We start from the raw sequence: 115,444 nt of genomic DNA, 5'->3' as shown, positions 1-115,444 counted from the left end.
CTCTTTCTCGTTTACAGTGGGACCGGTTCCGGCTTCTTGTGCCAGAAGCGGAGTTGGAGGGTCTGGAGTGTCCGTCATGGCTGTGGGGGATCTTGGAGTAGAGGTGATGGGGTTGCTTAGGGATTCGCTGAGCCCTGGTACGTGGAGGGAATATGGGAAGGCGTGGGAAATCTGGAAGAAGTGGATTGGGGACTGGGGTTCGGGTGGGGAAGACAGGGGGGTCAAGCTGGTGATGTTATTGGGGCATTTGAAAGGTGAGGGGTGGTCGGTGTCCAAGTCAGTCGGTTGATTGCAGGTATAGCTTTTGGTTTTCGGCTGCGGGGATTGGTGGATTTAACTAAATGTTTTTTAGTGAGACAGGTTTTGAAAGGCTGGCGTAGGGGGGGCGGGTAGGGTGACAGATAGTAGGAGACCGGTGTCGTTTGAGCTATTGGTTCAGATGGGGGAGAAGTTGTGCGTGGTGTGTAGCTCAGGATGGGAGTTGGGGTTGTTTAGGGCGGCATTTGCGTTAGCGTTTTTCGGGGCTTTCAGGTTGGGTGAGTTGGTGAGCGGCAGTGTTTGTCGTGCGGGGGGATTGCTTAGTGAGGACGTGGAGATTAGGGGAGATAGGGTCATTGTGCGGATTCGCAGGTCTAAGACAGATCAGGTGGGCAGAGGTCGACATGTTACTTTGTTTTCTGTTACGGGTTGTGGTATGTGCCCTGTTCAGTGTTTGGGGAGGTATTGGTCAGGCAGGGAGACGGATGCGTTGCCGTTTTTTCGTCATGAGGACAGTTCGTTTCTGTCGAGATTTCAGTTCTTAGCAGTGTTTAAGAAATGTTTGAGGAGTTTGGGGGTGCATGATAAGGATTATTCTGGTCATTCGTTTCGGATTGGTGCTGCGACTGAGGCGGCAAGATTGGGGGTCAGTGATGAGGTAATTATGAGGATCGGGCGTTGGGAGTCGGCGCGATTTAGGTCCTATATTAGGCTGGGTCTTCTGTAGTTGTTGATCAGTAGTTGGGGGGGCTGTGTTAATTTTGTTTTTGTTTGTTTGAAGGTTTTCCGGTGGCCTTGGTCTGGATTTTAGGACATTCATATGTGTTCTGGGGGGCGATTAGAGCGGATGTTAGGCCGAATGGCCGCCAGCTGGGGTTGAGCTCGGCGGTTGCTACGGTCAGGTGGTTAGGGGTCAGAGGAATGTTGTGGGGAGGGGTTTTGCGGGAGGTGCAGCGGTTTGCGCGGTAGGACAGGCCTCCGGATGTGTTGGTACTTCATGTGGGGGGCAACGACTTAGGGAGGCGGCCATTTAGGGAGTTGGTGCGAGATGTGAAGTTCGTTCTGCTGAGGATTTGGGCGTTATTTCCGGGTGTTGTTACAGACAGTTCTTCAGACAATGTGCTGACAACAAGACACGAGTGGTTTGCACGCTGTGCAATCAGAGCCTGAAGCGAGGCATAAATGTACTAAACCTGAGCACAACCTGCATGACCAGGCATCTAAATGCAAAGCACGAGCTGCAGTGGAGTAGACACCTCAAAAATCAAGAAAGGTCTCAGGCTTCTTCTGCTCCCTCTTCTGCTGCAGTCTCGGCCTCTTCCTCCACCTCTGGAGTGACAGTGGCACCGGCTACCCTGCAAACAGAGGATGTGGCAGCACCGCCACCACGTCCGTCACCTTCAACAAGCAGCACCACAATGTCCCATGGAAGCGTTCAGCTGTCCATCTCCCAAACACTGGAGCGAAAGAGGAAGTACCCCCCTACCCACCCGCGATCCCTGGCCCTGAATGCCAGCATTTCAAAATTCCTGTCATTCCGTCTGGTGGAGACTGAGAGTTTTAAAAACCTTATGGCGGTGGCTGTTCCACAGTACGGCGTGCCCAGCCGCCACTACTTTTCTAGGCGAGCCATCACTTCCCTGCACAACCAAACCAAGTGGCGGACAAAATCAGGTGTGCACTACGCAATGCCATCTGTGGCAAGGTCCACATAACTACCGATACGTGGACCAGTAAGCACGGCCAGGGACGTTATATCTCCCTAACAGCCCACTGGGTAAATGCAGTGGCGGCTGGGCCTGAGGCGGATAGCAGTTTGGCACATGTCCTTCCACCACCGAGGATTGCAGGGCATTTCTCTATGCCTCCTGTTGCCTCCTCCTCCTACTCCGCTTCCTCTTCCGGTCAGCGTAACACCTTCACCACCAACTTCAGCACAGCCAGGGGTAAACGACAGCAGGCTGTTTTGAAACTCATGTGTTTGGGGGGAAAAAAAACACACCGCGCAGGAGCTGTCGACGGGCCTTGAACAACAGACTGTCCCGCTCACCATCTGATATGTGAAGTGCCCACAAGGTGGAACTCTACCTTGCACATGCTCTGCGGAACAGCACCACTTCACCACCAATGACTGGGCCTCCATGCAAGACCTGTGTGCCTTGTTGCACTGTTTTGAGTACTCCACTAACATGACCAGTGCCGATGACTCAGCGTTACTATCCCACTTCTATGTCTCCTTGAAAAAATGCTTTGGGGCGATGATGGAAGAGGATGTGGCACAGGAGGAAGAGAAGGAGGAAGAGGGGTCATTTCCACGGTTATCAGGCCAGTCATTCACAAGTAACTCGGAGGGTGGGTTCCTGCCCCAACATAGGCCAGGTACACAATTGTCCAGCCAGTGCACAGTTCTGGAGGATGAGGAGTAGGAACCGTGTTCACAGCAGGGTGGCACCAAACGCAACTCGTGGGCATCACTGGAGCATTGCTGGGGGGATATGGAGGCCACAGACAATACACCTCCCACTGAGGACAGCTTGTCCTTGCCTCTGGGCATCCTGGCACACATGAGCGACTACATGCTGCAGTGCCTGCGCAACGACTGCCGAGTTGCCCACATTCTAACTTGTGCTGATTACTGGGTGGCCACCCTGCTGGATCACTGTTACAAGGACAACGTGCTGTCCTTAATTCTGTCACTGGAGCGTAATCGGAATTAAGGACAGCGCACGCTGGTAGAAGCGCTGCTGAGGGCATTCCTAACTGACACCGGGGGCTCAGTGGAAGCAAAAGGCGAAGGCATAGGAGGAGGAAGAGGTCGCCAATGCAGCTGGGGCACCGCCAGCAACTCAGAAGGCAGGGTTAGCATGGCTGAAATGTGGAAAAGCTTTGTTAGCACGCCACAACAACCAGCACCACCAGCTGATACGGAACGTCTAAGCAGGAGGCAGCATTTCACCAAAATGGTGGAACAGTATGTGTGCACACGCCTATGGGTCTACCCCTTCAACTTCTGGGTCTCCAAATTGGGCACATGGCCTGAGCTTGCCCTTTACGCCTTGGAGGTGCTGGCCTGCCCTGTGTATTTAGCACGGCAGGGGGCGTCATCACAGACAAGCGCAGCCGCCTGTCCACAGCCAACGTGGACAAGCTCACGTTCATTAAAATGAACCAGGCATGGATCCCACAGGACTTGTCCGTACCTTGTGCAGAATAGACATTTATACCGGCCTCACCCAGCCATTGTTATACTCAAGTACACTTATTCATTGTTTTCTTTTTTTATATGTCCCAACAAACAAACAAAAAATTGTGTTGGCTACCTCCTCCACCGCCGCTTCCACCTACACTGCCACTCCACCTACACTGCCACGGTCACCACCTCCTCAACCTTCTACTCCACATCCACCTCCTAGTTTAAGATTATTATTTTTAATTTTTATGTATTTTATGTTATTTTAAGTTATTTCCCTATCCACATTTGTTTGCAGGGCACTTGTCCTACTCTTACCCCTGTGAGGCGATGACAAGAGTCATCTATTTGGGGAGATATGTATCACCCAGAATGTTGCAGGAAGCATTCTAAAGCGGCTTGCTTACCAGGAATGTGCCACCAAAGTGCCTTGGTGGAGTAAAAGCCCTAGTCTAAGTGTCCACTAAGTTAGCTGGTGGACACAGAAAATAGATAGTGTATCTGGTTCAGCTAGTTTAGGGCGGGCTTTTACTGAGAACAGGCAATGTGTTGGGTGGGTGCCTGTTCCCCAGGTTCCAGTTCGGGACTTGAGTTATGCTCATGTCCAGGGATCCTATTTAATCCTGCTGCTGGATCTTAGGTGTGTCTCAGTCTTGAGGAAAGGCACACAGTGTGAAGTAACACTGTCAGAGTGTGCTGCAACTGTTTGACCCGGCTGCGATCCGGATGTACTGGCTGTACTTTTGATGAAGAGCCTAAATAAAGAGGACTTTTTGTTGAACGTTTTGGTGTCCCTGCCTCTGTACACTGGTCAAGTGAGTACAGTTCCCCACACCCGATTTTGCTTCCTTTTACAGCCCTCTAGTCCTTTCCAGGACTTTTTTAGAGCCATTTTAGTGCCCAAAATTTGGGGTCCCTATTGACTTCAATGGGGTTCGGGTTCAGGGTCAAGTTCGGTTTTTGCGATGTTCGGCTGAACCCGAACATCCAGGTGTCCGCTCAACTCTAGTACTCACCAATCCAAGCAGCTCACTGATATCAGCAAAGACTGAGGATGTACAGTAGTCATTGCAGTTATTATAACACATTATATCCCAGTCTCCTCCTATTCCAGTCATGTACGGCTTTATTTTTCTTTTGTACATTCATATGACATAACTGTTATGAAGATAACTGGAAAGTACATTTGGTCTCTGAGGCCGGAGTAGACATATTATTACAGACTTCAGTAAAGTACAGGCCTCTGCTGTTTGTCATCCATGAGGCTCTCAATTCCAGTGGGACCAGTTCACCATCAGCAGGATCCTTTCCTGTATTATAAGAGGCATAGATTTACAAAAGAGATATAGTGAAACCTCATCTGGTCTTGGTGCAACATTTCACAAAACGAAAGCCGTAATACAAGAGACCAGGGATGTAGGTAGACTACCCGGGGGCTGGTAAAGGGGTAGGATGCAGATGAATATGGTGATTGCTGGAGTCAAGATTCCTTGGGCACTGGGCAAAAGATTGCACTAAAACAATATATGGACTAAGCGCCCACTCTAATAATAAAATCTGAGACTCTTAGCCAATATATTTTGATCAAAACACATCTGTGCCCACCTACCCGTGCCACGGTGGTCTCAGTCTGGCAGGTCCTACTCTAAACCTACCTAAGCCAGGGGTGAAGGGTCTGCTCTCCTGAATATAGATGCCCATATGGCATAGGTAGGTGTAGAGTAGGACCTGCCTGACTGAGAACACTGTGGTGCGGGTAGGTGGGCACATATGTGTTTTGATCAAAATATATTGTCTAAGAGCCTCAGATTGTATCATTAGAGTGAGGGCTTGGTCCATATATTATGTTTGCATCTATTGTTCTAGTGCATTATTTTACGTGACTTTATAAATGTAGCCATGCACTTCTGGATATTTACTATCATATTGTGCAGGATGTTTTGTATGTTTTTTCTGTGATTTTTTTTTTACTTACCTTTAGGTGTGAATGCGCTTCTATCCTGTAAGCATATCCTTGATTACACAGGCATCTTTCATCCTACTCATCGGCTGCTCAATTAAATTTGGAAAATTTTCACCAACGAGAATAACTATGAATGCATGTTCACTATAAATGGCAGATAATAGGCCTTTAAGAGAAGAAGGGGCAGCAGCCATACACAGGCCCCCGTATCTAGGACATGAATCCAGGACATGGATATAGAAGACAACTTACAACATGCTAGACCTAAGTAGGAAAGGGAAATTAGGGGTGCGCTATCCATGAGGCATGTTAGGCATGGTCTTCCCTGACTGAAGAGGGCAGCGGACCTGCAAAGCATCAGTCAGCCCTGCATCATCATAGACAATACATAATCAGACAGGAAGGGGAGGCGCTAATGCCTAATATAGCTAGGGTGTGCCAGCCAGACCTTGTGACATGCTAAAGACATGTGTGTTCAACGCACGCAGCCATGGGATAGAGTGGCAGGGTAATATCTACATGCCGTGTCCTGTGGTAATAAACATTACTAATCTCTTATATTATAGAAATGAGTTTCTGTCTGTCTGTCTGTCTGGACGTTCTTCATGCGCGACCAAATGACTGGACCGATCTTCACCAAATTTGGCACACAGGTACATCAGGTATCTAGGAAGGTTCTAGACCGGGTCTCAGCTCTCTAGGACTTACCGTTCCTGAGATTATTGAGATATTCCCAAAAAAATAACCCACATTAGCCAATACAAGCCTGCAAGTTTTTCTCTTCAAGTCCCAACTGCCATAAACACAGTTTTACTCCAGGTTTCCATAACAACCCAGCCATTTTTCTTTACTGATTAAAGGGGCGGGCACTGTGGAGGTCACTGTTATTAAAGGGGCGGGCACTGTGGAGGTCACTGTTATTAAAGGGGCGGGCACTGTGGAGGTCACTGTTATTAAAGGTGCGGGCGCTATAAAGGGCCCTGGCGGTCACTGTGAAAGTCACTGTTAAAGGGGCGGTCACTGTGAAAGTCACTGTTAAAGGGGAGGTTACTGTTAAAGGGGAAGTCACTTTGAAAGTCACTGTTAAAGGGGCGGTCACTGTCAAAGTCACTGTTAAAGGGGTCGGCACTATTAAAGGGGGAGTCACTGTGAAAGTCACTGTTAAATGGGAGGTCACTGTGAAAGTCACTGTCAAAGTGGCAGTCACTGTGAAAGTCACTGTTAAAGTGGCAGTCATTGTGAAAGTCACTGTTAAAGGGGTGGCCACTGTAAAAGTCACTGTTAAAAGGGTGGCCACTGTTAAAGGGAACCTGTCACCTGGATTTGGGGTATAGAGCTGAGGACATGGGCTGCTAGTTCGCCCCTAGCACATCTGAAATACCCAGTCCCCATAGCTCTGTGTGCTTTTATTGTGTAAAAAAAAACGATTTAATGCATATGCAAATTAAACTGAGATGAGTCCTGTCCCTGACTCATCTCATGTACAGGACTCATCTCAGGTTAATTTGCATATGTATCAAATCGGTTTGTTTACACAATAAAAGCACACAGAGCTATGGGGACTGGATATTGCGGATGTGCTAGATGCCATCTAGCAACCCATGTCCTCAGCTCTATACACAAAATCCCGGTGACAGGTTCCCTCTAAAGGGTCGGCCACTGTGAAAGTCACTGTTAAAGGGGCGGTCACTGTCAAAGTCACTGTTAAAGGGGAGGTCACTGTGAAAGTCACTGTTAAAGGGGCGGTCACTGTGAAAGTCACTGTTAAAGGGGCGGTCACTGTGAAAGTCACTGTTAAAGGGGCGGTCACTGTGAAAGTCACTGTTAAAGGGGCGGTCACTGTAAAAGTCACTGTTAAAGGGGCGGTCACTGTGAAAGTCACTGTTAAAGGGGCGGCCACAGTTAAAGGGGCGGTCACTGTGAAAGTCACTGTTAAAGGGGCGGTCACTGTTAAACGGTCAGTCACTGTAAAAGTCACTGTTAAACTAGGGTAACTGTGAAAGTCAATGTTAAAGGGGTGGTCACTGTGAAAGTCACTGTTAAGGGGGGCGGTCACTGTTAAAGGGGCAGTCACTGTAAAAGTCACTGTTAAAGGGGTGGTCACTGTGAAAGTCACTGTTAAAGGGGCGGTCACTGTGAAAGTCACTTAAAGGGGTGGGCATGTGGAGGTCTCTGTTAATGGGGTGGGCACTGTGGAAGTCACTGTTAAAGGGGCAGGCACTGTGAAGGTCACTGTTAAAGGGGCGGCCACTATGAAGGTCACTGTTAAAGGGGTGGTCAATACTAAAGGGGTGGTCACTGTTAAAGGGGTGGGCACTGTGGAGGTCACTGTTAAAGGGGCAGCACTGTGAAGGTCATTGTTAAAGGGGCGGGCACTATGGAGGTCAATGTTAAGGGGGCGACCACTGTGGAGGTCAATGTTAAGGGGGCGGGCACTGTGGAGGTCATTTTAAAGGGGCGGGTACTGTAAAGGTCACTGTTATGGGGGAAACTGTCAATATCTTTTCATGACACACGGAAACATAAAATGAAATAGATGAAATATACCCATGCGAAGCCGGGTCCTTCTGCTAGTCTCATATATATATAAAATGTCTGTCCTGACGTCTGTCTGTCTGTCTGTTCTTTATGCGCAACCAAACGACTGAACCGATCTTCAATAAATTTGGCAGACAGGTACATAAGGTGTCCGGGGAGGTTTTAGACCCGATCTCTGCTCTCTAGGACATATCGTTCCTGAGATATTCCCCAAAAATTACCTGCAATAGCCAATACAAGCCTGCAAGTCTTTCTCTTCAAATCCCAAATGCCATACACACGGTCAATAGAAGCTTACAGGCTCTTAGTCTCCACATACACACAGTTTTACTCCAGGTTTCCATAACAAACCATCAATTTTTCTACACTGCTGTAGGTCAGCTTTAGGCTAGGGCAGGCATGCTCAACCTGCGGCCCTCCAGCTGTTGCAAAACTACAACTCCCATCATTCCCTGACAGCCTACAGCTATCATCCTACAGAAGGGCATCGTGGGAGTTGTAGTTTTACAACAGCTGGAGGGCCGCAGGTTGAGCATGCCTGGGCTAGGGCTACACAACGACATGTTTTGCTTGACAATATGTCTCACAACACATAGGACACAACTACACTGCGACAACAATGTCGCACAACAATTTTTATAATGATAGGCTATGGAGTTGCACTGCAACATGCAACATGCTGCTACTGTGACACAACAGTCACAGAAAAATCCATCTTGGATTTTTTGCAACTGTCGTGTCGCAGCATGTCACATGTCACAGTGCGAATCCATAGCCTATCATTATAAAAATTGTTGTGCGACATTGGTACGACAAAATGTCGCGCAACACATGTAGTCGTGTAGCCCTATCCTTAAAGGGGCAGGGCGCTGTGGAGGTCACTGTTAAGGGGGCAGGGGCCACTATTAAAGGGGCAGCTGCTGTGGAGGCCACTGTTAAGGAGCAGGGGCCACTATTAAAAGGGCAGCTGCTGTGGAGGTCACTGTTAAAGGGGTGTTCACTGTGGATGTTACTGTTGAGGGGGCAGGCCACTGTGGAGGTGACTGTTAAAAGGGCAGGCACTGTGGAGGTCACTGTTAAAGGGAACCTGTCACCGGGATTTTGTGTATAGAGCTGATGACATGGGTTGCTTGATGGCCGCTAGCACATCCGTAATACCCAGTCCCCATAGCTCTGTGTGCTTTTATTGTGTAAAAAAAAGCGATTTGATACATATGCAAATTAACCTGAGATGAGTCCTGTATGTGAGATGAGTCAGGGACAGGACTCATCTCAATTTGCGTATGTATCAAATCAGTTTTTTGACAGAATAAAAGCACACAGAGCTATGGGGACTGGGTATTGCGGGTGTGTTAGCGGCCATCTAGCAACCCATGTCCTCAGCTCTATACACAAAATCCTGGTGACAGGTTCCCTTTAAGAGGGCAGGGGCCACTATTAAAGAGGCAGCTGCTGTGGAGGTCACTGTTAAGTCAGCATGGTACTGTGAGGTCACTGTTAAGGGAACAGAGTACTGTGAAGGTCACTGTCAAGGGAACGAGGTACTGTGGCAGTCTCTGTTAAAGGGACGTGTGCTGTGGAGGTCTCTGTTAAGGGGGCAGGGAACAGTGGAGGTCACAGAAAAGGAGACGGTCCCCTATAGAGGTCAGTGTTAAGGGGTGGGGTGCTGTATAGGTCACTGTTAAGGGGGCAGGCCCCTGAGGAGGTCAATGTCAAGGGAGTAGGGTGCTGTAAAACTCACTGTTAAAGGGGCGGACTGCTGTGAAGGTCAAAGTTAAGGGGATGGGCTGCTGTGAAGGTCCTATTTTAAGGAGGCAAGGCACTGTGGGGGGGGGGTCAGTGTTAACGGGCGAGCATTTAGCGACTTCCGATGCAGCTATATGTCAGGAAAATAATATAGAGGAAGAGGATGTTGCAGAGACAGAACTACCCCCACAGTATCTATAGCGGCTGCCACAGGGCCCACAACCCAGCCCCCCACGTACAATTGACTTATGCCGCCTCCCCTTCTTGCAGGGCCTGGCAGAGGGACTGTGTTAGGCCAGAAGGGGCTGAATGTTTTGGGCCCCTTCTCCCAGGCACCAGTAATAATTACCCAGTTTCTGGGTCCCTACACTCAATTGTATCTGTGTCCTCAGGCAGGCTAGTGGGACAAGAGGAGCATTAGTTCCCTCCCCTATCATGTTTCACCCATCTTCTGTGATGCAGGTAGCACAATGGTGTCCCCTCTACAGGTGCTATATCTGCATACAAACAATTATGCCGAGGAGACATGCTAGTATATGGCACGTGACCGCTGTAGGCAATCACTGTTCTCAACATTAGACCAATGAGGACGGTGATTGTCTGCAGCGGTCATGTGCATATCACCCCTGCTGCTTGTGAACAAGCAACAGCAGGCAGACCGGTTGCTTGGTGGTGTCTATTCAGAAGTTTGCTATAGAGGCCATTGTTTTCCAGTTACGCCCCTGGGTTGTTGCTGTGAGCTTACACTTCAGTGGAAGGTATAGACTGCCGAGCGAACCTCCTAGGAGCCCCAACATTGCAGTCACAACACTTATCAGAGTGCATTTTCTATGACGTGAAGGACCTATGGTGACCATCAGTACACAGGTCCTGCACCCAGTTCTCCTACAGCGACAGTCTAGAGACTACAAAAGTACCACAAAGGAGTTTAAGAAACAAGGCTGGAGAGGGTCACCTTGTATTCTTTTACAGCCAGCATCATTCAGTCACTGCCCTGTCTTGTGGCGTGTGGAGGCTCCTGCCAGTAAGGAGAATGCTACTTGTGCTGCTACGCAGTTAAAATCTATATAGTTTATTTCATTGAACCATTCATATATTCTGTATTTGGTTATGTGCTCCCATCTAGTGGCCGTTTTTGGTATTGCACATGTTTTTCTGTTCGTGAAATCTGTGATTCATTTCTTTGCTCCACTCCTTCTTCTGTGTACCTCACTTCCTGTTTCTTCTTACTGCTCCAGGGATTTGCACAGGTACACATGTATTCTCATGTAAGCTTACAAAAGCATCATCTTTTGACCGCACAATACCAGAATCCATCTGTTCTGCTGTACTCTGTTATCTGGCTTACAGAATAAAGCAACTTACACGGGTAAACTTGGTGTTGGTGAGTTCAAGCTATCTGATAAGGATTGTCCGCAGTGATTATATCTGCTTATACAGGCCAGGCATAGAGGTCTCGCTAGGGATAAATCGCTATTACAACAATCGGAGTCAGAATACTACTGCTGTTACTGGAGGTGCATTGGTGGGAACGGAGAAAATGCTGCTGGTCAGAAAGAGCTGGTTTTGAAAAGAATGTTACTGCCAGAGGGAGATGATGCAATAGTGAACCAGCTTGATGTACCACAGGATGATAGACATCATTATCATGAGAAATCGAAACCTAAACTATGGCATTTCAAGGAAAAGAAAACCTGCCCAGCCCTGGCATTTATGAAGACTCACAGAAGTAGACAACACAGCTGGGAGTTGTAACCCTTGGTGGCTGCGAGGGGGGGGGGGGGTAACAGGCAACGCATGCAAGCAGGGATGCAATGAAAATTGCCTGTTAACAAACAATATAACACTATAACGCACAACAGCACAAGCTACCTCTGGCTTGCATTGGTCATCAAAATTGGATCGACGGGGGTCCCACTCCTGGCACCTCCACCAATCAGCTGTAGGAAGAGAAGCTTGAACGAGCTCTGTGTTCTCTTCATGGTTTATCTGCTCGCCGCTGACATCACATCAGTGAGCATCTGTAATTTCAGCTCCTCTGCCTAATTCACTTCTGTCTTCTTCCCATTGTAGTGAATGGAACGGAGCAGCAATTACAAATGCTCGCCACCAAGCAGGTAAGCAGTAAAGAGAATGCAGTGCTCATACAAGTGCAGCATTCTCTTCAAACAGCTCATCAGCAGGGGTGCCGGGAGTCGGACCCACGCCAATCTGATATTGATGACCTATCCTGATGATAGGTCATTAATATAGGAAACCAACAAATCACTTAATCTGGGGACCTGTATAATTTTAGGCAGTCTAGGATTCACATTTATTTAAAGGGTCTGTATTTATTTAGGAGAACTAGTCTGGGGCATCTGCCTAACTACCAGGGTAACAGGCATAGCAGCTGCCCATGGGGCCCAATAACTAAGGGGGCCCATCTCCACTCCACTGTACAGTTAGGGATGTATATGGACAATGGAAAAGTTAACTTCTTTTTGCTTTATTTCATCTCTGATTTATTTCTGTACATTACCATGCGTTTTACCATGTACACCTGCCTGATGAAGGGACTGGTGGTGTCTTGAAAGCTCGCTATGTAACGTCATTAATTGGATTTTTGTTAGCCATTAAAAGGTATCAAACCTGCAAGACTCTTATATTGTTTCTCTTAATGCGACCACTAAACGTGCGTTTTATCATACTCTTGGGACATCACTGTGAGCCTGATTGCTGATCTGGGTTCTAGCAGATCTGAGTTCTGTACTTAATTAAGGGGTCTTCTCTGAGCTCTTTGTTTGTTTATGGAGTCTGGTCTGGAGTCTATATTTATTTAGAAGGTCTAGTCCAGGGGTGGCCAACCCGTGGCTCTTGCTTCTTCAAGTGCGGCTCTAGCTGTAGAGCCGGGAAGCAGTCAGGCCGGCTCACTCTCTACCCCATGCTCAGATCTCTTTTTCCTGATTGGGCACTGTTGCTACTTTGCAGGTCCAGCTCCCTCTCCACTATGTCCTGATGCACACAGTGTGAGAACGTAGTACGTGAAGACACGCACTACGACCTGACGTTGTGCTCATCAAGTCACAGAGGAGAGCGTGTCAGACCTGCAGAGTAGGAGGTGCACGAACAGTAGCCCAGTGTCTAATCATGAGAGGGAAGAGATTTTTTAAAATTATAGAACTGAGCGTGGGGGTCTAGTCTAAGCATGGGAGGTTCTGATGTGAGCATGGGGGTCTGATCTGAGCATGGGGGGATTCCTGATTTGAGCAATGGGGGTCTGATCTGAGCATAGGGGTCTGATCTGAGCATGGGGGTTTGATTTGAGCATGGGGGTCAGATCTGAGCATGGAGGGGATCTGAGCATGGGGGTCAGATCTGAGCATGGGGGGGATCTGAGCATGGGGGGTCTTGTTTGTGCATGGGTTGGTCAGGTCTGAGCATGGGGGGTCAGATCTGAGAAGGGGGAGATCTAAGCATGGGGGGGGGGATCTGTGCATGGGGGGGGGATCTGAGCACTGAGGGTCTGATTTGTGTTGTCTGATCCGAGCATTGGGGTTCTTATTTTGGGAGTCTGATTTGAAGGTCTGATGAAGTTCGGGGATCTTATTTTAGGTCAGATGAGGATTGGGGATCTGATTTAGGAGTCTGATCTGAGGTCTGATGAAAAATATATTTTTTCTTTTTTTCTCTGGTAATGAAAAATAAGAAAAAAATATTTTTATCAGACCTCAGATCAGATGAAAAATCTTTTTTTCTCTTATTTTTCTTTGTTTAAACCTAGGTGCATCTTGTAGGGCAAAAAATATGGTGACTCGTGTTTAAATGTATAGCTTGTGGCTCCTGGTAGTCATACATTCTTTTTTTTTTGGGCTCTTTGTGTCTGTAAGGTTGGCCACCCCATGTCTAGTCTGTGGTCTGGATTCGTTTAGAGCAGGCATGTCCAAAGTGCGGCCCTCCAGCTGTTGCAAAACTACAACTCCCAGCATGCCTGGATAGCTTACAGCTATTAGGGCATGCTGGGAGTTGTAGTTTTGCAACAGCTGGAGGGCCGCAGTTTGGACATGCCTGGTTTAGAGGGTCTGGTGTCTTTTTGTCTAGAGGGTCTGTATCAAGTTAGAGGGAACCTAAATAGTTAACACTGAGTAACCCCTGTGGGTGTTACAGAATCCCATCTTGCTGGGTAGCTGCTAGCAAGTCGAGTAGTCACAGTAACCGGGGTAAAAAAACAGAGCAGTTAAACGTCAAAGACAAAACAGTATCCAATAGCAATAACAGAAAGCTGGTTCAGGAGTACAGTAAGAGAGAGATACAAAGGTACAGAGATACAAAGGTACAGAGATACAAAGGTACAGAGAGCCAGGCAAAGGCAGTCACAGTAGCAAACAATGATACTCACAAAATGCACAGATTAAACATACACACACAGGTAGAAAGTTTATTAATTGACATCCCACAGTCGGATTTTAGTATAGCACAGACCTCACTGACTGCCTCTCAAAACCTCCTTCTACTTCTGTGCTCAAGAACAGATGAACTCACCTGGCTACTCCCTCTCCTACCTTTTTCCCTGGCTTCTGGAGCAGATTCTATTACAGCTTTGCCGTATTGTTGCATGCTATTACACATGCAACATCACAAGGAGGATACACAGAAGTTCCCAGGTGTGAGCTGGAAGATGCTGCAGATTCCTGCGTGTAGCTAGCTAGAAACAGAGGTGAATGGTACTTGCTATAAGGGTCCACAACTTCAGGGCATACATAGGGTCTCAAAACAGCTGAACACCATAGAGATGCTTGGGCTGGAGCTGAGGTGTAGAAAGAACCCATCTAGTCTGTGCCTCCTGATAGCAATTAGGGCTGTATAATATTCCAGCCTTTAGCCAAGACCAGCCAGCTCACCTCCTGTAAGCGAACACTGCGTGAGAGACCACATGCAATACTGTATTTCATGAGAAAGGGCATCCCACGGAGAGTGTGCAGCGTGATTTTGAGGACAGAGATACAGCAACTGTTGGAGACTGTGCAGAAGTATGCCATGTGAATAGAAAGTTGTGGTGATAACTGGAAAAACAACCATCTTTATTGCTGACAATCTTAGAGGACCAGAGCCATCTCTGAAGGCATTTGATACAGCACACACCAGGGGCAAAGTAAGTAGTTACTTCTTAAAGGTACTGTGTTAAATTTACCTGTTACTACTAGTTAATACTGTGTCCTTGTAATGGCGGTTGCTGACCACCGATGTTCCCCTACTCACCACCGCAGTCCCGGGGTCTGTGTTCAAGCAAGCACTGTCCTCCCTGGCTGCTTTCATCATTGTTCGCATCCAGCCGCATTGCGGGGCAGGTAGCGGTGTTGGTCAGCTGCCCGTGTCTCCCTGTTCACCACCACGGTCCCAGGCTCTGTCCTTGCAGGCGCCATCCTCCCCTGATGCCACCACCACCGTGATTTCCTTCCAGCCCCGGGTGCAGCATGCCTTCCAGCCTGTTTCCTTTAGCGCATTTGTTTAAGGGCTGGTGTACGTCACTTCCTGTGGCTTAAGGGTTAGGCACATGTGACGTGTGCTGACCTATCCCAGCCTTCTTGCACCAATATAAGTAGTTCAGCCCTCTTCCCAGGTACCTGAGTGTCAAAGGTCCTTGTGTCATGCTAAAGTTGTTTTCGTACAGGCTGGTGGTTCTGAACTCCTGACCCGTGCTTGTCTTCTGGATCCCGCTACCTGTCTGATCCTTGCCTGCTCCATCTCGACTCTCCTGTTGCTCCCCCGGATTGTCTGACCTGTACCTGTGCCACCTGCCCTGTCCCATTGCTTCTACGACTTTCCTCTGCCTCAATATTTGGTCCTGCACTGTCTCTCTTGGTTACGACTCAGCCTGTTGACTATGTTCTTGACTCTGGTACCTTGCACTGCTACCCTCTGGTCGGCCTGCGCAAGGAGTCAGGGGCTTCCATATAGGAACCCAATGTAACAATATATTTTTTGGAATGTGGGAGGAAACCCACACAAACACAAAGAGAATGTACAAACTCCATGCAGGTGTAGCCCTTAGTGAATCCAGAACATCAGCACTAACAAATCACCAGTGCTAACAACTGAGCCACCATGCCGTCCAATGAAAGGGTCCATACCAAGGATGCCCAACCTGCGGCCCTCCAGCTGTTGTAAAACTACAACTCTAACCATGCCTGGACAACGTACAGCTATTATGGCATGCTGGGAGTTGTAGCTTTGCAACAGCTGGAGGGCCGCAGGTTGAGCATTCCTGGTCTATACATACATAGGTTCCTCTGGAAAATAAGGGACAGAATATACCATGTATAACCTGACAGGTGTGCAGAGTATACTCAATGTATGAGTAAGGTGGCAGAAGAGCTTCCGAGAGAATAGAGAAGTGTGATAGTGAAGCAGCATCAGAGATTGACAAACAGTGATGGGAGGGAGGATTTCATCATCATAAGTAATTGAAACCTAAACTATGGCATTTCAAGGGAAAGAAGGTCTGCCCAGCACTGAGATTTATGAAGACTCATAGAAGTCGACAACACAGCTGGGAGTTGTAATCCATGGCGGCGGGGGGGACGGACATGCAACACACCCAAGCAGGGATGCAAACAATCAAAGCAATATAACACTATAGCATGCAACAGCTCACCGGTCTCATAAAATTGGTCTCCGGTCTCATCAGAGAGCCCCCATATATGTATAGACCATGCACTGGATGGCATGGTGGCTCCGTAGTTATCACTGGTGAATGGTGATTTGTTAGTAGTAATGAAGATGGTTGTATCTGCAGTTATCAGTATAGCTACAGTATCTCTCCACATGGCACAAAATCTGCACAGCCTCTAACAGACGGTTCTCGAAGGAAGTGTCTTCATCCTGGCAACCATGGCACATACTCTACTCAGTCACAATATACCCGTCTCTTGAACACACAGTATTGCACACAGTCTCTCACACAGTGTTGCTTATAGGCTGGTTGGTCTGGGTTACAGGTGTATATAGCCCTTGGATGCCTCCTAGCTCCAGCCTAAACTCCTCCACAATGTTCAACCAGCCTGTGGCCCTATCTATGCACCGAGGAGTTGTACCTGTCACAGATGGTGTTGCAGAAAACTAGAAGACAACAAATGAAGATCCAACTGACTTGATCCCAAACTAAGGAACATAAGGGTGAGCCCTGTAAAAGCCATTGCGCTCTCCCTGACTTCTCAGCCCATGCAAAGATCTCTATGATAGAAAATTGCATGCCCTCGTGCCTCGACTGTATGACACCTGAACACCCTATAATAGTGAGGGGACACGACCACCGGCTCCCTACACTTAATACGGAGGGAGTCAGGGTCACCTAGGATCAAGCCAACAGGAAAAAACAAATAAAGGAACAGACTTATCTGTAGAAGCATCAGTTGCAGCATCCAGCATGCGCACAATCCAGGAAGTTGTATAAACCGCAAAGTGATGCAGTATGGGAGGGGATTTAAAGGGATGCAATCAGTGCCACTAGATGACAGCTGAGAGTGGGATACGAGATGACAAAACGAAAGCAAAACAAAAGAACCTCAAGCAGGAGGTTCTGAAGAACATCTGTCAGAGCTTCTCAGCTGTCTGGTTGTGACAGTACCCCTCCTTCTATGAGTGGACTCCGGACACTCAGAGCTCACCTTCTCAGGATGGGACCTATGGAAAGCCCTGATGAGACGAGTGGCCTTAATGTCTGTCACTGGGACCCACATCCTCTCCTCAGGACCATAACCCTCCCAATGAACGAGATACTGGAGAGAACCGCGGACAATACGAGAATCCACAATCCTAGAGACCTGAAATTCAAGATTACCATCAACCACAATCAGAGGAGGAGGCAAAGAGGAGGGTACAGTGGGTTGGACATAAGTTTTTAATAGGGACTTATGAAAAACATTATGGATCTTCCAAGTCTGAGGAAGATCAAGACGGTAGGCAACAGGATTGATGTCGGACAAGATTTTGTAAGGCCCAATAAACTTAGGACCCAACTTCCAGGAGGGAACCTTCAATTTGATATTCTTAGTAGACAACCACACCAGATCACCAACATTCAGGTCTGGACCATGCACACGTCTCTTATCCGCCACACGCTTATATCTCTCACTCATGCTCTTTAGATTATCCTGAATCTTTTGCCAAATAGATGACAAAGACGAGGAGAATCTCTCCTCATCAGGTAAACCAGAAGACCCCTCTCCAGAGAATGTCCCAAACTGCGGATGAAACCCATATGCACCAAAAAATGGTGACTTATCAGAGGACTCCTGACAACGGTTATTTAAAGCAAACTCAGCAAGGGACAAAAAAGAACACCAATCCTCCTGATTCTCCGCCACAAAACAGCGCAGATATGTCTCCAGATTCTGATTGATGCGCTCTGTCTGGCCATTCGACTGCGGGTGAAAAGCAGAAGAGAATGACAACCGAACCCCCAAGCGAGAACAGAAAGCCTTCCAGAATCTGGAAACAAACTGCGTGCCCCTATCAGAGACTATGTCTGAAGGAATACCATGCAATTTGACAATGTGATCAATAAATGCCTGCGCCAGCATTTTAGCATTGGGCAACCCAGGAAAAGGAATGAAATGCGCCATTTTGTTAAAACGGTCCACCACCACCAGAATCACAGTCTTCCCCGAGGAACGAGGTAGGTTCATAATGAAGTCCATGGACAGATGTGTCCAAGGACGGGAAGGAATGGGTAACGGGAGAAGGGGACCTGATGGCCGTGAATGAGGGACCTTGGCACGAGCACAAGTCTCGCAGGCTGCCACAAAAGCCTTAACTGACTTACGAAGAGCCGGCCACCAGAATCTCCGAGCAATGAGATCAACTGTGGCTCTACCCCCTGGGTGCCCAGCAAGGACAGTATAGTGGTGCTCATTAAAAACCTTGTGTCATAAAGCGAGAGGCACAAACAACCTCCCAGGAGGACAAAGATCAGGAGCCTCTGCCTGGGCTGCTTGAACCTCTGCCTCCAATTCAGGATAAAGAGCAGAGACAACCACCCCTTCAGCCAAAATGGGACCCGGGTCTTCAAAGTTCCCCCCTCCCGGAAAACAACGTGACAGGGCATCCGCCTTCACATTCTTAACCCCAGGGCGGAACGTGACAACAAAATTAAACCTTGAAAAGAACAAAGACCATCTGGCCTGTCTCAGGTTCAGACGCTTGGCTGACTCCAAGTAGGCCAAATTCTTATGGCTGGTAAACACGGTAATAGGATGTCTGGTGCCATTCCTCAAAAGCTAACTTGATGGCCAACAACTCCCTATCTCCCACATCATAATTCCTCTCTGCGGAGGAGAGTTTCTTCGAGAAAAAGGCACACGGTCGCCATTTGGCAGGAGAAGGACCCTGAGACAAGACTGCACCCACATCCACCTCAGAAGCGTCCACCTCAACAATGAAGGGCAGAGAGATATCAGGTTGTACCAAGATGGGAGCGGAAGCAAAACTCTCCTTGATACTAGAAAAGGCCTTACGCACCTCTACCGACCAGGAGGAAAAATCTACCCCCTTTCTAGTCATATCAGTGAGTGGCTTAACAACAGAGGAATAATTCAAAATGAACTTCCTGTAATAATTGGCAAAACCCAAAAAGCGCATCAGCGCCTTCTGATTCTCAGGAAGCTCCCAATCAAGCACAGCGCGGACCTTCTCGGGGTCCATGCGAAAACCAGAAGTGGAGAGAAGAAACCCCAGAAATTGAATTTCTGGAACCGCAAACACACATTTTTCCAGTTTAGCGTACAATTTATTCTCCCGCAGAATGAGCAAGACCTGACGTAGGTGGTCCATATATCAGGAGAAAAAATCTAAATGTCATCTAGATACACTAGTACAAATTTCCCCATTAAATGATAAAAAAAATGCTGTTCACAAAATGTTGGAAGACGGCTGGAGCATTCATCAAACCAAAAGGCATAACCAAATTCTCAAAATGGCCCTCAGGGGTTTTGAAGGCCGTCTTCCATTCGTCCCCTTCTCTGACCCTGACCAGGTTGTATGTCCCTCTTAAATCCAACTTGGAAAAAACTTTAGCCCCAACAATCTGGTTAAACAGGTCCGGGATCAGAGGAAGCGGATAAGGGTCACGAATTGTGATATTGTTCAGCTGCCTGAAATCCAGACATGGTCTTAAAGAACCATCTTTTTTCTTAACAAAGAAAAAAACAGCGGCAACAGGTGACTTCGAGGATCGTATGTGTCCCTTTCTCAGGCTCTCAGAGATATAAGCACGCATAACGACACTTTTAGGTTGGGAGAGATTGTAGAAACGAGATTTAGGCAGCTTGGCGCCTGGGATGAGATTAATAGGGCAATCGTACTCCCGGTGAGGGGGCAGCTTTTGAACCCCACTCTCAGAAAACACATCCGAAAATTCAGAGAGAAAAGATGGTACAGTCTTAGTAGAAACCTCGGAAAGAGACGTTGAGAGGCAATTCTCTCTGCAAAAGTCACTCCAACCATTTATTTGCCTCGCTTGCCAATCAATGGTGGGGTTATGTTTAGTGAGCCAGGGTAGCCCCAATACTAGTGGAGTAGGTAATCCGCTTAGAACGAAACATGACACATCCTCAACATGAGCATCATTTACAGTCAAACGGATATTGTGAACTATGCCGATTTTTGAGAAAGTGGAGCGGAATCAATACCCAAAACAGGTATGTCCTTTCCCAAAGTGCATACCTGGAAACCATGTGTTACAGCAAATTGACTATCAATGAGATTGACAGCTGCTCCTCTATCTATAAAAATCTCACAAACAATGTTCTTGCTCTCTAGCGCCACCCTGGCAGGTAGGACAAAACGGGAACTACAAGCAAACGGAAAAGCTTCAATTTCCGCATCAACTTTGCCAATGGTAACAGATGGAAATTTTTTTGAGGATTTCTTTCTTTTTGTTTCTTTATAAGGCTACTTTCACACTAGCGTTCGGGTTTCCGTTCGTGAGCTCCGTTTGAAGGAGCTCACGAGCGGACCCGAACGCAGCCGTCCAGCCCTGATGCAGTCTGAATGGAGGCGGATCCGCTCAGACTGCATCAGTCTGGCGGCGTTCAGCCTCCGCTCCGCTCGCCTCCGCACGGACAGGCGGACAGCTGAACGCTGCTTGCAGCGTTCGGGTGTCCGCCTGGCCGTTCGGAGGCGTGCGGATCCGTGCGGATCCGTCCAGACTTTCAATGTAAGTCAATGGGGACGGATCCGTTTGAAGATGCCACAATGTGGCTCAATCTTCAAGCGGATCCGTCCCCCATTGACTTTACATTGAAAGTCTGGACGGATCCGTCCCAGGCTATTTTCACACTTAGCTTTTTTTTGCTAATATAATGCAGACGGATCCGTTCTGAACGGAGCCTCCGTCTGCATTATTATGAGCGGATCCGTTCAGAACGGATCCGCCCGAACGCTAGTGTGAAAGTAGCCTTACCCTCAAAACTCTCCCTGGATCTTCTAGAGGGGCAAACATTTGCCAAATGATTTATACCTCCACAACAGAAACAAACCCTCCTTGGAGAGCTGAATCCTCTATTATTAGAGGCAAGCAAACCCAACTGTATGGACTCCTCCTCAAAGGGGATTGAGAGAGACTGAGACCCCTGTGCACTGAATGAGACAGACCCACTGTCCTTGGACTGAATATGACAGGAAGGAGTGATCTCTCCTCTCTCTCTAAGACGCCTGTCAATACGAACAGCCTGAGACATGGCAGACTCCAAGGAGGCAGGTCTCTCATGAAATGCAAATGCATCCTTCAATCCCTCTGAAAGACCATAGCAAAATTGACTTCGGAGTGCAGCATCATTCCAACCAGAATCAGCTGCCCATCTCCGAAATTCTGAGCAGTATATCTCTGCGGAGTGTATACCCTGGCATAAAAGACGCAGTCTAGATTCAGCCAGAGCGATACAATCCGGATCATCATATATCCGACCCAGGGCTACAAAAAATTCATCCACCAATCGGAGGGGCCGTGCCCCCAACGGTAGTGAAAAGACCCAAGACTGAGCGTTATCCCTGAGCAGCGAGATGACGATCCCCACTCTCTGCTCCTCATCACCAGAGGAATGGGGAAGTAGGCAAAAATGGAGTTTGCAAGCCTCTCTAAAACAAACAAAATTCTCACTACCCCCGGAGAACGTATCCGGGAGCGAGATCTTAGGCTCAGAACAAACTCCATGAACGCAAGCTGAACCGGTCACCTGAAACTGAGATACAGTTTTACGGAGATCTGCTACCTCCAGTGAAAGAGCCTGCATGCGTTCAGTCAAGAGTAAAACCGGATCCATGCTTAAGACGGTTTTGGCAGTTTATAATGTCACGGATGGTGTTGCAGAAAACTAGAAGACAACAAATGAAGATCCGACTGACTTGATCCCAAACTAAGGAACATAAGGGTGAGCCCTGTAAAAGCCCTCGCGCTCTCCCTGACTTTTCAGCCCATGCAAAGATCTCTATGATAGATAATTGCATGCCCTCGTGCCTCGACTGTATGACACCTGAACACCCTATAATAGTGAGGGGACACGACCACCGGCTCCCTACACTTAATACGGAGGGAGTCAGGGTCACCTAGGATCAAGCCAACAGGAAAAAACAAATAAAGGAACAGACTTATCTGTAGAAGCATCAGTTGCCGCATCCAGCATGCGCCCAATCCAGGAAGTTGTATAAACCGCAAAGTGATGCAGTATGGGAGGGGATTTAAAGGGATGCAATCAGTGCCACTAGATGACAGCTGAGAGAGGGAAACGAGATGACAAAACGAATGCAAAACAAAAGAACCTCAAGCAGGAGGTTCTGAAGAACGTCTGTCAGAGCTGCTCAGATATCTGGCGGTGACAGTACCATTATTACAACTACCAATTACCTCCACTGCTAAATAACTACATTCAGGCTTGTTGCTGGGTATGTTTCCAGCAGCAGGTCACCAGCTCAGGCAGTCCTATTTCTGAATATGTGGCTTATGTGCTCACTACAGTTTAAGTACCATAAAGATGTAATCCAAGACAAAAGTCTAGAACAAGCTGCACGGTTTCACAAACAAAAAACACGTAATACCTCTTTCTACAGCACCATTGCTATCACTTGTTTACAAACTACCGGAGTAAGATGCCAGTATACAGTATATCAGTGTTCTTAGTGGTAGACCAACACAGTGCAGTGAGCAGGCATCTGGCATATGAATGTTATAGCCAATCACTATCCTCAGTGATAGACTGGTTTTCACCCTTTCACCCCTATAAAGGCATCTCGCAGTTTAGGGAATAAGATCGATGAACTTGAGTCTATAATGGCATCTGAGAATATAGATTTAGTGGCTGTTACTGAGACATGGTTCAATGAGAGTAATGACTGGGATATAACTGTCACCACCAGACATCTGAGAAGCTCTGACAGACATTCTTCAGAACCTCCTGCTTGAGGTTCTTTTGTTTTGCTTTCATTTTCTCATCTCGTTAACCTCTCTCAGCTGTCATCTAGTTGCACTGATTGCATCCCTTTAAATCCCCTTCCATACTGCATCACTTTGCGGTTTATACAACTTCCTGGAGTGTGTACATGCTGGATGCTACAACTTATGCTTCTACAGATAAGTCTGTTCATGAATTTGTGTTTTCCTGTTTGCTTGATCCTAGGTGACCCTGACTCCCTCCGTATTAAGTGTAGGGAGCCGGTGGTCATGTCCCCTCACTATTATAGGGTGTTCAGGTGTCATACAGTCGAGGCACGAGGGCATGCAATTTTTTATCATAGAGATCTTTGCATGGGCTGAGAAGACAGGGAGAGTTTCAGGGCATAAATAGGGGGTCTCCCTTTTGTTCCTTAGTTTCGGATCAAGCCAGTCGGATCCTTATTTGTAACTTCTTGTTTTCTGTTACACCATCCGTGACAATAACAATACCAGGGTTTTATATATATAGGAAAGACAGAGAAGGCAATAAAGGGGGAGGGGTGGCCCTGTATGTGAAAGATAGCATAACATCTAATCTAATATAAGTTAATGAGAACAATTTAGAGTCAGTTTGGGTTACGTTGCAGCTTGATAATCATAAGGTAACTCATGTAGGTGTGATATACAGACCACCTGGCCAAGTCAAAGAATTAGATGATCTACTACTTGAGGAAATGGCTAAAATGACATTGAAAGGGGAAGTTATCATTATGGGAGACCTTAATCTTCCTAATGTAAACTGGAAAACCAAAATAGCTAGTTCTACTGGGATTATCTCTACAGCAAGAAGTTGAGGAGCCAACCCGGAAGGAGGCCATTTTAGATTTAGTAATCACAAATGGGAATTTAGTATCTGATATTACTGTAGGGGAAAGCTTGAGATCTAGTGATCACCAGACAGTGTGGTTTACTATAAGTACAGTGACTGAGTCACACCACACAAAAACTAAAGTTTTAGATTTTAGAAAAACTGACTTTTCTAAAACTAGATTAGTGGTATACGAGTCCCTATCAGACTGGAACAGTTTCAGGAAAGTCCAGGAGAAATGGAACTACTTAAAAGTGGCACTATTAAAGGCAACAGATAATTGCATTAGGCTTGTCAGTAAAAGCAAAAAAAGAAAGAGACCACTGTGGTACTCAGCAGAAGTGGCCAAAATCATTAAAAACAAAAAGATAGCATTTAGTAATTATAAAAAAAAAAAAAAGAGGATGACAGGGAAATTTATAAGATTAGGCAGAGAGAGGCCCAGCAAGTTATAAGAGCTTCTAAAGCACAGGCAGAAGAGAAATTAGTTAAGTCAGGGAAAAAAGGCGATAAGGCATTCTTCAGATACATAAATGAAAAAAGGAAATTAAAACAAGGAATTACCAAATTAAAAACAAAAGAAGGAAGGTATACGGAAGAAGATAAAGAACTAGCTGACTGCCTAAATGAATACCTATGTTTAGATTTTACAATGGAATATGAAGGAAAAGGACCTCAGTTACGGGAGGAAGACTAATGAATCTTTTGATGCATGTGTCTTTACAGAGGTAGAGGATTTTAAGTCAGCTGTCTAAAATTAATACAAATAAGTCACAGGGATCTGATGGGATACACCCAAAGATATTAAAAGAACTTAGCAGTGTACTAGCAAAATCAGCACTGGTAACAGGAGTCATCCCATAAGATTGGAAATTAGCAAATGTTGTGCCCATTCACAAGAAAGGTAGTAGGGAGGAATTGGGCAACTATAGGCCAGTAAGCCTGACATCAATAGTGGGAAAATTAATGGAAACCATGATTATAGGGAACCTGTCACCAGTTTTATGGTGTCTTAACTAAGGGCAACATAAATAAGTGACTGATTCTCTTAGCAAAATGTTGGGTCACTTTCTTAAATTGACCCAGTCAATCTGCCAACATCTTGTATTGAAAAGCTCAGCTCATAATGATGAGTCCTGAATATTCATGATCTCCTGACTCTTTCCGCCTACCTGCTGCTGATTGACAGTTATTTTCATATGAATCAGCAGCAGGTGGGCAGGGGAATCAATGACATCACGCTGGACTCAAATCAGCTCATTAGCATGCGGCATGTGGCATCTTTGTGTGTATATTATGAGATAACCATCTGTCACACCAGTAAGTGAATACATCTAAGGTACTTTTTAGTAGTTAACAATTGTACATAATTAGTTAGATTATAATCAAATATCCACATGACAGGTTCCCTTTAAGGATAGGATTGTGGAACATCTAAAATCCCATGGATTGAAAGATGAAAAACAGCATGGGTTTACTGCAGGGAGATCATGTCAAACTAATCGTTTAGATTTTTTTGATTAGGTGACTAAAATAATAGATGGCGAAGGTGCAGTAGACATCGCTTATCTAGACTTTAGTAAGGCTTTTGACTTTTGATACTGTCCCACATAGAAGGCTTATCAATAAACTGCAGTCTTTGGGCTTGGACTCCCATATTGTTGAATAGATTGGGCAGTGGCTGAGGGACAGACAACAGAGGGTTGTAGTCAATGGAGTATATTCAGACCAAGGTCTTGTTACCAGTGGGGTACCTCAGGGATCTGTTCTGGGACCCATATTATTTAATATCTTTATCAGCGAAATTGCAGAAGGCCTCGATGGTAAGGTGTGTCCTTTTGCTGGTGACACAAAGATTTGTAACAGGGTTGATGTTCCTGGAGGGATACACGAAATGGAAAAGGATTTAGGAAAACTAGAGAAATGGTCAGAAATCTGGCAACTAAAATGTAATGTTGATAAGTGCAAAATAATGCACCTGGGGTGTAAAAACCCAAGAACAGAATATAAAATCAGTGATACAGTCCTAACCTCAGTATCTGAGGAAAGGGATTTAGGGATCATTATTTCAGAAGACTTAAAGGTAGGCAGACAATGTCATAGAGCAGCAGGAAATGCTAGCAGAATGCTTGGGTGTATAGGAAGAGGCATTACCAGTAGAAAGAGGGAGGCGCTCATGCCGCTCTACAGAGCACTAGTGAGACCTCATTTGGAGTATTGTGCTCAGTACTGGAGACCATATCTCCAGAAGGATATTGATACTTTGGAGAGAGTTCAGAGAAGAGCTACTAAACTGGTACATGGATTGCAGGATAAAACTTACCAGGAAAGATTAAAGGAACTTAACATGTATAGCTTGGAAGAAAGACGAGACAGAGGGGATATGATAGAAACTGCTAAATACATAAAGGGAATCAACAAGGTAAAAGAGGAGAGAATATTTAAAAGAAGAAAAACTGCTACAAGAGGACATCGTTTTAAATTAGAGGGGCAAAGGGTTAAAAGTAATATCAGGAAGTATTTCTTTACTGAGATAGTAGTGGATGCATGGAATAGCCTTCCTGTAGAAGTGGCAGCTGCAAATAGAGTGAAGGAGTTTAACCCCTTAGGAATCGGGCTCATTTTCACCTTAAGGACCAGGTAATTTTTTGCAAATCTGACCAGTGTCACCTTATGTGGTGATAACTTTAAAACACTTTGACTTATCCTGGCCATTCTGAGATTCTTTCTTCGTCACATATTGTATTTCATGACACTGGTAAAATGGAGTCCAAAAAATTCATTTTTATTTACAAACAAATACCTAAAATTTTCCCAAAATTTGGAAAAATTAGCAAATTTCCAAGTTTCAATTTCTCTACTTCTATAATACTTAGTAATACCTACAAAAATAGTTATTACTTTACATTCCCCATATATCTACTTCATGTTTGGATCATTTTGGGAATGACATTTTATTTTTTGGGGATGTTACAAGGCTTAGAAGTTTAGAAGTAAATCTTAAAATTTTTCAGAAATTTTGAAAAACACACTTTTTAGGGACCAGTTCAGGTCTGAAGTCAATTTGTGAGGCTTACATAATAGAAACCATCCAAAAATGACCCCATTATATAAACTACACCCCTCAAGGTATTCAAAACTGATTTTACAAACGTCGTTAACCCTTTAGGTGTTCCACAAGAATTAATGGAAAATAGAGATACAATTTCAATATTTCACTTTTTTGGCAGAATTTCCATTTTAATAATTTTTTTCCAGTTACAAAGCAAGGGTTAACAGCCAAACAAAACTCAATATTTGTGGCTCTGATTCTGTAGTTTACAGAAATACCTCATATGTGGTCGTAAACTGCTGTACGGGCACACGGCAGGGCACAGAAGGAAAGGAATGCCATACGGTTTTTGGAAGGCAGATTTTGCTGGACTGGTTTTTTGACACCATGTCCCATTTGAAGCCCCCCTGATGCACCCCTAGAGTAGAAACTCCAAAAAAGTGACCCCATTTTAGAAACTACACCCCTCAAGGTATTCAAAACTGATTTTACAAACTTTGTTAACCCTTTAGGTGTTCCACAAGAATTAATGGAAAATAGAGATACAATTTAAAAATTTCATTTTTTGGGCAGATTTTCCATTTTAATAATTTATTTTTCAGTTACAAAGCACCCTTGCTTTGTAACTTTAAAAAAAATTATTAACCCTTTACCAGGCAAACAAAACCTAATATTTATGGCTCTGATTCTGTAGTTTACAGAAACACCCCATATGTGGTAGTAAACTGCTGTACGGGCACACGGCAGGGCGCAGAAGGAAAGGAATGCCATATGGTTTTTGGAAGGCAGATTTTACTGGACTGGCTTTTTGACACCATGTCCCATTTGAAGCCCCCCTGATGCACCCCTAGAGTAGAAACTCCAAATACTAACCTCATTTTAGAAACTACGGGATAGGGGGGCAGTTTTGTTGGTACTAGTTTAGGGTACATATGATTTTTGGTTACTCTATATTACACTTTTTGTGAGGCAAGGTAACAAGAAATAGCTGTTTTGGCACCGTTTTTATTTTTTGTTATTTACAACATTAATCTGACGACAGGTTAGATCATGTGGTATTTTTATAGACCAGGTTGTCATAGACGCGGCGATACCTAATATGTATACTATTTTTTTTATTTATGTAAGTTTTACACAATGATTTTATTTTTTTAAATAATGTTTTAGTGTCTCCATAGTCTGAGAGCCATAGTTTTTTCAGTTTTTGGGCGATTGTCTTGGATAGGGTATGATTTTCGTGGGATGAAATGACGGTTTGATTGGCACTATTGGGGTGCATATGACTTTTTGATCGCTTGCTATTACACTTTTTGAGATGTAAGATGACAAAAAATTGCTTTTTTTACACTTTTTTTTGTTTTGTTTATTCACGGTGTTCACCTGAGGGGTTAGGTCATGTGATATTTTTATAGATCAGGTCATTACGGACGTGGTAATACCTAATATGTATACTTTTTTTATTTACTTAAGTTTTACACAATAACAGCCTTTTAAAAAAAAATTAAATGATGTTTTAGTGTCTCCATATTCTGAGCCATAGTTGTTTTTTATTTTTTGGGCGATTGTCTCAGGTAGAGGCTCATTTTTTGCGGGATGAGGTGACAGTTAGATTGGTACTATTTTGGTGAGCATACGCCTTTTTGATCGCTTGCTGTTGTACTTTTTGTGATTTAAGGTTACAAAAAAATCGTTTATTTAGCACAGTTTTTATTTTTTATATTTTACGGTTTTCATCTGAGGGGTTAGGTCATGTGATATGTTTATAGAGCCTGTCAATACGGACGAAGCGATACCTAATATGTCTACTTTTTTTCCCCCTATTTTTTACCAATTTGTTTTTACTTTATTTGGGGAAAATGACGTTTGTGTTTATTTTTACTTGATAATTTACAATTTTTGGGGGGAAAACATTTTTTCAACTTTTTTTTCACTTTATTTTTTTGTCCCACTTTGGGTCTTCAACTTTACATTGTAAAGGGTCTAATCCCCTTTACAATGCATTCCAATACCTCTGTATTGGAATGCATTGGGTGTATGCGTAATACTGTGTGTATTACTCATACAGCTTCCGGCCTGTGAGATCCAGTGGGCTGGATCTCACAGGCTCGTCACCGGAAGGCAGCACAGATGCCTCAGGAAGGCATTGCGCTGCCTTCCATGCCATCAGGTCCCCCCTATAGCCGCACGGGGACCTGATGGCACCTCCGACCACCGGCGCAACTCCCCTAAAAGCTTGAGCAGGCACCCAGTTCCGATCACCGCCCGCCGTGCAGCGGTGATCGGAACTACACATGACGTACCGGTACGTCATGTGTCCTTAAGTACCCGGACATCATGCCGTACCGGTACGTCATGTGTCCCAAACAGGTTAAGCATGCATGGGATAGGCATAAGGCCATCCTTCATATAAGATAGGGCCAGGGGCTATTCATAGTATTCAGTATATTGGGCAGACTAGACGGGCCAAATGGTTCTTATCTGCCGACACATTCTGTGTTTCTATAACAATTACATGCAAAAGGCAACTAAAGGCAAAGTTGGACCTCATATATTGATGACTGATCCTGAGGATAGGTCAATATTTAAACCCATTTAATAAAGCTGTGACTGACCCCACAGTCATTATATTACATGTGGGTGGTCACTGAGTGGTCCAGTTCATGCCTCCATGCAGATCTATTATTAATGCGCCTTTCTCATATAGAGGACTCAAAGCACAGGGATGGGTGTGTACCTGGGGTAACTCCCTGGGGAGTCAGGGGCTTCCATATAGTAACCCAATGTAACAATATCTTTTTTGGAATGTGGGAGGAAACCCACACAAACACAGGGAGAATGTACAAACTCCATGCAGGTGTAGCCCTCAGTGAACCCAGGATATCAGCACTAACAAATCACCAGTGCTAACAACTGAGCCACCATGCCGTCCAGTGAAAGGGTCCATACCAGGGATGCCCAACCTGCGGCCCTCCAGCTGTTGTAAAACTACAACTCCCAACATGCCTGGACAACGTACAGCTATTAGGGCATGTTAGGAGTTGTAGTTTTGCAACAGCTGGAAGGCCGCAGGTTGAGCATCTTTGGTCTATACATACATAGGTTCCTCTGGAAAATAAGGGACAGAATATACCATGTCTTACCTGGCAGGTGTGCAGAGTATACTCAGTGTATGAGTAAGGTGGCAGCAGAGCTTCCGAGAGAATAGAGAAGTGCAATAGTGAAGCAGCATCAGAGATTGACAAACAGTGATGGGAGGGAGGATTTCATCATCATAAGTAATTGAAACCTAAACTATGGCATTTCAAGGGAAAGAAGGTCTGCCCAGCATTGAGGTTTATGAAGACTCATAGAAGTCCACAACACAGCTGGGAGTTGTAATCCATGGCGGCGGGGGGGACATGCAACACACCCAAGCAGGGATGCAAACAATGAAAGCAATATAACACTATAGCATGCAACAGCTCACCGGTCTCATAAAAGTGGTCTCTGGTCTCATCAGAGAGCCCCTATATATGTATAGACCATGCACTGGATGGCATGGTGGCTCCGTAGTTATTACTGGTGAATGGTGATTTGTTAGTAGTAATGAAGATGGTTGTATCTGCAGTTATCAGTATAGCTACAGTATCTCTCCACATGGCACAAAATCTGCACAGCCTCTAACAGATGGTTCTAGGAGGAAGTGTCTTCATCCTGGCAACCATGGCACATACTCTACTCAGTCACAATATACCCGTCTCTTGAACACACAGTATTGCACACAGTCTCTCACACAGTGTTGCTTATAGGCTGGTTGGTCTGGGTTACAGGTCTATATAGCCCTTGGATGCCTCCAAGATGCCTCCTAGCTCCAGCCTAAACTCCTCCACAATGTTCAACCAGCCTGTGGCCCTATCTATGCACCGAGGAGTTGTACCATTATTACTACTACCAATTACCTCCACTGCTACATAACTACATTCAGACTTGTTGCTGGGTATGTTTCCAGCAGCAGGTCACCAGCTCAGGCAGCCCTATTTCTGAACATGTGGCTTATCTGCACTTCTATTTATGCTCATCCAGACGTGTGCTTTTTTTTTTTTTTTGGGGTACTTATAATCCCTATTCTGCGATATAGCTATACATTATGTTATTAATCATTTTCGTTCTGTAGATATGTAAAAAAAATGTACTTTTATGATATGCTAATTACCTGTCTATCAGCAAGTAGGGCATCTACTTGCTGGTAGCAGCCGCAAAAAAACGCCCCCTCCTCCTGTTGATTGACAGGGCCAGCCGCGATCTCCTCCTCCGGCTGGCCCTGTCAGCATTTCAAAAATTGCGCGCCTGTGTTGATTCGGCGCAGGCGCTCTGAGATAAGGAGGCTCGCCTCCTCAGCACTCCCTCAGCACTCCCAGCACCGATACTTTTGGCTGTACGGAAAATGTCTGTTTGGAAGCTTTCAGATCACACAGGCTCCTTCATCATACGGGTTTACAAATAAAGGCCTGTGAGAATGACAACATATAAATGATGTTATAGTCTGACATTTGTACATGGGGTGATGTGTAGTGCCCTGGAGCTGGGGTACTTTGAAGTCTCGTTTTCACTATGCAAAGTCATCAACTCCTTACTGTATTGCACTTTAAATGGTTATTTTGCACTGACATACTGTTTAATAAATGTTTAGCTTCTTATATGTTTGTTGTGATATATACAGTATTCTGTTTATTTGCACTGTATTTGCACTGCAGTGAGGAAAGAATTAATGAATTCTAAGAGACTTTTGGGACCTTCTAGCTAATAATGAGAAGCTGGTAATTTTCCACAGTTATCATAAGGGTTAAAGAAGAGTATGTTTTGGAGGGGAGAAAGCCAGACTTGTTCCCCACCAAAATTAGACAGACTGACCTTTTGAATGCCAAGTGCTGCTATGTTATTATGTCTGAAGGCTTGTTTTTGTCCGCAAAAACTGTTGTGTCATTGCCCATGAGTATTATTGAAGTTCTAATGTAAGTCTATGAAAGATGGTAATTTCAACATTGTATTTATTTGTGCCAAGTTTCTCCACTCCATTCCTCCCACTTGAATGTTCTAGTTCAGCTACAAACTTGATATATAAGGAGAGCAGTCAGAGCCCCTAGTGTGCTGCTGTTAGGGACAAGTAATTAGAAGAAGAGACTACTTCTGCCAGACTACTAGAGTGACTAGAGGAAGATGCTGAAATGGGGATACTGCAACAGACCATGGGTCACCAGCCCTGTGACCAAAGAGCCAGCCGGACTACTGAATCACAGACCCTGGGCAACCAACCTTTGACAAGAAAACCAGACTTCAGGGAAAGGGGGGGGAGAGAGAGAGAGAACTAGCTCAGGCCATTTATCAGCATGAACCCTTCTTCTGCCTCGAAAGAGACTGGAGAAACCAGCTCAGTGCCTTGCCTGTATTGTTTTGTACTTGAGTTTCTCCAGTAAAAGAAGCACACTGGTTTACTGCAGACCCTGACTCTATGGACTTATTTCCCATTGGGGAGCACCATGCCTTACCACCCATTCTGGAGATCAGCAACACATGGTGACACCTCAATGGTGTACAGGAGACCCAGCGTAGTGTTGGGCCATCTTAAATCTGGCCACTGCGGATACATCATCAAGATAAGACTGAAGTTATTGTTTTAGCTGGAAAGAGAATAGGGGTTAAGACTTGGGAAGTAAGGAGATCTGGAGTCAGTCCAATGGAAAGGGGGAAAAGGGTGTCCATGTAGTAGGTCATCAATCCAGGTGTCATATGGAATCCTCTTTTTAATGATTAGAATGTTGTCATCAGTTAGAATTCCTAGATCTTTTTCTCTCTCCTGGTCTTAAAACTGCCTTTGTATTTTCAGCCACGGTGACGTGCACCTACCATTAGGATGTGCTGACTGAATTTGTTTTTTGCTTGCAGTATACATTTGAGGTTATGGCTGTCTCCAGTCTAGTTGTTCTCTCCTTACTAACCCTTCTTTCCCAAAGCCTGATTTTCAGGGAGCCTCAAAAATGATGTTCCAGGGAGCTGCAACGCTCACTGGAGCTCTGGTGAGTGCAGGGGGTTCCCAGCAGCTCACCAAGCACAGCACCATACATAGTATAGCGGCTGTGCTTGGTATTGCCCCATTGAAGCGAATGGGGCTGAGCTGCTACTAAGACATCTGACCGATGTACAGTGATGTCACATGGCCAAGGAAGAGGGCGCAGCACTCATGGAGCACCCGGCCTCTTCTAACAGGTGATTGACAGGGTTGCCAGGTCCACACCGATCTGATATTGATGATCTACACTTCTGATATTGATGATCTACACTGAGATAGGTCATCAATATAATTTACCGGATAACTTCTTTAAGGGTAGTATAGAACTGATCCCTGTATTTATTGGAGGTCTGCTAGCACCAGCAAAGGTAGCAATCAGAGTGGGACTAGTATATGCTGCACATGGAATCTGCTTGCCCTATATTTATAGAGGCTGTAAGTGTAAGGTATGTCAAAATCAGGTACCCCATAAAAAAATAAACTAATACATATCACATTCCCAGCTTCAGCAATCTAGGAGTATAGCTGTGGTAATAGAAAAGTCAAACTCATTGCATTTCTATTAAATCACCAGTAGATGGCAGCAGAGTGTTTAATGCACAGTTCATATAACACTAATAAATGCAAGGGGAATTAAAAGACAGACCTTTTGTTCCTGGTGGGACAGAATACACAGTTGCTCTTTTGCCTACCTGACTGAAGGTCATGCTGTCATTGCAGGTAAGAGAACAGATATCTAGGGCAATAAACAGGGCAAAAGTGATTTAATTCATATCCCTGTAATAAGCAAAGGCTGATGGTGATGCTGTGTGAGTAAATAACACACTGCACAAATGTTAGTGGAGTACACTGATGTGTCACATGGTGCCAGTGTATGGTGAATGTGATTGTTATAGGTTTTTATGTTAATATATTATATTATACTGCACTATTTGCCTACTGTGATGCAGATTGAGTAATAATAGATCTGCACATGGTTAATCGTTTATTATTTTATATAAGGACATTATACCTGTATATGAGAATGTTATTATTAAATAGATAGATGTGTATTAATATGTATAGACAGAACACACAGTTGCTCTTCTGCCTACCTGACTGAAGGTCATGCTGTTATTGCAGAGCATGTTTAAAAAAAAAAGCACTTCCGGTTTCACCCAGCCCGCTCCCTTCACACATTGGAATTATTGACCATACATTCAGCATCTGTGCAATATATGGCACCAGTAAAGGTAGCAGTTAACATATGTTCCCGTCTAACAGAGTTTGGGGACAAATAATTTTGCAATAAAACTTACTTTTATTTATACAGTGAGTGTAGCATTTGTTTATATTTCTAAAATCATGTATTTTGTGTCAGCAGAGTGCTGTTGTATTGTATTACACCATCATTTTTGCAGCTGTCATCGCTGATTTGGAAAATGTAGATGTTCTACTACTCACTTGCTGTAGTTGTGCAACCTGTTCAGTTGCCTGCTGTTAGAGGGGTTATTCATGGCTATAAACTGCATCCCCCCACATGCCGGCCCCCTTACATTGAATATACTTACCTGGCTCCCCGCTCCCTGTGCCGCTCCTGGTCCCCGTACTGCCGCTGCTGCTTCTCCCCATGCAAGGATGAAAACATCCGGTGTTGGGGGGGGGGGAGCAGTCAATGGCAGGCGGGGACAGGGGGGAAGCCTCCTTAGCATAACGGGTGATGGCCCCATCTTCACTGTGCCAGTCCTGGGAGTGAGGGAGAAGGACCCCGCCAATGTGAGAACTGTGACAACCACTAACTCTCCTATCCTTTTCTCCATACTTCCCCTGGGTTGCTCTACATTCAAAAAGAAACTAGAAGCCGTGTGTTACAGATTTTGTAAAACCACTGTGCCTCATACTGGAAAACACTGCAAGGGTGGAATCCAGATTGAAGGTAGCTGACATACAGGGCAGGACAAACAGAGACATGGGGCCTCATTTATCAAAACTGTCTAACAGAAAAACGCTCTTAGATTCCCATGCAACTAATCAGAGCTCACCTATTTTTTTCAGAACATTTTAAGAAATGAAAAGTGAGCTCTGTTTGGATGCCATGGGCAACTAAGACAGTTTTGCGAGGCACACTTGGATCAGTACTTCAGGAACCCAGGCATACAGAGAAATGGACTTAAAACATGTTCAGACCGGGATTATAACTTCTGGTACCTCGACAAACGGAGACATGGACTTAGAACTTGTTCAGAATTGGATCAAGACTTCTGTAACCCAGATACACAGAGACCAATCCAAACAACTGCAGTAACTTCTGGAACCTCAACAACCAGAAATAGCAAGCAGGCATAACAATGACTTCTGGAACCCAGATAGACTAGGCAGGAACAAGCAGTTACAAGGCAAGACTTCAGAAGCAAACACTGCGGATCGGATTGACAGATTGCTGGGTGGGGCTGGTGAAGACCCGGCGGTCATGGTACACATTGGCACCAATGAAAAAGTCAGTGGGAGATGGATGGTCCTTAAAAATGATTTTAGGGAGCTAGGTGAGAAGCTCAAGTCCAGGACCTCCAAGGTAGTGTTTTCAGAAATATTACCAGTGCCACGAGTGTCACTAGAGGGACAACGGGAGCTTAGGGAGTTAAATAAGTGGCTCAGAAGCTGATGCAAGAAGGAAGGGTTTGGTTTCATGGAGAATTGGGACAACTTTGCGGTCTGTTACAGGCTCTACAGTAGGGACGGGCTGCACCTCAATGGGGAGGGTGCAACTGCCCTGGGGGAAAAAATGGTTAGACGGCTGCAGGAGCTTTTAAACTGGGATCTGGGGGGGAGGTGTCATACTAATAAGGGGGTAGATAGTGTAGATAGAGAGTGGGTTATAGAAGGGGACAGTGAGGATTTAGTGGGGGCCGGGGTAAGCAAGGAAAATAGGGAGAAGACTAGGCAGAACTATATATTTATAAAAAATAGAACTGCTGGTAACAAGAACCTGTTACATACAAAAATTTAACCAAGGTAACCAAAAAATCCCAGATAATCACTTTACAGGTAATAATAATTTAGTATTAAGGCTGGTTACAGCCTGTATTTGTGGGCGGGGCTGCTGGCTATATCTTTCCACACGACCTCCCCCTGAGGACGGTCGCTTCATGCTGCTCTTTCTTGGTCCGGTCCGTCACTTCCGGTTCACGGCCACGTCACTTCCGGGTAAGTCTCGGCGCTCTAGGCTTCCCCAGCTGGGGGCAGCGTTCGTCCGCCGCCCGGCCGGGCCCGGCCAGCCTTCCTCTCCCCTCCAGCTCCGGGGGAGCCTCCTCACTACAGGTCTGTTTTCTTGTCCGCAGTGGGGGTTCGGCGGGACCGGCACCCACGGCGCTTCAGGTGGGGCGGACCGGTCCGCTGGGCTCAGCCTGCGCCTCAGTTCCCTAGCAACCGGCTTGTTTGGGTTAGCAGAGCCACAGATTCTGCCAGTATACGCCACCATATAATGAAGATCACTTCATAGATACGCCTATAAATTCCCTGCTCTGCACCTGAGCAGCGTCTTCATGCTCCACAACGTGTGCCCCATTTTCTTAGTAGTCATGGTCCTGTAATTGTTGTGGTGAAATAATTGACCTACTACAGACGACATCTTTTTAATAATTGAAAAAAAAACAAAAAAAACGATGTTATCTCATGTTGGTGCAGGAAGGCCTTGTCGCCCTGCGCTCAGCTGAGGTGCGGTCTGGCCCACACACGGAGCTGCAGTTTCTTGCAATAATACCAGTCTGCTTGAATGTATGGATGTATTTGTTTAGGGAACGTTTTCTGTGGATCATCAAGCGCTCTGATTGCCTTCTGTCTACCACGTTCTCTTTTTCTTCTTCTTCTTCCATTTTTAAATGCTTGATTAAATCTTATTTAAAAGACCGTATAACAGCGTCTGATTAACCAAGATTCATATCTCTCTTGTTGAAAATTGCCTTTAATACACAATGTGGGTGGAGGCTGCAGTCCTATCACGTCAACCGGAGGTACTGATGCCGCTTCTGCCAGCGTTCTCTTAACAACCCGTCTCGCTTAGAACAATTCAGCAGTGATGGCTTCAGGTATGGTTTTATGGTACACTACATGTGGGCAGCCACAGACATGGAGCGGTATGGCGAGATTTATCGGTGTGTGTATGCCAGTTGTACATTGTAGAGTATGATGTTCAGAATGATGTTCACTCCGGTGGGTGCTGCGGCCTCCTCAAAACTTAGAAGCTCCGCCCACTTCATTACTGCAGCTCAGCTCCATTCATTTGAGTGAGACTGAGCTGCGCTGTGGCCACGTGACCAATGATTGTAATGTCAGAGGTAGAGGCCTAAGTACCCACCGGGGCGACACAGCCTCTTTAGCAGCTGTTTGGTGTGGGTACAGGCATGCACATGCCTGTGACACCTGTCGTGCCGCCCTCCTGTTCACGCATACATCTCACCGCAGGTCATTCCACACTCCTGAGCTCTTGGTTATAGCGCAGTGGTGTGATGCCGCGCTCCTGTGCGGACGTGTGCGGCACCCCTATCTTGTGCCACCCTTCTGGGCACATTACACGGCTTAGCGGTATTGAGCCACCCTCCATGCTCGGGTACCGGGCACAGCTGTCTGGTGCCGCCCTCCTGTGCACATGCGTGTGGCACTGCCATGTTTTTCCGCCCTGCCGCGTGTATGGGGGAGGGCGCGACAACCCTTAAACGGGCCCTTCCTTTCTCAGGTGCAGCGGCGGTTTTCCGGTTGTCTTATGTGCCATTTCGGGCTCAGGACTGTCTTCATGAGCTTGTTGTCTTTATCTAGGTGTTGATAAATTTTTCCAAAATGAACAGGGCTGCAGTACCGTCTGATATCCAGTCTTCCGGTTCGGCCAAGTTGCTGCTCAGCTTCCCGAATTTCTTCAGGTATCACGCACACGTCATTTTGTCCGTTTTCCATGCTTCTTGTCTCACTCTCACACTTCATCTGTAGTCTCCCTGGATCTCCCAGGCTCGTTCCGTCTCTGTCATCCTGGATCTCCCAGGTACACGCTGTCTCTGGTACACGCTGCCTCTGTCATCCTGGATCGCCCAGGCCCACGCTGCCTCTGTCATCCTGGATCGCCCAGGCCCACGCTGCCTCTGTCATCCTGGATCGCCCAGGCCCACGCTGCCTCTGTCATCCTGGATCGCCCAGGCCCACGCTGCCTCTGTCATCCTGGATCGCCCAGGCCCACGCTGCCTCTGTCATCCTGGATCGCCCAGGCCCACGCTGCCTCTGTCATCCTGGATCGCCCAGGCCCACGCTGCCTCTGTCATCCTGGATCGCCCAGGCCCACGCTGCCTCTGTCATCCTGGATCGCCCAGGCCCACGCTGCCTCTGTCATCCTGGATCGCCCAGGCCCACGCTGCCTCTGTCATCCTTCCTTGCTCCCCGTCCACGGTCCTCCGTTCCCCCATCTTCCTTCTCTTCCTGTCTCTCTCAAAGCGGTGTCTATTAAAATAACAATAATAAAATCTAATTGGTACAAGTACTTCTTCAGTACACCGGACCTGGGGGCATCTACACTGTATTAGGTATAATTGCTTGTATTGTTTCCTATTTTTATTTATTTCACAGTGCATTTCAGCCGAGGAGCCATGGTTGGCATCAGTTGGCAGGCACGGGGCTTGCCGGCCTGTTTTTCCATTCCGGTGGGAGTAGGCTGGTCTTGCTTCTGCTAGGGGGAGAGTTCAGGTATGAAGACAGAGAGGGGAGGGAGCGCATGCCAGAGCTTCTATTCCTGGGAACAGGTAAAAAAAAAAAAAAAAAAAGGTAGCTAACTCCATGAAGGTTGTCTTAGTAGTGGGGTTTAGTTGCCGTGCTATTTTCCGGTTTCCTAATGTACCATTTTGGGCACTCTTTTCTTAAAACAAACAGGGCTGCGGTACTGTCTGATATTCAGTCCTCCCGATCAGCCAAGTAGCCGCTCATCAGCTTCCCGAACTCTTCAGGTATCATGCATACCTCTTCTGTCTGTCTTCCCTGCATCTTGACGCACTCTCACGTCATCCGAAGTCCCCTGGCGGGTCCACCCAGGCTCGCTCTACCCCTGTCATCCAGGATCGCCCTGGCCAGTTCTGTCGTCCTGGGTCGCCCAGGCTCGCTCTGTCTCGGCCGTCCTGGACCGCCCAGGCTCGCTCTGTCGCTGCCATCCTGTATCGCCCAGGCTCGCCCTGTCTCTGCCATCCTGGATCGCCCAGGCTCGCTCTGCTTCTGTCATCGTGGTTCGCCCAGGCTTGCTCAGCTCTTGTCATCCTGGATCGCCCAGGCTCGCTCAGCTCTTGTCATCCTGGATCGCCCAGGCTCGCTCCGCCCCTGTTATTCTGGATCGCGCAGGCTCGCTCTGTCTCCGCCATCCTGGATCGCCCAGGCTCGCTCTGCTCCTGTCATCCTGGATCGCCCAGGCTCGCTCTGCTCCTGTCATCCTGGATCGCCCAGGCTCGCTCTGCTCCTGTCATCCTGGATTGCCCAGGCTCGCTCTGCTCCTGTCATCCTGGATAGCCCAGGCTCGCTCTGCTCCTGTCATCCTGGATCGCCCAGGCTCGCTCTGCTCCTGTCATCCTGGATCGCCCAGGCTCGCTCTGCTCCTGTCATCCTGGATCGCCCAGGCTCGCTCTGCTCCTGTCATCCTGGATCGCCCAGGCTCGCTCTGCTCCTGTCATCCTGGATTGCCCAGGCTCGCTCTGCTCCTGTCATCCTGGATAGCCCAGGCTCGCTCTGCTCCTGTCATCCTGGATCGCCCAGGCTCGCTCTGCTCCTGTCATCCTGGATCGCCCAGGCTCGCTCTGCTCCTGTCATCCTGGATCGCCCAGGCTCGCTCTGCTCCTGTCATCCTGGCTCGCCCAGGCTCGCTCTGCTCCTGTCATCCTGGCTCGCCCAGGCTCGCTCTGCTCCTGTCATCCTGGCTCGCCCAGGCTCGCTCTGCTCCTGTCATCCTGGCTCGCCCAGGCTCGCTCTGCTCCTGTCATCCTGGCTCGCCCAGGCTCGCTCTGCTCCTGTCATCCTGGATCGCCCAGGCTCGCTCTGCTCCTGTCATCCTGGCTCGCCCAGGCTCGCTCTGCTCCTGTCATCCTGGCTCGCCCAGGCTCGCTCTGCTCCTGTCATCCTGGCTCGCCCAGGCTCGCTCTGCTCCTGTCATCCTGGCTCGCTCAGGCTCGCTCTGCTCCTGTCATCCTGGCTCGCCCAGGCTCGCTCTTCTCATGTCATCCTGGCTCGCCCAGGCTCGCTCTGCTCCTGTCATCCTGGCTCGCCCAGGCTCGCTCTGCTCCTGTCATCCTGGCTCGCCCAGGCTCGCTCTGCTCCTGTCATCCTGGCTCGCCCAGGCTCGCTCTGCTCCTGTCATCCTGGCTCGCCCAGGCTCGCTCTGCTCCTGTCATCCTGGCTCGCTCAGGCTCGCTCTGCTCCTGTCATCCTGGCTCGCCCAGGCTCGCTCTGCTCCTGTCATCCTGGCTCGCCCAGGCTCGCTCTGCTCCTCTCATCCTGGATTGTCCAGGCCCACGTTGCCTCTCTCATTCTGGATCGCCCAGGCCCACGTTGCCTCTCTCATTCTGGATCGCCCAGGCCCACGTTGCCTCTCTCATCCTGGATCGCCCAGGCCCACGTTGCCTCTCTCATCCTGGATCGCCCAGGCCCACGTTGCCTCGCTCATCCTGGATCGCCCAGGCCCACGTTGCCTCGCTCATCCTGGATCGCCCAGGCCCACGTTGCCTCGCTCATCCTGGATCGCCCAGGCCCACGTTGCCTCGCTCATCCTGGATCGCCCAGGCCCACGTTGCCTCGCTCATCCTGGATCGCCCAGGCCCACGTTGCCTCGCTCATCCTGGATCGCCCAGGCCCACGTTGCCTCGCTCATCCTGGATCGCCCAGGCCCACGTTGCCTCGCTCATCCTGGATCGCCCAGGCCCACGTTGCCTCGCTCATCCTGGATCGCCCAAGCTTGCCTTCCGCTGTCATCCTGGACCGTCACTTTACTAACTACCCAGTGCCTTCCCGGCTCGCTCAGGTCATTTAACAGCCCAGCTCCTGCCTGAATCACTCATGCCCTTGTTACCTCCCGTGTCGGTCGGTTCAATTAACTATTTCCCTCCTACAGCGTGGGTAGTCTTTTTGCCCACTTATTCAGGCCTACCCCGCACTGGCTCCGGGCACAGTTCAGCCAGATGGATCATGGAGGGTAACAGGCATCCCTCCCGACTCCACGCCAATGTACACCTCAGCCCCTGCCACAAGTATTAAGGCTGGTTACAGCCTGTATTTGTGGGCGGGGCTGCTGGCTATATCTTTCCACACGACCTCCCCCTGAGGACGGTCGCTTCATGCCCCACCCTCCCGACCCTTCTTTCTTTCATTCCACTCTCTTGGGTGGCCCACTTATTCAGGCCTACCCCGCACTGGCTCCGGGCACAGTTCAGCCAGATGGATCATGGAGGGTAACAGGCATCCCTCCCGACTCCACGCCAATGTACACCTCAGCCCCTGCCACAAATATGTATTTTCACAAATGCCAGAAGTCTAGCTAGCAAAATGGAGGAGCTGAAGGTTATGGTACTAGAAGAACACATAGATGTAGTTGGTGTGGCTGAGACATGGTTGGACTCTTCACATGACTGGACTGTTAATATTGAGGGTTTTACACTATTTAGGAAAAAACGGGTCAATAGAAAAGGTGGTGGTGTGTGCCTGTATGTGAGGAGTGATCTGAAGAGGCAATTGTGGGTGAGGATGGTGAGGATGTGGAAACCTTATGGGTGGAAGTTCAAAGGGATATAAACACTGAAAAAAAAATACTTGGTGTAATCTATAGACCCCCTAACATCATAGAGGAGATAGAAGCTTAACTGTATAACCAAATAGAACGGACGGCACAGGCTGGTACAGTGGTCATAATGGGAGATTTTAATTTCCCAGACATTGACTGGGGTCATGGTTCTGCCCCAACTGCAAAGGGGAGAAGATTCCTCAACTTGCTGCAGGACCACTTTATAGACCAGTTTGTAGAAGCTCCCACTAGGGGCGATGCTCTGTTGGATCTGGTAATTTCTAATGATGCAGAGCTTGTTGGTAATGTTACTGTTCGAGAAACACTAGGTAATAGTGACCACAATATAATTATATCCCCCCTAAACTGTAAAAAGCAAACTCTGTCAGGCAGAGCAAAGACACTGAATTTCAAAAAGGCTAATTTCCCTGGGTTGAGGGCAGCATTTCAGGGCATAGACTGGGAGCAGCTACTGTCACATAATAATACAGAGGATGAATGGGAGAGCTTCAAACCCCCATTGAGTAATTGCACTAAAAAATTTATCCCTTTAGGTAACAAGTATAAACGGTTAAAATTTAACCCCCCATGGCTTACAGCTACTGTAAAAGGAGAAATAAAAGTCAAAAAGAGGGCATTTAAAAAATACTAATCTGAGGGGTCAGCTGTAGCGTTTGAAGATTACAAAGGGCTTAATAAAATCTGCAAAAAGGAGATAAAATTTGCAAAGGTACAAAACGAACAGCAGGTAGCAAAAGAAAGCAAAACAAATCCTAAAAAGTTTTTTAAATATATAAATGCTAAAAAACCTAGGTCTGAGCAGGTAGGTCCCCTAAATAATGGTAAAGGCGGGGTAGTCACTGAAGATAAGGAAAAGGCAGAGTTCCTAAATAGGTTTTTTAGCTCTGTATATACAAAAGAAGAGAAAGGAGCTGATATCTGTGGCGCCGGGGCTGTTATTACATCCAGTGATATACTCAATTGGCTAACTGTAGATATGGTCCAAGAGAAGTTAAATAGGGTAAATGTGAACAAAACTCCGGGTCCAGATGGATTACACCCAAGAGTGCTTAAAGAGCTCTGTTCAGTCATTGCTGTGCCCCTGTTTATAATTTTTAAACATTCTCTAGGGACTGGTACAGTGCCAAGTGATTGGCGCAAGGCAAACGTGGTGCCCATATTCAAAAAAAGGATCTAGGTCCTCCACAGGTAATGATAGACCAGTTAGTTTAACTTATGTTGTGGGAAAAATTCTTGAAGGAATCTTAAGGGACTATATATAGGAGTATGTGACTATAAATAATATTATAAGTGATAACCAGCATGGGTTTACCAAGGACAGAAGTGGTCAGACTAACCTGATTTGTTTTTATGAGGAGGTGAGTAGAAGCCTGGACAGAGGGGCGGCTGTGGATGTAGTGAGGTGAGTAGAAGCCTGGACAGAGGGGCGGCTGTGGATGTAGTGAGGTGAGTAGTAGCCTGGACAGAGGGGCGGCTGTGGATGTAGTGAGGTCACCAGTAGCCTGGACAGAGGGGCGGCTGTGGATGTAGTGAGGTCACCAGTAGCCTGGACAGAGGGGCGGCTGTGGATGTAGTGAGGTCACTAGTAGCCTGGACAGAGGGGCAGCTGTGGATATAGTGTTTCCGGATTTTGCAAATGCTTATGATACTGTCCCTCATAGATGCTTAATAAGTAAAGTAAGGTCTATTGGCTTGGAAAGTATAGTTTGTAATTGAATTGAAAACTAGCTGAAGGACCGTGTCCAAAGAGTTGCGGTCAATGATTCCTATTCAGAATGGTCCCAGGTTATAAGTGGTGTACCCCAAGGTTAATTTATTTATTTATTAATGATATTGAACTTGAGATCTTCATACAACTGAATACGCATAGGGGTGAAGGACAGCAGCCAGTCACTCCACACCAGGGTGCTCTCTTAAAACATTCGATTTCCACCGAATCCGAATTTCCCAACGCTTCGTGATAACAGATTGCATTTTTTTCCTAAAATGGCTGCTGCACGTCTGAGGACATAAAGCAAAGAACTCTGGGAAAGCGGGATCACCCACAATGCCATGCATGCAGCCAATCAGCAGCCAGCCCTGTGATGTCACAGCCCTATAAATAGCCTCAGCCATCTTGGATTCTGCCATTTTTCAGTGTACTTAGTGCAGGGAGAGACATCAGCAGGCGCTAGGGACAGAGCTAGGAAAGACTTAATCGTGCTTAAAAAAACTATTTACAAGTTTAGGGAAAGATTAATCAATGTGTAGGGAAAGGATAGGGAGGAATCATTCCACGGCATTTATGTAGAACAGGGTTCAGTAGGGGAGGTTACAGCCTGGGTAATAGGAACAATCCTATTATACCTTGCTGCACTGACTGCGGATCCAAATTGCCATTATACAGCTCTGTAATTCCAGCAAATTCTGTAATTCTGTCCAGCAAATACAGCCATTAACAGAGTTTATTACAAGGAAATAGTTCTATGTCTTATTTGCCCTGCAGTTATATGTGCTAAAGCATTTTTTGGCTTGTATTAGTGGGAAAAAAGGGCTTATTAGTCGTTGTGTGGTGAAGTGTGAAAATTACAGCCCTTTTTGGCGTGTATTAGTGGCAAAAGAAAAATATATTTGCCGTTCAGCGATGTAGTTATATATTCTAAAGCCTTTTATGGAATGTATAAGTGGAAAAAAGAAAAATATATTGGCCGTTCAGTGGTGCAGTTATATGTTCTAAAGCCTTTTGTGGAGTGTATAAGTGGAAAAAAGTAAGGGCCTATTTGCCATTCAGCAGTGCAGTTATAAGTTCTAAAGCCCTTTTGTGGAGTGTATAGGTTGAAAAAAGAAAAATATATTTGCCGTTCAGCGGTGCAGTTATATATTCTAAAGCCTTTTGTGGAGTGTACAGTATAAGTAGAAAAAAATGAGGGCATATTTGCCGTTCAGTAGTGCAGTTATATGTTCTAAAGCCCTTTTTGTCGTGTATTAGCGGCAAAAGAAAAATATATTTGCCATTCAGCAGTGCAGTTATATGTGCTTAAGCACTTTTTTGCGTGTATTAGTGGCACAAAAAATGTATTTGCTGTTGTGTGCTGAAGAGAGAAAATTACAGTCCTTTTTGGCGAGTATTAGTGGGGAAAAAAAAGGCTTATTAGCCGTTGCGTGATGAAGTGAGAAAATTACAGACTTTTTTGGGGTGTTTTAATTTCCTTTTTATTTATTTATTTGCTCTAACAGTATGTCAGACAGAGAAGTGCCAGGCCCTGCACAGGGGAGTGGCAGAGTAAGGGGGCGTGGCAGCAGAAGTCGCAGCGAGAGACCTGAGCTCCCGGTGTCATCTATCGGTCGTGTCTTGACCAGCAAACCAGTGGTTCTGTGACATCAGACACCCTCAGCTAAGAGTCGGTGAGTTCGTCAGACCACAACCCTTAGATGGCATGGCCCGGGAGCAGGCCCTGTTCCCTCCCCTGTCCTCAACCTGCCTCTGTCCTTTTCTGTTCCCTCAGCCAGAGAAGTATTATATGCTGTGGGCTCAGCCCCACTATACAGCAAGGACGAGCTACTAGAGGTCAGTCAGCAGCTACTGACCAGCCAAGATGTGGAGGAGACATCCACAGCTTCCTCCGCTAGGAGGGCAAGTAGTGATGAGGAGAGTGGTGTGGGAGCTGGTGTTGCAAGCGGTGAGGCTCTTGACCCAGAGACTGCTGAGGAGGACATTAGTGACGTGCCGACAGTACTCGGTGATGATGATGTAGCTGATCGCACTTGGGCACCGGGTGAATAAGGGCTTCATCATCATCGGGAGAACAGGGTGGCAGCTTGCCCGTGAGGCAGCGGTGGAGCCAGCAAGTCGCTAGCATGGCCTGGAATCAGCAGGGTGGCAGCAGTGGGAGGTCGGTAGCCAAATGTGCATGGGGTAGACCACCTGCTTCGCAGGAGCCTACCTGCCCGGAAAGAAGTGGTGCACGGGTTTACGAAAGCAGCAGCGGTAGCAGTCAATCAGTGCGTAGTGTTGGGGGTAAAATCACCTACTCGGCGGTGTGGCAGTCTTTTGTTAAGCCGCTGGAGGAGGTGAACATGGCCATATGTAGAATCTGTGGGCAGAAGGTGAAGCGAGGCCAGGATGCGAATGTTGGTACCACGGCCCTGCATCAACCTATACAGTGTCACTCTGCACCTTTCAGAGAACTGATGGCTTGTGCCGAGCCGAGGTCGAGAGTCACAAGTCATCATCTCTTTGCCAAAAAGGCAGTACCAGCCCTGCACACACATGTAGAACAGAAGGTGGACCAGTCCTTGAGCCTACGGTCAGGGACAATACATGTCCTTTACGGCCCACTGGGTGAATGTGGTTCCTTCAAAGCCACACCAGCCACTTGGCCAAGTGACACTGCTTCCACCTCCACGTTGTCATGTCGTTGGTCCTGCGACAATCAAGTTGTCACGCCGTTGGTCCTGCAACAATGTCTGCCTCTGCCTTCTCATACTCCACCGTGTCCTCAGCCTCCACTACAGGTACAATTCACAGTGCCCCTCCAGCATACCACATGTGCTGGACACGGCGGTGTCACGCTGTTCTGCACCTCTGCACACAGGGGAGGAACTGCTCCGTGTCCTCCATCAAGAAATCGAATCCTAGCTTTCTCCGCGACAACACAAAATCGGAACCATGGTGACCAACAACAGAAAGAACATGATGTCGGCACTGCGTCAAGGAGGGATGAGCCATGCGCCCTGCATGGCACACGTGTTCAATCTGGTTGTCAATCGGTTCCTGAAGTCTTCCACCAATCTGCAAGACGTACTAAAAATGGCTAGGAAACTTTGCATGTACTTCAGCCACTCGTACACCGCAAAGCACACCCTCCTTGATCTGCGGCAGAACAGCATCCCCCAACATAGGCTGATATGCATGTTTCCACCCGTTGGACTTACACCCTCCATATGTTGGACCGACTATACAAAAAGAGAAAGGCCATAAATGATTTCTTGATGATCCAAGCGGACAGGAGTACTCCTCTGTGTAACTTCGATATCAGCCAGTGGCAGCTCATGCGTAACACCTGCAGTTTGCTCAGGCCCTTTGAGGAGGCCACGTTATTTGTCAGTCGCCAGAACTACGGGTTGAACAACATCATTCCACTCAGGGCCGTCTTTACCAAGGGGCAAAAGGGGCAGCTGCCCTGGGCCCAGTTGCTCCTGGGGGCCCAAGGCAGCTGCCTCTTGAGCCCTGCTAGCTACTGCCCTGGGTGTCAGGCTGTCGGCTACACAGGCATCATGATCGTACTGTGTTAATGATCTTAATTCTAGGACCTTAATGAGTTTTGCTTTAGGACCTTAATGACATCATTACCATGTGACCAGTAACATAGCAATTACTGGTCACATGGCTATGAGGTCATCACAGGTCCTACTGAGGTTGCAGAAGTTAACTGTGGAGCTTTTTTGTGTAAAGATTACATCAGAAAAAGGTGACAGGGGCTGTTATGTTAATATACTGTAAACTACTGTATAGTGGGGTGCTGTATACTGTGTGGTGGGCTGTATATTGTGTGGTGGGCTATATATTGTGTAATGGGCTGTATATTGTGTGGTGGGCTGTATACTGTGTGTGTGTGGGGGGGGGTGGCCTGTATACTGTGTGGTGGGCTGTATACTGTTGGGGGCCTGTATAGTGTGGGGGGGCCTGTATAGTGTGGGGGGGCCTGTATAGTGGGGGGGGGGGAGTGCTATACTGCTGTACTGTATAGTGTGGGGGGCTGTATACTGTGGGTGCGGTATAGTGTGGAGTGCTATACTGCTGTACTGTATACTGTGGGGGGCTGTATACTGTATACTGTGGGTGCGGTATAGTGTGGAGTGCTATACTGCTGTACTGTATAGTGTGGGGGGCTGTATCATGTATAGTTTGGGGTGCTGTATACAGTGAGATGTTGTATACTGTGAAGTGCTGTATACTGTGGGCTGCTATACTGCTCTACTATATACTGTGGGGTACTGTATAGTGTGGGGTGCTATACTGCATACTGTGTGGTGCTGTATACTATAGGGTGCTATACTGCATACTGTGGGTTGCTATATACTATAGGGTGCTATACTGCATACTGTGGGGTGCTGGGGTGCACTGTAACACTAGGGTGATCCTAGCCCTGGTCTCCTTCCTGCAGAGCGGTGCCCACTTCCAGCCTGTGCCCAGCTGCCCAGAGCACTGATCCTGAGCCGCTGGACTCTTCAGAACTGGAAGTATTTACAGTCATTCACTGGACTCTACCAGATGTGTGGATTTTTTGTGTGTGTGTTGTGGTGGAGGGCGTGATTGCATGCTAGGGTGTGGGAAAGCGGGATCCAGGGGGCCCAAGTAAATTTTTGCCCAGGGTCCAATCAATATTAAAGACGGCCCTGATTCCACTGCTTCATGTCCTGGAACAGATGCTGGTAAATCTGGCTGGTCAGGGGACTGGAGAAGTGGTGCCTAGATCTCACGGCCACATGAGCCCTATGGGGGCTGAACTGGAGGAGGAGGACATTGGAGCATAAGCAATGTGTAGAGAAATGGGTGGTTTTTACACACAGGTGACAGGAGAGGAGGAGCAGGAGCAGCCAGACGAGCTACAGGGCGATGAGGAAGACGAGGTAGAGGACTCAGACACACCGTTGCAGTATGCAGTGGAGATGGAGGCAGGGAGTCTCTCCGAGTCACTTGCACAAATGGCCCGATGCATGCTCACTTGCTTGCGCACTGACAGCCGAATTTTCACCAATCCTCAGAGGGATGACTTCTGGCTCTCCACCTTGTCGGACCCTTGCTACCGGTCCAACATGGGGGCCTTTTTTACACCAGCTGACAGGGAGGAAAAACTGAACTACTTTAGAGACATCCTATGTAGTCAGTTGGCCGCTGCCTATCTGCACCATTGTCCATCCTCTCGCAGGTCTGATCGGGGGGGGGGGCCCTCTGCGCTCACGTTACTCTGCCATGGCTGCTGTGGCAGGGTGGGGGGTAGGAGCAGTTTCAGCTCCATCAGCAGCAACTTGAGTCTAGAGTCGCTGATGAGCACCTTTCTTCACCCGCCTAGTGAATAAACTACTCACCAGCAGCTAGACCTGGAGCAGGACCTGAACCAGCAGGTGGTGGCATACTTGGACAGTACCCTGCCACCCCACATTGAAGATCCGCTAGACTACTGGGCAGCCAAACTGGATTTGTGGCCGCAACTAGCAGAGTTTGCCCTCGAAATGCTGTCCTGCCCGGCCAGTAGTGTGGCATCAGAGCGAGTGTTTAGTGTGGCGGGGGCCATAGTTACCCCAAGAAGAACTCGCCTGTCCATCCAAAATGTGGAGAGACTGACCTTTGTCAAGATGAATCAGCCGTGGATCAGCCAGGATTTTCACCCACCAATGCCTGATGCATCAGACTACATCATCCATGGTGTCATACCAACACTTTGACAAAAGAGACCGGTTTCTTCTGGCTACCTGCCTCAGCTACTATTCAGATGCTGCCACCTGCCTGATGCCACACATCTGATGCCAAGTGCTCCTTCTTTCACCCACCATCTTCAGCTGGTACTCGTATTGCCACCCACCTTCCCACTCTGTCACCAGGTCACTCTGTGGTCTCCTGATGCTGCTGCCACCTCCTCACTATGCCACCTTGCCAATCTGTGGTCTCTTGATGCTGCTGCCACCTCCCCACTCTGTCACCGGGTCACTCTGTGGTCTCCTAATGCTGCTTCCACCTCTACACTATGTCACCTTGCCACTTTGTGGTCTCCTGATACTGCTGTCACCTCCACACTATGTTACTTTGCCACTCTGTGGTCTCCTGATTCTGCTGTCAACTCCACTTTGTAGTTTCCTGATGCTGCTGCCACCTCCTCACTTTGTGGTCTCCTGATGCTGCTGCCACCTCCACACTGTCATTGTGCTACTATGTGGCCTCCTGATGCTGCCACCACCTCCAGACTCTGTCATTGGCCCATTCTGTGGTCTCCTTATGCTGCTTACACCAAACAACTATGTCATAGGGCCACTTGTGGACTTCTCATGCTGTTCCTACCCTCCCCACTTCATGACAGGGCCACTATTTTGCCTTTCGGCCTTGCTGACATGATTATTTATTTGACCCTTCTTCTGATCTGTCAAAAGGAAGGAAAAAGGAGATGCACAACGGATCCTGTCTGTGTAGCAGAATGCTTGGAATGCTAGCAGAATTCTTGGGTGTAGGCATTACCAGTAGAAAAAAGGGAGGTGCTCATGCCGCTCTACAGAGCACTAGTGAGACCTCAATTGGAGTATTGTGCGCAGAACTGGAGACCATATCTCCAGAAGGATATTGATACTTTGGAGAGAGTTCAGAGAAGAGCTACTAGACTAGTACATGGATTAGTGTCACCACCAGACATCTGAGAAGCTCTGACAGATGCCTTTCAGAACCTCCTCCTTGAGCTTCCTTTGTTTTGCTTTCAGTTCCTCATCTCGTTAGCCTCTCTCAGCTGTCATGTAGTTGTACTGATTGCATACCTTTAAATCCCTCCCCATAGTGCATCAGTTTGCGGTTTATATTACTTCCTGGAGTGTGTGTGCATGCTGATCCTACTTCTCAGTCTTCTACAAGATAAGTGTTGTGCATTCATTTGTGTTTTTCTGTCTTAGTTTTGGATCCAGTGAGTCGTATATTCATTTTGTGTTGTCTTGTTTCCTGTACACCTTCCCTGACATTATAAACCGCCAAAACCGTCTCAAGCATGGATCCGGTTTCACTTTTGACTGAACGCTTCCAGGGTCTTTCATTGGAGGTAGCAGATCTCCGTAAGAATCTTTCTCAGTTTCAAGTGACCGGTTCAGCTTGCGTTCATGGAGTTTGTTCTGAGCCTAAGATCTCGCTCCCGGATACGTTCTCCGGGGGTAGTGAGAATTTTGTGCGTTTAAGAGAGGCTTGCAAACTCCATTTTCGCCTTCTTCCCCATTCCTCTGGTGATGAGGAACGGAAGGTGGGGATCATTATATCGCTGCTCAGGGATAACGCTCAGTCCTGGGCCTTTTCACTGCCGGTGGGGGCACGGCCCCTCCATTCAGTGGATGAATTCTTTTTAGCCCTGGGTCAGATATATGATGATCCGGATCATATTGCTTTGGCTGAGTCTAGACTACGTCTGTTATGCCAGGGTAAACAATCCGCAGAGATATACTGCTCAGAATTTCGGAGATGGGCAGCTGATACTGGTTGGAATGATGCTGCACTCCGAAGTCAATTTTGCCATGGTCTTTCAGAGGGATTGAAAGATGCATTTGCCTTTCATGAGAGGCCTACCTCCTTGGACTCTGCCATGTCTCTGGCCGTTCGTATTGACAGGCGTCTTAGAGAGAGAGGAGAGATCACTCCTTCCTGTCATACTCAATCCCAGGACAGTGCAGCGGTCTTATTCAGTGCGCAGGGGTCTCAGTCGCTGTCAACCCCTTCTGAGCAGGAGCCCATGCAGCTGGGGTTGATTGCCTCTGACAATAGAAGATTCAGCCCGCATGGGAAGGTTTGTTTTTGTTGTGGAGGTATAAATCATTTGGCAAATGTTTGTCCCTCTAGGAGATTCAGGCAGTTTTTTGGGAGTAATAAAGAAACAAAAGGGAAAAAATCCTTTAAAAATGTTCCATCTGTTAACATTGGCAGGGTGGAGGCGGAAATTGAAGGTTTTCCATTTGCTTGTAGTTCCCATTTTGTCCTGCCTGCCAGGGTGGCGCTAGAGAGCAAGAACATTTTTTGTGAGATTTTTGTAGATAGTGGAGCAGCTGTCAATCTCATTGATAATCAATATGCGATAACTCATGGTTTCCAGGTATGCACTTTGGGAAAGGATATTCCTGTTTTTGCTATTGATTCCGCTCCACTTTCTCAGAAATCATTAAAGGGCATAATTCACAATATCTGTTTAATTGTGAGTGATGCTCATGTTGAGGATGTGTCATGTTTCGTCCTTAGCGGATTGCTTACTCCTCTAGTGTTGGGGCTACCATGGCTCACTAAACATAACCCCACCATTGATTGGCAAGCAAGGCAAATAAATGGTTGGAGTGACTTTTGCAGACAGAATTGCCTCACGACATCTGTTTCTGAGGTTTCTACTAAGACTGTACCATCTTTTCTCTCTGAATTTTCGGATGTCTTCTCTGAGAGTGGAGTTCAGGATTTGCCCCCGCACAGGGAGTACGATTGCCCTATTAATCTCATCCCAGGCGCCAAGCTGCCTAAATCTCGTTTATACAATCTCTCCCAACCTGAAAGGGTCGCTATGCGTGCTTATATCTCTGAGAGTCTAAGGAAAGGACACATACAACCCTCGAAGTCACCAGTTGCCGCTGTTTTTTTCTTTGTTAAGAAAAAAGATGGTTCTTTAAGACCTTGTCTGGATTTCAGTGAGCTGAACAGTATCACAATTCGTGACCCTTATCCGCTTCCTCTGATCCCGGACCTGTTTAACCAGATTGTTGGGGCTAAAGTTTTTTCCAAATTAGATCTAAGAGGGGCATACAACCTGGTCAGGGTCAGAGAAGGAGACGAATGGAAGACGGCCTTCAATACCCCTGAGGGCCATTTTGAGAATTTGGTTATGCCTTTTGGTTTGATGAATGCTCCAGCCGTTTTCCAGCATTTTGTGAACAGCATTTTTTATCATTTAATGGGGAGATTTGTATTAGTGTATTTGGTTGACATTTTGATTTTTTCTCCTGATTTCAAAACTCATAAGGAACACTTACGTCAGGTCTTGCTCATCCTGCGGGAGAATAAATTGTACGCGAAACTGGAAAAATGTGTGTTTGCGGTTCCAGAAATTAAATTTCTGGGGTTTCTTCTCTCCGCTTCTGGTTTTCGCATGGACCCCGAGAAGGTCCGCGCTGTGCTTGAGTGGGAGCTTCCTGAGAATCAGAAGGCGCTGATGCGTTTTATGGGCTTTGCCAATTATTACAGGAAGTTTATTTTGAATTATTCCTCTGTTGTTAAACCACTCACTGATATGACTAGAAAGGGGGTAGATTTTTCTTCCTGGTCGGTAGAGGCGCGTAAGGCTTTTTCTAATATCAAGGAGAGTTTTGCTTCCGCTCCCATCTTGGTACAACCTGATATTTCTCTACCTTTCATAGTTGAGGTTGATGCTTCTGAGGTGGGTGTGGGGGCGGTCTTGTCTCAGGGTTCCTCTCCTGCCAAATGGCGACTGTGTGCCTTTTTCACGAAGAAACTCTCCTCCGCAGAGAGAAATTACGATGTGGGAGATAGGGAGTTGTTGGCCATCAAGTTGGCTTTTGAGGAATGGCGCCATTGGCTAGAGGGAGCCAGACACCCTATTACCGTGTTTACTGACCATAAAAATCTAGCCTACTTGGAGTCAGCCAAGCGTCTGAACCCGAGACAGGCCAGATGGTCTTTGTTCTTTTCAAGGTTTAATTTTGTTGTCACATTCCGCCCTGGGGTTAAGAATGTGAAGGCAGATGCCCTGTCACGTTGTTTTCCGGAAGGTGGGAATTTTGAAGACCCGGGTCCCATTTTGGCTGAAGGTGTGGTGGTCTCTGCTCTTTATCCTGAATTGGGGGCAGAGGTGCAGGTAGCCCAGTCAGAGGCTCCTGATCTTTGTCCTCCTGGGAGGTTGTTTGTGCCTCTCGCTTTAAGACACAAGATTTTTAAGGAACACCACGATACGGTCCTTGCTGGGCACCCGGGAGCAAGAGCCACAGTGGATCTCATCGCTCGGAGATTCTGGTGGCCGGCGCTTCGTAAGTCGGTTGAGGGTTTTGTGGCAGCCTGCGAGACCTGCGCTCGTGCCAAAGTCCCTCATTCACGGCCATCAGGTCCTCTCCTTCCCTTACCCATTCCTTCCCGTCCTTGGACACATCTGTCCATGGACTTCATAACGGACCTGCCTCGTTCCTCGGGGAAGACTGTGATTCTGGTGGTGGTGGACCGTTTTAGCAAAATGGTGTATTTCATCCCTTTTCCTGGGTTGCCCAATGCTAAGACCCTGGCGCAGGCATTTATTGATCACATTGTCAAATTGCATGGTATTCCTTCAGACATAGTCTCTGATAGGGGCACGCAGTTTGTTTCCAGATTCTGGAAGGCTTTCTGTTCTCGCTTGGGGGTTCGGTTGTCATTCTCTTCTGCTTTCCACCCGCAGTCGAATGGCCAGACAGAGCGCGTCAATCAGAATCTGGAGACATATCTGCGCTGTTTTGTGCGGAGAATCAGGAGGATTGGTGTTTTTTTTGTCCCTTGCTGAGTTTGCTTTAAATAACCGTCGTCAGGAGTCCTCTGATAAGTCACCATTTTTTGGTGCATATGGGTTTCATCCGCAGTTTGGGACATTCTCGGGAGAGGGGTCTTCTGCTTTACCTGATGAGGACAGATTCTCCCCGTCTTTGTCATCTATTTGGCAAAAGATTCAGGATAATCTAAAGAGCATGAGTGAGAGATACAAGCGTGTGGCGGATAAGAGACGTGTGCCTGGTCCGGACCTGAATGTTGGTGATCTGGTGTGGTTGTCTATTAAGAATATCAAATTGAAGGTTCCCTCCTGGAAGTTGGGTCCTAAGTTTATTGGGCCTTACAAAATCTTGTCTGTCATCAATCCTGTTGCCTACCGTCTTGATCTTCCTCAGACTTGGAAAATCCATAATGTTTTTTATAAGTCCTTATTAAAACCTTATGTCCAACCCATTGTACCCTCGTCTTTGCCTCCTCCTCCGATTATGGTTGATGGTAATCTTGAATTTCAGGTCTCTAGGATTGTGGATTCTCGTGTTGTCCGCGGTTCTCTCCAGTACCTCGTTCATTGGGAGGGTTATGGTCCTGAGGAGAGGATGTAGGTCCCAGTGACGGACATTAAGGCCACTCGTCTCATCAGGGCTTTCCATAGGTCCCATCCTGAGAAGGTGGGCTCTGAGTTTCCGGAGTCCACTCGTAGAAGGAGGGGTACTGTCACCACCAGACATCTGAGAAGCTCTGACAGATGCCTTTCAGAACCTCCTCCTTGAGCTTCCTTTGTTTTGCTTTCAGTTCCTCATCTCGTTAGCCTCTCTCAGCTGTCATGTAGTTGTACTGATTGCATACCTTTAAATCCCTCCCCATAGTGCATCAGTTTGCGGTTTATATTACTTCCTGGAGTGTGTGTGCATGCTAATCCTACTTCTCAGTCTTCTACAAGATAAGTGTTGTGCATTCAATTGTGTTTTTCTGTCTTAGTTTTGGATCCAGTGAGTCGTATATTCATTTTGTGTTGTCTTGTTTCCTGTACACCTTCCGTGACAATTGGAGGATAAAACTTACCAGGAAAGATTAAAGGACCTTAACATGTATAGCTTGGAAGAAAGACGAGACAGAGGGGATATGATAGAAACTTTTAAATACATAAAGGGAATCAACAAGATAAAAGAGGAGAGAATATTTAAAAGAAGAAAAACTGCTACAAGAGGACATAGTTTTAAATTAGAGGGGCAAAGGTTTAAAAGGAATATCAGAAAGTATTACTTTACTGAGAGAGTAGTGGATGCATGGAATAGCCTTCCTGCAGAAGTGGTAGCTGCAAATACAGTGAAGGAGTTCAAGCATGCATGGGATAGGCATAAGGCCATCCTTCATATAAGATAGGGCCAAGGGCTATTCATAGTAATCAGTATATTGGGCAGACTAGATGGGCCAAATGGTTCTTATCTGCCGACACATTCTAGGTTTCTATGTAGCAGCTGTAAGGCCTGTATGGTCCCATCAGAATTGGTTTGTGATTTGGAAGCCAAAATCAGGAGTGGGTGCCAGTGGCGTGCCTGGGGTGCTTGGCACCTGGGGCGGGTCCTTTCTTTGGCAGCTCCCCCCCAATACTTTAACAAAAATTGTACCCCCTCACAGTATTATTGCCCTCATTGTACAACCTTCACAGTAGTTTTGTACCGATATGTGCCCCCTCACAGTAGTTATGCCCACATTGTGCCCCCTTCACAGTAATAATCCCCATTATGCCCCCTTCACAGTAATAATCCCCATTGTGCCCCCTTCATAGTAATAATCCCCATTGTGTCCCCTTCATAGTAATAATCCCCATTGTGCCCCTTTATAGTAATAATGCCCACTGTTCCCCTTTCATAGTAATAATGACCTCTGTGCCCCCTCCATAGTAGAAATCCCTATTGTGCCCCCTTCACAGTAGTAATGCCCACTGTGCCCCCTTCACAATAATAATGCTCTCTGTGCCCCCTTCTTTGTAGTAATGCCCTCTGGCTCTGTGCCTCCTCCATAGTAGAAATGCTCATTGCGCCCCCTTCACATTAATAATGCCCTCTGTGCCCCCTCCATAGTAGTAATGACCTCTGTGCCCCCTCCATAGTAATAAAGTCCTCTGTGCCCCTTCCATAGTAATAAAGCCCTCTGTGCCCCCTCTGTTTAAAAAAAAGAAAACTGAAAAACAGTAACTACTCACCTTGTCCGGTTCCTGAAGCTCACATACCTCTCTTCCCTGCAGGCACAGATCGCGTTGCAGCACTGTGTGGGCAGAGCTTATGCAGATTTCCAGATTACAGGCTCCGCCCACACAGGCTAGCAGCGCGATCTGTGCCTGCAGACTGAATGGTGGAGAAGTCTTCCTGCTTCACTATTCTGTGCTCCGCTGGCCTGAAGGAGGGGAGGAGCGCGGGAGCTGACCGGTGAGTGACAGGACCGCAGCTCCCAGCTATAAGCGCTTCTATCTGTATTGATGGAAGTGCTCATTGCTTCTGGCACCCCCCTAAGAGCCGACACCCGGGGCGGACCGCCCCCCCCCTCCCCCTTCCCCCTTAGTACACCACTGGTGGGTACAAAACACAGAAGACATGCAAATATTCTATTCACGTGTCATCTCTGTTTTGGATGCACTCCTGGTTTTTTTTGGCATTAGCAATACTGATGGATTACTGACCAAATGCTGACTGAGCGAAGGCGGATGCTCCACAGACAGGATCCGTTTTTTGGGGGTTATTGTTCTGACGGATCAGAGAAAGGGCAAAATAACCAATGAAGTCAACACAAACTTACTGCAACCCCCTCTCCACTCTGTCGGGGGGGCTTTACTTGTGTAAGCGTTTAATAGAACAGGTTCTGTAGACATCTATGTGGAATCAGCTGCCGATGGTGTAAAAGGAGTGCGCTTCTTCTTGGCGCTAACATTGACCTGTAAGGCTGAGTTCATACATGAGTTATTTGGTCAGTTTTGGCCCTGTGACTGCCCAAATAAGTAAAGTGTGCAGTGATTCTTAGAGCGACGCCTGTCATCTGCATGTCATACGGACTCACAGTATTGTGTCACTACCACAGCAGACTCCCTATACGTGTTACTGCAAGGCACAGTGTTCTACACCCCTATAAACGCTCTCTGCAACCAGAAAATAGCAGATTTTTAACTAGATTCGCCACGAATAAATTTGGATCAAAATGATTTTTTTTTTACAATTCGGCGAAACGGCTGAATCGATTTTTTTTTTTTATTCGTTCACCTCTAGTGATAACCTCAGTAGTATCCAATAACATCCTAGTAGTGTAAGTGTTAGGAACACTCACCAATAATTTGAGAATCACCACAGTCACTGAATATACTGTATGAGGAACACATTACAAGGTATGGGGAACACATAACATCCTCCAAATATTGTAATTCTCCACCAACACTCATGTTCTCAAAATGGAAAGCACCTCGGCAGACATTGTGTGCTTCGAAACAAATTTCCATCTCACACCAGTACTGCACATGCATTCTAGTTGGGAACCTGTTAGAACATTTGCATTGGAGCCCCAGGAGCTACACATCATGCCACTGATAGCCCCTTTAATCCCCAGACTTTAGATCAAAGCAGTTCAGAAGGGGCCCCATAGCAAAGATCTAACGGAGCACCCTATTATGTTCAGGATAGGGGTTAAATGTCTCATTGTGGGGTTAAACAGACCATGAGAACAGGAGTCCTGTGTTTTGTCATATCAATGGAAACGCGGTTTAGCATGGGTCCACCGTTCCATTCATTTTCTGTGGACCCATGCACAATGTTCGGCTATCTCTAGAAGTTCCATATCGGTGAATGGAGAGCCATCGATTGCATGTTTGACCACCATTCAGACTCAGGAATCATTCAGAGAAGAGCTCAACTACTAGTGTCCCATGATTGCCTTGAAATCCTAGGATCTGATCAGTGTTATCTGGGCGCTGTTTAAGCATAGTATGTCAGTATTATTAGTGCACGTTACTGCAGTATTATTTTGCCATAATTTAGCTCCACAATTTTCTGTCTCATTTCTCTTCAGTTGGTTTTGTCCCTCAACAGATCTTAATCTAACCCTTGCCTATTAACCATATCAATATGTCTATTTGACTCAAGTGAAATGAACTCCAATGTGGATTTTGCATATTTGCTTAGTTAGAAAGAGGCAGAAAAGTCATGGAAACCATTTATTAATAAGTCTTTTAGTGAAAGTAACTCAAGCAGCATTTTGGTGTCCGTCTCCAAAGTGGATTGGAGACTGAACTAATGCAAACTGATGCGTTCTGAGCGGATCCTTTTCCATTCAGAATGCATTAGAATGCAAACTGATCCGTTTTGGACCGCGTGTGAGAGCCCTGAACGGATCTCACAAACGGAAAGTCAAAATGTGAGTGTGAAAGTAGACTCAGAATGTCTCGGAAGTGGCCATTGTCCACATCCGAGGACCACAAATAACAATGCAAAGTGACTTTTGTCCCCGTAGAGTAACTGTAGTTAGCTGCTCGTTCCCTCTCCATTATACTCTATGGAACATACAGAAACAGCCAAGTGCGGCACGCACTCAGATATTTTGGCACTTTTTGTTCCATTGACTAAGGAGAGTGATTGCCACAAATGGCCACAAGTTATAGACTCGGGACCTCCACAATTCTACACAGAATATCTGGCCAATACTGCAGAAAGAAGAAGATGCCCATATTATACTGGCCATGGACCACCAAATGCCCATTACTCCTCATGATTTCATGCAATTATGATATTCGCTTTCTGTGAAATAAAGTCAAAAGGGATTTCTTCATCCTTCACTAAGATTCAGAATTTTTGTAAACGTTCCCGGGCAAGCCTGAGTCGCTGAATCTGATCCTTGAGCTTCTGTCTCTCTCCAGAAAGTCCGTCTCTTTCTTCCAGCAAGTCAGTCCTGTTTCTTTCTTCCAGTAAACGGATCATTCGATATTGTAGATGGTCCTTAAACTCATACAGAATGTAATGCTGGATAATCAGAGGGACCTGATTCGCCAAACGAGTGGTGGTGTTCTGGAATACAGTGGAAAATAAAGTGTTGTAAAAGTTTTATCTTCTAATACCTTCACCTTTAGAAGCCTGTAAATCTATTTTTCCTGCCTGCAAGTCCTCTGTGACTGTTCAAAAGCTGTTTAGTCACAATAGAATCCATCTAGTGAAAAACAGCAATATAAACGGGAAGGAGGGGGAGGAGGTTGATGCAGCTTCAGTGACCCGGTAACAGTGCGAGGGGGAGAGCAGCAAAGGCTTAGCATCTGATTGAGAGCACACATATCTGACATCACACGGGAAGGTATGGAGAAAAATGTTTTAGGACATGTCCCTTTGACAAAGAAATGGCAAGGAGGAAAAACTGGAATAGAAAACCAGATTTCTAAGAAAAAATTTAACTTGTTTGTTATTTCAATGCAAGTATTTAATATGTATCAAAAGAGCTGACAGATCCTCTATACTACACCACACAGGAGAGCTGACAGATCCTCTATACTACACCGCACAGGAGAGCTGACAGATCCTCTATACTACACCACACAGCAGAGCTGACAGATCCTATATACTACACCACACAGGAGAGCTGACAGATCCTCTATACTACACCACACAGGAGAGCTGACAGATTCTCTATACTACACCGCACAGGAGAGCTGACAGATCCTCTATACTACACCGCACAGGAGAGCTGACAGATCCTCTATACTACACCACACAGGAGAGCTGACAGATCCTCTATACTACACCACACAGGAGATCTGACAGATCCTCTATACTACACCACACAGGAGAGCTGACAGATCCTCTATACTACACCACACAGGAGAGCTGACAGATCCTCTATACTACACCGCACAGGAGAGCTGACAGATCCTCTATACTACACCACACAGGAGAGCTGGCAGATCCTCTATACTACACCACACAGGAGTGCTGACAGATCCTCTATACTACACCACACAGGAGAGCTGACAGATCCTCTATACTACACCACACAGGAGAGCTGACAGATCCTCTATACTACACCACACAGGAGAGCTGACAGATCCTCTATACTACACCGCACAGGACAGCTGACAGATCCTCTATACTACACCGCACAGGAGAGCTGACAGATCCTATATACTACACCACACAGGAGAGCTGACAGATCCTCTATACTACACCGCACAGGAGAGCTGACAGATCCTCTATACTACACCACACAGGAGAGCTGACAGATCCTCTATACTACACCACACAGGAGAGCTGACAGATCCTCTATACTACACCGCACAGGAGAGCTGACAGATCCTCTATACTACACCACACAGGAGAACTGACAGATCCTCTATACTACACCACACAGGAGAGCTGACTGATCCTCTATACTACACCACACAGGAGAGCTGACTGATCCTCTATACTACACCACACAGGAGAGCTGACAGATCCTCTATACTACACCACACAGCAGAGCTGACAGATCCTCTATACTACACCGCACAGGAGAGCTGACAGATCCTCTATACTACACCACACAGGAGAGCTGACAGATCCTCTATACTACACCACACAGGAGAGCTGACTGATCCTCTATACTACACTACACAGGAGAGCCGACAGATCCTCTATACTACACCACACAGGAGAGCTGACTGATCCTCTATACTACACCACACAGGAGAGCTGACTGATCCTCTATACTACACCACACAGGAGAGCTGACTGATCCTCTATACTACACCACACAGGAGAGCCGACAGATCCTCTATACTACACCACACAGCAGAGCCGACAGATCCTTTATACTACACCACACAGGAGAGCTGACAGATCCTCTATACTACACCACACAGGAGAGCCGACAGATCCTCTATACCAGTGTTTCCCAACCAGTGTGCCTCCAGCTGTTGCAAAACTACAACTCCCAGCATGCCTGGACAGCCTTTGGCTGTGCGGGCATGCTGGGAGTTGTAGTTTTGCAACAGCTGGAGGCACACTGGTTGGGAAACACTGCTCTATACTACACCACACAGGAGAGCCGACAGATCCTCTATACTACACCACACAGGAGAGCTGAGAGATCCTCTATACTACACCGCACAGGAGAGCTGACAGATCCTCTATACTACACCACACAGGAGAGCTGACAGATCCTCTATACTACACCACACAGGAGAGCTGACTGATCCTCTATACTACACCACACAGGAGAGCCGACAGATCCTCTATACTACACCACACAGGAGAGCTGACTGATCCTCTATACTACACCACACAGGAGAGCTGACTGATCCTCTATACTACACCACACAGGAGAGCTGACTGATCCTCTATACTACACCACACAGGAGAGCCGACAGATCCTCTATACTACACCACACAGCAGAGCCGACAGATCCTTTATACTACACCACACAGGAGAGCCGACAGATCCTCTATACTACACCACACAGGAGAGCCGACAGATCCTCTATACTACACCACACAGGAGAGCCGACAGATCCTCTATACTACACCACACAGGAGAGCTGACAGATCCTCTATACTACACCGCACAGGAGAGCTGACAGATCCTCTATACTACACCACACAGGAGAGCTGACAGATCCTCTATACTACACCGCACAGGAGAGCCGACAGATCCTCTATACTACACCGCACAGGAGAGCCGACAGATCCTCTATACTACACCGCACAGGAGAGCCAACAGATCCTCTATACTACACCACACAGGAGAGCTGACAGATCCTCTATACTACACCACACAGGAGAGCTGACAGATCCTCTATACTACACCACACAGGAGAGCTGACAGATCCTTTATACTACACCACACAGGAGAGCTGACAGATCCTCTATACTACACCGCACAGGAGAGCTGACAGATCCTCTATACTACACCACACAGGAGAGCTGACAGATCCTCTATACTACACCACACAGGAGAGCTGACAGATCCTCTATACTACACCACACAGGAGAGCTGACAGATCCTCTATACTACACCGCACAGGAGAGCCGACAGATCCTCTATACTACACCACACAGGAGAGCTGACAAATCCTCTACACTACACCACACAGGAGAGCCGACAGATCCTCTATACTACACCACACAGGAGAGCTGACAGATCCTCTATACTACACCACACAGGAGAGCTGACAGATCCTCTATACTACACCACACAGGAGAGCTGACAGATCCTCTATACTACACCGCACAGAAGAGCTGACAGATCCTCTATACTACACCACACAGGAGAGCTGACAGATCCTCTATACTACACCACACAGGAGAGCTGACAGATCCTCTATACTACACCACACAGGAGAGCTGACAGATCCTCTATACTACACCACACAGGAGAGCTGAGAGATCTTCTATACTACACCGCACAGGAGAGCTGACAAATCCTCTATACTACACCACACAGGAGAGCTGACAAATCCTCTACACTACACCGCATAGGAGAGCTGAGAGATCCTCTATACTACACCACACAGGAGAGCTGACAGATCCTCTATACTACACCACACAGGAGAGCTGAGAAATCCTCTACACTACACCGCATAGGAGAGCCGACAGATCCTCTATACTACACCACACAGGAGAGCTGGCAGATCCTCTATACTACACCACACAGGAGAGCTGACAGATCCTCTATACTACACCACACAGGAGAACTGACAGATTCTCTATACTACACCACACAGGAGAGCTGGCAGATCCTCTATACTACACCACACAGGAGAGCTGACAGATCCTCTATACTACACCGCACAGGAGAGCTGACAGATCCTCTATACTATACCACACAGGAGAGCTGACAGATCCTCTATACTACACCACACAGCAGAGCTGACAGATCCTCTATACTACACCACACAGGAGAGCCGACAGATCCTCTATACTACACCACACAGGAGAACTGACAGATTCTCTATACTACACCACACAGGAGAGCTGGCAGATCCTCTATACTACACCACACAGGAGAGCTGGCAGATCCTCTATACTACACCACACAGGAGAGCTGACAGATCCTCTATACTACACCACACAGGAGAGCTGACAGATCCTCTATACTACACCACACAGCAGAGCCGACAGATCCTCTATACTACACCACACAGGAGAGCCGACAGATCCTCTATACTACACCACACAGGAGAGACGACAGATCCTCTATACTACATCACACGGGAGAGCTGACAGATCCTCTATACTACACCACACAGGAGAGCCGACAGATCCTCTATACTACACCACACAGGAGAGCCGACAGATCCTCTATACTACACCACACAGGAGAGCTGACAGATCCTCTATACTACACCACACAGGAGAGCTGACAGATCCTCTATACTACACCGCACAGGAGAGCTGACAGATCCTCTATACTACACCACACAGGAGAACTGACAGATTCTCTATACTACACCACACAGGAGAGCTGGCAGATCCTCTATACTACACCACACAGGGGAGCTGACAGATCCTCTATACTACACCACACAGGAGAGCTGACAGATCCTCTATACTACACCACACAGGAGAGCTGACAGATCCTCTATACTACACCACACAGGAGAGCTGAGAGATCCTCTATACTACACCACACAGGAGAGCTGACAGATCCTCTATACTACACCGCACAGGAGAGCTGACAGATCCTCTATACTATACCACACAGGAGAGCTGACAGATCCTCTATACTACACCACACAGGAGAGCTGAGAGATCCTCTATACTACACCACATGGTTTTTCAATGATAAATATACGAGTCGCATGGTTGGTCCGTCTGCTGGACTGATTGTTGATTTCTCTTTTCTACACATGTGACTCACCCGAAAATATGCCTCCAGGTGACAGGCCAGTTCATTCATGGACAGCTGCCCCTGGTCCTGCAGGAGTTTTCCCCTCTCTGCATCTTTTATCGCTGACAACACTTCACAGTACAGGCTATCCTGGCAATGAATGATTTTCTCCATTTTGAACTGTAAATTGATTATTCCATCAGCCTCACTCTTCTGCTGGTGAGAAATATCTTCAATACTGTCCTTAAAATACAAAATAAAAGAGAGAGCAGATGTAAAAAAAACTATCGGCAATATGAGTAATTCTGTATACAGAATTATTTAAGAGTAATTTTTAACTCGTTTTATTTAAAAATGGGTACCAGTACTTATATAATCCTAAAACCATAACATCTTGGAAATCTATCACAATTCTGTCTCAGTATGCACCCAAATCCTAAAGTAGACTATTATTTTTTCCATCGAAAATAACAAAAAGTGGGATGGATTGGCCATACAATCAGTGTCAAAAGCGCCAGGTCTGGTCTCTAATCTGCGTTTTCTGAGGGGAAATCTGGCTGTAGCAGAGGGATATCCCTGAGGCACCACGACTGGGGGAAACAAAGCATTACATCTGGTCCTCCAGATCGAGAGGCGTTCTTTGTAACCACTCTCAGCAGAGGATGCCCTGATACTAAGGGTCCATTCACACGTCCGTTGTTTCTTTCCTGATCTGTTCCGTTTTTTGCGGAACAGATCTGGACCAGTTGCATACCCATTCATTTTCAATAGGTCCTGAAAAACATCGGACATTGTGCTGTTTGTGGCCGGAAACCGGAAGTACAAGTCACATGATCAGCCGGTTTCCGGCCACAAACGGCCCAATTCATTCTCTGATTGCTCACAATACCCTGCTGCACAGGTGAACTACATTTATACCTCATTTGTTACCCCATATAATATGATACCCCAACATTTGGCTCCTTACTCCTGAGGAAGTCGGATTGCTCCGGCGATACGCGTTGGGTGCGTTCTCATTGTTACAGGTCCACTATACCAGCGGTCTATTTAGGTTTGACTCTTTTACTCAGACTTTATCTTGGTTTGTTTGTATTTTCAATGGTCTTACCTTACTCTATATTTGCTTTATGCTTTATATGGAACATTTACGTGCTGGCTTATAACATATATGCTTATTGTGGCATTTTAGTGGACCTGTATGTGTCAGTTATGTTTATTTATTGTACACCGCACTTTCTTCTAATTGTATACAATTTTTAATGTGTATTTGTTGGTGTGTCTAATAAACTTTATATTTTTGATAATTTTGGATTGTCGGATGTGCATATATGGGGTGGTTCTTGTGACTCTCCCTTGGGTCAGATGACATTGTTCCATAGTTTTCTAAGCCTATCAACCCCCTCAATGAATATTAGAATATAAAGATATGAACTTTACCGTGGCAGCATGATAAAGATTTTCAAACTGAACGAAACAATTCGAAGCTACGTCTCTGAAACATCTCTGGATGAGTTCTACAGATAAAAAGAAAGAAAAATGGAAATAAAAGTTTTGCTCTTCCTTTGTAACAGTAGCATATCCAAAAACCCTCAAAAACTTTAAATTGCTCATGAATCTTCCTGTTCTTTTAGCAGTTTTTGCTCCAGAGCTGCTCTTCACTTTGCAGCTGCTGACAGCAAGTTTTTGGAAGCTCTGAAGAGCTGTCTCTCACCGACTCACTTAGCTTGACCACAGAGCCTTTCTTGTTCCCTCCCTCCACATCATACTTCTTAAGGCCTCATGCACACGACCGTTTTTTTGGTCCGCATCCGAGCCGCAGCTTTGGAGGCTCGGATGTGTACCCATTCGCGCCGCTCCGTTCCGTGGTCCGCAAAAAAAATATAACCTGTCCTATTCTTGTCGGCGCTTTGCGGACAAGAATAGGCAGTTATATTAAAGGCTGTCCGTGCCGTTCCGCCATCCGTGTTTTGCGGATCCGCGATATGCGGACCGCAAAACACACAACGGTCGTGTGCATGTAGCCTAAACGTTATGTGCAGTTATAGCAACCAACTTTATTTTCTGTACCTAAAGTAATACGTGAAACGAAACTAAAAAAATCTCCTAGCATGTTGAGTATACAACTTTTATGAAGACCTATGCGTCCCCATGGTTACAGACTACAAACAAACCCTGCGTAGTCAGATCTTGCAGTCATGTATTATACTCTCTGCACCCAAATTGCGAACCTACAGCAGGCAGAATTGGTGAAGCAACACATGACTGCAGTATTGTATTTTTTGGCAGAAACATTTTGGTGTAGATTTAATTTATAGAATTTTTTCATTTTTTATTTTGGTTGGCGGGATAGAAAAATAGCTACAGGAATTCCACCGTTGTTTATTTTTTTTATTTTTTTTTTACAGAGTTCACCATGTGGTGTTATAAATGACATGATAACTTTATTCTGTAGTCAGTACAATTATGGAAAAATAACAAGTTTATATTTTTTTATGGTTTACTATTTTTGCTAAATAAAAAATACTTTAAAGGGACTCTGTCACCACTTTCTAACCCCCACTTTTTTAACTATCGTTTTATTCATGGTGCCCTTCTGATTACAGTTGTCATCTTATATGTTAGATCTGCGGTGCCGTTTAGGTAAAAAATCGATTTATATCACCTGTCAATCAGCTAGATAAGGTGCCCAGGGCGTTCCTCTCCTCTTGAATCTGCCGCCTGCCGCCGCCGCCGTTGGTGCCCAGCTCCTCCCCCGGTCTCGTCAGCGCTGCCTCAAACAACACAGATCCGCCTCCGGCTCTCCCTCAATGCCCCCTCATTTTTTTCGGAAATCTCGCCCGTGCGTACGCATCCTTTCGGCATCATCGCTCTAAGTTCGCGTTATGCGCATGCGCGAGAAAAGGATGCGTACGCACGGGCGCAGGCCTGTGCGCACACGCGAGATTTCCGAAAAAAAGGAGGGGGCATTGAGGGAGAGCCGGAGGCGGATCTGTGTTGTTTGAGGCAGCGCTGACGAGACCGGGGGAGGAGCTGGGCACCAACGGCGGCGGTGGGGATGTCCCACTATAGTGGGGATGTCCCACTATAAGAAATGATCACCTATCCGCAGGATAGGGCATAAGGTCCCGAAGCAGGCGCCTCTACATAACTTTGATGGATTCACCGCCAGCTCAGGGGCAGTCTCAAATGACCCCCTAGATTCATAGCTTAGTCTCAGTCATGTTACAATTTTACAGTAACTCCAGGATGACGCCGTGTCACTGGGGAGTTCTGCCCCCCCCCCCCCCCCCCCCCAAAAATGTAAAGACAAAAAAAAAGTACAGATAAGGCTGAGGTCACATCACCATTTAGCTTTCCGTTCTTATGATCTGTTAGAAGAACACATAGACAAAACAGGATCCTGTAAAAAAAAAAGGATCCTGTTGCATCAGTTGGCATCCGTTTGAGACATTTGAGCCTGAGATTAGTTTTTTAGACGTAAAAAAAAGTCCTGCATGCAATACTTTTTTTCCTGTCTAAAAGAAAACGGATATGGGACGGAAATGGCTCAAATCGATGCCAACTGATGCAACAGGATCTGGTCTTTTTACAGGATCCTGTTTTGTTTTGTCTATCTCTTCTAACAGATCAGAAGAACGGAAAGCTAAACGGTGATGTGAACTCAGCCTAAGTTGTTTCTTTGCACCACATAAAATTGCCCCTAGTATACACATGAGATACGATTGTGAGTGACAACCTGTATACAGCCCTGCGATATATGTTGGTGCTATACAGGCCTACTGGAATCATTATACTGGGCGGTGGAGATAAGCGTCATACTCACACACTGCACAGGAGTTCTTAATGGTCATTTCCCAAGACTCAAAAAGTCTTCTTAAGTTTTTGAAAAGTTTTAAGTCTTCGGTGCTTCCTTCTTCATCCCCATTTACTACTTTCATGATTCCGTCATCGAAATCTCTGATTTTCTGCGAAAATTTTTAAAAAATAAAACCAAAATTCAACCCTCAGAATTTGTTGGTGGAAGAACCTGGAAGTAAGAGTTCAATTTCCATGCTGGGCCACCACAGGTGAACTTAAAGGAGTTGTCTCATCTCGCTGTTACTAAGGCAAGGTGAGACACACTCCCGACCACTAGAGATGGCCTTTCGGTTCGCCCGGCGGTCGTTTCGCGGTGAACTTTGCGTGTTCGCAATTCGCCGAACATATGGAGATATTCGCGCCCGCCATATTCTTTTACATTGTGAAGAACTTTGACCCATGACACATCCATCAGGTGGTACAGGACAGCCAATAGAGACGTTCCAGCACATGGACACCTCCTACCTCATAAATAAACCTGATCTGGCCGCCATTTTACATTCTGTGTATTGTCAGTGTAGGGAGAGGTTGCTGTGTGGAGCAGGGACAGGCTGTTAGGGACACAAATCGCTAGCTAATAGGGCCACAAAAGTCCTTTTAAGGACTAGTATAGGTGCGCTATCGATAGGTGTGATACACAGAGGGGAGCGATATACTTATAATATACTTTTATAATGAGTCAAAAACACACAGATCTATATAGTGATCACCTGGAAGTCAGGGGTCTAGGGGCTTACTAGGGCCATTTTTATATCGGGTAAGGTTCTGGACAGGGTCGCTCTGATCAGGGCGGGTGGTCTGAGGCTAGGCTATCAGGGCCAGAATAGCACCCCCTGTAGGACAATATCAGCGACAGTTCTTTGCCCACCCTGTCCTTCAATACCACATCATCATCTGGCCCAGGGATGGATGTTTTTTGCTTTCCCTCCGGGATTCATGAATGTGCACTGGAACCCCCCGGATTGCGGTAGGACATATGGTTTCTGATTTAGTGCCGCCGAGCACTTGTTATTGCCGACCACATCCATGCTTTTTGCTTAACTTTAATAATTACATTTATTTTCATTTTGAGGGCTATCTTTTCCATTCACACGTCCGCAAAATGGGTCCGCATCCGTTCTGCAATTTTGCGGAATGGGTGCAGACCCATTCATTTTCAATGGGGTCGGAATGTTCTGTCCGCATCCACATTTGCGGATCCGCACTTCCGCATCTGTGCTTCCGTTTCCGCAAAAAACTAGAACATGTCCTATTCTTGTCCGCAATTGCAGACAAGATTAGGCATTTTCTATTATAGTGCCGGCGATGTGCGGTCCACAAATTGCGGAATGCACATTGCCGGTGTCTGTGTTTTGCAGATCCGCAAAACACTTACGGACGTGTGAATGGACCCTCATAGTAACATTATTAACGTTTGTATATTCTAATGGATTGCCTTCCGTTTACAATGTTATAATAGACTTTCTATGTTAGACAGTATACTGTAGTGCATTTGTGTTGTGCGGCAGTTGTGCGCGGTTCTGCTGCGATACTGCAGGTATATAGAGGGACAAGCGTTATTGGAACAAATAATTTCTACTGGTGTGATATACCAGTCGTCCCCCAAAAAAACAAATTGAAGCGGGGTGTTATATACCAATATACTTTCTTTATAGTGCATTTGCGCATGCAAAAATTACATTGGCGATATTTCACATTAAATTTTTTTTTTAATGGAGATCGCAAATTGGAATAATACATCTGGTCGGTCACTGTCCATGTTGTAGGACTATTTGTGCACTTCTAGTAATTATTTCTTGGCTGCAAATAAGAGCTGAAGGTTTTTCAGGTTCGCCTGCCATTAAAATGAATGGGACCCGCCGCGAACTTGCGGTTCGCGAACATTTGATCGCGTTCGCGCGTTCGCGAACCGTCCCGGCAGATGTTCGTCCATCACTACTGACCACCAGAGGAGGACGCCAGAGTTCGCTCCAATTGTGAAGCATGGCAGCTATGGGAGCTGGCGCACTCAACCAGCTGGTGGTCTGGAATGTGTTTCATCTTGTTTTTGTAACGGCGAGATGAGACAACCCCTTTAAGCATTACACAATGCCCACTGATTTCAATGCTGTCCCAGAAATGTATGGGTATGTTGTCTCCAGAGAGAGAGGGATGCTCTTGAAGCCACTTTTCGGTATCTGTTTTGTAGATGGAGGTTCTTCGGAATGTGGGACCCCCTCCTCTATTAATGCATGATTCCCCAACAGAGTATTGAATAACGGGTTTTATACCCCAGACCTGTGCTTACCGCTATTATAAACTGAGCCTTCTCTTCTTCAGAGTCAGGCACGCCTCTGCCGATCTGTCTGAGCTGCTCCTCTGCCTCCCGGAGCTTACTTCGGATCTGCTGATCTATACCGGGTAATGTTTTCTAAAATAGGAAAAGTTTTTTGTTAAAAAGAGGACTGACGTGCAACATAAAAAGTCACCAAATGTGAGTCAATAATCCAAACAACTTGTTCTGTCTGTGAAGCCAATCACTGGTTCTGAATGTCTGACCTATGAAACTTTTGAAAGCTCAAACCTCCATGGATCTCCTGCTTGTTCAGTATCTGTACAGACCATGTTCTGATGATTATCATTCACCAAATAATATACAACAAAACCTCCTATAGGGAGAACTTCTGCTCCTAGAATGCAATTTGTTACACAATATATCATTATAGGACCTCAGCCATCCTGTCGGGGCGTGTCTGTCCACAGGGTGTTGACTGTCTCTAGTGGCAGCCAGAAGAATTATGAATACAGCTCTGGACTACAAAACTAGTAGACCATATGGACATCAAGGAGGAAGATGCTCTACTCTAGAACCCTTCACTGAGCAAAAGGGCCACCGTGTAAGAAAAGTTTACCCATCTGTCCATTACATGACTGCTGTTGGTGACAGCTGATTGCTGGGAGTTAGTAATGTATATGCTTTGTGAGTTAAATGCATATGTAAAGTGCCATAAATGGGCTGTGTATGGTGACTGTTGACATCATAGTTGGCCTGTTTAATGGAGATACATACGTATGAGTCAAATTCGCTCCAATAAGTCGGATGCTACCATAGTTTGAGCTGTGACTGCACTGAATGCACAGTTGATGTGAAAAATAAGGACAGTAAAGTAGTTAGCATGTAAGAGTTAAAAGTCGTTTTCTAAGACTTAAATATTGATGACCTATCCTCTGGATAGATCGATCATCAGTATCTGATCAGTGGGGGTCCGACACCCAGGACCCCCACCAATCAGCTGTTTGAGAAGGCACCAGTGCTCGCAGTAGTGCTTCGGCCTTCTCACAGCTTTTCCTAGGCCAAGTGACGACAGCCAAGTGAGGCCCCCAAGTGAATGAGGCTGATCGCGATACCATGCACAGCCGCTATACAGTGTACGGCGCTGTACTTGGTGAGCACTAAAAGGTTTGGGATGCTCACAGGAGTGCCGATGCCTTCGTTGATCGGCGAGGGTCCCGGGTGTCAGACCCCTACCGATCAGATTCTAAAGAACTATCCAGAGGATAGGTCGTCAGTATTTAAAATCTTGGGAAATCCTTTTAATGTCATGCGGAACCAGAATGCTGGGCTGACGTCAGCACAAGGGATATGCCCCATGCTCTGTAGCACAATGATGTTGTTTATAAATAGTAGAATGCCCTTACTGGTAGACAGAGGACCAGCCACAATGCTTGGTAGTTAGCTAGCAAGAGGGGGTGTGTGACACTTGAAAATATGTGCCCCGCCCTAGGGACAAATCAGAGTAGTAACACCCATAGAAGAGCAGCGCATTGATCAGGGGAAGCCGTTCATAGCACTTCCTAGCTGTCACACCAACAAATGTCCAGGAGACCTGTGACACGCCATGGTGGGAGTAAGAGACCAGTCAGATTGCCGCCATAAGAGAAACATGCAAAGAGTGGCATAAGAGACTGTGATAAGTAAACTTATCCTGTAAGTGCCAAGAGAGCAGTGGCTGACCGAATGCCCCTCTTATGGACTATGCGAGAGTGCACCCTGTGTAGTGAAGTCCCATCATGTCATGTCTACATTAACAGCGAGCCACGTGGTGGGAAACCCACGATCTATGTTAAGTTTCTTTCTGCCATCCTTGGGTGGGAAGCTTCAACTGATCGCTGCACGGATGTCTATCTAGGAAAAGGGCTTTTCTTCATCAGGCAACCCCTTTTTAGACTTTTTTACCTATCCTTCTGAACAACCAGGTTCCACTGAGTTCCAAAGGTTCAAGATTGACTAGTTCATTCTATATTTAAACCTATGGGCAAGAACAATATATAGCAAAGGATCTAATATAATAGGTTCCCTTTAGCTGGAATTGGTTCTGCTAAACCTAATGAAGATGAAAATGTTTTCTATTATTATTCTCTCTCTTGTCCTTCAGCCTTGATCCATAACAATATAATTTCTTACTTTATTTTAGGGGAAAAAATCCTTTAATTTGTGAAATAAACTGCCAGGTTACCAAACATTGTACATTATAAGAAGCGTGTATTAGCCTGGAGTCTAAAGTACAACACTTTATTGTACAACGTGCTGCTATCATGTAACTCTTAAAGGCTATGGACACCTTCAGTGAAATATTTTGATGGTTGTATTTTACTTATTTTGGGCTAAAAGTAATTTTTTCAAAGTTTTTAGAAGTTTTTGTGATGCATGTGTTTACAATCAGTCTATTTGCAGATTGTCCCTCCTGAGTTCCATCAACTGAGCCTTATCTCTATTCTCCTGACAGCTCATAAACACTCATTTATGCCACATTCTTATCAGTCTGATAAGAGGTTAGCTATAATCAGTGTTTATGAGATCAGGAGATCAGAGCTTCATATGAGCCATCCGCAGAGGGAACTCAGGAAGGACAGTCTTCAAATATACAGATTTTTAACTGCATGCAGTACAAAAACTTCTAAAATGTTTACTAAATAACAATTGAAAAAATAATTATTAGCCCAAAATTAGTATAAACCAATCATAAAAAAGAGCAGTGAAGGTGTCCATAGACTTTAAAGGGGTTTTCCAAGATTTTAATACTGATGACCTATCCTCAGGATAGGTCATCAGTATCTGATCGGTGGGTGGAGTCTGACACTAAGAACCCCCGCCGATCGCCTGCTCGAGAAGGCAGCAGCACTGGCAGTAGCTCTGCGGCCTTCTCTCAGCTTTTCTTAGGTCACTGACGACACGTTCATGTGTCACGTGGCCTAGGTGCAGCCCAGTAATTGAGGCTGAGCGCGACGCCAAGCACAGCCACTATACAATGTACGGTGCTGTGCTTGGTGAGCTGAGAGAAGGCTGGGGCGCTTACAGAAGCACTGGTGCCTTCCCAAGCAGCTGATCCGTGGGGGTCCAAGGTTTCGGACTCTCATCAATCAGGTACTGATGACCGTTCCTGAGGAAAGGCTGCCACTGGCTGCCACTAGGGGGAGCTTAAGAACTAATTGCATACCGTGTTATTATTGAGTCTAACAATGTAGGCTACAAGTAGCCAGAATTCGATCATTTAGAGGGGTCTTCCAAGTTGGGCAAACAAATAGCTTGGGGAGGGGTTCTGTGGAAATGTGATGAAATAAACAAATCATTACTTACCTGTTAAATCCCATGCTATTCTACAGCTGCTGCACCACCTCAACTTGGAAGACTGTTTTAATCTATGTCTATATCGGGGTCTCTTAACTTAATACACTTTATACACTTTGCATACTTACAGAGATATGGTACACTAGTTCTTTGGTGAGTCTGTCTGCCAGGTGTGGTATGGTGGCTTGCCCACGGTTCAGAAGAACACTTTAAGTAAAAGAATGTCACATTCATAAACTATGTGTGATACAGACAAATCATCATCAAGCCATTCAAGAGTAGCTGGGCAAATATATGCACTCTATACCCTATCCCAGTCATGGCAAACTGTTTTGAGGCCGAGTGTCCAAACTACAACCCAATACCCACTTATTTATCGCAAAGTGCCCACACGGCAATTTAACCTGAATACCAATATAGTATATCTTCCAGGTACTTTATCATTCAGCTATAATAGCCTGCCTGCCTCTGAGTGCCCCCTCTGGAGCATAGGTTCGTCACCACTGCCCTATCCTATACCATGAGAGACGGTTAGCATATCCCATAGGTAAGTTTCTACCTACCCTTGTTTGCCTACATGGCATAACATTTCAAGAGAAGAAACCAAATGTCTCCACCACCCAAGGAAATTGTAGATGAACCAACCAAAGATTCGGCTGGTTCACTTACTTCATAAGGTCCATAGCAGCTGCAGAGGACTCCTCTAGGTGGATTCTGCCCACGGTCACAGTATTATTCAGCCTACCCCTTAATACTTTAATGTCCATGAAAAAAACTGTGGCAATATATGTTTTTTAGTTTTAGTTAGAAGATTAGTTTTACTACTAGTTAATACTGGTTGTTATTATGCAAGTTAGAAACGAAAGTTGTTGGGACTGCTTAACCCTAAAAGGTGTTGTATCTTCCATGTCTGTACCAGGTCTCAGTGTCTACTTTCCTTTTTATTGACTGCGACCCACCAGTTGAGGGCCCTGTCCCAGACTGTTATCTACACATCCCTCCCAGAGAAAACTGCTACACATCCACTATTTGCCCCGCCCTGGACGTATTGTGGGTAGTACCATTGAACAAAGGTTTGTGTCCGATATTGAACGATATTGTGTACGATATTTAAGAGAAACCTTTACCTGAAGTGTTCATGGTTCTCAAAGAAAGCCCTCTCATTTTGTATGGCATCTTCAAGAGAGATGTTACTCTGTACCTCCATTTGCCCTCGACACTTGACCATCATGTAACCTTTCCGAAGGCTGTACACTCGGTTTTGAACTACACGTACAACCTCGACTTCTGCACCTTTATCAACCAGGTCTGGTTTAGTGAGGACTCCTGAGAAATGCAACACAAATATAGATACATTGTATAAATAGGTATCATATCTTAAAGGGGATCTTTGGGATTTTTATATGGATGGCCTATTCTCAGGATAGACCATCAATATCGGATCAGCGCGTGTCCAAAACCTGGCACCCCTAACTATCCTGTCTCCACATACACACAGTTTTACACCAGGTTTCCATAACAACCCAACCATTTTTCTTCACTGCTGTAGGTTAGCTTTAAAGGGGCAGGGAGCTGTGGATGACACTGTTAAGGGAGCGGAGTGCTGTGGAGGTCACAGTTCAGGGGGAAGGTAGGGTGGCCATTCAGGCCACCCTCAAAAGACGGACCTAAAAATCCCGCCCCCAGGTCACGCTAAGCCACTCCGCAGCCAACAGGGATTGAAAAAGATGAAGGTAAAAATCAACGTCTGTCAGCTGCAGGGGATCGAGGGAGGGTAACTTTCTCCCTGCAGCTCATGATCAGACAGTACAGTGCTGCTGTCTAAGAGTGAGCTGTTCATAAGAACATCCCTGTGTCCCTCCAAGTCCTGCACCGGACGGAGGACAGGGAGTCTGAAAACTGGACTGTCCGGCCTAAAACCGGACCTCTGGCCACCCTAGGGGCAGGCTGCTGTGGAGGTCACAGTTAAGAGGACGGTCCGCTATGGAGGTCACTGTTAAGGGGCAGATTTCTGTAGAGGCCACTGTTAAGGGGAAGGGGTGTTGTAGAAATCACTGTTAAGGAGATGAGGTACTGTGGAGATCACTAATGAAGGGGCGGCCGCTGTGGAGGTCACTGTTAAAGGGGCGGGATGCTGTTGAGGTCACTGTTAAAGGGGCGGGCTGCTGTTGAGGTCACTGTTAAAGGGGCAGGCTTTTGTGGAGGTCGCTGATAAGGGGGCGGGATGCTGTGGAGGTCACTGTTGAAGGGGCGGGCACTGTGGAGGTCTCTGTTAAGGGGACAGGGAACTGTGGAGGTCCCAGTTAAGGGGACAGTCCACTATGGAGGTCCGTGTTAATGGGCGGGGTGCTGTAGAGGTCACTGTTAAGGGGGCGGGATGTTGTGGAGGTCACATTTTAAGGGAACAGAGCTCTGTAGAGGTCACTGTTATGGGGGCGGGTTATTGTGGAAATCACTGTTAACGAGACGGAGTAGTGTGGAGGTCACTAATAAAGAGGCGGACGCTGTGGAGGTCACTGTTAAAGGGGAGGGCGCTGTGGATGTTACTGTTAAAGGGGCGGGGTACTGTAGATGTCACTGTTATAGTGGATACTGTTGATATCTTTTAACGACACACACAAACATTAAATGAAATAGATGAAGCTACACTTTCCTGTGGCTAAGCATTTCTGTAGCCCAGGACACAATGTAGAACATATGAAAGTTCTCATATTAAAAGGTAACTTCAAATCCCAAAAAGCTAGAAGAATTTGGGAATACAAATTTATAACACTGCTTGACACTTTGAATACTGGACTGAATTTGTCCCCGGGATTTATGACACACTACAAGATCTAAGGAGTCTTCTGAAGACATAGTCGGGGCACCAGGTCTCTGAGATAACATCATTTTAGAGACCATAAAACTTTCACACCCCTTATCTGTAAGATAATTAAGGACTCATTCTCAAGATCTTTAATATGTTGTTCTGTTGTTTTTTTTCTGTTTTTTTTTTTTTTTTTCAAATGTCCATTCATTTCCCCCATGCCTCTGTTCTTATTGTATATATATTGCTGTTTCTTCATATATTCTTGTAGTACGCCTGATGAAGAGACTGGTGATGTCGCGAAAGCTCGCTATGTAACATCATTGCTTCTATTTTTGTTAGCCATTAAAAGGTATCAAACCTGCAATACTCTTATTTTGTTTCTCTTAATGAGAGCACTAAACTATGAAATAGATGAAATATACCCGTGCAAAGCCGATTCCTTCTGCTAGTTTGAAATAAAAGAAGAAGCAAATACGTGTTGATTAAAGACATCCTGCCTACCACATATGTTCCTCTATAGGCTGCAGACAAACATTGCATCCTCGGATCCTGCAGGCATGTGTTTTTGCTTCCATCCATCAGGATCTGACTACACAGCGCTAGCTCCTGCCTGTGCCTGTTCCACTATGCTGAAAGCTTACATGCGGGACTTATACCTTAGCGAAGCAGGCACAGGAAGGAGCCGCTCAGCTAACCCTGCCATAGCACATGGGTACAGTTAATTAAAAGTTTAGTTACTCTTTAACATATTTTTAAAGAATTTCTGATGATGTTGTTTTTAATGTTCTATGTATTTCATATATTAAAACAAAAAAGATAAAATTTGGCAGTTTTCGCCACTACGTCTAATAATTGGCACCACTTCTTGTTCTGTACAAATCCCTTTACTGCAGTTAACTCATTCTAATCCTGCCTTATAATGATATCACCTCTGTCTATAGATAAGACAGGATCCACCATTCACAGTAGGTGATTGTCAGAGATGATCTATTCTTCCCTTGTACAATGACCTCTGCACAGGTCACAGAGCATGCCTAGAAAACTTTCCAATGTAAGCCAATGAGGTCCCCTCCTGACCATTGTGTCTATGGACCTTAGGGCTGCCGTAAAGCAATTTTCTTAATGCTTTCTAAATGCTGTTAAGAACAGCTCAGGTAAGATGGCCGCCCCCATAACCATGTTCAGAAAATAGAATTAAAAAATCTGTGATCAGAAAATAATCATGCTATCATGTAACTCTTTGGGCTCATGCACACGACCGTATGTATTTTGCGGTCTTCAAAAAATATGGATGACGTCCGTGTGCATTCCGTATTTTGTGGAACGGAACAGCTGGCCCCTGATAGAACAGTCCTATCCTTGTCCGTAATGCAGACAATGATAGGACATGTTCTATTTTTTTGCAGAACGGAAATACGCACGTATGGAAACGGAATGCACACGGAGTAACTTCTGTTTTTTTTTGCAGACCCATTGAAATGAATGGTTCCGCATATGTTCCTCAAAAAAACGGAACGGACACGGAAAGAAAATAAATTTGTGTGCATGAGCCCTTAAAGGCTATGGACACCTCCAGCGCAATATTTTGATGGTTGTATTTTACTCATTTTAGGCTAATCAAAGTTTTTAGAAGTTTTTGTGATACATGTGTTTAAAATCAGTCTATTTGCAGATTGTCCCTCCTGAGTTCTATCAACTGAGCCTTATCTCTATTCTCCTGACAGCTCATAAACACTCCTTTATGCCACATTCTTATCAGTCTGATAACAGGTTAGCTATAATCAGCGTTTATGAGATCAGGAGATCAGAGCTTCATATGAGCCATCCGCAGAGGGAACTCAGGAAGGACAGTCTTCAAATAGACTGATTCTTAACTGCATGCAGTACAAAAACTTCTAAAATGTTTACTAAAAAACTATTGAAAAAATTATTATTAGCCCAAAATGAGTATAAACCAATCATAAAAAAGAGCAGTGAAGGTGTCCATAGACTTTAAAGGGGTTTTCCAAGATTTTAATACTGATGACCTATCCTCAGGATAGGTCATCAGTATCTGATCGGTGGAGTCCGACAGTAAGAACCCCCGCCGATCGCCTGCTCAAGAAGGCAGCAGCACTAGCAGTAGCTCTGCGGCCTTCTCTCAGCTTTTCTTAGGTCACTGATGACACGTTCATGTGTCACGTGGCCTAGGTGCAGCCCAGTAATTGGGGCTGAGCGCGATGCCAAGCACAGCCACTATACAATGTACGGTGCTGTGCTTGGGGAGCTGAGAGAAGGCTAGGGCGCTTACAGAAGCACTGGTGCCTTCTGAAGCAGCTGATCCGTGGGGGTCCAAGGTTTCGGACTCTCATCAATCAGGTACTGATGACCGTTCCTGAGGAAAGGCTCAGGTCACAGAGCATGCCTAGAAAACTTTCCAATGTAAGCCAATGAGGTCCCCTCCTGACCATTGTGTCTATGGACCTTAGGGCTGCCGTAAAGCAATTTTCTTAATGCTTTCTAAATGCTGTTAAGAACAGCTCAGGTAAGATGGCCGCCCCCATAACCATGTTCAGAAAATAGAATTAAAAAATCTGTGATCAGAAAATAAAAACAGATTAGAAAAAAATTAATTTTGGTGACACATTTTCTTTAAGACAGACCCTCAATATCTGTTCCTCTGGTAGGAGCTGTGGAGTCCAGTATCCAGAATACGAGCATTACCTCCAGAGTCTATTTCCTCGCACCCTCTAGTTTTGTTGCTTAACCTTCTGAATAATATTCTTTTTCCTCACTTAGTCTGGTAAGTTTCCTGGAGTTCCTCACTGGCTGCTCATATCTAGGGTTGCCACCTTTTCTTGAAGCCAAACCCAAACACGGGTGGAACGCATCGGGACCGGAAGTTGCGTTTCACAGGCCGGAAGTGGGTCCAGCTGTGGAGCGCAAGCTGTAACTGAGGAACGGGCCAAGCAGACAGGATATCAGAGAGGACAGTAGGGTAAAAGGAAACACAAGGAGGAACTATAGTAAAAGAAAACATTTAAAGGAGGGAGGGCGTGTCTGAAGACAGCGCCGCCATGCGCTAGCATCACAGCTGTTCATCCCCGCTGCTGACACCTCATCGGCCGCCGCCGCTGACTGACACCTGACGCCGCCGCTCACCGCCAGCTGTCAGGTGTGCAAGTCTGCAGTTTAAATCCTGTGCCCGGGTCTGAGAAAGGCTTGTACCCGGGCACAGGATTACAAACCCTACTCATATCCCACCTTACACACTGGAAGTAACCAAGCCCAGGATGAGCCTAACCCTGCTCGGTGATGGTTATTTAGGGCGTGAAGTTAACCCTGTGGTCCAGCCAGAAGTTGCAGAACATAGTGTATGTCATGACAGGGGGGAGGGATAAGTGCTGCCCTAAACTCCACCCCACCTCTGTCCCTGCCTACTTGCACGGCCCATCCTAACCGACGGCGTACAACTTGGCGGCAGTCCTTCGCTTAGATACTTGCAGGCAGGCCCGGCGCTACCATAAGACAGACCAGGCTGTCTTAGGGCGCACCCGGCGCAGAGAAGGTGTGGGCGGAAAAAAAAGAACTTTAAAAAAAAAACCCTGCGCAGCTGTGCTGCGCGTGTGCAGCCGCGGCAGCAGCTCACTCACAGAGCAGCACGGCTGTTCAGGAGGTGTGATTGGCGTGGCTCGCGGCGGCGGGCAGCAGCAGGGACTGGAGGGAGCTGGTGGTGACTCATGCTGTGAGTCACACACAGCCAGACTGCCGACTGGAGTGGTAGGTGAGCGCTAGTGGCAGGGGGGGGGGAGAAATGTGACACAATAGGGGTCATGGGGGTGATGTAAAAAAGGAGGGGGTGATGTGCCATGGAGTGGGAGAAATGTGACATGAAGAGGGAGAAATGTGACATAGGGGGAGAAATGTGACATGGGGGGTGATTTGACATGGAGGGGGAGAAATGTGACATAGGGGGGTGATTTTACATGGAGGGGGAGAAATGTGACATGGGGGCTGATGGCTGACATGGGGGCATGATGGCTGACATGGGGGCAATGAGGGCTGACATGGGGGCAATGAGGGCTGACATGGGGGCAATGAGGGCTGACATGGGGGCAATGAGGGCTGACATGGGGGCAATGAGGGCTGACATGGGGCAATAATGGCTGACATGGGGGCATGATGGCTGACATGGGGGTCTGATCTGAGGTCTGATTAACATTGGGGATCTGATTGCTGTTTTTTTTCTTATTATCTTCCTCTAAAACCTAAGTGCGTTTATGGGCCAGTGCGTCTTAGAGGGCGAAAAATACGGTCCTCAAACCAGCGTCACATGACCCCTCCCCAGCAACTCAGAACAGCTGAGCGCCGACTCATCAATATCGGCGCTCAGTTCCCCACGTGCTCGTTGCCTAGGGGATGGAGGACGCCAGCCACGCCGAGGAAGCGTGTGCGGCCGGGTCCTCCCCGCCCTCTGGTTTGCTCCTCTTCACTAGCCGGATGCTGCAGAGGGGAAACGCGTTACAGTGTCCCAACTTTTGTCGGCCCCCGGACTGAACCTGGATTCATGATACCACTGCAAATGAAGGTGATGGTGGCTGACTGTTAATGGCCGGACATGTAATGGTCGTAGAGGCAGCAAATATCCTTCTGTTAAGTGCCTGGAAATGGTCCAGGCAGAGACAGGAGTATGTAATGAAGCTGTCAACTGTGTCTGGATTGTGGTCAATAAAACTGCGGAAGCTGTTAGTCCTCGTCAATGGATTAAACAATCCTTTCTACTGGTGGTCTGTCCCCCAACACCTCCGTTTTTACTTGGCTGCACATCGACAACCATTTTGTATCCTGGATAAACCTTTTAAGCAGGGGCGTAACTACCATAGCGGCAGACCATGCGACTGCTATGAGGCCCAGGGCAAGAGGGGACCCAGATGGGATTGTCTTTTCTTCTACTGGGGGAAAAAACTTGTTCAGGACTCTACACTCTAAAGAAACAACTTTTATCAAACGAGGCAGTAGAAAAAATGGCCCAAGGGTCATTGAAAGGGGTTTAAACGGAAACCCTTCTGTCCTGTGTGGGGGCCTGGTTAGATCCTTGCTATGGGGCCCTTACTTCTCTATGTACGCCACTGCTTTTAAGTATTCAAAAACTATTAATGTTACCTATAGTTCGATCTCCAGTTGGATCCACTTCTCGGGCCATTTCCAGAACTTCTGTTGTTGCTATATCCACATTACTGGGAACCACAGCCAGATTAATGGTTTCTTGTCTCGTTATGTATTTTCTTATTATCTGCTTGATCTGCAGATGTGAGTTTAACATATAATATATTATTACTGCACCTTGGTGAATGTCCACCAATTTTATTCTAAATAGGTCCAAAATTCTGACATGATTATTTTCTTTAAATATCTTTACAGAGGTCAGAGTTTTTCTGATACAGAGCTACGAACCCCCCCTGATAAAATTATATTTGCAACCACCACTACAGGGCACTTACTGCATACAGATTTTACATTAAACTCAGTAATAAAAGTGTATACAGTTAAGTTCCCCCTAGTGGTGGCTTCAGGAAGCCAACATTTTATTATTTAACTATTTACAAAGGGAAGCTCTGGATCAGTAAAACATACTTCCACACATCTAAGGATATTAAGAAATTTACATGGTGTTTAAAGGTAAACACACACTTCAGAAATATTCACTGCAGCATATTAATGATAATGTATATCACTATGTCAATTTATTTTTGGGGTGTTTGCGGTGCTGTTTCTGACAAACCTGCTGTCCAATGTCCTTGGGTTGATTGGGCAAAGCAATCCTTGTGATCCCTGGAAGATCAATCAGAGTCAAATCTGGGACATTTGGAGAGATGATTTCCAATGTTATGAGTTCATGACTGATTCCTTTTCCTGCACCAGCTACAATGTCTTGTGCTAGAAAGAAAAATTGTAAGAATAAAATCATTTTTTATCTAAATAGGTGCAAATTTCTGATGTCATATATTTTTTTTTCATATGTCCTGCTTAGAGCTCCAAATACTCTGCATTGCAAAAAAATTAAATGCTAAAAGTTTTGCAGCCTACAATCAGCACTAGAGGGAGCTCAGGAGCTTACTGCATACTGTGCTACTATTGAATTTAATCATGACTAGTATAAAGTAAGCTACATTGCACACATTGATAGCCCTGGTCACTCTACCTCTCTGCCCCAAAACTACCAAAAATTCCTCTTTTAATATCAAATTTACATAAACCCAAACCGTTGTGTGGTCAACTCGAAGGAAAGTGTTGCAAAAAATTGCTGTTATTAGTTAAGACAGGCCAATGGAGTCCTAATGGCAGCCATACTAGTTTTCACCCAACTGTAACACAAACTCATGGTTAGGGTTAGTGTCTTAAGTCCCATGGTTTTGCCGTAAATCACAGCAAAACCAAAACTAAGCAGGAGCAGGAAGTTTAATAAAATGGTCACATGATCATGGTCCTTCATCCAGACAATGCAGAGGAGTAGAGCTAAAACTGATCAGTATGTATGTGACATGGGGCACATTTATAGACGCCGGTCTTAATAAAGCCCTGCACTGGCAGTGGATCCTCCACAGTTATGTAGAGGCGCCTACATAACTTCGGCGGATCCACCACCGCTTCTTAATGTAAGAATACTTCCTAGCTGGGCCTACTGGCCTACTGTTTAATAAATTACCCCCTATGGGCGTATTGTGTATATAGTCTAGTTTGTGTGTAGTAGATGTGTACCAGAGATGTCTGATGCTGGATGGTATAAAGTCCTAGTGTGACAAATAAAGAGGACCTGGGAGCAGAGAAGTTGTAATTTAAAAGAGGGGTCTGGTCTGGGGTTTGGATTAATTTTGAGATATGCTCTGAGGTCTGGAATCATTTTGGGAACCCAGGTCTGAAGTTATTTAGGCATGTGAGGCCTGAATTACCCTATTTTTTTCAGACACACCTGGCAATAAGACAAATACAGGTTTTAGACAAAATAAAACAGTTCAGCATTAATAACATGTTACCTTTGTTCTATTCGTCATTATGATTATGGTAATATCAAATATATATACTTTTCCACTGTAAAAACACTAATAACTTATATGCATCCTGCCAGCATGTCCCCATTAGCCTCTATGTTGGCTGACATTGGAGCCTGATGAAACCTGCTCTCTCAAGCTTATCTTGTTTTAAATTAGATTAAATTCTTAGTTTTCAAACAAGACCTGGCTCACATCTCAAGTTGCAATGCAGACTGAGATATAGCTGTTACCAGCAAGGAAGTGTCTCATATCTCCATAGCTACAGACGTGAACTCTGTCTGGAATAATAGATGCAGGGGCCTTTAAGATGTATTTTTAATTTCATAAAATTGTGTCTTGTAGTCTGAAAAATGCTGTCATTTTAGGATCCGAACGGAGTTCTGCAATTATGTGGTGTCTGAGGGGTTCCATCACAGTTTCTATCATTTTGGCAGCAAACATAGCAGTATTCTTATCGGCTAATCTAATGGAACTGCTCACAGGGTCTCCAAATGGACTCTGTTAGCAGTGGGAACGAATCCAAAAAGGATGTCACCATCAGATGACATGTCTAACATGCCTATTACATTGTGCCAAATGTATTATACCATGGGCTCCATTTTGATAAATTTTCATTATTTTAATGATGCTATTGATAAATCTCCATAATATTTTGCTGTAGGGTTGGACTTTATGCTCATTTGCTTTGAGAAGGCATCTTTAAGCAATTTGGGGAGGTGCTGTCAGAATGGGGTGGGGCTTACAATGTCTAGTGATTTGGGAACCAAGTGGTAGTAAGAAAACAGTGGTCAGCAGACATTTATCAAGAACTGGCATTGCAGTGCCCCTCTAATTTTCAGAAATGAGCTTAGATTGGTTGTCGTGGTTGGTTGTATTAGACAATTTTAGTAAATTAAACCATTGATTTGTTTTCTCTCATACCTTTCCTAACTTCAGACTCTACTGCGGATGGTCCTCCAAGATTTATTTTTGTATTTCTGTAAGAAATGTTCCCAAACCATTGGGAGTTCTGAGCAGATTTTTTCAGCTTGAGTTCAAGGGGGCAACGTGTGACAATACCTGTAGAAAAAAATCCAAAATAATCAAAAGGTTTGTATCTTCCTTTGAAATACAGAATTTCAAATCAACAAGTGGTTTCCCTTCCATTAGTTTAGACCACCAGAGAAATAGGCATTAAACCCCCACTTACTCTAGACTACAAGGAAATCTGCCGTTAACCCATCCTCTACCCTAGACCACCAGGAAAGTTAGCATTAAACCATTCACTACCCTGGACCACAGGGAATCTGGCATTAATCCTTCCACTACCCTAGACCACCATGGAAGCTTCTGTTGTTATCTCCATTGCCCAGGTGGTCCACCTAGGGTATGTGTACACCAAACGATACATGCCATGTGTCTAGTAGGTGCATTCAGTGCTTAAATGCTGCCCTCTTAATGTAAAGCAAAGTGTGGGATCATCATAACCTTGGTTGAGTTAGGGTGTATTTAAGAAACACTATCCTAAACCACCAGGGGAGTTGGAACCCTTCCATTGCTCCAGACCACTAGGGAACCTGACATCAACTATTTCCCTACACCAGACTACCAGGTAGGTCTGAAATGAGAATGAAATATCTTAAAGTTCAAACCCAGTGACATATACAGAGTTTCTTACCAACACCTCTGGGAAGTGTGACTCCAGACAGAGCCTCCAGAACTGAGCTTTTACCAGAACTTTGATCACCAATGACAGCAATCGCTGGTAATGCCAGATCCTTCTCCACCCCAAATGCCCGAAGTGAGTCAATGAGGTCAATACATGGACGGATCTTCTCTTGAAATTGCTCATTCATAAGTGTAACTCCCTGTAATTCGAAAATAAATAATAATTTGCACAGGATAAATAGATAGATGAGCACTGTACAATACTTAATTTCTCCTGTGGGGGCACTGCAGGTAAATTGAACACATACTGTCAGGTTTCTTTACAGTTTACAGTGGATCTCAGGGAGTTCCAGCAGGGGGAGACTTTGCAATTAGCTTTTTGGCAACTAGAAGGAAATAAATTTGTAATTAGACCAGTCAGAGCTGGACCGCACTTCTGGCAATTCAAGCAAATGCCAGATGGGCGGGTGTTGGCAGTGGGCCGCACAGTCAGTGGCTCTTCTTTCCTGGCAGGATCCTGTAGATCTGCTCCCTTTCCAGTTGTAACGCCCCAGAGTGGCATTACCACTTCTTCACCCCGCTACTGTCTTTAATGGGCTAATATCATGTCATCTTATGTATTTTGTTCAGGTCCACTACACTGTGCATTCCTAATCTGTTTGTAACTGTTATGGTAAAATGTAATGTGCCTGGTTCACCAGCAGGTGGCAGCAAACACGGCAGAGCTACAGTTAGGTAGAATGGAGCTTTCCATTCCATTCTAACCCCCCTCTGTGGAGAAGTGGGCGAGTCCCACTTCCTGCAGGAAGGGTGGGGATCAGTTTTAGTTAGTCTAGCTTAACCCCTGCTGGGGGAAGGAGGGTGTGCTGCGCACGTCTCTGATGGACATGGCCAGGCCAATCCAAGCCAGCCAGAGCACCGTCAGCTCTGCTGGATGTGGAGGCCACAGCTTAAAGCCTCAGGAGCCAGGAGGAAAGTTCCCTAGCCTAATTAAGAGACAGACTACAAAGAGAGAAGTTGCAGCATAAAGAAGAAGCTAAGTCAGCACAGCAGCTTAAAATTAGAATTTTGTGAAAAGGTCCAATATTCTAGTCTCAAAGTGTCACCCTCTAGTCAGCTAATTAATCCATACCCCCTGAGCAAAGGGGACCTCAAAATTGTGACTTTGGGGTTTCATAAGCTGTAAGCCATAATCATCCAAATTATAACAAATAAAGGCTTGAAATATCTCGCTTTGCATGTAATGAGTCTCATGTGTTAGTTTCACCATTTAAGTTGAATTACTGAAATAAATGAACTTTGCACGATATTCTAATTTTTCGAGTTTCACCTGTATGCGGATCTGGACAGCACACAGTGTACAGGACTGTCCACATCTTTTGCATCCCCATTGAAGTGAATCCGAGCCACAAAGAATGCAGATTAAATGCAGACGAAAAATACGGTATGTTCTTGTGCATGAGCCCTAAGGGAGAAGTGCTCTGTGCTCGCAGAGAGGAGACGGCCACTCATATGCAGCAGCACAATCCTGCCGAGGAATCCTGGGGCCTGCCCTCTTCTACAGCCTATGGGCTCATGCGCACGGCCGGGCCGTTTTTTTGCGGTCCGCAATTTGCGGAACGGAACAGGAGGCCCATTATAGAAATGCCTATTCTTGTCCGCAAAACGGACAAGAATAGGACAGGACTCATAATTTTTGCGGAGCCACGGAACGGAGCAACGGATGCGGACAGCACACTTGTGGTGCCTTGTGTTTAAGTGTGTGTTTATCCGTTACTAGGTTATAATAGGACTTGTAGTACCTCAGTGTTTCACTTTGTATTTATTTATTACTTGGTTATGCTGGGACTTGTAGTACCTCTGTTCTCCACCTTATATTTATTTACATAGTTATGATGAGACTTGTAGTACCTCTGTTCTCCACTCTATATGCATTTACTTGGTTATGCTGGGACTTGTAGTACCTCTGTTCTCCACTCTATTCTTATTTACTTGGTTATGCTGGGACTTGTAGTACCTCTGTTCTCCACTCTATTCTTATTTACTTGGTTATGCTGGGACTTGTAGTACTTCTGTTCTCCACTCTATATGTATTTACTTGGTTATGCTGGGACTTGTAGTACCTCTGTTCTCCACTCTATTCTTATTTACTTGGGTATACTGGGACTTGTAGTACCTCTGTTCTCCACTCTATTTTTATTTACTTGGTTATGCTGGGACTTGTAGTACCTCTGTTCTCCACTCTATTTTTATTTACTTGGTTATGCTGGGACTTGTAGTACCTCTGTTCTCCACTCTATTTTTATTTACTTGGTTATGCTGGGACTTGTAGTACCTCTGTTCTCCACTCTATTCTTATTTACTTGGTTATGCTGGGACTTGTAGTACCTCCGTTCTCCTCTATTCTTATTTACTTGGTTATGCTAGGACTTGTAGTACCTCTGTTCTCCTCTATTCTTATTTACTTGGTTATGCTAGGACTTGTAGTACCTCTGTTTTCCACTCTATATTTATTTACTTGGTTATGCTTGGACTTGTAGTACCTCTGTTCTCCACTCTATTTTTATTTACTTGGTTATGCTGGGACTTGTAGTACCTCTGTTCTCCACTCTATTTTTATTTACTTGGTTATGCTGGGACTTGTAGTACCTCTGTTCTCCTCTATTCTTATTTACTTGGTTATGCTAGGACTTGTAGTACCTCTGTTCTCCTCTATTCTTATTTACTTGGTTATGCTGGGACTTGTAGTACCTCTGTTTTCCACTCTATATTTATTTACTTGGTTATGCTTGGACTTGTAGTACCTCTGCTCTCCACTCTATATTTATTTACTTGGTTATGCTGGGACTTGTAGTACTTCTGTTCTCCACTCTATATGTATTTACTTGGTTATGCTGGGACTTGTAGTACCTCTGCTCTCCACTCTATATGTATTTACTTGGTTATGCTGGGACTTGTAGTACCTCTGCTCTCCACTCTATATTTATTTACTTGGTTATGCTGGGACTTGTAGTACCTCTGTTCTCCACTCTATATGTATTTACTTGGTTATGCTGGGACTTGTAGTACCTCTGCTCTCCACTCTATATTTATTTATTTTTTTGGTTGTGCTGGGACACGTAGTACTTCATTGCGCCACTGTACAGTTTGTGACTAGAGTATGCTGGAGCATGTAGTTCTAACAAAGTTAGCAGCAGAGTAGACAGATGTCTAATGCTCAAATGTAGATCACCAATATATAAGAGTCAGTATTATGGGAATGATCAATTGTAGTTATTAAAATGTAACTTTTAATTAATTAATTATCTAAAATAACCTACCCTTAGATAAACCAAGATATACATAGATGTGAGAAAAATTATTATAATGAATAGGAACACAAAAGTGCACGGCGGCACTGATATAAATAAACCGTGGTCCTACCACTCTGGCGACAGGTCCCTTGGTTTAGCAGCCCAGGTCCATTAGAGACGGATGTTAGCTTACATGGGCTATGATAATCATGCATTGTCGGGGTGGTTAACTACACCTATTCACCCCTAGATGAGCCCCTGTGGTGGCCCTAGCCTAATGTAACAGAGCAGCCTCACCACAGGGCACTCGTCCTTAAAAGGGCGACCCCGTCCGTAACCTGTCCCTAACCCAAGCCCTGTATTTCCCTACTCTATTCCCGACATGCATGTTTCATATTTGCATCATAATCATCAGGGGACAGAGACTCAGGATCTGTAGGAAAAAAGACAAAACAACAAGAACAATGCCTTCACCAAACTGATTACTCAATGTAACATTTAAAATCGATTATATTTAATTACCTTTAGGCCTCTTTCACATGAGCGTGTCCGGATGCGTTGCGGCAAACCCGCGCGAGTAGCTACGCAATTGCAGTCAGTTTTGACTGCGATTGCGTTCCGTTGTTCAGTTTTTATCGCGCGGGTGCAATGCGTTTTGCACGCGCGTGATAAAAAAATGAATGTGGTACCCAGACCCAAACTTCTTCACAGAAGTTCAGGTTTGGGTTCAAGGTTGTGTAGATTGTATTATTTTCCCTTATAACATGGGTATACGGGAAAGTAATAGCATTCTGAATACAGAATGCATAGTAAAATAGCGCTGGAGGGGTTAAAAAATAAATAAATTTTTTTAACTCACCTTAATCCACTTGTTCGCGCAGCCCGGCATCTCTTCTGTCTTGTTCTGTGAGGAATAGGACCTTTGATGACGTCACTGTGCTCATCACATGGTCCGTCACATGATCTTTTACCATGGTGATGGATCAAGTGACGGACCATGTGATGAACGTAGTGACGTCATCAAAGGTCCTATTCCTCACAGAACAAGACAGAAGAGATGCCGGCTGAGCGAACAAGTGGATTAAGGTGAGTTAAATTATTTATTCTTTTTTTTAACCCCTCTATCCCTATTGTACTATGCATCTGTATTCAGAATGCTATTATTTTCCCTTATAACTATGTTATAAGGGAAAATAATAAAGATCGGGTCCCCATCCCGATTGTCCCCTAGCAACCGTGCGTGAAAATCGCACCGCATCCGCACTTGCTTGCAATTTTTTCACGCAGCCCCATTCGCTTCTATGGGGCCTGCGTTGCGTGAAAAACGCACAATATAGAGCATGCTGCGATTTTCACGCAACGCACAAGTGATGCGTGAAAATCACCGCTCATGTGCACAGCCCCATAGAAATGAATGGGTCCGGATTCAGTGCGGGTGCAATGCGTTCACCTTACGCATTGCGTGGAATTCTCGCCCATGTGAAAGGGGCCTAATAGATGATCTCAAGGTAGGTCATGTAAAAGGTAGGTGGAACAACAGAAAATCCCCCACCTACAAATACTTTAGGGCATAACGGCAAAACCGGGCTATAGATATCAGCCCTGCTGTCATAATGTTGTGGGTTTGAATAGCCCGCCGTCTCAGAGCACAGGACGGCGGCGTCCGCAACAACTTGCAAATATGAAACATGCATGTCGGGAATAGAGTAGGGAAATACAGGGCTTGAGTTAGGGACAGGTTACGGACGGGGTCGCCCTTTTAAGGACGAGTGCCCTGTGGTGAGGCTGCTCTGTTACATTAGGCTAGGGCCACCACAGGGGCTCATCTAGGGGTGAATAGGTGTAGTTAACCACCCCGACAATGCATGATTATCATAGCCCATGTAAGCTAACATCCGTCTCTAATGGACCTGGGCTGCTAAACCAAGGGACCTGTCGCCAGAGTGGTAGGACCACGGTTTATTTATATCAGTGCCGCCGTGCACTTTTGTGTTCCTATTCACTATAATAATTTTTCTCACATCTATGTATATCTTGGTTTATCTAAGGGTAATCTATTTTAGATAATTAATTAATTAAAAGTTACATTTTAATAACTACAATTGATCATTCCTATCTGCCAGTATTCCCTGCTTGTTCAGTGTCTGTATATGCTAATGTCTGTATATGCTCCTTATAGCACATGAATCCCTTATGATTCCTATCATTTGATAGCAGCCCGTGCGTTGGGCCATTCCTTCCATTTGCATCCCTTTCTTCCCAGAATTCCAGAGGAGCAAGCATGGCCTATAAGTTTCCTCAAGCTTCCCAAGGAGAGATAGTAACCCCCCAAATCAAAAACCATTAGGGCATGCATGATGCAGCTTTAGAATGGAGAATATGATCCCTCGTGGAGCTGCATATGGCTGCAGTGGCGGTCTGTTCTGCGGTTAATGTATGTGCTCCTTACCATATTGTCTTGATCTGGAAGGTCGGGGGAAGAAGCAGAGGAATCAAAGCCTGGAATTTATATAGAAAAAAAAGCCTTTACTAAACAGCAGCCTCAGTTTTGGGCAGTATACATATGTGCCATTTTTGCTGGGTTCGTTTGTTGCATTGTTTGCCATACCATGAGACAAAAAACTGCAACGTGTAAGTGCACCCTTTAACCCTTTGAGGACCATAAGATTATCGTCATCAGTATAAAAATAATTATATTTTTTCCCCTTTAAGAATGTATTTGAACAATAAATAAAGCTAGATCCATTTGTTGATAAGAACTAATATTTTGACTGAAACCCAAAAAAATAAAAAGTATTTTAAGTTCTTAATCAGATGATACAGGCAATTAAAAACATGGGACAAATACGTCTCTTGGTCGGTCCTCAAAGGGTTAAGAAGTTGTCCCACCAGAAGATCTTTGTTCTTCTATTCTCTCCATGGTATAGGTCAGGGGTAGGCAACCTCCGGCTCCCAGCTGTTGTGAAACTACAATTCCCAGCATGCTCCATTCATTTCTATGAGAGTTCTTAGAAGAGCAGAGCAAGTATGGATACTGGGAGTTGTAGTTTTTTACAACAGCTGGGAGCCGGAGGTTGCCTACCCCTGGTATAGGTAATGAGCATTTGATCGGTGGGGATCACAAAAACTAGGTTCCGGAGTCCCTGAAATAAATGGAGTGGTGATGGCACATAAGCACTGCATCTCCACTCAGCTCCATGGGACTGCCGAAGAGCAGAAATATAGAGCTTGGCTATCTGGTGGTCCTATAGAGTTGAAAGGAGTGGAGACCTCGCATGATCACTGCATTAATTCCGGGGACTCCGACACCTTATTTCTGTGATCAGTGGAGAGGGCTTTCCACTAGGAACTCTACCGATCAGATAGTTATCTCCTATCCCATGGAGAAGGGATAAGCTCTTATGGTGGGGCGACCTCTTGAAACCAGCAGATATCTCAGTCTATAGACTATACCCTACCTTGTTGAAATAAAGGCCTCCGAGCTGGGTTCCTTTCTGTGGATTCTGGCGCAGGAGCTGGCTGAAATGTAAATTGATCTGGCTGATACGGGCCAGAGGGTCCCTATGGCAGAAGAGTCAAGGAAAGAAAACGTTAAGTTGGACTGGAGAGAAGAGCTTCAAAACTGTGGCATTAGAAAATCATGAAGGTGTTTTATAGCAGCCTGTATTATGTGAATGGCTGGGGAGGGTACAAGTTCCTCATTCCTGCCCTACAGACTGTATTCTGTGAATGCACAGATGTGCTATATGACCAAAAGTATGTGGACACCATGGGTGTAACTAGGTCATGCTGGGCCCCATAACAAACTTGTGAATGGGCCCGTCTTCCCCCTCGAACATGATTATTAGGGGGTATTTCATGAGCACCACAGTAGGAAATGTAGTTAAATTTTTAAAAAATACCCAATATCTGCCTGTAAAATCCTGCACCGTTCTTGATTCGACAGTCCGGTGGTCCCTTCCGTTCAGACAGTGGTTTAGGACCTCAGAATTTTGGTGTGGATGCCTATAAACCGCCGCTGGAGGTTTACAGCCATGACCACAACAAAAGTGGGTATATCCCTTCATGCAGGAGTGTTCGGACATACGCCGATTGAATCCCCGCAGTTGTCCGCTCACAGTTTAGCTCCGTTTAATGGAGCTAAGCAGCGAGCAGGTCTACAGCATCCAAAGTGAGCAATGCCAGCAGAAACTGAGTTGGATCCTGTAATGGTATATGCAGGGAGTTATAACCGCGTCAGTGTGAACATACCCTTAAGTATTCTCCTGCTCGTTACAATTGCAGTACCAGAGATACACAAAAACCAAATATATACATATATGCACACACTCACACTCGTACACACTCATGCTTACACTAACCTTCTATGATCTTGCAGGGAGGTAATCTCTTCATTTATTACACCCCTACCCCAGGAGAGTTATGAAGGGGGTCAGGTCAGGAAGGAGCAGAGAGCAGCATAGCAGCTTACGTTACATAGAGGAGGAGGAGGAGGACACAGTACGACAATACTGTACTGACGATTTCCTTGTCCCAAAGTCCGTGCTGTGAGCCCTGCCCCTCCCTCTTCTCTCTGACCTGAAGAGCTGACGTTCTAGGTAGAATAGGACTGCAGAGAAAGCACCACATACAGTGTAAGTAATGTCGAGCAGCCTCCACTGCTAGGCCAGGCTTGGCAGAGGCTAGCCCCCCTGACACCTCAGGCCTCATAGCAGTCGCTATGGTTGTAGTCAGCGTCTGATTGAAGTCCCTTGGACTGATACTGAAGGCCCACCCTCTGTGTATATAGGTCCTTAAAGCGGTTTTCTTATCTGAGACAATGGGGGTATATCACTAGGATATGCCTCCATTGTCTGATAAATACGGGGCCCACCGCTGGTACCCACACCTATCTCCTAAACGGAACCCCGAAGGTGGTGGAGAGCGCACTGCGCATGCGAAGCCGCCGTCCATTCATTATTATGGGGTCGCCGAAAATAGCCATTCACTGGCTCCAGCTATTTTCGTCGGGCCCAGAGAAGTGAATGGGAGCGGTGCGCTCCCATTCACTTATATGGGGAGAGCGCTTGGTGGTGACCAGACCAGAGTCCTCCAGCCACCACTTTGCCCTCTCCGTTCTTAATATAGGTGCAGGTCTCAGCGGTAGGACCTGCACTTATCAGACAATGGGGATATATCCTAGCAATATGCCCCCCATTGTCTCAGATGAGAATACCCCTTTTAGGGGTCCATTATTGTAAAAGCTTGGGACCACCGGAGGATGCTCTGGTGGGCCAGTCCGACCCTGGTGATCGTTATGCCTGTAGTGGACACGCTTCCAAATGAATTAGTTCAGATGTTTCACTCATGCCCATTGTAAAAAGGTGTATAAAGTCAAGAACACAGTCATGTAATCTCCATAGACATACATTGATAGCAATATAGGTTGTCATAGGATGCATTCTCATTCACACCTGTTTACTAGCATTTTTTAAGGCAGTACCTATGAACCTGCCCTGCATCCGAGTCTGGGTAGGTTATTGCCTAGCTAAGCGTAGTGAGGTTAGGGAGGAGTTGTTGATTGCTTAGCCTTTATATGTCCAGGCCTTGTCTTCTCTGGTTGTTGGGGATAACGGATGCTACTGTATGTGTATTTGTTTCTAGATTCTAGAAGTATTTTTTGTGTAGTCTTCTGTGTTGTATCTGCGTGTTCTGAGACCTGTAGTCCTCCGGCCTTTATTGCTGTCAGCACTGAATTTTGTTGTTATTTCTTATGATTCTATAATTGTTTGTTGCTGAGTTGGTTTTTGTTTTTTCTTGTTTGCTGGTTGCATTTTAGAACAGGGTCAGTTCAGTATATCTTTATTATTACTCATTCATCTGCTCACAGCCTGTATTCCATTAACATCTCCTTTCTACTCCATTGCTGGACTCCGGACCTCAACCCCCTACAACAATTTTGTGGTGAATCGGATCAGAGATTGAAAGCCACCCCAATATACATGACTTACATTTAGACTGGCAATAGATACGCCGAAGTTATGTAGAGGTCGGCGCCTGTTCATAACTTTGACGGATCCCCGGCCAGATATAGGGGTTATTAAGTCTGGCGTCTAAAACCCTGGTCTAAATAAATGACCCCATAGTGTCTATAGTGATCTAAAAACTGTTGCAGAAGTTTTTGTAATTTTCACTTACCATGTTACTTGATGAGAAAGGTGAAAACACTGAAAAAAAAAACAAGAGTTTAAATACAAGAAGATGATGACCAACTATAAACATCACAAGAAAACTGAAACAAATAGCGTTCAAGAAATGTACCTGGATTAAAACCCGACGGGCCGAAACCTGGCATTTTGTTCTGCTGTTTTTTGGACATGAGTGGTAGATCCCTGTGGAAAGGAAACAGAAGACATTTTTGACTGTGGTCTATACACTCCTTACTTATACAATAGTAGGGCATGATAAGCACAACCATAGGACATGGTCTCCAAATAGGAACATTCTCCCCCCCTCATATTAGCCAAACCTGAGATTTTTGTAAAGCACAGCTTCCATGAAGATCCTTGAGTGCAACCCCAGTGATTTTTTAGTTGGGTTGCTATACAGATTCCCAACTTTATTACCATTAGAAAACACCAAATTCATTTTTTGACTTCCGAGGCCTTTTCGATTCACACTATGCCATAAAGCAGTTCTTTACCTGTCTTCTTTGTAGACCCTGACACAGAGAATTTTATTATGGTAGCTATTGGTACTACCATAGCAATGGAGGATACATGAGTCTGAGGGGCTATAGCAAAGCTTTTCGGAATTGAAACAGTTTGATTGACATTTTAGTTAGCATTCTGTATTAAGAATGCTATTATTATCCCCAATAACCATGTTAGAAGGGAAAATAATACAGTGAATTGACTTTAATGGGTCCGGGGTCCTAGCAACAATGCATGAAAATCGCACCGCACTCGCACTTGCTTGCGGATGCTATGCGATTTCCACGCAGCCCCATTCATTTCTATAGGGCCTGCGTTGCGTGAAAAACGCAGAATATAGAACCTTCTGGGATTTTCATGCAACGCACAAGTGATGCGTGAAAATCACCGCTCATCTGCACAGCCCCATTGAAGTGAATGGGTCAGGATTCAGTGCGGGTGCAATGCGTTGATAAGCCTTCTATGTGGGGCAGTATCAAAAGCCTTACTAAAGTCTAGATAAGCGATGTCTACTGCACCTCCGCCATCTATTATTTTAGTCACCCAATCAAAATAATCAATAAGATTAGTTTGACATGATCTCCCTGCAGTAAACCCATGCTGTTTTTCATCTTTCAATCCATGGGATTTTAGATGTTCCACAATCCTCTCCTTAATTATGGTTTCCATTAATTTCCCCACTATTGATGTCAGGCTTACTGGCCTATAGTTGCCCGATTCCTCCCTACTACCTTTCTTGTGAATAGGCACAACATTTGCTCATTTCCAATCTTCTGGGACGACTCCTGTTGCCAGTGATTGCTTAAATAAATCTGTTAATGGTTTTGCTAGTTCACCGCTAAGCTCTTTTAATAGCTTTGGGTGTATCCCATCAGGCCCCTGTGACTTATTTGTATTACTTTTAGACAGCTGACTTCATGTTTTCTTTTTATAGAGCTGGATATATTGAGACAGGAGGAAACGTAATGAACAACACTTGTAATATCATGACTAAGCAGCTGGTTCAACTAAATTCTGGCATTTTACAGTCATCTTTTCCACTTTGCTTGAATGAGATACTGTATATGGGGGTTGTATGAGAGCGGTGTACAAGGCCACACAACTGCTATCGGGCTTGTGGGGAGAGAAGAAGCCTGCCAGTCATACATTTAACTTTTATGGTATATCCACAGCTTTGACATGTTGTGGTGCAACCACATTCACTATAATCTCTTATGTCAAAGGCCACAAGTCTGGGTGTATCCCTAAACTAACCAACATAAAAGGATCTGCGTATTGTGTTTTGTTTAGAAGCAACAAAGAGCAAAGTGTAGAGTATTGACTTCAAAATATACAACTGCTTAGGGGCTTGGGCTGGGAGAGCGGTATAATAATGACTTGTAAATACCTGCACAAAAGTTTTTTGTCATGATGTCATGAAAGGTTAGAGAACAGTGCTGTCCTGTACTCCACCCGCACCACTGTCCCTACCTATATATATGCACAATCCCGTCCAAGTGACTGCCCACAACTGGACGACACTTTTTAGTTTGTCACTTATTAGCTAAGTGCAAGGGCCTAAACCAAAATGGAAAAAGAGCAATGAGTAGGGATGAGCAAACCCAAACTGCAAAGCTCAGTTTGGGTACCCGGATCCGAACCCGAACTTTTTCACTGAAGTCCGGGTTCAGGTCATTTTATTATTTTAAGTTATAACATGGTTATAGCAGAAAATAATAGCATTCTCAAGACAGAATGCAAAAGAATATGGCAATTTAGGAGGAAAAAAACAAAACAAAAACAACTCACCTCCTCCACTTGATCACGCTGCCACAGTGTCTTCTATTTTCTTTCAACAGGACCTGCCAAAAGACCTGCGATGACGTCACCACGCTAACCACGTGATGTCATTGCAGGTCCTGCTGAAAGAAGACAGAAGACACTGCAGCAGCACGATTAAGTGGATGAAGTGACTTGTTTTTTTTACCCCTAAATTTCCATATTCTTTCCTTTCTGCCTTAAGAATGCTATTATTTTCCGCTATAACCATCTTATAATGGAAAATAATAAAGTGAAGTTTGGGTCCCCATTGACTTCAATTGGGTACAGGTTCGGGGTCAAGTTCGGGTCCCGAACCCAAACTTTGACCTGAAGTTAGTCCCAAACTGGTGAACCCAAACTTTCACGGGGTTCCCTCATCCCTAGTAATGAGACAAAAAGAGATGAAAACTAGACAGGCAAAACCAGGACTGGATCAGGATCGAAAATCAGATATAAATACACAGCAAAGTGAAACCAGAAGCAGATGCCAGAGACAAAGTTGCAACAAGCCGCCCCCCAGGGCCAATCATGTCCCAGGTTTTTAGGAATGTTGAGTGATGATGTGGCTTTATTAGTGTTGTGTGTCATGGTGCTCCAGAATACTGTCACTCCCCAGGGTTAGGCTCCGAAGTAATAAAGAGAGTGATAGTCGATGAAGTAAGAGTCCAGACTTGGTGAAAGTTTAACAGCTTTACTTGAATAAACTTGCATCCAGACAATATCTTTCTCTTGGCTCCAACAGGTTTTGACACCCTCCTAATACTCTGTCTGTCTCATCTCCTTCCAGCTCTCAATTTCACTCCCCACTGACTATATCTTCCTGCAACCCCTCCCTTGGTAGGAAGCAGCACTAGCCCACTTCTGCCCAAAACGGGGAGAATGGAACGGTAAGTTAAAAGTTCCATTCTATCTATCAATCTCTCGGCCAGATACAGTGCCACCTGCTGGAGAACAAGGCATAGTACATGAACATAACAGTTTCATAGCAATACTATTAATGCACAGTGTAGAAGGACCTGGAATAAATACACACATGACATTATTGTTAGCCGTTAGAGACCGTAGCAGGGTGTAGGAAAGGTGGTACCTGCTCTGGGGTACTACAAAATCAGCAACCAAAAGCGAGGTCACAACAAGCAGAGTCAAATACCAGGAGATGATGTCAAAGGCAAATATCAGTAATCAAAGGCGATGTCAAAGAAACAGGCAAAGGTCAGTGATCCGGAGTAGCAAACACACAGGAATACCAATCACAGGCACCTGTGGCCAGAAGCTGCCTGTTTAAATAACCCATCTCAGGACTGATGTCTAGGTTCCCTGATAGGTAGAGCAGCTCAATGAAGCCTGCAGCGGCACCATATGGCGGTCAGACTTGCCATGGAAGGGCAGTGACACATGTGATAAATAAAGCAGGAAATATAACTACTGATTGTAGGGAGTCTGTCACAAATCAGGCACAATAACTTGCAGGACTAGGTCAGCTGAATGTAATGATACATTTCACTTAGTGATTTGCTGCATTATTCTGGAGAAAAAGTCCTTTTAATCCATATGCAAATATGCAGGTAAGTGCACTGAGGGCGGGTCCAATCCACTCTGTGCACCCTTGCTCCTCCTACTTCCTCTGCCAACCCCTTCCTCTCCTTCTTTAGTGAGATGACTATGCAGGAACCTGTCTAACAATCAGGAAGGAGAGGGAGCGGCTGACAGAAGAGACAGGAGGAGCAGGGGTGCACAGAGTGTCTTGGGCCTCCCTTGGTGCACTTAAAGAGTTGTTCCCATCTCAGACATTGATGGCATATTAGGTGCGGGTCCCATCTCTAGTACCTGCTTCTATCTCAAGAATGCCCCCCACCCAAAGTGAAAGAGAGCGCACAAGCCCTGCCATCACTATTCACCGCTATGGGAGTGCCAAAAATAGTCAAGCACTGGCTCGGCTATTTCCGGCAGTCCCATAGTGGTGAATGGAGAGGTGGCAGTGCATGCTAGGTTATGCCATCAATGTAAGATAGATGTGGGTCCCTAACTCCCTCAGTGCACTTACCTGCACATTTGCATATGGATTAAAAGTTATACTGTAGTAAAACGGCTTGTTTAGATGTTGTGAGGAGCAGTCGATTGTCGGGAAGTAAGTATCCCTTCCCAACAATCGGCTTCTCGATCAGTGGGGGTGAAGTCCTGCATTTACATGCAGCGTTTGGAAGAGAAGTCAAATATGAACTCCATCTTGTCGCTCTTCTAATGGTTTCCCATATAACCCTGCATGATGTCTTCAGCAACACGTTCTGTAGACAGATCACCCCCCGCAGGTACTTTCTTTGGAATCTGCTATCTCGATATATCAAGGCCTTAGACCAAGTTCTTATATGACGTACCAAGGCCTTAGGCTTGCTGACAACTGGCATAAAGGTAACGAGCAGCCTGCTTGAAGATTTGCTTCTCTTCTCAGGTTTCTTCCCACACCCTTTCTGCTGCCTGAGGTGATAACTGAAGAGGAAACGGTGGGCCAGGGAAACATCACTCCCGTGCCCCGTCGCGGCATTGAAATGTATTGCTGTCCTGAGTACAGCGAAGCAGTGGAATATGTAGAGATGAGCGTTTCCACAATGGAAGCGCTCATTGCCCATGGCCCTTCTATTGCCCTCTTCTTGCCCCTACCCAGTGCAGCCTGAGGCAATCGCCTCAACTCGCCTCATTGGTGGTGCACCCCTGCACACAACCCCCTAAAAATTATGCACAGCCCTAAATGTTATTGCAGTGTCCCAGGGGGTCAGTAGTGTGTGCTGGGCTTTGTAGTGCAGATTGACCACTAACCTGGGATCCACTGTCGTCTTCAATTGGGGCAAACACTGGAACAGGCAGGTAGTTAAAGAGTTCGTGACGCCAGTGTCAATTAAACGGTGACACGCCGTGTAAAGTATGGTGGAAGAATGAAGCAAGCACAGGATAGCCAACAAAAACTGGAACTTTTACTGAATATCAGTCAGGATAATACACGGACAATGGTAGTGCACAGTTCCATAAAAGACGGTTGGTTTTAGAAGAATACAGATGGTTCTTGACATTACAGAAAGGCCGGTCTTAGCAAGGCATTATACAGAGTGTTGATTACAGGAGATGCAGTACAGGCGGTTTGCACAACATTCCTTACTGGTCCTGCTACATGTGACTTTCTCTCCAAGGTCTAATGCCCTATAGCTGGCGTACCCTTGAAGCTGTCTTTATATAGTACCTCCTCTGTTGTCTTGAGTACCTCTTGCTTTATCTGATCGGCCTCTGTGGTATTCTGTGTCTTCGCTGTTTAGCTATGCCCTTCTGACTTCTATGCATAAGGACTCAGGAGGGGAACCCTCTCTGTACTGAGTCTGGAAACTTCTACCTTTCTGAGCTAGGCCCTAGCCTATTTATACTGAACTGGGGGCTCCCTCTGCTGGCTGTTATAAGGATCGCCGGTAACCGGCCTGACTGGCTTAAAGGGAACTACACACTCAAATCTAGCAGTGTCGGGTAGCCTACCCGTATGCTGCACACCCCCAGACTTTAACGTGAGTAAGGCCTCGTACTCACACACATGCCTGAACCAACATAAGCTGCTGCATAATTTAAACATTGCATTATAAATATAATAAACAACTATTTCACACAAAAATATAACATTTGCAATAAATGACGCAAGAAAAAGGGGCGTCTTCTTTCTTCTTAGACACGGCCGCTGACCTGGCACAGCGGACTTAAGGTGAACCAGGTTAGTCTATTTTTTCCTTGACTGAAGTATAATAAGGAACTACACAGGGTTTCCCCGTGGGTATAGAACAGGCAAGGGCTCTCGTGGAGGAGTCCATTCTTGCGTACAAACGTCAAGCAGGCTATTTCTATTAACAACTGTTCGGGGGGAGACACCACCAGCATAGTCAAAGTCTCCTAAATGGACTGGCGGACGTCCCCTGGTTATCCGGGTGGACCTTCTCAACACAGGGGTCTCCTCTTCCCTTAGCAACGAGGTAGAAGAGAGAGGAGCAACAGGAGGATCTCCATCCGTGAGACCTTGGTCAGGAACAACTGGAACAACAGGAACAACAGGATCCACTAGAGGGGGAGCTGGATCCGGGGCATCTTGAACCGGTTCTTCTGGAAGTGAAGGTACAGTAGGTGCCGGAGCGGGCACCAACAAGTTCAACCATGGTGTCAGAAGCCAATGCATGGGATCAGCGTCATACCTTAGATCACGGACAGCCTGCATAGGATCCTCGGGCCGTATTGATGACTCTGACACAGGGGGTTCAGAGATAGAACTCTCGGCACTGGGTTCTGGTGTCAGGCAGAGCTTTAACCGATTTCGGTGTACAATTTGGGATCCCCTGCCTTCCCGGGTGATCTCATAAGTGTGAGTTCCAACATTTGGGATTGCAGTGACAACATAGGGACTTTGTTCCCATTTACTGTCCAGTTTACTGGTGCGGCGGTTATTTTTTAACCATACCACAGCCCCTATCGTCAGGGGTTCTGCATGGGCTGCTTGGTCATAGTCTCTCTGCTGCCGGTCTCTAGCATAGTCCATACGTTTCTGAACAATAGCTTGGGCCGTATTCAATCGCCTTTGGTGTTCAGCAACCCAGTCGGTATTAGGTAATGGGTTGATGCAATCAGGTACGAGTACATCCAAGGAGTGGTCAGCAGGCAATAACCCTTGGGGCCCAAACATCAAATAAAAGGGGGTATACCCGGTGGAACAGTGTATGGTATGATTGTATGTGAACATGAGCTGTGGCAACAGATTAGGCCAATCTCCCCTGGTTTCAGGAGGCACGGTCCTCAGCATCTCTATCAAGGTCTGATTCATTTTTTCACACAATCCATTACCTTGCGGATGGTAGGCCGTCGTCCGGATCTTCTTACAGTTGTGCAGGCGGCACAGTTCATGGAACAGATGGGACTCAAAAGCAGGACCTTGATCGGTGAGGATCTTTTCTGGACAACCGTAGGGCAGGAGGAAGTGTTTCCAGAACAGTTCGGCTGTAGTCTTGGCCGTCTGGTCTCTCACAGGCACCGCTACAACAAACTTAGTGAAATGGTCAATAATAGTCATAGCGTACACATACCCTGAGCGACTAGGTTCCAGCTTCACATGGTCGATGGCGACAAGTTCAAGAGGACGAGTACTTACAATGGGTCTCAGTGGTGCCCTCTGATCATGGTGTTCACCTCGTTTCAAGGTACAGGCTACACACTCTCGACACCACTTCTCCATGTCTTCTCGCATGCCCACCCAGTAAAACCGCTGGCGGATATTTGCCTCAGTCTTTTGGACCCCAAAGTGACCGGATTGATTGTGGTACATCTCCAACACCATACCTGCATCTCGTCGGGGTATGAGAATCTGATGCACCCTCTCGTTGGACACTGGGTCTAGGCTTCTCCGCAGCAACAGGCCCTTTTGTATGAAGAGCTGATGGCGCTGTCTCCACAGTTTGATGAGCTCAGGATCTGTACTCTTACGCCGAATCCTCTCAGGGGTTCTGCCACTGGTGATGAAGTCCAACAATTCACCCAGCACTCTACTTTCAGACTGTAGTTTCACCCACCTTTCTTCTTTGAGTTCCGGCCTACTGGAGGGTGAAGGAACTGCAGCGCTGTTACTGGTAGCCCGAGCCTGATCCTGTTGAGCAAATTTATGGTAGAAGGCCGGCATTTCTACATCTTCCCAAGCATCTCGCACATCATCAGGAGCTGTCTCTGTGGGAAGCCTGGATAAAGCATCAGCATTGTCATTAGTACGTCCAGCACGATATTTTACAGAGAAATCATAGTTGGCGAGGCGAGAGGCCCATCTTTGCTCCAAAGCCCCCAATTTAGCTGTATTTAGATGTGCCAGAGGGTTATTATCAGTGAATGCAATGAAGGGGGTAGCGGCTAGGTAATCTTTGAATTTCTCCGTCACTGCCCACACTAATGCCAGGAACTCTAGTTTGAAGGAACTATAATTCTGGTCATTTTTCTCAGCTCCTTTCAGGGAGCGGCTTGCATAGGCTATCACTCTTTCTTTTTCCTCTTGGATCTGGGCTAACACAGCCCCCAGGCCTCGCTTGCTAGCATCAGTATACAGATGGAAGGGCTTGCTGTAGTCTGGATAACCTAACACGGGAGGCTCGGTCAGTTTCTTTTTTAACAACTGGAACGCTATCTCTCTTTCTTCATTCCACTCAATGGGCACTGGAGTTCTAGGACTTTTCTTGGGCTGCCCCCTCAAGAGTTCCTGGATAGGATCGGCTATTTGAGCAAAATGGGGGATAAAACGTCTATAGTAGCCGGCAAAACCAAGGAAACCCCTCACCTCTTTGACGGTAGTGGGGACCGGCCAGTTACGGACAGCCGCTAACTTATCAGGGTCAGGTTGTATGCCCTCTCCGCTTACCACATGCCCCAGGTATTTTACCGCAGGTTTGAGCAAGTGGCACTTGGATGGCTTTACCTTCAGGCCATATTTGATAAGGATTTCAAATACCTCTGCTAAGTGTTTCAGATGGTCTTCATATGTTTTTGAGTACACAATGACGTCATCTAGATACAGCAGCACTGTTTCAAAGTTTTTGTGACCCAAGCACCGCTCCATTAGTCTCTGGAAAGTTCCTGGGGCATTACATAACCCGAACGGCATACAATTGAATTCGAACAGGCCCATGGGAGTGGTGAAAGCCGTCTTTTCCCTATCTGCCGGGGCCATGGGTACTTGCCAGTAGCCACTGGTCAAGTCCAACGTGGAGAAATAGGCAGCGGAGCCCAGAGCAGTTAGTGACTCCTCAATGCGGGGCAGTGGGTACGCGTCTTTGTGGGTTATTTGATTAATTTTTCTATAGTCCACGCAGAAACGGATACCACCATCCTTCTTCTTTACAAGGACCAGGGGTGCCGCCCACGGGCTACGACTGTCCCGGATTACATTAGAGTCTTTCATCTCTTGGATCATTTCCTTTACAGTCTGATAGGAAGTAGGCGGTAAGGGTCTGTATCTCTCCTTGATAGGAGGATGAGAGCCAGTAGGTATGGTGTGTTGTATGGCACTAACCTCTCCATAATCATCAGCATGTTTACTGAAGGCCTGGTGGTGCTCTTTGACAAGCTGTAGTATCCCCTCTTGTTGACGTTGGGGGGTAGCCTCGTCCCCGACATGGAGCTCTTCCCACCAGGGCACTTGTGACTGGGGCACCGGCGGACATCCGCTGACTACAGCTGGCGGCTTTTCTGTCACTGGAAGACGGATGATGTCTTGGAAGAACACCTGAGAAAGCTGGGCAACAGGGTCATGCTTAGTAAGCGCAACAGGATGATCACTCAGGTTAATCAGACGGACAGGTACTTTACCTTGGGAGACGTTCACCAGGCACTTGGCAGCTCTCACGTAAGGGTAGTTCTCCATCTGGATTGGCTCCACCAGGGCTGGATAATCTTGGCCTTGGACTCCCAGGACAGCACGACACCATAAGAGAGTTTGGGAATTAGGAGGCAAAGTCACAGGCTTATTATCACGAATCTTGGCAGTACAAATTTCTCCTTTCCCGTTAGCAAACCTCTGCTGGGCACTTAACACAGTGATAGTCTTTTGAATCACCCTCTTGGATGCAGAGGAAGCGGTGGGCAGAGTCTGGTGTAATACGGCAAGTATTTCAGCATAACAGTTTTTGAAGACATTGGTGCCTAGAATGACAGGATGTCCTCCTCTGTCGCCAGCCTGTACTACTATCACCCCCTGTTGAGGCAAGGTTACTTCTCCCACCTGCACGGTGGGTTCCCAGTATCCATGGATCTTTACCGGTTTGCCGTTGCTGGCGATAATCTCTACCCAGGATTCAGGCGGCTGGGTCAATTGATTGGTGTCCCAGAATCTTTCAAAGGCGGGCAGCTGAATAGTAGTGACCTGAGACCCAGTATCTAATAGGGCTTCAAAGGGGACCCCGTTAATCTCCACATTGATTTTAGGATGGGATCCTACATACCGGGGCATCCAATTTGGATCTTTTGGACCTAGTGTTCTACCTCCCGAGGGGTGGTCCTCAGCCTCAGGGGTTGCCCGTTTAACTGCCAGCAAGTGGATTCTGTGTGTCCCATCTTTTTGCAGTATGTACACACGGGCCGCTTGCGACCCCTAGTGCGCCTCCCAGGATCCCTGGGGTGAGTCTCTTGGTATGGAGGTGGGAACGGCTTAGAGGGTGACAGGAACTCCTCTTCTGACATCATAGGTTTTTCCCATTCCTCCATTTTTCTGCACACTCTCTCTAGGCTTTTAGTGAGGTGATTTACTTGCTCTGTCAGCATGGCGATAGTATCGGTAGCTGTAGCCTGAACAGCTTGACCGGCCTCAGCTCGGTTAATGATAAGCGGTTTTGACCTGCAGGCTGATAACTCAGGTGGGGTGTTCAACTCTATAGATACTGCTGACCCCAGAATTTTTATAGCCAGTTCTTTAAAGTCCAGAAAGGTACTGTTAGGGTGTTGGGCGGACAGCATCTTTAATTGGGTCCTTATTTGCTCACTAGCCACTCCGGTAATAAATTGTTCCCTCAGGGTCTGATCCTGGTTATCAGCTTCCTTGGGATCTATCTGGATTACAGCCCCCAAAGCCTCCTGAAGTGATAGGGCATAGTCACGGAGGGACTCACCGGACTTCTGTTTCTTGCCAAAGAAGTGCATCTTTATCTCTGAGGCAGTCCTCGTTTCAAAAGTGGCCCTGAGGCGGGTGAATATCTGCTCCAGAGTACTCCGTTCCGCAGCAGGCCAGGATAATACCTCTCTGCGGGCAGCCCCCTCCAGTTGCGCTAGCAAGATTTCCATTTGCTGATCGGCATTTATGGGGTACAGTTTGAATAAGGCCAGCAACTTTTCTTTAAAGTCTCTTAGGGTATGGACCTCTCCGTTATAGCGGGGAAACCATGGGGCCCCAAAGTAGTAAGGCATGGTAAAGGGCATCATGCTGGGGGCTATAGGATGATTAGGAGCCGCAAGCTCTCCCGGGTCTGACATGTTAACTTATTACGAGGTGGCCGCTGGTGACTAAAGGGGCCGGAACAATCCCCTTCCCTCCGGATACAAGTTCTTACCGGTATCGCCGGGTTCGCGCAGGCCAAATCTCGTGAGACTCCGGACGTCCTGTGTACGCGGTGACGTTGCTGACGCAGGAAAAGCAGGGCCGCGGCGGTGCGATGATGAAGAGGGGCGGGATTCTCTGTGTCTTTGAAGGGATCCGCCCACGGAGGTCCTCAGCAGCGCGGGAAACTTTACTCCAGGCGGCCGGTGGCCATCTTGATCACGATTCCCTGACAGCAAGCAGGGTGTTGCAAAGTCCAATAAATCACAGTCCACAAGTACGATTTTCTCTCTGGGGGTAGCGCAACACAGTACAGCGTCTCTGATTCCTCCCAGGCACAATTTCAATCCACCGGCTTGGAAACAAAGGGTACAGTCTTTGTAATACGGTGGTGGAGTATTTAAAGCACACAGTTCACACTTCTCTGCACTGTAGAAGTATGCGTATCCTGTTCGTGACGCCAAAAAGAGCGATGCAGTGTCCCAGGGGGTCAGTAGTGTGTGCTGGGCTTTGTAGTGCAGATTGACCACTAACCTGGGATCCACTGTCGTCTTCAATTGGGGCAAACACTGGAACAGGCAGGTAGTTAAAGAGTTCGTGACGCCAGTGTCAATTAAACGGTGACACGCCGTGTAAAGTATGGTGGAAGAATGAAGCAAGCACAGGATAGCCAACAAAAACTGGAACTTTTACTGAATATCAGTCAGGATAATACACGGACAATGGTAGTGCACAGTTCCATAAAAGACGGTTGGTTTTAGAAGAATACAGATGGTTCTTGACATTACAGAAAGGCCGGTCTTAGCAAGGCATTATACAGAGTGTTGATTACAGGAGATGCAGTACAGGCGGTTTGCACAACATTCCTTACTGGTCCTGCTACATGTGACTTTCTCTCCAAGGTCTAATGCCCTATAGCTGGCGTACCCTTGAAGCTGTCTTTATATAGTACCTCCTCTGTTGTCTTGAGTACCTCTTGCTTTATCTGATCGGCCTCTGTGGTATTCTGTGTCTTCGCTGTTTAGCTATGCCCTTCTGACTTCTATGCATAAGGACTCAGGAGGGGAACCCTCTCTGTACTGAGTCTGGAAACTTCTACTTCCTGAGCTAGGCCCTAGCCTATTTATACTGAACTGGGGGCTCCCTCTGCTGGCTGTTATAAGGATCGCCGGTAACCGGCCTGACTGGCTTAAAGGGAACTACACACTCAAATCTAGCAGTGTCGGGTAGCCTACCCGTATGCTGCATTATGCACACCATTTTTTTGTATACAAGCCCCACGCGGACTACAATAAAGTGGAATCGACATAGACCATGCTTCCTGTTGCTTAATTTGAAACAGTAGGTGCTGCTTAGACCCACACAATCACCTCCATGGTAGTGATGAGCGGCAGGGGCTATATTCAAATTTGCGATATTTCACGAATATTCGTAATATATTTGCAAATTCGAGATTATTTTCTTGATCGTGAAAAATCGGCAATGTAATATTCGCGTAATGCGCTCGAAATACAGGCGTGGGTCACTTTTGTTAAATTTTCCAAGCTGCTAGGAGTTTCCTGAGGCTGGTTGGCACGGCAGAACATTAAAAATGGCTTTATATGTAGATAGAGTTCTCCAATATATTCGTGATTGCTCGAATCGGCACTAACGATGCAAATATTTTGGCGCAATATGCGAAACTTCACATTTTAGAAGGTCTGCATGTATGTATGGACAGCAGACCCTATCCCACTACCTAACACCCTGGACTGCAACAGCTACACTATATCAGGATATAACCTACACTGACTATCTCCCACTAGCTATCTGTATTATGTATATACAGTATAAGCTATCTAACTATCTATCTAGTGTAGTGTGGAAAGCACAGAGCACAGTAATGACACTGCTGTCTCTCTCAGAACTGTAGAAAATGGCTGCTGGGGAGGTTCTTATATAGTGAGGGGGAGGCAACTTTCCTATTGGTTGCTAGGGATGTTGCTAAGCTCAGACAAAGACATTGCAGCCTTCTCATTGGCCCACAAGCAAGAAGGGAGGTTACTGCTGAAAAAAAAAATCTAGAATATTCAAAATTACAAATATATATCACTATATTCTAAATATTCGCCAATTCTCGAAGTGCCGATATTCACGATTAATATTCGCAATTCGAATATTCGTGATCAACACTACTCCATGGTATGATGACAAGAGATTGCTGCTGCCCGGGAACGATGACTTAGGCGTCCACACCTCAGATCATTTCACCCAATGAACGTGATAGGAACGCTCATTCCATATAATCGGCCCAAACATTGGCCCGTGTAAATAAAGCTTAAAGCGAGGTTCAGCGGGGGATTGTGGGTAAGAATTAGATTTTTATGGTCCTAACTGAATCGGATTCAATTTTGTAAAAATTTGTGTTGCGACCGACGTTAATTTTTGGGTGATTTGGTGAGAATTTAGCAGAGACAGAGAGAGGGAGTGAGAGAAAAAAATCATTCTAAAAAAGTCTCATATGCCAATTTTCAGGCCAATTGGAGCAGTTTTGATTCGGGGCAAATTTATTCGTACAAGAATCAAATCTTTTGGCTGATTCATTAGAATCGGACTTGAAGCGAATTTTAAGAAATCTGCTCATCTCTGGTTCTGACAGTTCAACAAGGACGTAGCAGGGTGAGGAGGTTAACAAAGGTTAACGGGAGTAATACCTCGTCTGTGTCCATGATGAAATCCGTGAAAAGGTGTCAGTGATTCACCCGTGAAGATGTCCGTGAAAGATCCATGTTTGGTCCATGTGTCCGTTTTTTGCTTCCCTTGTGTCTTCCGTGTTTGACGGACACTTTACAGCTGAAAATTAATTTTCATAGCATCCCCTCCTAATGGTCCACGAAACACGGATGGCATCCGTGTTGCGTCTGTGTTTTTCACGGACCCATAAACTATAATGGGCGTGATGGATCCGTGAACACAGACAAAATAGCGCATACTTCTGTGCTAAAACCACCGACCCACAGACCGCGCTAAAACACTGGTGGGCGAATACACACATTAAAATGAATGGGTACGTGTGCTGTCGCCGCAAAGCCAAATTTCCTCGTGCTTCGTGGAAGCGAATAGATTTTCCCTGAAATAAAGTAAAACACACACAAAAAAATAATTGATATTTACCTCCTCCATTTGCTCGCGACGGGCCGGCTGCCACCATCTTGATTGAAGATCTCGAACAAAATCCCGTGTGCGGTGACATATGACGTCACCACACCACCTGACATAATGACGTCATCACGGGCTACGCGAGATTTCGTGCTAGATCTTCAATCAATATGGCGGTGGCCGGCCCGTCATGAGGTAAGTATGATTTAATTAATTTTTTTTAACTTTACACCGCGTTAGTACTGTCAGATCCCGCGATCATCGCAGCATCTGAGGGGTACAATGACAGGGAGCGGCGAAGCAGCCATATTGAAGTTTTGCATACTTCGCTCATCTCAGAGAACACATACTGTATAGGTCCGTGAATCACTGGAGAAACTCGTAAGGGACACGCCCTACAAGCATTGCAAACATTCCTCGTTGCTTTTGTATGCTTTGTCTGCTTACTTAATTCTTTGTATCTGTCGGTTTAGAACTATTCATTTAGATTGTATGGGAACCTCCTTAGGATTCGGCAACACGTCTGTGGCCAGGGGTGGACCTAGCCTTTCTGCTGCCTGAGGCGAAACCTGAAACAGGGCCCCCCCCCATGCCAATTTCTTAACTTAACCCCTTCCCTTCAGCCCATGGCCCTTCGGCTGCCCTCCTCTTGCCCCTACCTGGTGCTGCCTAACCTGGCCTCATTGGTGGTGCACCCCTGCCTGTCATGCCCCAAAGATCGCAGTGTAGCAGAGAAATAAATAAGGTCAAAGCGAGACTCGCACAGGTGTCACGACCGCAGCACAAGAGTCACACAAAATCCAGCCGTGTTGGATTTTGTGGGGTTGTGGAGTCTCGGTTGCACCAAACATGTGAGTCTCGGGGTGACCCCATTCACTTCTAGGATGGTACACTACACTGCAATCCCACTGCGATCCTGGGGCACGACAGCGGAGTAGCCGAACCCTTATTCTTGTAATCCTTGAAGCCACTGGAAAAAAGAAGAACTATTTATACTGCGCGGTGCATGGCAGCGCCAATACAAACTACAGTTCACCCTGCTAAAAAAGAAAAAAGAAAAAAAAAACTTCCTACAATTATGTCAAAATAAAAAGTTATGGCTGTTCAAAAGCTTTCATTGTGTGAAAAATAAAAAATAAAAAAAAATTACAGAAATTGGATATTGCCATATTTGTCATAACTTTTTATTTTTTTTGCAAGGTAAATAGTTGTGGGGAAAAAAAGCAAAAATGGCCACTATCACATGATCAGTGTTTGGTCAGTATTTAGCATCAGTATTTGGTCAGTACTTGTAAGACCTCTTGCACACGAACGTGTGCGCCCTGTGGCCATGCTGCGGCCCGCAAATTGCAGGCCGCAATGTGCGAACACCCTCCGTAGGGCAGCCGCAGTGGATCGCGGACCCATTAAATTAAATTGAAGGACATGTTCTATCTTTTTGTAGAAAGGAAGTACGGGACGAAACCCCACGGAAGGACTCCGTAGCGCTTCCGTAGGGTTCCGTTCCGTGCTTCCGTTCCGCACCATTCCGCATCTCCGGCTTTGCGGACCCATTGAAGTGAATAGGTCCGCATCCGTGATGCGGAATGCACACGGAACGGTGACCGTGTATTGCCGATCCGCAAAGGCGGTCCGCAATACGGCCACGGAGCGCACGCGTTCGTGTGAAAGAGGCCTAAGCCTAAGGGCCCATGCACATACATGACCGAATATATTTAGCGATCCTTAAAAAACGTATCCGCAAAAAATACGGATGACGTCCGTGGGTATTCTGTATTTTGCAGAACGGAACATCTGGCCCCTAATAGAACAGTCCTATCCTTGTCCGTAATGAGAACAATAATAGGACGTGTTCTATTTTTTTGCCGAATGGAAATACAGACATACGGAAATGGAATGAATGGTTCCACATATGTTCCACATCTCTGTAGGGTCCACTCATGGTTTTGGGTTAGAAAAATACTGATCATATGAAAGTGGCCAATGGTGGAATTGCTGTTTTTTCATTTCTCTCTTGCCCAAAAAAGCTAATCAATCAATTCAAGAAACATACGACTTGTCCTGCGGAAAACAAGCCCTCACGTGGCTAAATCAACAATAAAATAAAATAAAAAAAACTTATGGCAATGATAAGGGATCGTGCACACCACAATATGTGTTTTGCGGTCCGCAAATAGCAGATCCGGAACACACGGATCCTGGCCATGTGCACGCTGCCATTTTTTGGGGCACTTCAATAGAAATGTCCTGTCCTCAAAATGGACAAGAATAGGACATGTTTTATACTTTTGCAGGTCCGCGGAACTGATGTGCAGATGACGACACTGGTGCCGTCCGCATCTTTTAAGACCCCATTGTAATGAAGGCGTCCTCATTCAATCCGCAAAATATGCGGATGAGATGCAGGCTAAGGGCTCATGCACACGAACGTATTTCCTTTCCGGGTCTGTTCCGTTTTTTTGGCTGACCGTATGTGGAATCATTCATTTCAATGTGCAAAGAAAAAAATTCCGGTGCTAATGCTACGCTTATTAAGTAAATTTGAGATTCTTGGCAAATACATTTTGTACAAAATTATTTGGGCCCGTCTGCCACACGTCAAGGCGATCTCTGTAAGGCCTCATGCACACGACCGTATGTATTTTGCAGGTCCGCAAAAAATACGGATGACATCCATGTGCATTCTGTTTTTTGCGGAACGGAACAGCTGGCCTCTAATAGAACAGTCCTATCCTTGTCTGTAATGCGGACAATAATAGGACATGTTCTATTTTTTTGCGGAACGGAAATACGGACATACGGAAACTGAATGCACACGGGGTAACTTGCGTTTTTTTTATGGACCCATTGAAATGAATGGTTCCGTATACGGTCCGCAAAAAAAAACCAGAACGGACACGGAAAGAAAATATGTTCGTGTACATGAGGCCTAAAGCTTGGCCTGCTCTCCCTCACTCACTGGAAGCCATTTGGCACCAGGAGAGGTATAGGGTGGACTCTCACTACATTCATTGGGGGCCATCTGGCACCAGGAGAGTTACAGAGTGGGCTCGGCATGCATGTTGGTACCTGCATTCCCTGGATTTAATGGAGGCCATTTTGGCACCAAAAATGACAAAAATTAAGGTGGGCCCAGCATGCATGTGGAACCTGCACTCCCTGAATTGTATGGTAGCCGTCATGGCACATAACAGGTAGTTACATTTAGTGTTAGGTTCCCGTCTTATAGAGATCGCCTTGACGTTGGCAGATGGGCCCAAATAATTTTGTACAAAATGTATTTGCCAAGAATCTCAAATTTATTTGGTTTGCAAAGTGCTTGTTTTATTGTATTTTTTTCATTCATTTCAATGGGTGTCCCAAAAAACGGAAGTTACTCCGTGTGCATCCCGTTTCCGTATGTCCGTTCCGAACATAGAACTTGTCCTATTATTGTCCGCATTATGGACAAGGATAGGACTGTTCTATTAGGGGCCAGCTGTTCCGTTCTGCAAAATATAGAATGCATACGGACATCAACCGTATTTTTTCGCGGATCCGTTCTTTGTGGACCGCAAAATACATACGTTTGTGTGCACGAGCCCTTAATAAGTGGGGAAAAAAATTGGGTCCATAAAGAAAACTGGTCACCTCTCGTGACATGTCTGTTTTAGTAACGATTTACATCCCTCATATAATAACAATTCTGGAACATCTTTCCATATAACTCTATGTTGTGTGTTCCTCTAGTATGAATGAATTTTCAGAAGTCAGCCATAAAGGTCCTTCTTGGCGTGTCCAGTTAGGGACATGTCCCTGCACAGCCTGACACTGGCAGCACGGAATGGATAGTCTCAGACTGCGCAGGGACACACCGCCAACTGGTAACACCCAAATAGATCTTCATTGCTAGACAGTCAATTCATTCATAAACTTCTAGCAGGAATAATAGAGGTACGGAAAAAGATGTTTCCAGAAGTGTTATTACATGGGGAATGCTACCATACAACAGCTATATACTGTACCACCGCATCATGACGAGATAATACCGCCATAGTGTCAACAGGTTTTCTGAACAAGCCACCATTCTAATAGTCAGAGGCTCTCGCTCCTGAGGGTCAGGAATCCAAAAAAAGAGAGGTGTAAGTGGCAAAACCTGATGTGCACATTACATGGCCTTCCCATAGGAGGGATCTACCGTCTGCGTAATGTCCGCTCCAATATATGGACTGTGATCATGGTAGATATAGCTGGGTGGCAAAGTAAGGGTGAATGGAGGTATATAGCGCATTAACACTGCAGTGACCCACGTCCTGCCACTGAGCTACAATACCAGGCGCAGCCACTACCAAAAGTGTGGCGCTATGGCAGGTAATCAATGAAGGGGTTGGCTGGGGCTCCTGCAGTCCTCCAGGGCTCTGATATTCATGGCGCATCCTCAGCAGTGCATACCCCAAAAACCCCGTCAACAATTTTTTGACTTTCGCTTTTATTCCCTTTGGCTAGGCCCCGCCCCTCAGTGCACTGACACGCTCATTTGCATAAATATATTTTTCTCTGGGGCGCAGCAAGACAGGTATCATGTACGCCTGACACAGTAGGGTTGATCCTGCTGACAGGCGCTCTTTCTCCACACACGGAGTACGTATGTTCCTCTGGTCTACGCCCCAACAGGACAGTTTTCTACTGGTATATGCAGAGCTCCGAATCCCCCACAGAGCCGTAGAGATACATGAGAAAATACGATGGACACAGGTCTAGGACTTCCAACAGTCAGAGCCCCCCCCCGTCAGGTCCCCCTGGAACTAAAGAGCTATTGAATGACAGCAAGCAGAGATCTTGAGGAATGGATGCAGAAAGCATCATAGAACAATGGGAGGTTTCCATATAATGACATTTAGGAACTGAAACTGGAAAACCCCTCGCCCTTATATCGCAGGGGTTGCAGGAATCCCTTTAAGGCCTCTTTCACACGAAAGTGACGGTTTGGCTCCGGATGCGTTCAGTGAAACTCGCACCATTTTGCAAGCAAGTTTAGTCAGTTTTGTCTGCGATTGCGTTCAGTTGTTCAGTTTTTTCCACGCGGGTGCAATGCGTTTTGATGCGTTTTTCACGCGTGTGATAAAAAACTGAAGGTTTACAAACAACATCTCTTAGCAACCATCAGTGAAAAACGCATCCCCATTCACTTCTATGGGGCCAGGGCTGCGTGAAAAACGCAGAATATAGAACATGCTGCGATTTTCACGCAACGCAGAACTGGTAAGTGAAAAACAACGCTCATGGACACAGACACCATTGAAATGAATGGGTCAGGATTCAGTGCGGGTGCTATGCGTTCACGTCACGCATCGCGGAAAACTCGCTCATGTGAAAGAGGCCTAACACTGGACTAGGGAGGATGCATGCTTTCTCACCTGGCGGTTGAGCAGGGCTGGGTCGGTCAGAGTCCTCGGAGTGGATGTAGCAGAGAGTTAATGAAGTCTGCTGTACGACAGCTCAGGAAACAGTGAAGGGAGGAGGGATTTCATCATTACTGGAAAACAAAACCGAAACTCCAGCACCTCAGGGAAAGAAAACTCTGTCCAAAGGTTGAGCCGCCCGATGGGTTTGACGTCTGTGATACGTGGAATATATAATGGTATTTCTAAGGCCCTTGTCACATGAACGATCCGGATGTGTTCAGGAAAACTCGCACCATTTCGCAAGCAATTGCAGTCAGTTTTATCTGCGATTGTGTTCAGTGGTTCAGGTTTCTTCACGCGGGTGAAATGTGCATTGACCCAGCACCAGCCTCACCACAGCCTTCACCATCATCATCATCACTATAGGGATGTGTCATCTGCTCAGCCCCCACTACTACCACTCCCAGCTGACAGCAACGTGGGAGAGTAGTGAGTGTGACAGCCTGTGTATGGCTGCATTTCTGCAAGACTATTAGCTATTTATAATGTAATATAACCCCACTATAATGTCGCCCCACTAGTGACCCTATGCCCCCCTCCTCCTGTCACCCCACTAGCAACCATGCTCCCCCCACTAGTAACCCTGCTCCCCCTCCTCTTGTCCCCCTCCTCCTGCCCCCCCACTAGTGACCCTGCTCCCCCTCCTCCTGTAACCTCACTAGTGACCCTGTCCCTCCACTTGTGACCCTGTTCCCGCTCCTCCTGTCCATCCACAAGTGACCCTGCTCCCCCTCCTCCTGTCCCCCCACTAGTGACCCTGCTCCCCCTTCTCCTGTCACCCCACTAGTGACCCTGCTCCCACTCCTCCTGTCCCCCCACTAGTGACCCTGCTCCCCCTTCTCCTGTCACCCCACTAGTGACCCTGCTCCCCCTTCTCCTGTCACCCCACTAGTGACCCTGCTCCCCCTCCTCCTGTAACCCCATACGTAACCCTGCTCCCCCCCACTAGTGACCCTGCTTCCCCTCCTCCTGTCACCCCACTAGTGACCCTGCTCCTCCTCCTCCTGTCACCCCACTGGTGACCCTGCTTCCCACTCCTCCTGTCACCCCACTGGTGACTCTGCTCCTCCCACCTTCTGTCACCCCACTAGTAACCCTGCTCCCCCCACTAGTGACCCTGCTTCCCCTCCTCCT

The 115,444-nt window shown here is 46.2% G+C and overlaps 2 protein-coding genes and 1 long non-coding RNA gene across 4 annotated transcripts in view; 1 reads left to right on the top strand and 2 right to left on the bottom strand.

Annotated features, from left to right (window-relative positions):
* Positions 1-30,240, bottom strand: part of LOC122932846 (interferon-induced GTP-binding protein Mx2-like) — a 134,508-nt gene extending 104,268 nt beyond the window's left edge. The window contains exon 1 of the mRNA XM_044287484.1: positions 30,161-30,240. The gene's annotated coding sequence lies outside the window, so the exon portion shown is untranslated. The remainder of the gene's footprint in view (positions 1-30,160) is intronic.
* Positions 30,241-64,098: 33,858 nt separating this feature from the next.
* LOC122930707 (interferon-induced GTP-binding protein Mx-like) lies at positions 64,099-114,509 on the bottom strand. 2 transcript variants are annotated; one of them, XM_044284268.1, is made up of 15 exons: positions 114,263-114,509; positions 94,458-94,528; positions 94,335-94,363; positions 91,616-91,718; positions 90,607-90,656; positions 84,875-85,064; positions 84,139-84,276; positions 81,948-82,102; positions 81,329-81,467; positions 74,505-74,703; positions 73,506-73,584; positions 70,057-70,179; positions 67,735-67,876; positions 65,349-65,425; positions 64,099-64,154 (listed from the first exon to the last, which is right to left on the bottom strand). In XM_044284268.1, coding segments are annotated over exons 2-14 (1,407 nt in total). In that variant the 5' UTR covers positions 94,516-94,528; positions 114,263-114,509; the 3' UTR covers positions 64,099-64,154; positions 65,349-65,423. The 2 variants fall into 2 exon arrangements, with proteins under 2 accessions (XP_044140203.1, XP_044140204.1); XM_044284269.1 differs by lacking the exons at positions 94,335-94,363; positions 94,458-94,528; positions 114,263-114,509 and adding an exon at positions 92,519-92,638.
* Positions 92,745-99,396, top strand: LOC122930708. The gene is made up of 3 exons (XR_006388160.1): positions 92,745-92,791; positions 97,437-97,536; positions 99,099-99,396. It is a non-coding gene; the product is annotated as an uncharacterized LOC122930708 (long non-coding RNA).
* Positions 114,510-115,444: the final 935 nt, after the last annotated feature.

The sequence above is a fragment of the Bufo gargarizans genome, chromosome 3, assembly GCF_014858855.1.
Source record: "Bufo gargarizans isolate SCDJY-AF-19 chromosome 3, ASM1485885v1, whole genome shotgun sequence".
Classification (NCBI taxonomy): Eukaryota; Metazoa; Chordata; class Amphibia; order Anura; family Bufonidae; genus Bufo; species Bufo gargarizans.
Note: the sequence above shows the minus strand (reverse complement) of the source record. Positions and strands in the feature narration are given on the sequence as shown.

What these genes read in the sequence shown, in the direction of transcription:
- LOC122930707 (XM_044284268.1), bottom strand. Translation starts at nt 94,515, where the DNA reads ATGTCCAAAAAACAGCAGAACAAAATGCCAGGTTTCGGCCCGTCGGGT. An exon ending in CCCGTCGGGTTTTAATCCAG is followed by an intron (nt 94,364 to 94,457) that starts GTACATTTCTTG and finishes TTTTTTTTTCAG; the next exon opens with TGTTTTCACCTTTCTCATCA. An exon ending in CTTTCTCATCAAGTAACATG is followed by an intron (nt 91,719 to 94,334) that starts GTAAGTGAAAAT and finishes CTTCTGCCATAG; the next exon opens with GGACCCTCTGGCCCGTATCA.